Source organism: Mercenaria mercenaria, chromosome 5 (assembly GCF_021730395.1).
Source record: "Mercenaria mercenaria strain notata chromosome 5, MADL_Memer_1, whole genome shotgun sequence".
Classification (NCBI taxonomy): Eukaryota; Metazoa; Mollusca; class Bivalvia; order Venerida; family Veneridae; genus Mercenaria; species Mercenaria mercenaria.
Genome location: NC_069365.1, coordinates 28,441,576 through 28,565,361, shown reverse-complemented (window position 1 = coordinate 28,565,361; position 123,786 = coordinate 28,441,576). Strand labels below are relative to the sequence as shown.

Sequence of the window (123,786 nt, the reverse complement as noted above, 5' to 3'; positions counted from 1 at the left end):
TTACAGATTTTTGTTATTTATTAGAGCAGAGGTTTTCAAGTGCCATATGGTGGCTATAGAAAGTTTTTGTTTACGTGTTGTTATTTTCCTGTCCTTCTGAGTCATGGAGTACACTAAATTTTACATTAACAGTTTCGCATAAGCCAGTGAAAGGGGATATGTAGGGCGTGTGGGGCGGTACAAAGTCGATGACCTCATCCAAACCGATACTTTTTGAGTTCTATGTTGGCGTTCTGTGCTTCCAAATGATCTTCTTACATATTTTATTATTTGTTGCGAGTTTCAGAATGACCATAAAATGTGACTTGAGAAGTATCCATTAGATTCACAAAGTTGTCAATTTTACATAGGAAGCTGTTAGTCTCTCTTGATGATATGCTTGTTAATGTTATGTTTGAATTAGATTTAGAGTTTATTTTTCTTTGTAATTTGTTACAAATATTTAATTTCATGCCTTTACAATATCATTGCTTCTCAAATGTAATTCAGCGCTTTCCTATACTTTTCTCGTATAAGAGATTTTTAAGGAATTGGTGCACGAATTACTATTATAGGATAAAACATAAACATTTGTACATCCTTTTAGCCTCTGATGTTGCCTAGAAAATTTTTTTTTTCATAATACTACATACTGTTTATGCCACTAAGGATAAGTTTGTTCAATACGTTATCTTAATTCATGTTTATTACTAAAGTACTAAAGACAGAATTTTTAAACTTTATGCTAGAAGATCGTATGTTGGACTCGCTATAGCCATATATGTTACCCTCGTTGAATGAGGTTATTATCATTTTAATGTTACCCTGATGGACACTTACTTTTGTTCTACTATAACAATATATTGAGTATAAAGCTGAAAGTCTATATTGGTAAATTGAACATGTTTTTCCTAATTGGAAATTAGAGTTACTGTAAACGTTTTGTAAGCCTCAGTTGGTAATGTGTTTGTCCTAAGAGACCAATACGTACAGTACTACAGTAATTTTCAAGCCGTAATCATATTGTGGTTAAGATTTTGTTCTAATAGAAATATAGAATAAGTTTCAGGCTTTAAGTATCCCTTGGTAGTAGAATAATGGAGTAAGTATTAAGCTCTATGTCAGTCTTAGTAATTATGTTTGCTCTATGTAAGAATTATGGCGCTGATCAGCTAGATTGTTTTTATCTTTAAAATATGAAATATCAAAATCTGGTTTTAGCTGGAAATATGAAACGCTTAGACAGGTTACTGATTTCGTAAGATAATTATTTTCGTAAGTTATTATGATTTGATGGTGACCGTCTTTCTTTTCAAGTATGTTTTTGTGCTTGCTGTCCCAATATGACATTTCCAGAATTGTTTTAGAACAGATTTATAGGAAATATGTACTTCTATAATCATGGCATATCATTTAAAAATCTGTTTTATTCACTGTTTAGTTTAGCTGGAATGTGTCTACAAAATACTATTTCATTCAGAAATGTATGTAAAACAGAGAAAGTTGAAACAAACACGACAAAAAATGAAATTGTTGCAGGCTCAGTTATATTTGCAAGATCATAACAGTTTAGCTACACAATCTATATTGTTTAACAGACACTTCTCTTCAGTTGTATTTTGAAGCTAGTCAAAATGCAAGTGATTTCGAAATTTGACGGTTATCAAAATAAAGTTATTGCTCTATCAGTAACCAAAGCTTTCGTGTTTACAACTTAAATTGTGTTTTAAATATGAGCGGTCTTTCTTGGCCATTTTAGCAGTGTAATTTGCCAAGATACAGTTTGCAAAGCGTTGAATAACCTTGTAAACGCTAGCCAAAAGTGTAATTGTTTTTCTCGAGAGAGTATGCTAATACACATTTAGGTGATATAGACGTCATTGTCATGGTTAGTAGTCTGAGATATTACTCAGACAAATTCACAAACAATTATGAAATAAAATACGATACTATTCCTTACGTTACTTTTCGTAAGTATGTAACTTTTCAGAAAGCTTATATGATTTTATTTCATAATTACGGCAAATTAACAGCTATGTTTTAAGTAGAATTACTTTATCCTGATTAGATGGTAGCCTGTTCGAATTAGCTTCTGTAATTACTGTAATTTGGATACAGAAAACAAGGACAAAATTCAACAGGAAAAGTCGAACGCAGCCAAATTTTAATATTGACCTACTGACCTGATGTCTTGTTTTTAAAGCTAAGGAAAGAAATTTGGACCACCTGTATGTTTCGGGCCCCAAAAATAGGGTAACCCCATTCATTCTCCCCGTCAAACGGTAAGTATGGGTCGTGACCTACTGACCTACGTTCTTGTTTTTTGAAGGTACAGCATAGAAATTTGGACTACGTGTATACCTTTTGATACAAACTTCAATACTGTTTTTTTTATATTCTTAACCCTAACCTACTTTCTTGTATTTTGATATTTGATGAGGATGTAATTTATGTAACAGTATTCCATAATTGTATCAAAAATAGAATCGCAGACGTCCGGCAGAATAACATACATATCTGGCTAATAAATAGTTACTCTTTGCTATTAGGGTTTATGATAACACATGTGATGTTTGATAAGGTGAATTGTCTGCCTATATGGAATATCTGACGATATAACTTGATGGAAAAAATCATTCTTAACATACAACATAAATATTAATTAAGATTTCAAGAGAAAAAAACATAAACTTCATCTACCGTTGCTACTCGCTTCTCTGATGAAGTATATGTATTTTGTTGCAAATAGACCAAATATCGTTATATCTTTCTGATGCTATCTTAAGTCATACAAAATGCTTTAAAATGAATTTATTCATTGAATACCGATGTAGATGACAACTAGTTAATGATGTACAGAGATGTCTCGACTGTTGACAATGCAGAATTGGCCAGTGCCACGCCATCTCTGACAAGATTGATAACAGTAAGTTTACATTCATGGTGCTCTATCGCTTGTTGCTGTACTTCGTCGTCAGTGACATGGAATACAATACATCTCTAAGCAAATGTGAATCTTCTTTGATGTTTGATAATGACTTTTGTAATGCGCAGGCTTATATGTCAAGTTGAAAAAAAAGTTAAGTTAAGTTAAGACAAGCTGAACCGCTACAGAATCACACACACGAGAAAAAAAAGGCATACTTCCGCAAACTTCCTCATATGGAAGTTTTGTCGAGTGAAATGCTGGTACAAACAGCAAAACAAGAGAAGCTGAAGGGCTCAAAAAAGGAAGTTTTATTTTCAATTTCATACCTACAGTACACCTCGGATGCAAATATCCTCTACAAAATATTTGAAACTCAAATATCAGCCTAAAATTGTTTTCCTCATTAGTGTCTAGATCTGAACACAGCCTTGTATCAGTTTAATAGGAGTTCGCGTAAGCGATGTTTGTATTAAATTAGGGTACATCACATTTCATAAATTCTCATAAGCAAAGTCATGCCATTTTGCTACGGTTGTGTTCAAGAGGATTTTCTTATAGTTTATATTAATGATGAGAGAATTAATAATTCAGAAGGGATGTGTACATTAAGCTTCTGTCTGTCTTAACGTTTATTTGATATATTCGTGTATGCATATCTTCATTAAAGTGTGTTTGAAAACAATGTATATGACGTTAAGGACAACAATGTTCCTGTATCTTATATCATATAGAATCATAATTTATATCCAGTCACGAAAGTGTCATATCTTGAAAAGTCCTTGGATATTGAAACAAATATTGTGGTGCGTTCAGTGGGTCCAGTAAGGGGAAAAGTATGGTTAGTTGATGAGCTTACTTCTACTTAAAGTTAGGCATGAACAAAATATTTAAAGCATTTTGACAACTACCTAATATTGCGCAATTCACCAGCCTGTTGACAGGCTGCATCGAGATATTGAGACACTTAGTTGGTGTGTGATAATGTGGAAAACGTACGACGATATACGGGCAATTTCAGTTTCACGATCATTGCAGATATTTCAAGCAGGCATGCGCTTAGTAACAGACACTTTTACGACACTTTTAAGTGGTGGCTCAATTTCTACATAAATACCGATGTGTAATTGTGGATCATGTTGACGAGGATGTATTATAGGACAGTTTAATGGTACCCACTTTTGGCACATCATTTAGGACCGAAAGGTTTACGACAACCACTTCTCATTAAGGATTACTCTTCAGTTATTGGATATATCAGTATATTAGTCCGAAACGTAGACATTACTCTACTGGTTTATGGCCGTTGTTCATATTTTTGGTTAGCTCATTTATTTTGCTTTAGCTGACCAGCAATATGATGTACCACAATGTGACTGTGACTTTAAATTTATTTCGCGAGTCAAAAATATATAAAGTCGAGGGTCCAGCATAGACTTTAATTATGTTGTAGACAAGCCAAATAAATTTGAATTTATAAAGGCAGAAGCCTTATGTTCTATTTATCCTACCTTTAATTAAATACTTATCCTTACTCAACCATTACGTATGCGCCTGTATTAAGCAATCTTTTATGACTAATTACATCGCTAATGTTTGTTGTCAATACACGGCCATACATGTTACATGTATTTGGCCATTTATATTGAAATAGCTCTGAAAAAATAATTAACATTTTCAAATAAAAGAAGAAAAACAAAGATTAATTGACCTTGTGATTTGTAATTTATTTCTATGCACTGTTTAACATAATGCTGTCATGAGAAGTTTTATCAAAGTCTAGCTGTATTTCTTTTGTTGGGTTTATCATCACACCGACACAACAATAGCTCATATGGCGACTTTCCAGCTTTTCGTGGTGGAGGAAGACTCGAGGTGCCCCTCCAGGCATTATTTCATAATGGATAGGCACCAAAGTTAAACTACCGACCTTCCGTTAGTTAGCTTGATGGCTTCTTTATATGCAGAATTCTACGCCTCAAGTGAGGATCGAACCCATATCGGTGACAGAGAAGTGATCCTTATACGCTCGGCCAGGTAATCCCCTAGGTTCAGCTGTAAGTTTCATACCCATCATCAAAAGCAAATTTTAGGCCTAGGTTCAATTCATGCACACCATCATGTCGCTTGATTCAGAAAATAATAACCGTTTTTTTTTATTAATCAATATTCCATTCATTGCACAGACGCCATGGATGAGTTAACTTCCGCTTCATCGAGCAATTCCAGTATAAAAAATATTGTGGTAATGGCAAATACATGCGTGTCGGTCTTACATACTTGCTTAATCTCGTTGCCAAAATATGTATTTTATAGTTGTTTTTCAAAAACAAGATCACATTGTTTTGACAAAAATCTGAAAGAAAGAAATGGGTCCGACAAAATTTTATTTCGTTACTGACCAAATAAGGCAAAATCTGTTATACCCCTCGATTATGCCCACATTTCGCATGAAGGTAGAATGAATGATATGCTATCTGTCGAACTTTGCTGACCATAGAAATCATTATTTAGTCCCGCATGGTCAAATCTCTCTTCAAATTCATACAAATCTCTTTTCTTTTCTACCATTACTTGCATCAATTATCTAACAATATTAATAGTCCAAACCTGTCACAATTCTGAATTCTAATGGCAACAAACCAATCATCTATCAGAGTTGCAACTTATAAATTTGTACAGCACAGACTCATTGACCAATTGACACAACACTCTCACTCGCAAGGCATTACATAATGCTACTATAGCCTGTAATTAGATATGTTATTATTCACAAAGAGAAATGGCAATTATACATTTGCTTTTTAGATTTGTTTTACCTGTGAGGTTTGAAGATGGACCCAAAGTGCAAATTCACATAAAGAAAGAATGTGCCCGCTCTGACCCTCGAACAACCGTGGGAGTGGGCAGCATTATCTTTTACTATGCAAGACAAAATCAAGTAAAGAATATGGACCGTTCCATGACAAAACATGCATCAGAGATTTTAGACAAAACGTATTCGTGCGGAACATTATTCTACAATTTAAACAAATTTCATTGTCACTATTTCAAGAGTTACAATGTTACTAAGTTAGGCGTCGAACGTGTCTAAGGACGTGACGTCAGGAACGTCATAAATCAATTGACGTCGCCGTGTATGCATGTATACTTCATTTTATTGCTGTGACAGATTAAGTAAATCACAAGTATATCTATCATATGAGGACCTTTGTTGAGTTTCCATTCAGGTTTTAAATTCCATACTCATCAAAAACATACTTTGGAAAACCGTAGCATTGCTTTAAAGACTAGGTTACAGTATTCAGTTTTGCCAGTTCTGATGAACAAAACAATATTTTTCCAATAATTATGAAAAAACAATAAAAAAGTCACCAACACATGTTTTCTAATAGGAATGACCAATATAACATATTTGCAATTTATTTATTTACCATAATCAGTCGGAGCTACACAACAAACAAATCATGTCACCTATTTTAAATTTTCTTTCAAGACTCATCATAGAATTACTGCATTTTTATGTATATCCATGATGGTAATTATAAATGATTTGCATGAAAAAATCAAGAAATACAGGTGTCTACTAACAAACAGACAGTGACCTATATAAGGCCAAGGCAATGTGCTTTATGTCTTAACATGTAGCGATATGCACAGTACTTGATGTAGTAAGTTGAATTGCGACCACATTTTGCTTTACAGTGTAAGATAGTAATTTATCTATGTATTTAAAACTATACTGAAAAGAGATTAACTGAATAAGTTCGCAGATGAAATTGTAAAAACACATTAATTCCATAGGTGGAAGTAGCATACCTTGGATACAGTATGGGTCCATGAGCCATATACACTTAAATATATTACAATTATTATGTTTTCTAAGGAAAAAATCATTTTGGATTTTTTCCCCTGTGACAGTAAGCCATTAGAAAGGTGATCATGAGCATTTTGACATGTACATTGCTTCTAAGTCCGTAACTTTTTACAAAAAAAAAAAATATTTCTTTACAAATGGTTTGCCATCTTTTGGGCAAGTGAATTCTCTTTCAGAAAAATCTTACTTCAAAGCCCAGTTGCAAACCGTTTACGCAGAGCGAGCGAGCAACGGCGTAAAAACGATAGTTTTTTCTCTATCCGAATAAATCCTACACATTTTCCGCACCAAAGTCTTCCCCTTAAACACATCAAGTACACCGTGTCAGTTAAAAATAGCGTTACAAGCGGTCAGAATGTGCTAAATGTAAACTAACAAGACTAAAAATAAGGTTCAATCCTACTCAGTTACTTACCAGTTGCTATTTAATTTGAATTTGGTAAATAATCTTCGTGTGCCATAGCTGCTTGTTTATATTCGGATAGTGTTCGGATTTTATCGCTACGTTTGAAATACGTAAACTGTCTCCGCCAATGAAAACGTTCTTTACAACTACCGTCTTGTCATCGGTAATCATGGCAGGCGAAGGTAATTTGCGAAAGCGAAAAAGTTAAATAGCGAATCTGTAAGTAACAAAGTAGGATTGAACCTGATTTTCGGTCTTGTTAGTTTGCATTTAGCCTGTTCTCAACGGTTATAACGTTATTTTAAACTGGCACGGTGTGCTTGATGTGTTTTAGGGGGAAGACTTTGGTGCTAAAAATGTGTGGGATTTATTCGGATAGAGAAAACACTACCGTTTTTACGCCGTTGCTCGCTCGCTGTGCGTAAACGGTTTGCAACTGGGCTTTGAAGTAAGATTTTTCTGAAAGAGTATTCACTTGCCCAAAAGACGGCCAACCATTTGTAAAGAAATATTTTTTTTGAAAAAAAAAAATACGGACCTGGAAGCAATGTACATGTCAAAATGCTCATGATCACCTTTATAATGGCTCATTGTCACAGGGGCAAAAAAAATTTCAAAGTGACTTTTTGGCATTTTTTCCCTTAGAAAACATAATAATTGTAATATATTTAAGTGTATATGGCCCATGGACCCATACTGTATCCTAGGTATGCTACTGCCACCTGTGATTAATTCAGGGAGGGTTTAAATTGTCCACCTGACATCCTATAGTATAGCTGTATAGCTATAGCTATTGGAATGATTTTCACGAAGTCCATGCGAGAGGAAAAAGTATATCACTACGTTGTGGTGGGTCTTTAAAACCCCTCGTAAATCAGACAGTCTAAACAAAATTACACTTTCATGTAAAGATAGTGTTCTAAAAACTACAAGTAATCCTTTATGCCGGTAAGTTTCAACAAGAGCAAGACTGATACACTTCTTTTTTGTTCCAGCTAATTACATTATTATAACACACCAAGATTTTCAGACTTGGGAACTCGATTATTCCATAGTTTATATTTGATTTGGCAACAACGGTGTGTAGAATACATTAGCATGCATGGGCATAGTATCAGTTACCCAGAGGGATCAAAGCTATCAGTCAGGAGATTATGTTTTAATTTATATCCTTGTTTTTTTTTCTCGGGAACCAATTATCTCGGTGTTTCCTTGTCTCAAATGTAGCAACAATATCTTGATACACGGTATCGTTTCGTGATATTTTCTCCTGAAACTAGAGCCAAGAGAACACACATCAAAAAATATAATCAGAATTTTATTTAACACCGGAAATGTAGTTTTCTTTTTAATAAACAGATAAAGTAAATAATGAATTGCCATGTTATTTTCGTTAAATGTGTGTTTTCTTAGCTTCCTCTTCAAAGATTACACTATTAATTAGCAAAACTACACGCTGCCTGTTTATTCTACAAACAATTTATATCGGTCACCCTTGGGTAAAATTTGTTTGACATACCAGAGATAAACGACAGAACTAGATTGAAGACGATTCACTGATTGATTACAATGTCGCAGTTTGGGATGAAACGCAGCGCTCTCGGTTCAGCTTTTTGATGTTCTCGACTTGTCCAAAGTATAATTCATGTCGTGAAATTTATGTTGTCAAAACCAGTTAGATTGTTTTAGCTTTTGTTCTCAACGATTTAATTAAGAAATAATAAATATGTTCCTATATTTTATCAGTTAATAAAATATGGGCAGGAGTTTGGATGCGTAATAATTAAATCACTACTTTTTATTATATTTATGTTTTTGAAATGTTGTTTTCAACTGTTTGGTCCTGGAATAACTCGTATGTAATGGAACTGAAGTAGAATCTCTTATGTTAAAATCTTAGGGGGCTGAAATGTAACAGCCAACCATATTTTATCGTAGATTCATGTATAGGCGATTTCGCTATATGTTTATATAGCAATTGCTACGGATCGTGTTAGAATAATGTTATCGACAGCAATATGCTGACTTTCAGCTGAATTGGAGGAAACACTGAAAATGTTAGGTAACGACTATTTATAGAAGTTTATAAAACTTAAAACACATCAGTCGGGGAGGTTTTGGAATAGCTTTCAAATTAAAGCGATAACTGAACATTTTAAAACACACAAACATGTTATTTCTATAAAGTATTCATAAATGCCAGTACTCATCTAAGACATATTTCGTTGAACATTAAAGTCTTAGAACGTCTATGGTACTTTGAGTGTTGGGAACAGCTTTGTTTACATGTTTTGGAGGAATCTGCGTTTTTTGGAACGTGGCTTTCATGTTGGATATCTATTTTTATACGCCCGTTTGAAAAACTGGACGTATTATGGGAACGCCCCTGGCGGGCGGGCGGGCGGGCAGGCGGCGTCCACAGACTTTGTCCGGAGCTTATCTTCTTCATGCATGGAGGGATTTTTATGAACCAGGTCCCTAGGTCTAAGGTCAAGGTCACACTTTGAGGTCAAAGGTCAAATTCAAGAATGACATTGTCCGGAGAATATCTTCTTTATGCATGGAGGGATTTTGATGAAACTTGGCACAGTTGTTCACCATCATGAGACGGAGTGTCATGCGCAAGAACCAGGTCCCTTGGTCTACGGTCAAGGTCATACTTAGAGATCAAAGGTCGAATTCAAGAATGACTTTGTCCGGAGCATATCGTCTTCATGCATGGAGGGATTTTAATTTAACTTGGCACAATTGTTCACCATCATGAGGCGGAGTGTCATGCGCAAGAACCAGGTCCCTAGGTCTAAGGTCAAGGTCACACTTAGAGGTCAAAGGATACAAGAATGAAAACTTTGTCCGGAGCATTTCTTCTTCATGCATGGAGGGATTTTGATATAACTTGGCACAAATGTTCACCACCACAAGTTGGAGTGTCTTGCGCAAGAACCAGGTCCCTAGGTCTAAGGTCAAGGTCACACTTAGAGGCCAAAGGTCAGATACAAGAATGACTTTGTCCGAAGCATTTCTTCTTCATGCATGGAGGGATTTTGATGTAACTTGGCACAATTGTACACCATCATGAGAAGAAGTGTCATGCGCAGGTCCCTTCTTTAGAATTACTTCCCTTTGTTGTTACTATAAATAGCTTGTATTGTAACTTTTTCATTACTAGTCGTAGGGAAAAATCGAGACCACTTTTCTGTAGTACAACATGCATGTTACATCCAATTCAGAAGTGTATTTTTGACCTATCAGTACCTTGTAAGGATTTTTGTGTGGACTTACAATTTTTTGGGGGGGATTTTTTTTTTTTTTTTTTTTTTTTTTAAAAAGATTAACTTTTCTTAGTTGTTACTATAAATAACTTATATTGTAACTTTTTATAATTGACTGTAGGGAAAACCAAGACCACTTTTCTGTGGTACAACATAGATGCTACTTTCAAATTTTAGGTGTATTTAAAAGTATCTCCACCTGGTTAGGAGTTTTTATGTGGATTTAGAAAACAAAAGAATTACAATAATTACTACCACAAAATTAGAATTCTATTTGCAAATACAGGTGCTAGTGTAAAGAAATTTGCTGTGACGGGCGTATATTATGTCATTCTGGCACTCTTGTTGTTTTTGTTTTTGTTTTTTCACACGCCAAATAAATTCTTCCGCATTAATATAGTTATGTTAGGACTAAAAGGCAACCCTTGAGATAATTATGACGCTGACGACTTTTCTTTTTTCCTTAAGAATAAGTATGATGATAAAATGTTGACACATGAAATAATTCCCTATAATTTCATAAAATCAGCATGATATTTGAGGAAATATTTTATCATGTGCGAATATATAAATAATAATGAAACACAAATGGTTATTAGTGTGTCATGTTCTAAGAAAGGAACACCCTCATACTTAAAAGAATAGGTATATGTATGGCACTTTGACACATTTTTTTCAAGCTGCAAATAGTTTGTCAGATTAGATCCGTTTAGCAAACCCTTTAAATCACTATATGACATGACCAAGATTTTAAAGTATCAGCTTACTGCTAATAAGAAATCTAAACATTAACCAAATCTCGTGGTATATCAGAAAAGTTCTGCAAATCTGCCATATTTAATTGATATGTTGGCAGTTATTGGCGCCTGGAAGTTCATGAAGTTATTTTGTAAACTTCAAAACATTGACATAAATCTGAGCGTGTGACTTTTAAAAATGTGAAAACTGGAATTGGCCTGGTTTGAACCAATTGCACCGAGGATGTGGAAGTTAGTTACATATCGTTTTGATACGACAAAGGTTGAAGGGCATCTTGGATTATCTTGAATTTCTGTACAATGTAATCAGAGATAGCTACCACTTTCCACTCCAAAGCGAAAACACTCAATTGACCTCACACAGCAACATTTCTAGAAGAATAAATATGGGTAAAATCCAGTCGTTATAGTTTAGTTAAATTTTTCAGCAAGGAGACATTTTAACAAACAATACTGTAGTAAAATAACGTCCTGAAACTATTTCCATTTCCATTTAATCCGTGTACCTTTATAAACAAAAATATGTACACTGACATATCTACATAGCAGTAAAAAATGTTATTTTCTGCAGTAAGTATTTACAATGCATTAAAAAATGTAGCCATATCAAATTAATTGGGTCCAGGACATTTCTTCCATTGGATTACATGTCTGTTGACTGTAGACATAACAGATGTAAGAAATTCGTAAATAGTTATATAACAAATAAGCAGGAAGCTCGTTTAGTATTAAATTATGACAAAATTTAAACGTGTTTGTTATACAGTTTAAAAACTCTTATATCAAAATGTTCTTAAAATTTTTGTTGAACCTATAAATGATCATGTTCCTTCAATTTTGAAAGCCCGGCATAAAACTTTCCTTCAATTTTGAAAGGCTGGCATAAAACTTTCTGAATTCGTCATAGATTTATGAAAAAGTACTGTCTAAATTTCATTTAAAGAATGGAAACCTGACAGCAGAAAAAAAATGTTAACAAATTTATTGTATTTACAAGGGAATATATGGGAATTCGTTTCTACAGACTGTAATAAAGAATTTCGCCCCCAGTATTGTTGCCAACCGAAACAGCTATTGGATTTCCATTTCGTATAGAATCATCGGATATCATTTATCTCACTGCCAAAACCAAGGACACCAGAGCACATTGGCTTCCAGCTCGTCCGCGTTTTTTTTCTCCATATTCAACTAGCAGGCCCATTTAATCAACAAAGTATAACATTAATAATATTGTATCAGACTTTCTAGTAAAATACGGATGTCAATTTTGGTGTAGCCCTAAAAGATAACTGCAAAAATAAAGATAACTGCAAAAATTTATTAATATCCTTAGGAAAATTTTACTACATAATCTATTGTCAAGACTGACTATATAAATGCATTGCTCACAGCGTTAAATTTCATGTCCATATTGTAACATGTTGATAAATATATAAACGTCTTTGTTTAAGTCATATCACTAACTTGAAAATAAACTAAAATTAAAAAGTACTTTTTATGCATAAAATTAGTGTAACAAAAATATCACAATACTGCAAATATAGATAAATATCCTTTATATCTAGAGCGAGATGTGCTATGAAAGTTATGATTCTGGACTGAAAACTTTATTTTAATTGATCAACACTAGTAGAAACATAAGGCGATAGAATGGCCTGTGTTTTTTTTTTCAAATTCAGGTATGCATTTTGTTTAACACATAAATAGAGGGACAAGCGTTTTACAGTCAAGTGTACAGAACGTTTTGTCACTGCGCAGCTTTGAAAAATACGGTGCCCCTAAAGTGACATGTTACACACTTTTTTCCACTTAGGTAATGTGAGACTTTTTTTTATTTCGTTTAAACGAAATGATTTCGTTTTAACGAAATAACTATTTCGTTTAAACGAAATGATTTCGTTTTAACGAAATAACTAATTCGTTTAAACGAAATCATTTCGTTTTTACGAAATGTTATTTCGTTAAAACGAAATGATTTCGTTTAAACGAAATGTTATTTCGTTCAAACGAAATGATTTCATTTAAACTTTTTTCGTTTAAACGAAATAGTTATTTCGCTCAAACGAAATGATTTCGTTTAAGGTTATAACACACTAAATAGTTTTTGTTCTTTATTCTATACAAAATTGACCTATTTCCAATGGCCGCAGCACACACCAGGACCTATTTTAAATGTCTGTAACCTACATTTTCTTGAAGAATATTGTTAGTGCTAAAGAAAAATCAAAAGAAAAGTGGGGGTCATGTTTGATGCAAGAAAAAATAATTTCAGCCAAACACACAAACTGCAAAATCAGCTAAAAAATGAGACCCCAGATTATACTAGTGGTGTATGATCTAAGTTTCCATGAACAATTTTGTCATGTTGTTATTTCATTATGAAAATGCTACCTACATGTCAATCATAGATCTGTCTTGTGATTTTAGCAAAAAAAATTGCAAAGAAAGTAAGGAAAATAGCTCTACTGAGCCAAAATACTGAGGACTATTTGTGTCCGCCATTATGCAACTACCATTTTTTTCGCGCCATTTTTCTATTTAGTGTCTGTATGCCTATAAGAAAAACTTTTTTCTCTGACACTGTGCCAGTTTCATTTTAAATGTATAAGAAACCTTAATGCATGAAAAAATACAAGGTTTTAGCTTGATATCAACAGTTTCTAAGGTTTTATGGCATTTTCAGTACCACAAGACAAAGCGTCAGATTTTGTCAAAAATAGCTGTCGCGACATAATTTTGAAGCAGTTAACCTAAATGCAGCCTTGTTTTGCCCTGTTTTGACTTTTTCTACTCTGATATGCATACAAATTACACATTTAAACTGTTAAATATGTTCACTTTTACCTCTGATGGCTAGAAATTAGCAATCAGTAGGCTATGAATGTGCAGATTTTGAAAAAAATACACTCAAAACAGTGAAAGTGTGATATTTTGGAGTTTTATCCTCATTGTCAACAAAATTGCAATAGATTTGTCATTTTCTATCAAATTCTTATCAAAGTAGCCCATTTCCACCATCATCTGGCCAGATTTCAATTTTTACCAATGTCATCTTATAGGTTATAACAATATATCGAATCTGTCTACCACATCGTAAGGGAAGTCTCACTATTACCCTCACAGACAGACGGCACAGAGAAGAGTCAGTTCAAGATGGATGAAGAATTCAGAGAGGTTTAACTACACAAACAGTTGTTAGCCAGTCACCTGATGAATAAGAGTAAATATTCAGTGTTTGGGTGTCTTGTTTGATGTTCTATTGCACTTGGAATTCTGGCAACTACGTTTTGTTTACATAATACGAGGGGTAAATTATTAAAATCATGTGCATATCAATTTAGTGAATGTTTTAAGATGAAGTCATATTTAAAGATTCAATATGAAATGTTAATGTTTATTTCGGAAAAAATATTTTAGATAAAGCAAAATTTAATTGCAGTGCATGTAAATTTTCAAAAGAAATAAATTAAATATGATACTAAGGCATCGGTTTTATACAACAGAAAAAGTTAAAAATCCATAGGTCGTCCAATAAAGTTTTTCTACGGTGCCCCTAAAGTGACATGTTACACACTTTTTCCACTTAGGTAATGTGAGACTTTTTTTATTTCGTTTAAACGAAATCATTTCGTTTAAACGAAACAACTATTTCGTTTAAACGAAATCATTTCGTTTAAACGAAACGAAATAAGTTTAAGGCATACAGACACTAAATAGAAAAATGGCGCGAAAAAAAATGGTAGTCGCATAATGGAGGACACAAATAGTCCTCAGTTTTTTGGCTCTGCAGAGCTATTTTCCTTATTTTCTTTGCATTTTTTTTTACTAAAATCACATGACAGATCTATGATTGACATGTAGGTAGCATTTTATAATGAAATAACAACATGACAAAATTGTTCATAGAAACTTAGATCATACAACACTAGTATAATTTGGGGTCTCATTTTTTAGCTGATTTTGCAGTTTGTGTGTTTGACTGAAATTATTTTTCTTGCATCAAACTTGACCCCCACTTTTCTTTTGATTTTTCTTTAGCACTAACAATATTCTTCAAGAAAATGTAGGTTACAGACATTTAAAATGGGTCCTGGTGTGTGCTGCGGCCATTGGAAATAGGTCAGTTTTATATAGAATAAAGAACAAAAACTATTTAGTGTGTGTAAGAACAATGTAAATGGTTATTCCAGCTTACTAGCAAATTTCTGCCTCCCCGGACTGAGTCTTTGCCGACAAGCCAACGATCTCCTGTGTAAAGCACAGAACTGCCTTTGAACCGTATTGAGTCTTGTTTGTTGACAACGTTTAAGTGGAGATTCTATGGGCATTTCAATAAGTGCAACTGACATAATTAAATTAAACCACGAACCCCGAAAGAATGCTTGAAGATAAACATTAACATTGAACTACTGTGCTATCACTACAAGGTTAAGTTAATTTTTTACTTGCTAGAAAATAATAGCATCTGATTTATTTAAAAGGCTACAGCTCGAAATTCATTTGCTTTCTTTGTAAGGTACTTATATCCATTACTCAAATCGTTCGACAATAATTTTACAGCTTTTTATTCGCTAGTTTAAATAAAACCTATGATTTTAACAAACCCACTGTTTAACATTTGAAGTCTTTTAACGCTCGGTAAATTAAAAGATTTCAATATGTTCTTAAAAATTGCGTAACGCTTTACTTTTTTATGTAGTTTTCATATTTGTTTTTGTTGGGTTTAACGTCGAACCGACACAATTATTGTTCACATGGAGACTTTACAGCTTTGATGATGGAGTCAGATCCCATGTGCCTATGTGCATTATTTCATCACCTCCGCAAGCCAGCTGGATGGCTTCCTCACATGAAGAATTTTACGCCCCGAGTGAGACTCGAACCCACATCGATGTGGGGCAAGTGATTTGAAGTCAGCGGTCACCTAGTAGGAAATACTTGTGAACAGAACATCATGTTCTCTCTTCGAAAGTATTTTCATCACATAAATATATGGTGAGCAACTGTGGACCTTCCAACAATACATTTGTTTTAAAAATATCACACAGAATGGCGGCACAAATAACATATTGGTCTTTACAAATGAATTCAAGATGTAACTTGAAGTATGGCAAATATCTAACTTTTTCTTGAGAAATATTGCATATTTCATCACCTCTTATAGAATCGCTTGCAGATTGTATATGCTAGAAACTTGCTGCCAACGGCCCTTCCACGTGAATACATTTTCAGTTTAACAAAATAATATTAGAACGAGAGAAGCCAGCTGATTCATAAACGACATTTGTTTGAATTCCTTATTTAAGAGTGTATGATACACTTAACTTTGCAATGTAGATCTATGATATATTTTTTGATTCAAGATTTCAGGCCAAGGCGAAAGACAAAATATGAATTTTATTGTAAAAAGTTTTATTATGTACTTATGGTGGTTGATTTCTGCCATCTCGTTCTGGCGTGTTGGCGCGTTTGCAGGGCGCCAGAACGCCAGGACGCCAGGACGACAATTATACGCGCCAAGACGACAAGGCATTTGTCGTTCTGGCGGGGGCGCCAACACGCTAAATTGGGAAGCTGTCGTCCTGACGTTCTGGCGTCTTAGCGCGTTTGCAGGGCGCCAAGACGCCAACACGCCAGGACGACAATTATACGCGCCAAGACGACAAAATCCATATTTGTCGTTTTGGCGCGTTCATTTGTCGTGTTGGCGTGTTGGCGCGTTGGCGTTTGCAGGGCGCCAACACGCCAACACGCCAGGACGACAATAATATGCGCCAAGACGACAAAATCCATATTTGTCGTTTTGGCGCGTTCATTTGTCGTCTTGGTGTGTTGGCGCGTTGGCGGGGGCGCCAAGACGCCAGCACGCCAAGACGACAAATGAACGCGCCAAGACGACAAATATGGATTTTGTCGTCTTGGCGCGTTCATTTGTCGTCTTGGCGTGTTGGCGCGTTGGCGGGGGCGGGGGCGCCAACACGCCAACACGCCAAGACGACAAATGAACGCGCCAAAACGACAAATATGGATTTTGTCGTCTTGGCGCGTATAATTGTCGTCCTGGCGTGTTGGCGTCTTGGCGCCCTGCAAACACCAACGCGCCAACACGCCAAGACGACAAATGAACGCGCCAAAACGACAAATATGGATTTTGTCGTCTTGGCGCGTATAATTGTCGTCCTGGCGTGTTGGCGTCTTGGCGCTCTGCAAACGCGCCAACACGCCAGAACGAGATGGCAGAAATCAGCCACCATAATATGTACTTGAACTTGCAAAAAGTAAATATTTTGCAGTGTTAAAAAAAATGAAAGTCATTTAATCATTTGCTTAACATTTGTGAAAAGGTTCATCTACGCCTCACACGTCTGAAGAAAGTAAATATGAGATCATTCAACGAAAACATGACGGATGGACGAACAGTCCGAGTTAATGGTACTTGTAGTACAAAATGTTCCTAAAAACAGTCTTCACTAGCGTTTTAGTCATTGCTGTTCTTGTATTTATCTATATTATCCCTGTATGAGTACTGGCTCGTTATCTATAAATATTTTATATTCTCATTCCGAAACTGGTACGCTCTCGACCTACAACCGACACATGTAACATGTAACATAGATTCATCTACTCAACAGAAACAATATGACATAGCTGATCTCTAGAAAAAAATTATCTCTTAAAGAAATAAACTATTCTTGCGTGTTTAGATGTTGGCAACGATTGCTGTATCTTCTGTTGTGACATAGGCTTCGCATATGTTTTCAAAATATATCAAAAAGGTTGTTTTGAATCATTTACGAATGCGCATATCTAAACACGTTATTCGTGTACCCGGATTGTTTATGATGTTTAATCCTAGTAGATGACTATCTTTTCATTTCTTCTAAATAATATAGGTACAAAAGGCTGAACTGAAAGTTTCACCTTCAAAAGTAGACACGCGATACATTTATCAACATCAAACTGGTACTTTACTCGTCATCGAACCCATCCTCGTGTTACTTAGTACATGCCTTATGAAAGATATATGTACATACTCTTTAAATAAATTATGTACAAAAGTGTTTAAATTTGATAATGACTGAGTTCACAGCCTGTTTTCTATCTAATTTTGCTCCACGAAACGGTGTTTTCTACACTTCATTCTTCAGTTGTATAAATTTGTTAGATCTGAATAATATGGGTGCATATTGACTGAGGAGTTAATACTTAACGCACTAAATCAATTACATAAATCTCCAAACGTAAGAAGCACTGAAGTGGCAAGTAAATTCTTTTATTTTTTGTGTGATAATTGACCATATAGTCAAACATCATTTGTGATTAAATAGTTTAGACGTCATAGAATATAAGCATATACCTTGTGACATGCATTTACAAAACACTTAACTGGTCCTATGAAGGGCGTTCGGTTGAATAATCTTTTTAATTTAGTTAATAAAAACAAACATTTTGACTGGCCTCAATTCCATATCAAACTTTAGTATTTTTGTTTGCAAAAAAAGATAATGGTGTTACTTTGCAGACATAATCACTTTTCATGATTTACTATTTGTTCTTGTGAAGTTATCCTGTTAGAAAATGGAAGTGACATGTAATTCATTTCAAAATATTACATGGGTATATTGATAAGTAAACAGATCTGTGACTTGAAAATAGGTCTTGCTGAAAAATGTTCAATTAAGCGTTGTCGACGTCCGTTTATAATAATTATTATAATATGACATCATTTTAACGCATCACTTGATTTTCTGTCTGCCTTTTATGACTTCCATACTATAAGTAAAACACTGTAGTTAATATAACGATGGCTTGCAACTTGATAAACTTGGATCCTAGATTGTAAGTTTTCTGTTTTTCCAAATATATACGTGAAGTCAAAAACTCTTTGAACATGCGTTTCGTCATTTCACCATTTTAACAATGCCAGAAATTTCTGTGAGAAATTCTCTCTTATTGGCAATTACATGCTGGAAGTCTTCCTACTGATTGCCTAGACGGAGACTGCTTTAAAATGCATATACTTTATTTCTAAATAAATGAATTGGCAGTTGTTGCAAACATTAACCCCATTTCATATTCAAAATCATGCTGCTGTTACCTGGTATTACTAGTCATACTACAATCGTGTTTTACTCCGCCAATGTCCCCCATTAAAAAGTTTTGCGTATATTTTAATCAAGTTTTAGTAATTGACCAACGAGAAAAGTTGAACGACAGTGCAAGATAATATTTTATCTTTTATTTAACGAACTGTTATTTTAAGAGTTTAGATGATCATATTTCTTTGTAATCAATAACAACGTTTGTCTAAATGCAGGTTTTATAAATACACTATAAGTATAATCATTTATGTTTATTTTGTGCACACATATTTCCATAAAGGAACATTGATAAACAAGTTTACAAAAAGAAACAAGGACAAAAGTCAAACAGAAAGAGCCATATTCAAAGAATGCAGCGACTCATAGAGCACCTCACACAGAAACAGAGGGACGAGCATGCAGGCTTGATTTTCTGACGACGCCATTTCATCAATTTATTTATTTATTTATTTATTTTGTTGTGTTTAACGTCACACCGACACAATTAAAGGTCATATGGTGACTTTCCAGCTTTGATGGAGGAAGACTCCCAGGTGCCCCTTCCGTGCATTATTTCATCACGAGCGGCAACCGATCTTCCGTAAGGCAGCTGGATGGCTTCCTCACATGAAGAATTCAACGCCCCGATTTGGGCTCGAATCCACATCGATGAGGGGCAAGTGATTTGAAGTCAGCGACCTTAACCTCTCAACCACGGAGGCCCTGCCATTTCATCAAAGTATAATTCCAGTTATAAGTGAGCGTTCATTGACACCATTTTGTTTACGCATATTTACAAATAACACATTAGTCAACAATAACATGTTTGATTACTTCCGTTATACAGCTATCACAAAATTGTGAATAGACGAATGACAAAAATGACTTTAACACATTAATGCAAATGAATAATAGAGAATCGCTTACTTTAATTAGACTCAACATAATATTTTGTAACAAATAAATAAGGTTTTGTTCAAATTAGTGACTTTGTATAGTTATCGCTCTCACCGTTTAATGAAAGAAGAAGTAGACATTTCGTCAATATTGACAGGATCTTAATGCTGTAAATATGGGACCGCAATTTGTTTGATTTGATCCGAAGAATGTTTTATATTGCCAAGTCGTGAATCATTTACACTGTGATAAGTTTGTGAGTATTGATACAATCATTTGATCAATTGAACGCTTTTCCTGAATTCCATCACGATCTCGTTTTCTAGAAATTGTGATCTTTTATATTACTGGAATGACCCTATCATGAACCGCTCACAGTTAAACATATTTCAATTAATTTAGTTGACATTGCACAGCAAAGTTATATATATCTGCATGTGAAAACCTTGACAAAATATTGGAAAAAAACCTCAAGGCAATTTTGTATCCTTAATAATCAGCAGGTCTTTATACCACATATTCTGAAGTATTTTACATTTACACAAAGCTCTTTTTGCATTATACTTTCGCTAACACCTAATATTTCCATTTTTGCTTTCGTTGCTCACCGATGCAGAGGATTCAATAACAATTAATGGTCTAAACAATGCACTTGATACATGTCGCACATTTAAAAAAGTTCAGCAGATATGTTTACTTCATTTTCGTCTTTCTTCTATGTATTAACCTTTTTGCTGATTTAGCAACTTCATTTTTTTTTTATATTTGAGAGACATCTTTTTCATAGGTTAGTATAATTTAAAAAGCGACCATACTGATAGAGGTTTAAGTTTTGAAGACGACTTTATCAACCGTAACAATTATTTAACCGAATAGAATTTACTTTTTACAGTGCATGTTTCGGCGGGCGGTGATGGGCAAGTAATCCAAAGTTAGCGACCTTTTATGCTTATATGATATTTTAAATGTCAATCTTACTCGTATGGCATAAATTCTGCAATAAGTTTATGACCGGAATATTAGAGCTAACAGCCATATATGCAAACGAAGAGTAAACCTAAAAAGATTACATTAGTGTCGCTTACCATTTTGGCATGATTCAGACGGTTATAGACTGACTTCTGGGTAAAGGCAATTATTCTTAATGTAAACACATTTCTTTGTTATGTATGTGTTTTTTAACCAAAATCACTTTATTCGTCTTCCCGACGTTCATTTCGGTGATGCCCACTTAATATAATCCTACTTTGTTTGACAAGAAACAAAATTATGTTGGTGAAAATGTTGTATATACCAATCTTGCAGACATCAACATGAACTGATATTCAGAAGTTAAAATCATAAACGTATTATTTGATTCTATTAATGATTTACTTGATATATATTTGAAAAAGGCTAATTCTGAAGGCTTACTATTTACAATCCTCTCCTTCATTCATTTCCGATTCTATGATTTCAAACAATCCGGCCAGTTTATAAAAAACGTATACAAAATGTAACAGATATCCCTCTTAAAATATATTAGTTCAGTAAAGAAGAAAGCCTGAAAAGGTTGTAAATCGGTAAATGTCACCACCGACAGTTTGTCCGTCTGATTCTTCGTATTCCTCTAACCATACTGACTGACCGACTGTTACCCGTAGTATGACAGTATTACCACCCATGATTTCTTGACCTGTCGTCTCAGGATTTGCTACAGCATCAACGATATTCCTTCCATCAATAACAATCTTCAAATTAGTCCTAGAATAAGTGCCAAAAAAGAAAGTCAGCATATAAACTCCAGTCATGGGTGCAGTAAACACTCCTGTAAAATTAATATAGCCGTTTCCGTCATTCAGCAATATTCTGTCGCACTTAATTATATGTCTCGATGTAAGGTGTGACTCAGTATGACTCAGATATGCTGAAAATGCAACATTCTCCGCCGCCGGATTTCCCTTTTGTGAATTCTGTTTGACTGAAGGTTTTGAAAGTTCACCTTCTGCATACCATTGTTAACCTTTGTTTGAGTGTCGGTGACTTCAGTCTCATTTACATAGTCTTTCGGAGATGATTGTTTGTCCTTGTGTCTGTCTAAAGTTGTTTTGTGTTGTTCTGCTTCCACTATATGTCCCTTTGGGTTTTTCTTGGCACTGTATATTGTTTGAAATACAGCTATTTTGTGATTTTGATTTTTAATTTGTCGTTCAAGGAAAGCAATTCGACTGTTTTGGTAATTCATATTTTCTTGCAACTTTTGCAATGTATTCACCAAAGTCTCAAACTTCCTTTCACTGATTAAAACAGAGCGCTCGGAATCCATCTCTTCTATCTTTTCCATGTCACTACACAGAATTGTCTGCACAAAAATGCAGATCGTACATACAAGCAAAACATTTATCTTCATATTTTTATATCTAGTTAACGCGTTAGGAAACTCCTTTTTGTCCGTTATATTGCATCGATTTAGCCATTGCACGAGCTATTTTCATTTTTTATTATCGTCTGATAAGAAATTCTTTTGTCACTAGTTATGAACTGATAAATGTGTTTATGTGTAAGAAAAGTAAAACGATAAAAATGGGTGAGGTTAAATAAATTTATCTTCCAAACGTACAAGGTTTCACTACATGAAATGCGTGTTTTTTCAACTCTTATTAGTAAACAAAGGAATGCTCAACTAAATAATGATAAAAAAATATCAAAAAAGAAAATTATTTGTGATTCACATTTAAGTCATTGTGAAAATGAATAATTATATTTTAAATGATATACACTTTAAGGTAGTAAATCAGATATTGTTTAAGTAATGGATTTGTTCGAAACTTTATCTACTGAACATTTACACTTAAATGTGTTCACTGAGTTCCTAAGACACGTCAGATTTTCACTGAAATATTTTTAGTAAAATTTGTTTTTCATATCCTGCTTGCTCAGCATAAATATAAATTTAACAAAAATATTTTTCGTAATGAATAATATGAAAATAAGCACTATTTTATTATGTTTATTTCATTAAAGTTGTCATAAATTTGCATTTTTTGCAAAAATTCATCAGAAATCAGGTATTTTTTCTCAAAGTGCCAGTAGACAGAGAAGAATTTCATAATTCTATTTCTAATCACGTATAACGACATTTGGGCATAAAACAGAGACTTATTTTTTGGATTTTTTTTATTTTTGCCCGAATTTCGCACATGGGGTGATAATTTCGCTAAATCTGGTGTAGATCAAATCCCGTATTTTTATGATTTAGGCATGAAATCACGATGGATTTGTAAAATCCGTGGCATTTTAGATAAAATAGTGCTTATTTTACCTCCTGTGCATCAAAACATTTGCTGAACTAATGAAAACCACTCGAAAAGTGCAAAAACTTGCACATGAGGTGACATTTTTGGCCAAAAACTGGACATGGGGTGGCCTTAGAAAAACGCGAATTTCTCGACTTTAACTTATGACTTGCGCAGGCTATCTTTAATGAAGGTTTTCTGAGAAATAAATGCAAAAAATGCATAAAACTGAATAAGATAGTTCCCCTTATAGGTTATATTGCAGTAATTCGGTCAAAAATGTACTTCCGTGGTGTAGTCGAAAGAAGTCCCTAATAAATAGATCCTAATATTTCCACTTTTTGCGCATTTGCGCTAAAATCGGCATTTATTTCACTCGTGGAATGAATTTTACATAAAAAGGACACTTTTCATGCTAATATTCGCATGTTTTCTAATTGTTTACTTGAAAACGAATGTAGGGTGTTTATTCTGCGGACCACTTTCTGAAATGCGGCAATATTAGTGACCAGTTGACTTGCATTTCACTGCATACTATTCAACACCCCTTTTTCTTTTCGTTTTCTTGAAGCAAATGTATGGATATATTGTGGAAATAGGCCTACGACGGAGTGAAAATCCAGAAACTGTAAAAAAAATGTTCCGAAGTAGCTGAATTTGATATGAAAAAAAGAACAATTTCTTTTATTGGTATATAGCATAGGATATTCATTCCACGAGTGAAATGATGCCCATTTAGCTACTGATTTACTCGCAAATGCGCGAAAAAAAATGGAAACATTAGGATCTATTTATTAGGAACTTCTTTCGACTACACCACGGAAGCACATTTTTGACCGAATTACTGCAATATAACCAGAAATACAAGTTTATAAAATTATTACTAACTCCATTTGTCTGTCTCGGTTGCGCAACCAAGGTAGATTGAAAATATATGAATTCCAAAGCTAAATGCTGTTTTAAAACTTGCCTATTGTTTCAGAAAGTTGAAATATCCAAATATTTATCCAATGCAAATGTAAAACTAAAAATTATATTGAAATCAAAAGAAACAGTCGACTTCTTGAACACCCTTCTATCAAAGGGAGGTAATTACAAAATTTCATAAAAAAGATAAAATTTGCATTTCCAATGGGAATCTAATTTGTTCCTTAATTGCATCGCTAACAGAATATATAAAATCTGAAAAATGTTATGAAATGTCGTTCAAATGTGATTGACGACCTATAACAACATATTTATCAATATTCTACACAGTCTGATTGAAAGAAAGGAAGTTAAATAATTTTCTTTTTAATCGTGCATGTTGTGAACAAAAACATAGTAGTAATTTTGTTTACAAATTAGTGCATATTAAAGGTAATTCGCTTTGTATCGAGAAATATGCACGAATTCTGCAGTGGAAATATTGTGCGGGTATTATTCCTCTAATGAATGAGTGCATATCTCTCGGAGCAAAGATACTAATTTTATTACATACGTATCTAAACATATCAATAAAGAACAAATATCATAAATTTGTACAAAAGTCTTAATAATTGGACAATTCTGACGTGGTATGACTATCTTTTCATTCCTTCTAAATAATTTAAATACAAAAAGCGGAACTGAAAGTCCCCCCTTCAATAGTTACAAAAAGTAGACACGCGATACATTTATCGGCATCAACCTCGTACTTTACTCGTAATCGAACCGATGTACATACCTTATGAATGATATATGTATATTAAATAAACTAAGGAAATAAATGGTAATTGATCTGTTCTTAACTTCAATTTGGCAATGATTGAGTTCACAACATATACTTTTGCTCCACGAAATAGGGTTTGGACAGCCCATTTCTCAGTTGTATTTATTTGTTTTAATTTGCACAATTTGACTGAGGAGCTAATACTTAACACACAAAATCAATTACATACATCTCAAAGTTTCAAATCATGCTGAAAAATGTTCAGGTAGATGCTGCCGACGTCCTTTTATACTAATTATTATAATATAACATCCTTTTAACGCATCATTTGATTTTCTGTCTGCCATTTATGACTTCCTTGGAATTTATTACAACCATCAGTAACACATTGCAGTTAGTATAACGAGGGCTTGCAACTTGGTAAAATTAGATTTCTGTTTTTTAAAATATACCAGTATACGTGAAGTCAAGAACACTTTGAACATGCGTTCGTCGTTTTACCATTTTAACAATTCCAGAAATTCCTGTGAGAAATACTCTATTATTGGCAATTACATACTGGAAATCTTCCCATTGATTGCCTAGACGGAGACTGCTTTAAAATGCATATACTTTATTTCTAACTAAATGAATTGGCAGTTGTTGCAAACATTAACCCCATTCTATTTCTTATCAGCAGCAACTGTACGAAGTCTTACTATGTGATTCAGATGGGCAATAGCACATTTTATGGGACTGAATTGTAAAACTTTTCTGCCTATTTCCAGTCAGCATTACCTTGATAAACATTACAGTACATATAAGAATAGGAATAGATAGACGAAATGTTCTCTATATGTATCCACACAAAGATAAGAGTGAATATAAGAAATGTAGGGGGTGATACATGCTTTGTATGTAACGTCTACAGAAGTCAGAGGGAAAGTTGTGTGTGCCAAGCCCGAGATCACCAATATATTACGTTGGATTCTAAAAGCATTAGCACAGAAAATGAATGGGGAACCCTCATTATTTTTTGTATAAAAATCATATGGAGGATAAATGTGTCGTTGATTCTTACTCTCACATGACAGGCTCAGTTGAAATAAAGCTCTTTCACGCAAGTCGATATCATACATTGTGCACATCCAATATAACAACGGCCATACACCATAACAGTAATGAATGTTGTGAAAAATAATCACAAACTGAATACTTTCACATATTGCAACACACTATTTTTAAGAAGAGATGCTTGAACAAAAATGCTTTACATTTAAGTGTCAGTTTGATTCTACCAACACGTTACTGTGATTTTATTTACAAATTTAGTGAGATTCATGTTTATGGCAACTTTCCAATTATCTTGTAAAACGGTTTCTTAAAAGAAATTATGACTCGGTCATTTTGACGCATTTCGCATGTTCAGCCCTCTTTAAGTTGAACACTACGCTTCGTCTGTGATCGCATCTGACTGAACAGGCGAAACACCACATGGTAGGCAGTTCCTGATGCTCATGAGTACTAAGCTAATTTAATATTTATTTTCTTGGCCTGTCTTTTCTTCTTGCACTGCTTTATACAAAGTCATTAAAAACATACGCATAAGCATTATTATTTTTTATATGTAGTGTCTGTTACAAAAGCATATTGTAGGTCATTCTTTTTATTTACACTTTCCTGTAGCATTGAAACATCACAGTGATACTATTTGTGGGTGTGTACGCAATGATCACCCCAGATCCGTCTTTGCATCTGACTGTTCCAAAGCAATTTAATCTGTGTTTTTTCATTCTTTCATTTACTCTCATTAGCTTTACAGTTTACTTAATATGTACATATTAATTACGTACCAATCCATATAAAGCCTTGTATTGGGTCGCTGATGTAGGGGTTTTTGAACGTGGTTTCTCCTACTAGATATTTACATAAGATAAATAAATAAATACAATAAAACACAGAAGGAACAAACCATTAGCAGATATACGCAAAGAATGGACACAGCAGGGCGTCGCCTTCTAACGGTTTGCATAATTTTAACTAGTTTACTCATTTTTAAATTCCTACCATATTCCTAACAAAAATAAATCAAAATGAAGTCCTGATGACATTGAATAACGTTTTATCAAACAAATGACAATCAAGTGTAATATGTCTTGTTATACTTGAGACAGCAACTGAAATTATGTATAATGCTTGAGTATCCGCATAGCTTACAACATATTGGGACATAAACAAACATATAGTAAAGCAAGAGAAATTGGCATGTATGTACTATCATTCAATAAGAAGATGATATCATCGAAAGGTTCCCAAGCAATTAGTAATGTTTCAAGGCCAACAATATTGGTTCATTGTAACATAAAGATAATAGACGAAATAAAATTTCTCCCGAAAATCGCGTTTTTGAAGAATGTGTTTTAATGGAATAAATTTCATATTCAATAAAGTAGTGTGAGGGTAATATCCGCCAAACACATTTAGTTTTATTAATATCTTTGACAGAGTTCCATGGCTTGAGATATATACTTAAAATATATACACATGTCACATATAAGAAGAAGAATGTTTTTGAAGAATTGCACGCAGTTTTTACATCGGTTAGATTGTGTTGTATGATCACCTAAAATTTTACAAGCAAACGTATTCTTATTTAATAAGCGTTGATTTCAAAGTCCATGAAATAACCAAAAATGATTTCACAAATGTGAAGTTTATGATAGTTTTGTTAATATTAATAACAGAAGTTTTAATTTTTAATTTAAAGTTGTGATCCACAAAGAATGACAACTCTTGCCTTGGGCTATTACTTATAAGTAGAGATCTATTAGTTTACTTCCCTTGCAATTACACAATTGAGTGGAAAATGAAAACTGTTTTAGACACAATAATCATACTTTTTTGCACAACAAAATCATTTAGGATTTATTCATTAGTGTTTGATTTACCCCTCAAGACATGGTTCCTCTGATTCTGTCAACTTACATATGGTAAAAAATTAGCTTTTAACAAGCCAATAATAAAATGAAGTACCAGTAGGTAAATAATAGTGCTGATAATACAGTTTTGCTTGTATCAAAATGTCACAATAGAACCACTTTTGTAATACAGAACACCTGGTAGGATTAGTAAAGGTGCAATTATATTGATCTCTATTTCCTATGCCTATAGATTGTGTTTTTGTCTGATCAACCGTTATATAATTTACAAGCAAACGTTTCTTTATTTTACGGTTTCAAAATGACTTTGAATATTGAACATGTTTCTTATTCTGTATTACTTGATAATTTTTTTGCTTTTATCTATTCAAAAATATCTTTATCAGTATGTCAATCAACGTCAGTTGATTTTTCACAGCTTTATAAACATTGTACATGTACGTTATTATTAGACAGAACGTTTCATTAAGAATAAACTGAACCGTTCGTTAAATGCCATCGCCCAAGAAACAAAAGTAAAAAAAATAATAATCCATCTGTTAAACTTTTCTAACATTTCGCAGAATCAATAGAAACTAGAAACCTCTGAAGGTATTAGAAACTTTGTCTGCTCCTGGACAATGCATCTATAAAGGTGTCAAAGCCTTGTTCACACCTGGACAATGCATTTTTAAAAAGAATACATCTCTTAAGGTACCGAAAACCTTTTCTACGTCAGAACAATGCAAACCTGATGGTACCTCGCCTGAATCTGGAGTATGTTTCTCAGAAGGAACTGAAAACCTCGTGTGCATCTCAGAAGGTACTGGAGACCTCGTCTTCCTTAAGACAATGCTAAACTAAAGGTACAAGAAACCTCGTCTACATAAAGGGTAAGTCTGTGAAATATTTGCATGCAGAGATATTTAGTTTGACATTCATTTTTTTCTACGGGACCGTACGCCACCCTTATCCTTGTTTTAACTAAAGTTTGTTTTTTTTTTTCATACTTTACGACCGCTACACCACCTTAAAGACATTAATACATCATGGCCATTTTTATGACAGGATTTGCGATAAAATAAGCTCAGCCTGCTGTAACAACGCGCTAGTGGGCATTTTGTCGAATCAGTGTGAATATAAAGGTCTCAGTTTAATTGACTCTGTTCGTGAGAATTAATGGAAAAAGCATTACCCGCACAAGCGTAAGAGGAATCCTCAGTGGTTTTTGTGGCAAGTACGTGTACACGTTTTAACATGATTCATAAATAATAAGATATTATTTTAACTGATTTTTATAGCTGTTTTCTGCTTTAAATTGTTCGGTTTAATTTATTTTACTGATAAATGTTTCCAAAAACGTGTGTCGAAAATACAGCAAATTCAATACACAAAACGCATAACGTCGCTATGGTTCAACACTGATTAGTGAATAGTTTCACTTTAGGTTGTGATAGCGACCTGATAGTGAGGTTATTCCATCTTCACTTCATTCGAACTATTAAACAAATAATTTCTCAGGAAACTGATATTACAGCGTTGAAGACTTGTTTATGATTGAAGATTGGAAATGTGTGTCATTTCGATGTTTCTAATAACAAGCTTAAATAGATAATCAGGTATTGTTAAAGCAAAAACTAATATGTAGAACCGAAAATGACAGACTTTTATCACATATAAAAACCGTTTTATGTCTAAAGGGTTCATGAAAACTTGCTGTAATTGAATTGAGTATATTGTAGGATATAAATTTGGCCTCGGTCAACAGTCCCTGTTGCTTTATTAACTAAAAAATCTTACAACATCGCTAAATTTCAGGAGGTAGGCCGAATTGTTATTTAAAGGCAAGAAATTCCTATTAAAGGGAGACCTCCGCCAAATACCAACTTTTTATCCAAATTTTACAAGACCCTTTAGGTCAGTCGATAAGTTGTCTAAAATCCCATGTTAAACTTGACAAATGTAGTCTTGATTTATTGCTAAAATCATAAATTTTAATGGCCATACAGGTAAATTGGTTAGGTCGGTACGATACATTTTATTTTATAATTGAAATGCGTTGTTTGTTTTTTTTTTTTTTAGTCTTTTTTTCAGAATGTACACAAAATTATTTTAATTGATAAGATACTATTTTTTGATTGCTCAGTCATGTTGATAATGTCCTGGCAAATTAAATTATAACCCTTATAGCAAAGCAATTCTCACTATAAAATAATTATTCAAAACTTAATAAGAGAAAATACAAGTTTTATTCAATGGTTATGATCTTTTTATCAAAAGTAACAAAATAAAAACGAAAAAAAAAAAAGATAATTGCTGGATTTTATTAGAAATTAAAGAAACGTTCAGTTGCATTTTTAATACATAAAGAACGTATATAAACAGAAGGATGTTATATATCAAAACTGCTTAATTCCTCTTCTGTTGTCTAAATAATGTTAACTTTCTTTTATGTATAATAAAATCCAGCAATAAAGATATATCATTGTTCAAAATACAGAATAATTTATTACTTCTAAAAGCTATGTGCCTGAATGCATTTTTTTTATATTTTTGGTAATAAAAAACAGAGATGTAATTGTTAAAAAACTTACTTTATTAAAAATATGATAAAAACACTGTTGTATCTTATCACTTTGTTTATTTAACCCTAATGCAATCAAACTTTCTAAACTCGTTATAAAGGTGAGAACTGATTTGCTATAAAGGTGAGAAATATCACCTGCAATTTATTTACTGCACAGTAGCTATACAGTAGCTTATTATGATAAACAGAAGCAAGTCTACCAATGGTCCCGACTTGTGTATTGGCCCTTACCGCCAATACGCAGACCTTATCATCTCCATAGGCCACATACCAGGCATACCAGAGATATCATGTGGTCCTTTAAGTGCTTCACGAGAAGCTGCTACGAATCGTTACGGGGCCCTGAGAAATGCCAATGTTTCATGGAATAACAAAATTGTGTTCCTCCAACATTTTAGTGAAGAACTATCCTAAAATGTACATGAAATGAAGAGAAATTAGTGGTCGTGGATTTTTACATGGAATTGTTTCCTGTGATATTTTATTATTGTAAAATCACATTAAAATCACACTGTTGTTACCTGTTTTACAAGTCATACTACAATCGAGTTTTACTTCGCCGAATGCAATACTCTCCCTAAAATGTCAAAACTGTATCTACAATGAAGTTTGAACATAAACTAGCCTTAATTTAGATCTCTGCGGCCAACCCAAGAGATATAATAGTGTTCAATATCCTGTCCGCCATTACACGATTTTATTGTGCCTTTCAATGTTGTTTTGTGTAAGGGAAAGCTTAAAATGCTTAATTAGCTTTAGTATATTTTTTTTTCTTTTATTAAACGACTGGTTATTTCAAGAGTTTAAAATTAAAAAGCAGTTTCTTTGCAATTAATAACAGCTTTTGTCTAAATACTGTTTTTATAAAAACAGTCAAACCTGTGTTTAAGACCACCTCTGAACAGAGACCACCTAACTCTAAAGACCACGTGTTTTGTTTCCCATTTTAACATTTATAGCGTATTTTAACCTGTGAATAAAGAGCACCTCCCAATAAAGACCACATTTTGGCTCTCCCAAGGATGGTCTTTATAGACAGGTTTGACTGCACACTATAAATGTAACTAATTGTTTATTTAAAGTTTATTTATGAACACAAAAGTTTTCATGAAGAAACAATGACAAACATCAAGTTACAAATCAGGAAAACAATTGACAAACACAAGCACAGAATAAAGCCATATATCAAAGGTATTGCCATCGACCATAGGTCATATGCACTTTCCACTATAATGGAGGAACGACCCAGTGCCCTGTGACAATTTCTCACGACGGCCATTAGATCAGCCAAGTATGATTCCAGTTATAAATGAACGCCCATTGACAACATTTTGTTTAGGTATTTTACAAATAACACATTTTTCAATAATTAAATGATTGATTCAATTTCGTTATACAATTATCAAAAATTTGTGTATAGACGATGACAAAAATGACTTTAAAAAACTGATGCAAATGAAGAATAGAGAATCGCTTATTTTAATGAGAATCAACATGATAATTTGTATCAAATAAATAAGGTTTTGCTCACATTACTTAATTTGTATAGTTATCGCTCTTAACGTTTAATAGAGGAAGAAGCCAAACAATGCGTAGACATTTTGTCAATATTGGCAGGATCTTAATGCTGTAAATATGGGACCGCAATTTGTTTGATTTGATCCGAGGAATGTTTTATATTGCCAAGTCGTCAATCATTTACACTGTGATAAGTTTGTGAGTATTGATACAATCATTTCATCAATGAAACGCATTTCCTGTATTCCATCAAGATCTCTTTTTCTGGAAACTGAGATTGTGAATTGGTAGGAACATCGGATAATTTCACTTTGTATCTGGTAACTGCTTTACAGCTATGTCTTTAATGTATGTATTCTTAGGTTGTATGAAAAGACATATTCCATTTTCCGTCGCCGTTGTAGCAATACGAATATATTTTATAGCCTTATTACACGGCCTACGAATGTTTTAGTTCTTGTACACTTTCTACTCATTTAAGATCCACTTCAATTCGTTAAAGGTTTGCAAAATGAAACTTTTTATATAAGCCTTGCAATAAAGGCTATAAAATATGTTCGGATTACCAAATTTATAACTAGAACGGCGACGGAAAATGGAATATGTCTTTCATAAATCTTAAAAATACATACATTAAAAAATATGTTTCGTTTAACAAATTGCATGACATGCACCCTACTTCAGGCGATTACCAAAATAGTAGTGCAAAGGGTAGGCAATATAATGCTTCCTTACGGAGGAAATCCGTCTTCGCCTGTAAACAAAGGGTTTTATATATCAAAATGTGTGTGAGGACTCTATATTATAGAACTGTTTGATGCAGTTGCAATTTCTGTGGCAGATTACTGATATTCAAGATGGTATCCAAGATGGCCGCCATAATACGTAGTTTTACATTTATTTACTTTTCCATGCAAAAATAACAGCATTTATTGTGTTGTTAATAAAATATTTAAAAAGATCCATTGGAAGCATAGAATGCAGCCAAAAAAAACAATAATAGCAGACTAGGGTTGATTGTGTCTGTTAATGAGAGGTAATAAAATGTGTAACACCTCTCATGACCCTAGCACCTGCTTAAGCGGAACTCTGTTACACATCATTTGAAAATTTCAGCATAGATTGAGAACATTCACCTGTCCCAAAGAAGATCGCAGTCAGCGCTTTCTAACTCTACAATCCCAAAGGACCAGAAAATATAACAACACTGAATCCAAGTACGGGGAGACTTTTTACAGCCGCCACATGGCAATTAAAGATTGCTGTTGTGATAGTTAATAAAATCTGCTGTAAAAATCCCTAAGTAGATAATGACTGTAACTTAAGACAGAAATTAGCTATATATAGTAATTTTGAGTAATATTGCGAAAAGTTGCAAGCGAGACTTTAGTAAGCCAAGTCAGGCCAAACACACAGAAATGTGTTTGCTCCTTTAAATAATATTTCTTTTACACTTTTGGTTTTGTGGTCCGTATATACATTTACTTTTTCTGTTGGTTATCAAACTTTATGATTACATAGTTCTTTTCCTTGTTTCAAATTTCGCCATGAAAAAATAAATGCCTGTTTTAGAAAGGGAACAACTTATAAGGTATTAAGCGCATAAATAATACCTTGTAAAGGACAATCTTTTTATAAGATGAAAATTTGCAGATTTGATATAATAAATAAAGAGCTATAACTTGTTCATGAAAAAGAGGTGGGCTGAACCAAAACGAGAAGGCAATTAAAGGATGGCAATGCCATATTAATATGTCATTTTTTATAAAAAGATGATAAATAATTTTGCTTTCATCACTACTGTTGAAATAATTCATTGTAAACATTGTCGCGCTCTTGGAATATGGCCGCGGTGTTAAGCTATTTCAATATTGCGGACTTCGGGCAAAAAGTTTAACTATTTATCGACAAGTTATTCAATAAGTGTTTATCATTGTACACATGTATCTCCATGGATCTAACATAAGTGAAATCTAACTGCCCTGAATTGAATTAGTTCCATTTATGTACACTGTCTATAAATTATTGTTTCCTCGTGATCAGATAACTTTCACAGACGGAATACGTAGATTTGCTGGTCCCTTTCAGTTAAAAATACTTCCATCATGACTGCTAATAGTGCAAATCTAGCACCGTTAATGGAACTGTAGCACATCCGGTCGACTTTTGGACGAACAATTGGCAACAGTATTGTCAGCGGGGTTTTTTTTATATTTTGCTCACAAGAAATAGAATATCAAAGATCAGACTACGTAAGCTGACCTGTTTATAAAAAAAGTACTTATCCTGGAAAATTAGTCTTTATTAGTGAAAGAACGGCTAAGGTATGATGAAAATACTGCAGGGGTATTGATCAAAACACCGCCAAACTGAATAAATTTTCATGGTTTCCTTCGCGTTCCAATGGAAGATACTGCACACAATACATCGTATATTACATGATCATACCTATAAAATTTAATAAAGACATATCTGAAACCCATTTTATTCCATTTCAACATTATAAACAGAATGTTCCATCATAATTTTAAGCTTATGTCACAGAATATTAAGGAACACTGGCAAACGCATGACAGATATGATGATATAATAGTCTTGAATGGCGAGAATTACTCCAAAATCCATATTGCCAGTTCCGGAGGGAGATATTTCAGCTTGAATAAAAAGTAATGTTAGATAATTGTAATAATAATAATAATAATGTAATCTTACGTCGTGACCTAGCATGAATACATCATCCTGGATCAACCTATTGTTTCAATAACCCTGTCTTTTCATGTATAATAAAAGAAAAATCATGATTAGCTTCCTTCAAGTAAACCTGAACTTAATACATGAATATGAATGTTCAAATAAAATTGCATGTTAATAAATGACTGAATTGAAGTGCAATAAATTCCAACTGGGTATGAAATACATAAAGGTGTTTATAATATATGAAAGCGGATTGCCTTCATGTGTATGAAATGCATGAGCGTGTTTAAAGTACATTTTCTTTGTGTCGAAAATATTGATGCTTCCATGAAATACATGTTGGACAGTAGTAAATTAAATTGTTATATTATGGTCTATATAAAATAAATAATTTTTTGAGAGCTGTCACACAAAGCCAGACCCTTGTCTTCATAAATTACCTATAACCATAAAAAGCACAAGAAAAGTAGGGGCCATGTATCTTCTGAGAGAGATATGTTTGTCTGACAGGTCAACACTACGGAACATATTCCAAACTGACAGAAGAACACATGTGTAATAAGGTTTTTTCACATTCTAAAAATGCAAAATTTCTCCTTGGAAATGCTACTAAAATGTCAAGTAAAGTTCCACAATATCAAGACTTTATAAAGAGAACTGTGCCTATGACTCGCCTATTCCATGTGAACTGTCTAATAGAATGCACGCATTTGACATATATAACAATGTTTGTGGCCGTTAACGTAACTCTTAGGAACTGATTTACAATTGATATAATTTTCAAGTTCACTGGACTGTTTTGTGATAATAAGCTGTGTTGAAAATCGAAAGGAAATGATAATCAGCAGCACGTTCAGTGAGAATTAATCAAATATTCATTTATTCACATTGAAATGAATACAAAGGTGTATTAGGTACAAGGCAATATCAAAATGCTAGTTATATTGATAGCAATATTCAAGCATTTTATTGAATATTTTTATTCACGCAAACAGCAATATGCCCACAATTTTAGTGTGATTTCTAAAAATTCATCGACAGAAAACCTTGCAACAGAAATAAGACAGTGTAGTTCGTTTTTCTTATTCCAGACATTCATCACTTAGTTTGTCTGATTAAATGCAATTTTGGAAAATGACATTCAGCCATATATATCAGTTATTGCTATTTTTCATTAAAAAGATTGTTTGATCATACACAGTAAATTATCACAAAGCCATATCTGGTGCCAATGTTATACCATCAGAATAATAGACAGAATGTTTCATCATAAATTAAAGCTTATGTTACGGAATACAGTGGAACACTCTCATACAACGTGACAGATATGATGATATAGTGGTGTAAAAAGGCGAGACTGACGACAAAATTCATATTGCCAGTCTGTGAGCGAGATCCTGAGACATTAGTTCCAATCTGGTATGCATAATAATGACAATAGTAACGGGCATGATGTAGTAAAGTGTCGATGTCTAGCTTCGGAGGAACATTAAATAAGCCTTGTTCACCTTTGTTATGCAATAACATATCCATTCCCTTGGCTTTCTATGTAGATTGGTTACACACTTCCGATCAAAAGCAACCTTGAAAACAGATAAACTTCCAACATCCACCAGGCGTCTAATTAATATAACATGGGAACACGTTATTGCCGATTTATACGTATCAGATATTTACTGGAAGTTTAACAAACAGAGATAAAATGCATATCTCATGATTAAAGTTTTTTTTTCATTCATGTGTTTGAACAGGTCCAATGTTTCATAGCATCGAACATAGCGACAAAAATTATCAACCAACGACTTTTTTTTAGCTATCCGACTTTTTTGGTTTTGGTTTTCACGTCACATCGACACAATTTTAGGTTATACGGTATCTTTCGAGCTTTTGGTGATGGAGGAATATCCCTAGAGACCCTCTGGGTATTGTTTCAGATATGGTCGGGCACATTGGTAGAACCGCCGACCTTCCGCCAGCATAAAAGCTTCCTCACATCAAACTCATTTGACGGCATCACGTATGTAAACAGACGCTGTGACCTCTAGAATAATTCGCCTTTGTGGTTAAAAGAATTAATGATAAATGGAATAAATCACCGGAAGGAAACATATTTTAGACTGTAGATATGAACAAAAATGACAGCACCTCGAGAAAAGTGAATTACGCCTTTTGGTTTGCCAGTGCTGTACCAGTTTCAGCTATCTCATATTTCTATTGACATAAGTAAATAAGTTTTACTTGTTATTAATTTTATTGCTGAATTAGTCATAAAGGTCCGAAATTGTTGTTTATTATTCAACTGGTGAATCGTTTATTACTGAACTATTCCGAAGAAAGTCCGTAACAAACAGTCTTTTCAGTCAAACCGAACATGTTAATAAATATATTTCGTATAGACATATAATGATAAATTGCAATTCTAATTATTATTACTTTACTACTGAAATAGTTAACCACTGACACTTTTATTGTAACGTTAAACAGAAATTACTGTGTTACATTTTGTGTATTTTACATTTGAGCGACACGATTGGTAACATGCGCAACAGCTTCCCGCATATAGAGCGATTAGATTATTACCGGAGGTGCACTTCTCCGTCTCAACTCGTTCTTCATAATGAATACAGTAAACATGTATTTAAACAACTAGAATTATATTTATTCAAATGCAAATATGCACATGTGTGCATATGTATGCACCGGAATAACTGTTTTGAATATTGACATTGCAAGAGCATATACATCTTAGTTAGATTTTAAACACTTTCAATAGGGTTTTAATTTCAGGCGGCCGAATAAAATGTTCAAGCAAAACTGTAATTACTATGAAATAAACGCCGCATGACGTTAGTGAATTAGACGTTCGTACACATGTACAATTTGAAGTAAGATAAAGTTAGACTGACCACTTTGATATCGGCGTATTTCCTTGGTTAGGGTATGACAATTCTTTATTATATTTTATCATACATGTACAAGAATTTATAAGTATTTTGTTTTCATTCAAACTGAACATGTGCATATATATCGCATCATAATTTTGAATTCGAGCTGCATCGTAATGGGAATATTCCATAACTGAAAATCATATTGTAACATTCTGCACCAACTGCCAATGTAGATTTCTTTACTGACTGCAATTTACATTTATAAAGCTAGGTAATTGGTAACATGACAAAAGTAGTTCAGTTTTAGCCGTTCAGTCGTTAATGACATTCCATGTCTAGACAAATAAGACGACCTTTGATCCAGGGAATTGTTTGAAACTCGCACGTCCATAAATAAGATCATAAACAGCAAAATTGTAACAACAATTTCATCTTTTTCTTTTTCTGTTTTGGCATTAAGGCAGTAAATAAATTCACGGTTGAACGGTTTTATTGATATATCTGTATTTAGGACATGTCATTAGAAAGTGATATTCTATTTTCAATCGCATTTGTAAGTAATTACATTTACTACAGATTCTATCAGTCTCAGTCCTGACTCAACAAGTGATATGACAAAAGTGAACAAGAAAATAGTTTGCTCTAATAACTATTGTCAACCATGTCAATGAATGATTCATATTTAAATCCATTTTTAAATTTGCTTTTACAAAAGCAACTCCTGGAAATCGTTAAAGTACAGTTTGGCCTAATTATCATGTTTTAATTTTTATTTTTTGTATTTTTGTTGGATCGCACCGACACAATTATAGGTCATATGGCGACATGTCAGCTTTGATAGTGGAGGAAGACACCAGATGCCCCTCCGTGCATTATTTCATTACGAGCGGGCACCTGGGCAGCCTGAACAAGCGGCCTCCGGTAAGCCAGCTGGATGGCTTCCTTACATGAAGAATTCAACGCCCTGAATGAATCTCGAATCTACATCGATGAGGAGCAAGTGATTTAAAGTCAGCGACCTTAACCACTCGACCACGGAGGCTACGAAGTAACATATAGGTTGCAAACTGTTAAAAGATGCAGACAAACCTTGTTTCATTAAAGTGCATGTTTCACGCAAGCATTTAGTTTTGAAATTGAATTATTCGATAATATTTTTCTGTTTTATGTTGTACACATTTTCGTTTTCTCCTCATAATGTTACTCTTGTGCTCAATGTTTGTATGTGTCTCATTATAGCATGGTTGACCCGTTCAGCAGGGTGACACTATAATAAACAAAAAACTTTACTTCATATAGATAATACAACTTTGTTTTGATATTTTACAGAAGGTCAATAAACAAGTAATCGCAAGATTTGATCTTTGATAATTTAGTTTTTGTTTTCTTGCTGCAAAGGAAGAGAAATTGACGAATACGTTTCTACAGAGTATATCTTGTTCACTGTAACAAGTATATGTAGTGTTACTCGGACTTAAAGTTATATATAAGCACTCATTGTTTGTTTATTAAATGTTTTTCTTTCTTTTTTCTCTTTAAATTTTAGGTACTATCTCTACGTTTAGGGTTTATCTCAAGTGATTTTAAAGAAATCTGCATTTAATTCCATGACATGCGTATGTCAGAATACGACATAAAAAGATCTCAGCCATCTATGTTCTACATCTTTACCATTCACCAAGTGAGACATTTTAAGATAATTCGTTAATAGAGTTAAACTTTGTTGCTCTTTGTCGCTTAATCACTACTATTAATCGCCACTTCGAGACCACTGGTATTCCGCTTCAATGGAATCGCGACACTACCAGTGAGCGATTTACGCATGTAAGTCTGACAAATTTACAGTCGATATTTCATTTTTCTTTAAATTATTTTGTTTTTGAAATAGGATATCACAAATTTGGCTTTATAGCCTGACCTGTAAAACAGAGACTTATCCTGAAAAATATGCGCGTCTTTAATGAAAGACCAAGTGAGGTACGAAGAAAATTCTACATGCCTTCTGATCACAACATCGTTCAAGGATATCTGAATGTTGTACATAAAGGAATGCTGTCTTCCTATTCCAAAGGAAAATATAGCAAATAAATCACCATTTTATACATAATCTTACTTAAATCGTATTTTCCTTATATAAAAGGAAAATGCAAGGCTGAAGTAAGTAAAATTGTACCTGGTACTTAAATTGCGGCACCAAAGATAGAATTGTTTTACAGTTTTTGTGAAAAAATCTTCGTTTATAATGTTATTGTGTTTTATTAGCTACACGGTCAATTATTTACTATATTAGACGATGAAAGTGACATGCCATTTGTTCAAACAAAAATGAGAGATGCAGTACAACAAAGTATTAAACACGTCTCAAGTTGCGTTTCATTGTGCTTACATTGACCAATATTAGATTTTACAAAGATAGCTTATTTATCTTTTCAACATTTTTAATTCGACTGAATTAACTTTTCAGGCATGACTTCGTTTTAATTTAGAAAAAAACATTCAAGTTATCTGAAAAGAAAAGCACATTATTGTGGTCACATCAGGGACATCTCCCTTTCCGTAGACAATGAAATAAGCAAATTCAAAAACAAACACACCTGGTCCATCAAAACTGTATTCAAGAACTCCAAGTAAGTTATAAACTAGAAAAAGAAAAAACAATTATGCAAAATAAAATTGATTATCATGTTAAAGCAGCATGCCTCCAGATCGTTCGACAACAACAAAAAATATTTTTTTAGATATCTTGAAATAAATGCTATATTTCTTAAGAAGGCTTTAAAACTTAAACACTGACAAACTTAATGTTACGGAAACACATGAGAATTTGCTGTTTTTACTACTTTTTGCGATGAAAATCGAAAAGCATTTGTCACGCTTTTACTCCAGGTAAACTGTCTCCATTAGGCCATACCAAATTGATTAATAGTTCTTCGGAAAATTTTCAAAAAAAAATGGAGCGAGCGAACGACATTTTTTTTCTCAATTTTGATTTTTTCAGAGGCGGGTAGATTTTACATGGAGCGAGCGGGTACCTTTTTTTTCTTTTTTTTATACATGAAGTTAACATTTCTTTAAGAATAACACAGAAATCAAACATTTACAGTGTGACTAACACAGTAGATAGCTTTTCTATATGTTTTAAAGACTGCATGAATGGTTTTGCAAATAAATTCTTGCCAAAACCCACTGAATCAGTTTGTTTTTATTTTGTATTTATAATTACTAAGGAATGAGTGTCTTATTTTTAATTTTGATTGTTCTACATTAATCTGAAGGCGCGTGCCCATTTAACGGCAGAGGATGAGGAATATTTAAGACAAAACGGGCACCCAAGTGGAATAACATATCTTCTGAAACCCAGTTAGATGGCTTCGGCAAATGAGCAACTTTGTGCCCCTAGTGAAACTCCAAACGGTAGAGGTGAGGGGAAAGTAATAAATCACTTGACCAATGAGACCAAACGGAGTTGGGCACACAAATGCTTCGACATTGCTCGAATCCCACTGGAATAATTTCTTAACAGATCAGGCTAGCTTAAGTTTTTGTGGTAGATGTTCAGTCAAAAATGATAACAGACGGACAAAAAATTATCCCAATACGGCCACTCTTAAAAGTGTTATTTGTTGTGCTTTGATTGACTAAGAAATTTTGAGTTGGAAAGGTCTGTTTTTTCAGTTTCTTTCAATCAATCCACAGCCAATTAATATACAAACAGGGAAAATTGAGGTTACAATACAACAGAAATTATCTTTATATCTACACTACTTATTTGAAAAGCTAAATTTTTTTTTAATTGAATATATGCATTTTGCCAAGTGTGGCATTAGCACAGACACTCCAGATTTAAAACAAATGATGAACAACATCATAATTCCTGACTTTTTGAGTTTGAGTCATCATCTACATGTATTACGAACGCATGAATTCCGATCAATATCACTTTGACGCAGTAAAACTGCGAAAAAACCTGTTCTGCCGTTATCATTCCGGACCGCGTAATCAGAAAAAAAAATTTCGGAGATTTTTACGTACGTGCGGGCGGGTGATTTTTTTTCTTTTTCTCGGGAATGAAATCATTGATGCGGTAGTTCCGACGAACGACAAATCAATTTGGTATGGCCTTATAAATATCTATATTTTGAAGTCATTATTCAGTACTTCAGCTATAGCGCTATTGGTTACGACGACGGGAAAATGTCTTTATTGCCGTGGCGGTCTGGGGTTCGATTCCCGACGCGGTCATCTTTTTTTCTTGATTTGGAACTTTTAAAATATGTTAGAAACAAAAATTCATATTCTAATGTTCGTAATATGACCAAACTTCAATTTGAAAGAAAGATTATTTTTTAGCCAAATCTGGAGTCATGCTGCTTTAAGAAATGGTCTTTCTTAAATCTATAGTATGTATCCTTACCACGTACAGCACAAAGAAACATGCAAAACATATTGAAAATAAACTACTTAAAAGTAATCATGAGCGCACATGGCTGTTGTTTGGTCAAACTTTTTATCAATAGTCGGTACCTGTCTGTAATCTTCGTGGGATCACAAGGTTTTGTAGGTATCAAATTTTGAATTGTTCTGGCTTTTTGGTAAAGGCTTTATCAAATATTTCTGTGCATTTTCGTCAGTTTGACAAGGTACTGATGGTAGGCACTGCCTTAGATAATTAAATGCAATTGTTACATTTAGCTTAAAATTAAACAACAGTAGGTAAAGAAGTTGAATATTGTTTAGCAATACACGCAAAACTATATGCGCAAATCTATCTCCGATGCCAATTTAAGCAACGGGTACATACTGGCCCATTTTAACAATGTATTCACTCTTTAAGTAAAGAAAACATTATGTGCTACATTTTCCTTTGGAAAGGATACTAGTAGTTAAGCAAGAAAGGGACATCTATGTACAGTATTGAGATTCAGTTAGGCGATGTTTTGATAAAAATGCGTTGCCTTATATCATAAATCACCTGTTCTTTCACTATTTAAGAAAACATTTTCAAGGATAAATCTCATTTTTTATATACAAGTCGGACTACGAAGCCCGATTTTCAATATCCTATTCCAATATTATAGTAATACAAAGAAAAAGACACCACTTACCGTAAGTGCGCAAAATGTTCACCGGAAGTGCCGCAATTTCACTGAAGCGGAGCTTTCATGGTGCTCGAACTGCGCGATTAGCAGCCGTATTAATAGGTAAAGGGAGCAACGAGTGAAGCAACAAGAAAAAAAAAATCAGTTACCTTTTTATTGTTTGAAATAAAAAAAAAAGTATATATAACTTCCATTTACATATCAACAGTACAGCTGAACAAGAAGAGTCCGACACCAGGTTGAGGTGTTTTGAACGCTTGCTTTCATTTGCTTGATGGCACGTTAATCTTTGTAAATAATGTAAACCAATTTGACGTTAATACTATTAATGCATCAAGACGTTTCTGCACTCTGTTAGACGGACATGTTCAGCATGTTTACCTATATGTAAATGAGCATGTATCGCTGGTGCCGCATTCATAACAATAACAATCATAAGAGATATTTGACCAAACATTTACGGTGAATACATACAACCATTCTTGCATAAAAACTACTTTTTTCACTGGATCCGCCCATGTATTAACGGGAGAAAAATCGTGTGCAAACAAGGCAATTCACGTGCTGTTAATACCCGATTTTTATTTTTGAAATGCTTTGCCAGGGATAGATGTATGTATTTTTACGCACACTGATATTTGGCATCTGCGTCTTGTTTCTTCCTTTACGACCTCATCTTGTAGCATTATAAATACAATGTAATCCATAGTATGTTTAGCTGTATCTGTTTCCAACCCCAAACGTACTGCCCCCATCAATATACGCCCTAGCTTCTCTTAGAGTTCACTCCCTTTACAAAGCGTCTGTTCAGTTATTGTAAATAACTGTGAATAAATAAGTATCGCGTGTAACTTGTGCTATTGTTCGTTTTTAGGTCTTATATTTATGATTTTGGTAAGTATCAGTCGGTATGTTTTTATCTAATTTCTCGAAGAATTTATATAAACAGCTTGGAAACTTGACACTACGTTCGTACTTATCCGTACTCGTGTCCGTACTCAATATAACTCGAATGCAAAGTTATTATTCTTGAAATTGTGATCGAGTCCACCAAATTGTGAAATGATATGAACAATTATTGGTAATTTTATGTTTGTAATAATGAGAGATAAAAAACGCTTAAAAACCTTCAGGAGGTGCTTTTGATAGCGTTGTTTATTTCCGGGCCCTGGATACGGATATTTAAAACATGTTTACCGTTTCCAAGAACAACTGGAATGGTAAATAAAAAATGTACCGGAATCGTCAAGTCATCACGTATGAAAACAATACATAAATCGTCGTGAAATATATTTTTATGCAAGAATAGCGACAATACACGTTTGTTTTGTGTATTAACATCTGCAGAAGCCCTTGGAATATGTTTGTGACCTCGACCTTCGGTCTCGGTCACAAACAATCTCGCGGGCTTCTGCAGACGTTAATACACAAAAAAACGTGTATTATCCCTACATTACCACACAGAACATGTATTCCTAAAATAATGTGATAATACAGTAAAGTTGTTCTGTACAAATGCATAACCTATTTTTTAAAGAAATAATGTATAGAAAAACCGTGCTTTAACGTTATTAATACGCGGAAAGAGGTTATACGTCCGCGGAATAATTTCGCGAGGCCGTAGCCCGAGTGAACTATTCTGACGACGTATAACCGATTTTGAATGTGTTAATTTAAGTAAAACACAGTTTAGCTCTACATTATTTCGACCCTAATATGCCCTTAATCTAAAACAGTAGATAAAATCGATGTTTCTCATTACAGGTCTGGTGCAGCCGTTCTGCGCATGCCCGGAATGGTTATTAATTGGAGCGCACGGCAAAATTACGCATTTTTCTTTTTGCATGTCCGCATGCATTTAGTATATAATATGCATAATATACATGTATTGACTAAAGGTTAAGGTTAGTACCACCATGGTTACAAAAAAATATACATTTAAGATATTTTTCGTTCAAATTGCTTGAATCAGGTATACACCTGAGTCTGTAATATATTACATGCGCACCAGATCTGTTTTTAGACACAGCCAGATAAAATATTGTAGCGCTCTTTTTAGGTCAAAACAAAATCATTGACGTCATCGCACGTTAACGTGATGTCATTTTAGCGTAAGCGTGTTTTGGCAGTTCTGAAAATTCCTACACAGCGCTGGTTTTGTTAGTATAAAAGATAACCGGACAGTGTTGTGAATCTGTAACTACTTGTAGACCTTATTTCTCCGGCTAGATCGTGATACGACTCGAGCCATATTGACTGGCCAACAGACGCTCTGATTAAAATCGTATTCCCGCCCATATCCTCTTCACCTGGCGCGCTTGCTTCTGCCATTGCATTGGATATAACGCGTCCGTCTAAAACTAATCTAATATGGGTCGATTTGATTGACGACAAGTGATATGTAAGCAAGTAAACTCCACTCTGTGGTACAGTAAATACTCCTGTATACGGGTTATATGCATGTCCGTCGTTCAGAATCACTCTGTCGCACTTTATTACATGACCCGGCGATACTGGGTACAGTATTTTACTGAGATATGCCGAAAACGCAACGTTAGTTACCGAACGCTTTTTTCGCAACCAACCATGTTCACCATTATCAAGGTTTGGTTGAACAATGTTTTTCTTAGACTTTGTTATGCTTTCAAGTTTATTCATCCTTCTTTCTTTATCATGATATATTACCGGATTTTGGATTTCAGATGATAAATTCTTTTGATTGTTGTGTTCTGATTCATTTCGTTCCTCCGTTAAGTATTTGTCTGCAAAATGAGTTTTCTCAAGTTCATTTATTCTGTCACTTTGTTCCTGTACCACACCTTCAAGAAACACAATCTGTTTGCCTTGTTCATCAAGTTTGTTCTTTAGCTGCATTATTTGCACCAAAATTTCATTAAAACTACTTATATCAAGTTTCTCTGCTGCATCGGTATTATGCCCAGTGTGAACCTCGTTGGGATGAGCAGCGTTAATGAAATAAAATACAACGAAACTTAACGTATACATGAAAACATATGTATCCATGATTCACAATTAATTCCCAACAAATTATTTCTAATTAACTATGTTTTGAGAAGAAAACGGTACCCTTCAGTCACAAGAATCTGTTAGAAATTTGCAACTGCGCAGTTTGTACTGATAACGAAATTTATAGCCAGAAGATTTATTCGAATGTTGATTTATATTCCATTTGAAATATGAGGCTCTTATACAAAGACAGGACTAGCTTACCCTTGAAAAAAGAAGACATTTTATCATATATACTCTACATTTTGAAAAGCACTTGAATCTTACTTAGACCGATCTGAGTGGAGTTCGAATTCAAAATAGAATTTTAATGTACGTTGTTTATGTGTATCTTATATCAATTATCGACATGAAAAATATGTGATACGTTTTTTTATAATGCGTTAAGAAATGAAAACCGCCAATGAAAATATACAAGTGCATTGGACCATTTATCCCAAATGTACGAAGAGCGATCTGAAAATATGCGGACTTTTTACTCTTTCTCAAAACACGTTCAATATTTTTCAAAAATCTTTTTATTCTTTTTCAAAGTAATCCCCACTTACGTCTAAACATTTTAACCATCTTTTTTGGAGTTTTTGCATTCCCTCTGCAAACCATGAAGTAGACCTACAGCTGAGGTACCAATTTACAGCTGAAAGCATAACCAATATAGGAATATAGTTGGAAAATTCTTTGATGATCTTAAAAATACTTCCATTTCTATTATTAAAGAAGCTGACGTATCCACTAGATAAACATTTTTGAAAAGTAATTACTCGGCATATATTTATATCGAAGCCGCTTGAGATTTATGATCTCGTATCTTATAAAAAAAATATGTTTATTCTGTGTGATATATAAAGAGAGAGAGAGGGAGTGAGAGAGATTTTAAGACAGATAAGAGCGAGCATTTATTTCATTACACCAATTTTAGCAAGGTGTGTGGCATTTTAAAAGCTCTTGAAAGTAATACAGGTCTTAGTACGGTGTAAAATGAAAAGATATATAATCATACAATTTTTTAGCTTAAAGCATATTTCTATTTACTTCCATTCTAAAGTGGGGATATCGAATAATTAATCGCAAATATGGAAGAAGAGAGCTTGAACCTCTTATCGAACATCAAACCCGATTCTTGATGTCCACTATGGTCCAAACAAAGACAGAAAGTAGCAAATCAGAAGATGAAGAAAAAGACCAAAACTCCAAAAGGAACAGCGAGCAGGGCATGTATAAATGTATAAACCATTTAAGAAATGTACCAAATATTACATAAACAAGAGAACAAAGTGGTGAATGCCTTCGGGACAATCAGTGGTAAAACGCTACTTGGGGGTTTTATCTCGTCAGTAGTGGTGAAAACCTCATTCTTATCCCCACCATCTTTCAAGCTTCATAACAGTGTTTACATATATGTTCCCGCCGGCTAGATTCATACTATGCATAATGGTGCCGTAAAGCACAGTATGTAATACATTGCAAATTTTTTTAAAGCAAATTACTTTATTTAACGTTACTGCTCCACTTAACATGAACCACGCGGTATAAAACGAACACCACACGGTACGACACAGAAAGCACCACGCTGTATGAAACAATAAACAACAGATGGTACGACATAACAAGCACCACACGGTTTGGAACAACAAACACCACACACCATGAAACAACAAGCACAATCCGGTACGACACAACAAGCACCACACGGTGCGACGCAACAAGCACCACACAGTACTACACAAAAAACACTACACGGTACGACACTACAAGGACCACATGGTATGAAACAACAAGCAGCACACAGAACGTAACAACAAGCACAATCCGGAATGAAATTACAAGCACCACACGGAACAAAACCACACGGCATGTAACAACACAATACAAAGCAATAAGCACCGCAGGGTACTACACAACAAGCATCACACGGTACGAAACAACACGCACCATATCATACGAAACAACACGTACTATCAGGTACGAAACAATTAACAAGCATCACGCAGTATGAAACAACCGCCCGGTTACCAAACAACAACCACCCTGTACGCAACAACAAGCACATCGCAGTACGAAACAACAACAATTACACGGTACGAAATAACAATCAATAACAATTACTATACGGTACGAAATACCAGCCCCACAAGGTACGAAAGAACAAGCACCACACGGTATGAAACAGCAAGCACCACATGGTGCGCAACAACAAAAACACACAATATGAAATAACAAGCACCACACAGTACTACTCTACAAACACCATGCAGTACAAAGCAACAAGCATTACATAGTATGAAACAACAAGCAGCACATGGTACAAGCACCATGCAATACGATCAACAACATCATGCGGTACGAAGCAACAAGCACAAATAGTTATGGTAAAACAAGCAACTCACAGTACGAAACAACAAGTACCACTTGATATGAAACTGCTAGCACCACACGGTACGAAGCAACAAGCACCACGTAGCACGAAACTACAAGCATCACATGGTATGAAACAACAAGCTGTTTTCGGTACAAAACGGCAAGCAACACACGGTGCTAAATAAGCATAACATTGTATAAAACAACAAGCACCACACAGTACGAAACAAAAAGCATTACGCGGTATGAAACAACAAGAACTTTTCGTACAATAAGGCAAGGAACACACGGTGCTAAACGGTACAAAACAACAATCACCGCAAGGTACTAAACAACAAGCACCATGCAGTACCAAACAACTAGCTCCATTCGGTACAAAACGGTAAGCAACACGCGCGGTACTAAATAACAAGCACCACGCTGTACGAAACAACAAGCACCACGCGGCATAAAACCACAAGCAACACACAGTACGAAACAATAAGCATCACGCGGTACGAAACAACAAGCATCACGCGGAATGAAACAACAAGCACCACGCTGTATGAAACAAAAAGCACCATATAGTGCGACACAACAAGCACCATCCGATATAAAACGACAAGCAACACGCGGTACTAGATAACAAGCGCCACATAGTACGAAACAATTAGCACTGCAAGATAAGAGACAATTGGCACCTCACGATATGAAATAACGAGCAAAGGTAGCACAAAACAACAAATTCCACACAGCATGAAACAAAAAACACCATGTGGTATGAAACAAGTAGCAAACGACGGTATGAAAAAACCAAGCACTATGTGGTATGAAACAATAAGCTCCTCACGGTAAGAAATAACTAGCACTACGTAAGTACCATGCGATATGCAACAAGTAGCACACGACGGTATGAAAAAACAAGCACTATGTAATATGAAGCAACAAGCTCCTCACGGTACGAAATAACTAGCACTACGTAAGTACCCTGCGATATGCAACAGGTAGCACACGACGGTATTAAAAACAAGCACTATGTGATATGAAGCAACAAGCTCCTCGTGGTACGAAATAACAAGCACTACGTAAGTACCATGCGGTACGAAATAACAAGCACGACGCAGTACGAAACAACCAGTATTATACGGTAAAGAAACAATTAGCACCACGTTGTACGAAGAAAAAAGCAAGCACCGCACGGTTTTAAAAAAAAAAGCACCATACGATATGATACAACTAGCACTAAATGATAGGACCCTATGAAACAACTAGTACCAAGATGTACGAAGAAAAAAAAACAAGCATGGCACGGTTTTAAACAAAAAGCACCATACGATATGATGCAACTAGCACCACACGATAGGACTCTATGAAACAACTAGCACCACGCGGTATGTACCGAAACAACCAGCACCGTGTAATATGAAAAAAGAAGCAACCACATCACGTGTATCAGAGGCCGGAGGAGCTAGAGCACGTCGCATCTGGAGAAGACCATGACTGCATCCCGAGAGACGGCGCCAATTTGGCATCTATGATCAGCTCATGGTTAGGCTCAGAAGAAAATACCCTAGAAACTTCAAGAAATTTCAAAAATCTATGAAATATTTGCAAGTTGAAACTTTGAGAAACGCTTGAAATGGTCACTAACTCTTTTTAAGATGAGGTCAGGTAAAATGTTAAAAATATGCACAATGTTTGTATCTCAATATCATTTTGTCCTAAAAGCAAGGTGTAAATTGGTAAAAGAGCGATGTGGATAAAAGTTTAGAATATAGACTCCATGGTCTGTTACAAATTTTCACTCATTTTCGAAAATTATGTTGGACCTCTAAACAGCCTACTAATTATTTACTAATAATGCTGTAACCTTAATACTATATCAGAACTATTAAAAATATGCCGATCTTTCTCTAAATACTGCCAACCCCTCTCGCGAGTGTTAAAGGCAGGAAATAATTGCACGTCGGATTATTAGTAAATAAGTGAGAGAGATCAAACCTCACTGTCAGGATAAGTGAGGCTGGAAAAGTGTTCTAGTCATGATTAAAATGTTAAAAGTGAGAACAAAGTGAAAGGATAAAAAGTAAAAACATCGAATGCAAGCTAATATTGCATCTTTACAACCGCCCGCTTGAACTGATCAAGATCGGGCAGGGTGGCAATGTGGCCAGGGAGCTTGTTCCAAAGTACAATGCTGTGAGGAAAGAAGGCATACTTTTGGTAGTCAGAGGAAACCTGTAATTGTCGTAGAGATAGAGGGTGCATGTGTCTTGTTAACCTATGAGGGAATTGGATATATGGCGGGAGATTAACTATACTTGGTTATGGTATATTCTATAAAACATGATGAGCCTGGAGTCTAGACAAGACAATCTTTTTTAGTTTACATATATTTATGTGATAGCTGACAGAGGAACGCATGATTTATTTTTACGTTCCAGCTGGTGTTTAGAGAAATTTCAGAGGAAGCTTCACTACTTGGGGCAGATGCACATATTGTCTTCATGTTCCAGTCAGATGATTTTCACTGAGTTGCTGCCGTTCGATTCCAACATTGATATACTTTAGCATGATTTTCCTACGCAACCACTGGTTTGAATTCTGCCAGAGGCTGCTGAAGAATAAACCAGACAAGAAATGGTGCTATAGTATACTTATTTTGAAAAATCATAGGGCAATAACTCAGTGAAAACAATCATCCGGCGGAACACGAATACAATATGTACATCTCCTTGTAGTAAAGAAGCTTCCTGTTAGGTTTTGCTGAATTCATGCCAGTGGTTGCCGAGAAATACTCCGCACAAGAATAACGTGATGGATGGACGGATGGAAGTTCCTACATATGAGTATTTAATTGACTACTCTTTTGTTCTCTCTATTGTTTTTTTAGCCACGTAAAAGAAAAAAGTCACATTACAGCTACCGGAATGAATGACATCAAATAAAATGTACATTTACCTACTATTCCTATAGCCACCTAAATATGCAAATGTAAGCTTCGACGGACGGACGGACGAACGCAGCGGCGGTTATCTGCTTCCTCTACGGGAAGCATAAAATCTTTTAGATTTACTTGAACAGAAATTCTGGCTTGAACATATTGAAGGAAAAAACCTGATTCGTAAGAAAGATTCTAGCTTCAGGTCAATTTTTCAAATTTCACTTACTTCGGTTTATATTTCGGTGTCTTCGTTTCATGTTAACTCAAAAGGGAGTTTTATTTGTAAATGCAGTCTATATTTTCATCACCGTGAATCACCACTGACAAATATTTGCATTTGACAATTTAGGCGAAGAACGTAATCACTATTTCGATGATAACGCTATAGTTAATATACTTGAAACCTGCTAAAAGATGTTGCAAAACATATCTAACTAAAATGCATGTTTCCTGCAAGTATTCAGTTTTTCAAATATAGCTAATTGAATAACATTTTTTCTGCTATTCATTGCACATATTTTTTCTCCTCCCCGTAACAATTAACAAAATTATTACACTTGTCACTCGTAGGAGATACAACTTCTATGCTTAATACACCAATACATTTTAAGAATTTCATACACACTGTCACAGTTTTACATTCAAGTAACTGTCAGTTGCCAAATTGCTTTTTGGAGATACAGTAGTTTACAATTTTCAACTTCAGCTCATAAATATGCCTAGGTTGTCGGTTTTTAAAGTTATGCTAAGTAACAGGCATTCATTATTCGTTCAATCGTCTCGGGTCTACAAGTCTGCCAATGAACAGAGGGGCTTGGATCCTATGGTCCCAAATCATGAAAAGGAATGGGTGATTTGCCAAGAACATTGTAGGAAGGACACAGGTTGGTGCCATTACCATAGCAGTGGCAGCAGCTGCTTCAGTTCCTTCTTCATTCACATCTACGAATGCTTTATGAATGACTTGAGACACAAATAGGCCTTCTCCAATGTTTGATAAATCTGCTCTGTTCGCATCAAACACGTCACGCATGCCCAGAGACATGAGAACATCTTTCATCTCGTATGAGTATTCCATCTTAAACTTTGGCAGATTAACCGTGATTTTCTTTACATTCATCAGTTTCAGTATGTCATTTAACATAGAGTTTGATAAATGATTTTCCAGCGTAGACAGACCTTCAATGTCGTTAGGTAACAAAACCACCATGCCCTGTTCTTTTCCAATATATGGCAGTTCCAAAGCTTTGCATCCATAAGTCTCGCTTTCTGTGTATTTGACTTTATCAAATGTTTTACCCATCATATCTACCTGGATTTTATGAGCTTTTGTTACATAGAAATCCGCTTTCTGTGTGATAGATTCGCTGAACTGTTCATTCCACTGACCTTTGAAGTATATCGCATTTACAACAATCATCCTTGTGATGGGACTGACTGATCCCGGCGACAGTAAGTCTTTTATTTTACCATTTGTTTCTTCCTCTACCCAGCCGTTGATTTCGGATCTTGATTCTTCTGGTTTTGTTGTAAAATCCAAACATTTGATATCAGCTTTAAAAATTTCTCTTACTAATTCCAGATATTCTGGGATTATGTGTTTCTGAACATTCGGGTAAATTTTGCTGGCAGTCCTCAGAGTAAGATTACGGCAACCTCCTTTCAATATATCTATAATTTCATGTAAACCTTTGAAAAATGTTTTGTCGTCTATATTTTCTAGTCTGAGTACTTGTTTGATCTGTTTGTGCGTGTCATTTTGAGCTCCTAAATATAACATATTCAGGACGGCCATCATACTACTGGTGGACATGAAGGCATTTTCAGACGATTTCTCGGAAAGAATTTGCTTGTATACATCAAATGTGAAATTATTCATGCTGGTAGAAAATGATGATTTACTATACGCCATAATCAACTCTTCTTTTTGACGTGTCGAAACTGAAAAAGAAAATCATATATATGGTAAAAGATTTAGAAGGGTAGCCGTCGAGCGTTGATATAAACTATGTACAGTGTGTAAAGTAGTCCTTGTATACCAATACTTGCGAATTAATGTTTGTGTTAATTATTTCCATTCGCAACTGCAGGAATTAATTTTACGACATCAGATTCCTTTATGTACCAAAAAAATGTATTATTTAAATCAGCAACGATGTCGAGTTTTTTCAAGCTCATAAATGCCTGAACGCAAGAAATACAAAAACGTGATAAAAAGAAATTGACTTTTTGCACATCTAACATAATTGTTAAAAGATGTCAGGACAAGTTTGTTTCTGTTCAGGAGAGTACTTGTCCGACTGCACAAGCGAAAATAAAAGTTTATGCCGAGCCCTGTAGAGTTAAAATCGAGCGTTGATATAAACTATGTACATTGTGTAAATAGCAACTAAAGTTACTTCCTTGTATTGTACATAAAGTTATGTTTATACTAGTCCGAAAGTCCAAATGTAAACGGATAAAAACATGTAAATAGTAAATTAGTCTTAACCTCGATTGTTCTATTTATCGTAAATGTAGAAAACTGTTTTAAAGTACGAAATCTAGACACATTTTCTTACCTTTATGTTGAATTACACCGATTTCGATTTTAAACAGGATGTTGACAATCAACAAAATACACTAAAGGTCAACTATACGCTGGATCAGTCATGAGTGAAGTAGGTTGAAGAATGTTGGATATCAAAACAGTGACAAATCAAATAAATGAAGTAAAACATCGATTGGCCAGCTTCAAACTGTCAGTGACAAATACACAGGTGGAGAGTTTAATCCGGTAGTTTGTGGACAAAACCCTACAAATTAAAGGACAGTGAATTAAAAATCATCCTCGCAAGGTGAATCCACAGGCTAACTCATGTTATGTTGAAAAGGCACGATTTCACCTGCTGGATTGGAAATCTTATTGACTGATACCAAAGTAACTTACAGAGCAGACTGTAATCTTGCAATCATAATTTGTTTGGTTTATGAAATTTTAGTTTGTTTGTAGATGTAGTTGATTAACACCAGCCGTAAAATTTCTGTTCAAAACCGCTGAAATAATGTCATATTCCAAGATGTCAGAAATGACTTGAAACTTTCGCTTTCATCCTCCTTTATCTTGCAAGTAGATTAAGTTATCATACAACAAATTAAACATGAAATCCTTATGCTTCACAATATCTTTAGACGAATTCAACGTGATTCACGTAATCTCCCATACAGATTTGTCGTTCTTCTATCTCCGCTTCTTATATTAGAATTTTCACCTTCATTTTCAAAAAATTGCAATACGCAACATACTGTACCAAGTTTCATTGGGAAATTTCAAATTTTATAGAAATATTGACATGTTGAATTAAAGACGCTCGCGGCAATTTCGTCATTTTTTCGCAATAATCTGTTCTGCATTACAAGATCATGTTTTGATGTATTGAAAAATGAAATAAAAATACTAGGTCACCAGCACTGTTTCAGTTTTATTTGTCCTCAGATATGATGCTATTTTTAACATTTTTCAAAATTTCCATACTCCTACCATGTGTTTCAGTAAAGTATAATAACTAGAATAAATTTAAAATCTAAGCATTTTTAACAGAAAACAATATTTCTAGCATACAGAAATCAAAAGAAATCGATTTTGTAAAAAAAGAACAATAGTTGTTCAGCAGACCGATGGTTATTTTTTTGTCATATTTTTGTCAATCTTTAGTTGGTATTTCTGCTATTTTATCGAGTTTCACATAATAAAACTAAATCAAACTCTGCACGTGTATTTGCTTATGTCTACCTAATCTAGAACAAAAAGAAAATTTGTATGTCACCATATTAGATTGGCTTAAATTGAACAAGTAAAGTTTGATGCAGAGCATCAAGTCGCCGGAAAACTGAATTTACAATAAGGTAAAAAAATCACGAAATTTAATGATATACATATACTCCATATCGACAAAAATTATCACGTGATTCGAAGGAGTTTCCCAGCCAGTGTGTTTATATACATACCACATGTACGCATTGCGAAGATTAACTTGTATTATCTTGAATAAATAACACACAAAAATTCAATTAAGTTTCAGTTGTTTAAAGGTCCATTACTAAGGGAAAGTGAGTTGGCAATTTTTTTCATAGCCAGTGCATAGACTTCTGCAAGACACTAAATAATGAAGATTGGCAGGTCAAAATTTACAGAAGGTCTTTGGAACTCAAAGAAATGTATGTGTATTATGTTGAAATTTCAATGAATCGACAGAATGACCCCCAGGTCTTTTTAACTTTCTTCATACTTCATAGAAAAAACCTTGTACATATACTGCGATTTATTTCGAATTACTACATACCAACTTTCATTTTCCAATAAAATGAAATAGTTTCTGTGCTTTTTAAAAGAAATTAAAATGTTCACTTTCCTTAGTATTGGACCTTTAAATAAAAGTATACACTTTTTTATTTACCCAGCAATACAGCTGCATTGTCCGTCAAGAACGTTGATTCTTTTAGACAATGTTTGTGGACTGGTAATTCATGTTTCCTCCGACTTCGACAACATTTTGCTTTTAGAAGGAATGTATTGTCTGTTTTACAAACAAACGCATCGTGTAAATAACTTTCAATTTAAAAAAATGTATCCTTTTTCAAAGACCCTGTTTTATTTCCTCATTCTTTTATGTAAAAGCAATAATTTATAATTCCATTTTATTTTTACTCCAATTCAAAGAACTACTAGAGGCCATTTCTGAAATTATCTGTAGAATATTGTAAAGACTGGGATTAAATTATGATTCTGAGTAGGTTGAGGGTCTAATTGTTTATTTATTAGCAAGTGATTAGAAATAGATTAACTGTGGTTATTAATCTGACATGGTCGCAAACCCATTGTAAAGGCATTCTCTCTGAATGTTTACCTGTTTCAGATCACGTGATATGATAAGGCTATTGATACGGAGTAAAGGGATAAGTTCTGTATACATTTTTCCTATTTTCCTAAAATGCTATCTTTTGAAATAATAAAAATCTTATACAATTTTCAGTTCCTAATTCCTTGATGTAAGCCTTTCATTAACTGCCTTATTTTTCTTTTATATTTAAAATATCACTTTTTCATTGTCACATTTTAATAACTCTCCTACCTGCTGCAAAATCCAAAAGCGTATCAAATATAGTCGCCGGTTTCTACCGGCGACTAATATTACAACGAGGTAGGGTGTGGCGAGCATTTATAGAACGCAGGTTGGTACGAAATACGTAATCAATTTTTATTTCAAACAATGGCATATATTCAGCCAAAATCTTTGACAGTATTCTGTTTTTGTCCACAGCTTAAGGCAAAGATAGTTAACAAGAGGATCAAATTGCCCTAGGTCGCTCACCTGAAGAACATCTGGAATAAACTCTGAAGAAACTGTTTTTTTCTGTATTTTTAAAAGAGGAAAACAGAGAGGAATCATTCCGGCTGCTGCATCCTTAACCTTTAAACTAAAACTGAATAATTTGATTAAACGCCTATTTTTATACAATGATATATTCAATGCGTTGTACATAATAATGACAATAGTTATTATAACAATATTAATAATGGCAATAATAATAATTAAAGCCTTATTGTAACAAACAGTCATGACCGCACCCCTCCCCTTGAGGTCATTTTACCCCTATTGCCAATACAAGTGCTTAAAGCATCTGGTTCGCCCAGATGAGCTGCATAGTGGAGGTTCAAACCACCCGGTTAATGGTGCCATCATATACTGTTTAAGAAAGAAATACAAATGCACTACACACTACCCTACCCATAGAGCCTTACCAACAAGTGCGTCTATTAAACAAACCTTAGAAATATAAATATTGAAATGTAAAGACTTTTACAACAATTTAAGAACAATCACCCGCATGATAAACAGTTATAAAAAATTTAAAACAATGCCGCGAAATCTCTGAAATACAGTGTCTTAAGATTTTTTTTGAATGTGTCAATAGATTTACTTTTGCGTAGTTCTAACGGCAGTTCATTCCAAAGTTTTGGACCAATAGCACAGAAACTTCTAACGTTGAATGTTTTGCACTTGTCGTATGGAACAACATAACGACATTCTGAATTTTCAGACGATCTCAAACCTTGTCTACTAGGAATATACTCTTAACATATTGATCTTAAAAGCAATAGGGGTTATCTACTCCATTTGGCCAATCACCGGTGCAGGTTAAAGGCTTCTCAACAAATGCTGCGGAAACTCTTTTCAGTGTTTAGACGTCAATGATTTGAACAAGTGACCTAGAAATATATCAAATTATCAAACGGCAGATTTCTTAATAAGCGGATTTCTACGTGTTTCTGAAGTATTTTGATGTCAAAGATGTAGGTTTCCGCCATTTTCAGAACAAAACCGATAGTTCCCGAATACGGATGTACGGTACGGGCATGGTACGGGGATAAGGAACAAGCAAATTGGCACGGTGTTGGGGATAAATATCGACCCGTCCTAAAAACAATACCGCGAGCGCATTTAAAGGCTCCTCCTCCTATTTACAGGGCTAGGGCTAAATTTAGATCATCGTTTCACTGCTTTTGTTTTGGTAAGAGTTTAGTTTTTTGTACTGTTTTACATGGATTCTGAAATACAATTTGTTCTGTCATGATTAAACGACAAATGGATGTATTTTACACGTTTCCTGACACTCTAAGGACAAACCTTTTTTATTTTGTGAACAAAATAGATGAACATACCCAAAATTTGGTAAAAAAATCTTTCTTTTTTTAAATTTTCGTAATTATTATGTATTGAAAACGCCATTTGATAATAACACATTGATGACTTATAGCGACTAGCTGTGATGTGTTCCGAAATTCTTATTCCAAATCTTATCGGTAAAAGGTCACTAAATCAAACTTCATATATTACTTATTATCTTTATAGGATATCACTTTTTCCTACATCTACCTTTCATGAAAGTTTTATCTAAAATTGTGGATCTCACAGCTGATCTGTAAAATCTCTTCTTCCAAAAGTGCGTCACCAGAAACAATTGTATTCAAATACAGAAATCCGTTGCTGTCGCTTTTTAAAGTTTGTCCGTGCGAAACTACGTATGCCTGTAAACATAGTGGCCGACCAACAGTTTCTCTGAATTATAACAGTATTTCCGCCCATGATTTTCTTGACTTGTTGGTCCCGGATATTCTACGGAATCTTTCCATCTGTGACTAGCTTCAAATTAGTTTTAGAATGAGGGTCAAAATGGAATGTGAAGAGATAAACAGCTTTCTTTGGCAATGGGCATCATGTAAAATTGTTGTTACTGTTCAGATATATATTTTGTCGTATAGGCCTATCTCCCGGTGTAAGGTGCCATATAATACACTGACAAGGGGCAATATGAGCCTGAAGTTTTCGACCAGAAGAGGAAGTGAAATTCAAAGAACCTTTTAGGTGCGTCTGTCGGACGGGGGATGGGTTTAATGTGGCGGCGGGTGGGGGTATTTGGTTTTGCTGTTGAGGTGACAGTATACTAAGGCACAAGAAACTTAAATTGATTTTGGTGGGGTGTAAATGTAGGGGTGTAGTGTTGACTGTTGCACTCGTCTCATCACAACCCACCTATTTTCCAGATTTAAAGGTAATACCTTGAACATTTCAAGTTTTGCTCCGGACACGAAATACACATCTGAACTTAGTAGTTTTTGACCTTGATCATTGACCTTCCAACCAAGTTCATCTGCTCTTAACATCATCCCACGCCATATACGTGTATGCCAAGTTTTTAGCCGTATCTTGATTGGTTATTATAACGGTATATTATATGCTCCGAACAGGAAATATGACAGACAGATTTAACCTTGTGTTGATCTTTAACTTTGACCTACCGACCAAGTTCTTTGCACTAGGCACATCGCGTCTTGTCACCACCTATCTATATGCCAAGATAGAAGAGAATATCTTGATTGGTTATAAAGTTGCCATCCAGACAAAAAATACAAAGGACAAGTTTGACCTTTGAGCTCCATTTGTGACTTTGACCTACAGACCTGATTCATGCGCTCTGCACATCATCTTAACGCACCTACATGCAAAGTTTGAAGTCCGTACATTGAAAAGTTATTAAACTATGCACCCGGACACGAAATATGAGGGACCTTTTATTATCTTAACCTTTAACCTACCCCTCTTTACATTATCTTATCGCTACTTACTTGCATGCAAAGTTTAAAGTCAATATATGTGTAAACTGTTATGAAGTTATGCTACGGACACGAAATATGACGGACAGATGGGCGCACGCCCAATCACATAATACAATCGTTTTTCGAAAACGTAAAAATGAAACTTCCTATTTCGCTCTGATCTCGTTTGAAATCGCGATTTCTGTTTGATCGGATGTTCCGTGCATTCTCCTACTGTTTACTATTTTTCGTCTTTGAGCACCTGGTGCTTGAACTGTCCAGTCTCATTACATAGTCTTTCGGATACACCTGTGTGAAGGCGTATAAATCGTGATAATATCTGATTTTTTGGTTTAACTCGCGTATTTGCTTTCCGTGGCATTTATCAGTTTGAATTTCAGCTGTTTTTTATTATTTTGATTTTTATTTGCCGTTCGTTGAAAGCGATTTGACTTATTCCGGTAACTGAGGTTTCCTTTCAACTGATACAATGTGTTCTCCGATTCCTTTAACTGAAATAGAGCGTTCGGACCCAGTATTTCCAATCATATCCTGTATTTTGTACATGGATCAGATCGTACATTCGATCAAAATATTTATCATAGAGATTGAATTAGTGAAAATATGTATGAAATTAGTTTTTTCTTGTAATGTTATTTTAATTAAATACAGTTTGTTTATTTGTACAAGTATTTTTAGTATTACCGACTGATAAGTAATGCATCTGTTACTAGTTTTTTACTGATAAGTGTGTTTGTTTTAAAAAACAAATAGTCTAAGTAGAACATTCCCGAAATGTAATGAATTCATGCACTGAAGATAAAATATACTTAAATGTTACTTTGAAAGATGTAGTTTAAATATGTTCGACACTATAATTGTCACGTAGAATATTTTGCTTATACTGCACGCCCTTGAAACTTGAGCTAAATATGATTAATGCCTTATTTGTACTGCTAGTAAGCAAATACAAGCCGATATAACTAAATGCTTCAAAAACGGCATTGTCCTGCATTCTGAGAAAAATCCAAACTATTTTAAACTACATGTACGTAGCAAGTGAATTTAGCCCGTGTTGATAGTATGGCAAGTCTCTCTCTCTCTCTCTATCTACCTCCCTCCCCCTTCCCCCCCCCCCCCCCCCGCACCCTCTCTCTCTCTACAAATCTAATGATACAGCAATATGGTCGTCGTAGGTGTGTGAAATAACATCAAGTTTATAAGCGTATTTTAAACTCAATCTCAAACATGGTAACATGGGTGTGTATATTTTATCAGTTGTTTTAATTCAATGAAGTTGACTACCAAGTTATTACTAAAAACTATTTTCATTTGTGTCGTTTAGTTTTGTCTGAATAGGAATAACGATGCATGGAATATTTCTGTTTCTGCTTTTTAATTTTGGAGCATTATGTAGTTGCATAGAGGTAGCTGAAGAGAATGTATTTGATATACCTTACCTCGCAAGTATGATAACTGACGATAAAAAGACTATTGAACTGTTGGCTGGAAAAATTGATCAACTTGAAGAGAAGACAAAACTTCAAACTAACGAGATCGTATCTCTTAAACAAACGATTGAAGACCAGGGTAGAATGATAAGTATTCTACAAAGGCATTGCCAGTTTGATGATGATGGTGATAAAAGCAAACATCAATCCAGACGCGAAGATTCCAGTACAAGAATAGATTCTGAAAGCCCAAATGTACTAAGTAAGATAACACAATATAGAAATGTCGGCCGCCCGTCAGTCATAAAGGAGAACATGGAAGAAGAAAGGGTTTTAGAAAAAGATAGAGGAAGAATAAGGAGACCAACAGGATCGATAGCATTTTCTGCATATCTAAGTCACAATATCGATCATCTATCTCCTGGACATACCATTAAATTAGACAAAGTGTTGTTAAACGATGGTAATGCATACAACCCATACACAGGCACTTTCACCGTTCCGGTAAGCGGCGTGTATATGTTTAGTTTCCATATAGATGCATTTCGTCCTGTTCATGTGCGCATGTTGATAGATGGAAGAAATACAATAGATGGCGTTTCATCTCCAGGACAGGTTCATGAAATGATGGGTGGAAACATTGTAATTGTAAGAGTGAGACATGGTCAAGTTATTGCTTTGGAAGAATATTACGATTCTGATGGTCTGCTGGCTTCTGCAGACGATTTCCGTTTTGTTACACTATCAGGAATATTGCTGTATGAGTGAACTGAACGAATGTTCAAAACATTGATCACCATTTTACATTCTTATTACCTAAAATATTTGCAAGAAGTATTATTACCCTGAACATTCAAATGTCAATTAAAATATTCAAAGCAAACCACACAAGTTATACATGTATATAATACCAATAGAAGTACTTCAGTTAATAAAAAGCGATTGATTTTAGATTTATATATTTTTCATACGTCATGTTGTTCTAATAATATTAAATATTCACTGAAATAAATAGAAATACACTTTTAAATGATTTTGTATTATCGTTCATATTAGATCAAATTGATGACCCCGATTTGCGAGTCTACAAACATTATTCTGTGCGGAAACTTCGAAAACCTCCTGAATTTATCTTTTCTAAATGCAGATGAAAAGCTGCACAAAAATTATACAACAAATGTATGACTTTGAAATTGTACAAGAAGCTTTAAATCATAAAGAAGCGTATTTTATATGTTATATATGGTGGCACAGAGGTGACGTCCGCAACACGGTATTTATATTCTGGCCACAACTTAGTAAGTTACTAAGTTGTGGCAACAATGTACTAAGTTGAGGCCACAATTTACTAAGTTGTGGCCACAATATAAATAAAGTGTTGCGGATGTCACCTCGGTGCCACCGTAGTTATACTACCCCATATACCGCATAACACTGTTGCATTGTCATGTTGCGTTTTTACGATGCATTTCTGTGACGTGAGGCGTGTTGCACTTTCCATAACCTCTCATGAACAGACACAATCAAACCAAGTCTGTTGTTATGTGTTGGATGCATTTTTGCTTCCAAATGATCTTCTTACAAATTCAATTAACTTTCACATCAGCAATTTTCAAGTGCCATGTGGCGGGCGTAAAAAGTATCCCCATACTTAGATTCAGTGTTGTGATATGTCCTGGTCCTTTTGGATCACACAGTATCTTTGTAACAGAATTCCTGTTAAGCCGTTGCTAGGGGCATGAGTGGTGTTGCACTAGTGGTGTTCCATTAGCTCTCTGTCTCTCAGACTCAATCAAACCGTGTCCGCTCTTGTTTTGCTTGGTTGCATTATATGCTTCCAAAGGATCTTCTTACAAATTTTATGATCATGTGACACACCATCACAGCAGCATAATGGTATGACAGTGAGACGTAACACCAGAAGTGAAACAAGGCCACACATAGTGATGCCTATTTGACAAGGCAATACAACAGTAAGGCACAAGGCTAAATATGCGGCATAATATTGAGACAATATTGTCGAAACGTCTAATCTCTACAATATTGCTTAACTCTGTTGTTACGTCGTATACACATAAGTGGCAATGTCCACACTACACTTAGCTGTCTAAGAGTGAAAAGTATACCCTCTGAATAATGAAAACAACTGACCATGAAGTTGGAATATTACAAGGGTCACAACGCTCGATTGGCCACATTTGTCTACATATGTCAAGTATATTTGACTTTTTTATAAAAAAAACAACCAGGACTTGACGAGTGCAAAATCCAAGGACACATTCCAACAGGGAAAGCCACATTCAAAGAATGCAGTCTCTCATACACATGGACTGAATAGTGATACGTGTAAGTGTATGCACGGCACAATGACTTGGTACATGTATACTCAAACTAATGCAAAAACGAACAGAAAACAAAGGAAAAGACATAACCATACATGAATAAAATAATACAGCAATGATCACATTAGACATATCAGTGGCAAAACAATCATCGGGGAGTTAAAACTAGTTTACTGGCACCAAACCTCACTCTTAAACCTATATTACAAAATAATGTAAATAAAATTACAACTAGAAGAACAATAGTATTTGAATTATGACGTACCATCACATTTCATGCGATGAATAGAAAACAAAACGTTTGTTTTAGAGACACGCATTTACAAATATACTGGATTACAGTCTTTACACCAGTGGGCGTCTTTCGATACAAACAGCCGCTTTTCTCGAGTTAGTAGATAGGATCTAGTCCTAGAACTATTATATTCATCTTGTTCCTTCAAGCTTGTATACTTGCTAATGAAAAATACTGGCAGTATAAAGAAAAAACATTTTATTACTTTGGACAATTTTTATATTGTAACTCCGAGTTCAACAACAGTATGATTCATATCATAACACCGTAAGTCTCTATTGCATTGATGTATATACAGAAGGGACAACACAATGTGTAAAGTCTATATAATAACATAAAATGCATATGAAAGCACCAAAATGTAATACAAATAACATAATATACTGTCCAGGTGGTATAAATACATAAATTTGTCAAAATCACATCATCTTTTATACAAAGTAAGACGCTGAAGTAGTTTATCACAGATAGGATTGTTTGGCACTGCCAAAATGCAAATCCACGTATATGTGTATCAAGCACTAAGTTTGTGAAATCATTAATGCAAAAAGTGTATTTCAATCAAGGAACTTTCTCCACGTGTTTTCTGTGCAGAGTATCAACCGTTCTTTGAAGTAGAACAGATTTGTATTGTTTCCATGTTTCCTTGTTGTACATTACAGTTTTGGCCTCTTCTGGGGTCATGTATTCTCTTTGCTGAAAAGTATAGATATACTGTCATATCCTGAATAATCTGAGAAAATAGATTAATGTGTCTAGTCAATCTTAATAAATTGATATCTTAAAGACATATTTTACTTTTCACGTTTTCTGTCTGTAAAAAATGCCTGTTACATGGAGCTATATATCTATCAGAAATATATGTTTCATAATTTTTTTAGATATTTTAAAGAACAGAATATCCTATTATACATTTCCATCGGCTACTGGGATAGTTGAACAGTTTGTACTTTTAAACATTAGTTAAAGGGAAATAAATAATACAATACATTATTGTAAACAGATGTTTGGATGAATTCCCTTGCACACTTTTGTCCAAAAATGTTTAGTCTTACTATTTCGAATGTCGACCAATACATTTTAACATTAATTTTTAGGTCATATCTAAGCACGGACTTCAGGAATTTTTATATTGAATAGCAAATATGTATCTACGTAACGGATATATACGCAATGAGAATTTATTTTCTTCTTGTTACTCATTATTTTCATTCAATAATTTTATGCTATGCATAGATTTTGTCTGTTGAAATATTCAAGACTTGCTTATAAAGGAAAAAATGCATGTGTATTCTTTTTTTTTTTTTTTGTTGCCTAGCTAATAGGATCTGTACTATACATCTATTTGCAGCTTTTAAAATTATTGTTAAGGGACTGGCCCCATTGACAAAAAAAGCTATAAGCTTGCGTGTAAATTGCCTTTGTGAAAAAAACGTGAATTATATAAACAAAATAATCTCTGTACAAGATCTGTAATTAAAGTTTATAAAGTTTGAAATAAATATATTGCACGACCAATTTCAACTGACCATCTTTTAGAACGAAATACAAACTCCCAAGTTCAAGTTAAATATATACTTGGCGCGCAAAATGCAGATCATTACTTTCTAAAGTTGCTCTTACTTCTTCTTTTAAAAGTTCCAAAAACGTTCTAATACACTAATTAACAGTAAATATAACATCACTAATAGGTATTCCTTTTACTTTAAACAATAAAAGATAGAAAATAAAAATATTGTACATACCATTGTTTCCACCTTGAGCATTGTGTTATTCTTGGCGTGTTGAAGGAAGAATCTTTTACTGATTTTTATAATTTCAGCTCCGTCACTTATCTGAAAGAATTTCAACAGTTTAAATTTTGAGACAAAAACATCCACACTGCACAAAATTACTAATTTGGTTAGATAAATAGACACTTTATTTCCTTCAATTTACATGAGTTATGCTATGGTTCTTTGTAAATAAAATGAATTCATCAGCTGCACATTAAATAGTTGAAAACTTGCTGGTTTTCAATATTGAGTGTTGTGAAAACATGAAAAGTCAAGAGTTTCATGATAGCTCTATATCGCATACACGAATTTCATAGCTCAAACAGGTTTCTTCCAATGGATGTTGGAAACTGGACTACAGACTCAGAAGCTAAGATGTTCAAAGTTTTCCACGGAGGCATAAAGGGGGAACAGTGCACTTATGTTTTGTGAATATTTAGAATAAATAGAACAATCGTGGAGCTAAGATGTTCAAAGTTTTCCACGGAGGCATAAAGGGGGAACAGTGCAATTATGTTTTGTGAATATTCAGAATAAATAGAACAATCGTGGTAACGAGTCAGGCATCTTGTTTCTGATAATATTTTTTTTCTCCAGATTTCCATTATATATATATAAAGAGAAAAGTGACAACCCCACTGGAGGCCATGTTTTCTTTAGACAAATCTGATCAATTAGAACACTCTGTACAGGGTCACCCAAGGAACAATTGTGCGAAATTATTTTAAAATCGGACCAAGTATATCTGGCAAATTTAAACGAATTCCTACTATACACATATTTAGAAAGTGGCGATCCTGGTTTTGGCAACTTGTAATGTTTTAAAAATCTTGCTAAAGCATTAACTAAATTATATTTCGAAAATTGCCAAGCAACTTCTGGCAAGGAGTTTTAAATTTTCCTCTTTGTACATTGGAGAACATTTAAGACCTTCCCCAGCACCTTTTTGACACTTTTAACAGGGGTTCACACAGGGAACATTTCTGTGTTGTTATTTTAAAATTGTACCATCTAGATCTGTAGAATTTCTTATTCTACATTTTGTAATCTTGATATAAGATATAGGTCTTCAGTACCAACATTCTACAGAATGGAACAAAAACAATTTTAAATAGGCCAATGACGTATTCGTGAGAATTTCCTATAAATACAATTGTATCTTTCTTGTTTTATCCCGTCAAAGAAGGCAGTCTTACATAAGCCACACTTACCAAAGTTACACCGGGTGCTTCAGAAGCAAGAGCTTGTGGTTCAATATGTTCGAAACCCTGCAAAGAGAAAACACACTAGTTTTATACTTTTTTAATGGAGTCTCCAAATGGAATATTTCCAAACAGAATACACTTGTTGTAATTATTTTCATTCTATTTCTGTCTATCGGACGTGTTAATTATAACAAATGAAACCTATACAATACAATAAAGAATAAACACGTATTCAGTTTACCCACCTAGCCTTACTACTAAAGATGATTAAATGATATTACAAGCAAATCATAACTTATACATAAATGTCATATTTCTTAAAGCTTACTAAAACTGAAAAATAGTTAAAAGATAAAAAGTTGAGTTTGTAGGGAAATACGATATATGAAATCATGCAATGTTTAGTATGTAGTTATGAAATAATATAGATAAATATATCGTAACTACATCTAGATTTGAAGATCATGGTTGTTGTGAAGGTGAAAATATGAATACAAGCGTGCAACCTACATCTACAACATTACTGTTCGTGAATGACTGTACGGCTGGTATCAGGCGACTTAACTATTCTCATATCGAAAAGACAAATGGTAAGACGTATTCAATCGCTAAATAGTTTTCTATTTGTATAAAGCATACAGATAAAAGTAACTCATTCATTTAGCAAGCTGTTGCGGAATATAAAATTTCTAAGCCATTTCTATTTAAAGAAAAAATATTTTACGAAACAAAACAAACGTTATGGGAATTAAAATGCTTTAACTAATGCTATAATATGACAACTTCATGTACATTTTCATTAAAACATGGTCATACTGACGTGACGTCGACATATCATTTGGCGGAATACAAATACAGAGAAAGAGTTTTGCAACTTTTGGTTTATTATTTTAAATAAAAGATATTTCAGAATTGAAAAGATATTACAGAACGGGGATAAACTTAATAATTTAACACCCTCTAAATCGATTTATAACTTCACTCGATGACGGGGAGTCACATCGACTTAATATATTTCGTACCATGCATGCGCCATGAAATAGTGCTTCCCTATTTCATCCACTAGTTCACATAAAAGACCCATTAGAAACGAAATAAAAAAGAAAAATATTTTGATATATCAAACATACGAATTATGATATTATTCCGAATACATATCACCTCTTCGTCGTATTTAGATATATGTATATTAGGATATAGTTCTGCTATATATTATGTCTTGAATATATTTTTTGCAACGGAGTGTCCATTATATTTTGTAGACTGACTTGAAATAAGTTTCTTAACATATTATCAACACGTTCATCCTTACTGAAAACTAATTGCAACGTGAACAACAACCCGTGAAATAAGGATATTTTAACTGAATTAGTCGCAAATGTTACATTTAAGGCTGCATATACATATACAATCAACTACATACACTGAATTTCATGGATAATTTCTGTGAATCGTCATGCTCTTACCATTGAAAGTGATAACTGAATGGGGAACTTTGTTTGTGATACAATGTAATAATTTGTACATTTCATACTCACTCCAAACCCGTCCGTAATAGGGTACATACATCTAAACATTTCAGCTAACCCCGACAAACCCTGGGGCAACAAAGTGTTAGTAATAATAAGTCAAAAGGAACATTAAAAGTATGAATATCTAATATGTCATGATGCAAATAAATTACAAAGGTGAATAATTTAGAAAGAAATTAGTGACACTGAGCAAAGTTGTAAATTCCAAATTTTCTATCAAAATAAACATTTGTCAAACATTGCTAAAAAAATGTAGAATTTGGTCTCAGAATACCTTGACAGCTTAACACTCCACTCCCGTAAATACAAACTATATCTACACATTAGTAAAAGTACATGGACTTCTTCAATGTATGCAATGTATAGGCGGAGCTGTTAAACGACACGACACAATTAAGCATGTAATAGCGCAACCCATATTACACCATAACCAAATTGATGCAATTGTGTTATATTATGAAATCTTAATGCCGTTGTACAATTCCATATAACTGACATGGAATACCAGCTACATCTACGGTGTAAACATGTCTACTTTCAGAAATGTTTTAATGTATGTACACTGTTGTTGTTGTTTTTTTTTTTGTAAATATAACGAGCTTTTTTTTTTAATTTATGACTTTTACCCTTATTGGTCCCATTCTTTAACATAATTATATAAATATTTATATAAACGATAATTCAAACGAGTTCTTATGAAGCAAACTTCTGCATTTCTGCGTGTTGTTGAATTGTATCAATATTTGGCAGTAATTTGTATAATTCTACATGTTTGGAGTTAAAGACATTGCTCGGCGCACCTTTTGGAGCAAATAGCATAGAAACAGAAGTGAATTTAGAATTTATATCAACAGTCTCAATCTGTCAATCACTAATGCAAAGAAATAAAGAGATGTTAAACTCTAGCTAAGTAAGAAGAAAATACTAATTGTTATCCTAAAAACTAGAACAAAATGTCAAATGGTTTTGTGCAAGGTACCTCATTACTTAGGAATCCTTTACCAACCTTAATGTCATTAATAAAAGAAGTCAAATTTCAGTAAATTAACATCAGTATGCTATCGTCTATATGCGGTTTCAGTTCACTCTGTTTATCAAACGATGTAAAAGTTGAAGAAAGTAGAATTCTAGAGTTATTTCTATGATACGTCACGGTCTAAGAACCATACCTTGATATAAATTTCTTCTATCGGAATATAGATTAACTGAGAAATGGCTAGAGCATCTGCACAAAATTGTTAATAATAATATATTCAAACTTCACATAAAAATATTGTTTTAGTTGCCGTTACATTATATACACACAAGCAACACTGCAATCAAGCCACCCAAGCTTATATGACCTTGATCATAGCCATCTGAATACGCACTGGTTAGATTCAGTGAAAAGTAGGATTGTGATACGTACAAAAATATCTCCCGGTTTGAGTACATCCAACTGCAGGTATGTATCTCTCTGCACTACTTCCTTCTTTTGTTTCTTCTTGTACACGGGATCAAACTCAGTCATTTCTCTATAGAGTATTAAAAAACGACGTTGTGTGTCTAATTTTGAAAATTATCAACACGATTCTAGCAAAAAAAGAAGTCTTATTCGATCAAATTTCACAGCTTTCGAGGTACATTTCTATATTTTGTTATACAGTAAAAATCAATGTTTAACATTTTTACCTTCATGGACATAAAGAAAATATATCATTTAAATTATCTCTTCAATCCCCTAGGGAAAAATTGTTTTAAAGTTTTCCAAATAGCTTATAATTATACCTTTATGTAGTTAAACAAATGCTGCTATGTTTGTACCGTTTTCATAGTTTATTTAGAAAAACCTGTTGGTAATATCTACACTTATATACCTAGTTAAATACGTTCCATGTGGCACAAATTCACTGTTTTTTCTTTCGTTGTTTATTGGTGGTAAGAATGATAAAGATTGTTTTTGTTTAGGGCTGTCCGGCTTGCCATTGGTTTGCAACTGGTTTGGCGAGGCCGACTTTAGTGTTGGTGATGTTATAACCAAAGTTGGTGTGGATGATTTCTGCAAAACACATTCGAATATAAACGCAAAATAACTACACGATGCAAAGACAGAACTACGAACCAGAATTCCAAATATAGTAGGTCAAACCACAGCAGCTGACTCAAAGTACATCAATTTCAATTTTAGGTGAGTTTTAGTTTCTGTTTATGTAGCAGGGGTTTAAATACAATCTACAAGAGGATCTTTTGGACGCATAGAATGATACTAAGCAAAATCACAGCAGACCTGATTTGACTGAGTCTGTTCATGCGAGGTAATGGAAATGCAACAAGCTTCAAGCCCGCCTAGCACCGGCTTCAGCGGAATTCTAATGGACTCCATGACCTCAAAGGACCAGAAAATATAACAACACTGAATCCAAAGTCAGATCGAACCTCCCAGCTTCCGATGATGGAGGAAGACCTTCTAAAAAGTAGAACCACTGACCTTCATAAAGCTAGCAGGATGACTTCCTAACATGAACAAATTCTGCGTTTTTCGAACCCACAGCGATGGGGGCAAGTGACTGGAAATCAGCGATCTTAGCCGCTCCCCATTAGAGCTCTATGATCCGGTGCTCCAGGTAAAAATTTCTTTTGATATTGAAAATCAATAGCCTCCACAAGAAAGATTAGTGTTACTAATAGTTTAATTTCACAATCACAACAGCAAATTTTAAGTGTCATGTGGTAACCGTACAATTTTACCCCGTACTTGCACTCAGTGTTGTTAATATTTCTGGTTCCTTGGGATCATGGAGTCCATACAGTCTTTTTATACGAATTTAGGTAATGTCGATGAACGGATTCAATCAAACCAAGACTGTTTTCATTTTGCTTAGTTGCATTTGTGTCTTACTGATTTATTTATTCATGCGAAAGACTGTTTCCTATTCTTCTAGTACTTGTCTCTTTATCTCTTCCCAAATTAAAGCAAAGGGTGTTTATTGTTTTGTTACCTTTTCACCGCTCACGCTACTTTCGCTGTCTTCCGCTATATTAGCAAGTCGACCTGATCTACTTCCGGCATTGTGTAGCTCTGTCGGTTCCTTCCTTTCTGTTAATGTATAAAATGCATACATATTAGTCTCACCATTTTCTATTCATTCAAAATTTGCCTACATGAGACATATATGAGTCAAGATTATTATATTTAAGTTTCACAAGTACAGAACACTTTGTTCTGCTTTTCACAACGATGTTTTAAACGAGTAATGTCCAAATAAGTATAAATATTTATATATAAGATATGATGCACGATTAGGAAAATAATTTCCCTACTTATAATTAGTCAGATTTACCAATGTAACAACTCCGTTGAGAGTTCTACTGCCTTTTACATTACAAAGTGTTGATGATGATCTCAATTAATGATACGCTCTGTGTTTATATCTACCTGCGCAAGGTGAGCTGTTTGCTCTGTGTTTCTTTTTAACAGCAGGCCTAGGCGAATTCTCCTGGAACGAGTTATTGCTGTTGTTAGGGATGTTGACAATAGAATGTCGGTACATACGTGTTAACTGTAAGAAAAGAAAAACTCAATTAATTAACAATTAATGTCAGTGCGTGCGTCTCTTGTACAAGATCAGGTCATTTCTACAATGATATATATTAAGCTAGCGACGAGTATTACGTTTATTTTATTTCATCAACAATGTTTAAGATGCCACTACTCTCTGGCGAATTGCCTAAAATAGCAAAACAAAACGCAGAATAATCACTATAGCTATAGACTACACTGTGGATACACAGACAAAAAGAAACAAAACACAAAACGAGAAATTATATAATGTTGCCGCATGTAAATAAATCAAGAAAAATATAAGAGCAATATAAATTAAATTGAAATACAAACTGGTAGGATCACTAGGATGTTAAATAGTAAAGACAGTAAAATATCATAATGTGTTACTGTCATACTGATACAGATGAATTGAACATAAAAATTAAGGATAAATATCAAACAGGGAATGCCATGTTCCAAAAACGCAGCCTCCCAAAAACGAAACTCACAGCACGCAGATGGACTACCAAACCACATTGCAGTAAGGCAACATAAAGATTTCAATAATTGAAATGCCGAGGTACCGTGCTCATGTTACAATTATGTATACGTACAGTCTGTTAAACTTCATACCAGGACTGTGTATGGTTGTTTATATGTTAAAAAGTCAAACAAACCAGTTACAAAAACAGTGTTAATTAAAATCATCAAACATCTGTGTACATAAATCTTAATGTGAAAATGTTGAAAATGAAGCAATTTTAGGGGGAAATAAGGTTCTTCACAAGGTTGATGCACAAAGCCTTTGGACTTTCAGGAAACCTTACAGGATTTTCGAACATGGCGTCTTTAGCAGTAGAGTTGCGGAGTTGTTCGTTCCAGTTATATTCGGTTCGAGACCTTTCTATCGTCGGTCTCTGTGTTACCTGGTAAATGGTGACAGAGTTTACATAATATAAAAAGCGAGTATCTGCACATTTTTAAATAATAGAAAGAAAATTAAAGTGGAAAAACTGCTAACTACATAAACACAACGAAATGAAGCATGACAAACAAGCTTCATCTCACCTCAGAGTTAGGCTGCTCCTGTAAACACAACATCACTAGTAAATTAATGCCCAATAAGTTACACAAGGTAATCTTAAAGCAAAAATTTATAGCTTCAGGTTATCTTTTATATAACGTACATTTCAATATGCATTGACAATCACAAGTGAAACGTTAAGTTTTACTCAGAAGGAGAAACTGCGATGATAAGGTTATCTTACAAAATTTATGTCACCGTGTTTACCTCAACACAATACAAATGAAAGCAAAATGTCAATATAGATAACATCAAACTGGTTGTTAAACGACGCGAATCTCATAATCGTCGGCAATTTTGTAGCCAGTAACGGAAGTCAATGACGTTTTTCATCCATTAGTGCAGATTGCGCTTGGGAGAAATATTCCCTGTCACTGCTGACATTTTCTCCGAACTGTAAAGTGACACACAGCAAAATATACATGGTCACTATTTCCTATCGGAAGTAGTTTTCTAAATTGTCCGATACCTTGATAGAAATATCGTTTACGGTCCTTAACTCCGATTATAAAGTTAGTCATCAAAATTGATACTTTTTCTTATGAGACAAGATAATGGCAATAATCTTTATTAAAAACTAACAATCGCGACAATCCGTAACATACTGTAAGATATCAACAGCTTACCTCTGGAAAAGATATTGCACCAACCATAGTCTTCATTTTTCGTTGTTTAGCCAGTAAACCAAGCATAGCTAAAATAAAAGATTACAGGTTTTAATGTTTAAACACCTGTTTTAGTTTTCGAGTTTTTAGAAAGTTAAGTATTTGTAGATAAAAGATCCTTAAGATCCTTTTTATCTATTGTAAATGCTGTCTATTATTCAATAAAAATGGTTCTGTTATTGTATTATTGGCTAATTCATTATATGTAATTTTTAAATTAAGATAACAGATTTCTTACATGTCCTACTGTTTCAGATTCTGTATGTAGTTCCTACCTCAGTTTAATGCTCTAAATGCACACAACCTTCCAACTACGTTGCTTTTAAAATGAAACAGCTTACCACCCGCGTGGCTAAATGGTCTGACACAACCGAGTTCTTCCGTTGACTGTCCGGTAAATTTGTCTTCGTTATTGACATCAATTACTGACTGTGTACGTACAACCTTCACGTGACCCTGTTAATTAAATGACCGTTGGTTATTATAACAATCCTATCGGGTATTCAGTCATTTAAAGTAAACCTACTATATATCTTTCTCTTTTTTATTTGCTAAATCAATGAAACTGTTCAGTGATTCTGAAATGAAGTTTACTTTAAACAGAATTATATGCATTACCTTTTGCAAGCACAACCTACCGTTTTAACAACATGCAGCCATGGTGTTCGGTTGCTATCCTTCACGACAATTTTTTCTTGTCTGTAATGAAAGAAAGTCGCAAAATGTATTTGAATAAACGTAATGGCTCATAAAAAGACATGTATTTTTTATTTTCTGCCTGTGGTTAAAATGAAAATCCACCTTAAGATCTCTTAACAAACTACTAAATAAAAGTATTTTACATATTTTAAGATGATACATTCATATCATCATTCTATAGGTAAGATAGATTTGTAAGTATTACGATCGTAGTAGCGAAGAAAACATTGTTTACGCAAATGCAGTTTCTAGTTGGACGCATGGTAACTGCATTCGGAAAGATGAGCATACCCGTAATATCTAAAATCAATTGCTTCAGGATTTGTTTCAAATTCTTCGCACGGGAATTCCTTGAATAGATCTAACATTCTGCAACAGAAAAGGGGAACTGTAAACAATACCATTAAACATACATACAGCAGATAATTTGATGATCAAGCAGAGAGGGAAAAGCTATACACATTCATTCAAAGTACTGTTCAATATAGAAACTAACGATAAAACCCTTAGAAGACAAGATTTACCGCGAAATTCCGGAAACACCAGGTTAAATTAAATAGTGACTTTTATATTCTCGTAGATGTTATTTCACGTATTTTTGACGTTTCTTTTGGAGCCGATAAGGCCACATCAAGTTTTATTTTATATAAACACTTAATGTACTTAATGAAATTTTAGGAAGTAAGAAATTTAAAGCAAAGAAAAAGAAAAATTAAAAAGAACAAAACAGTGTCACTCACTGCAAGAAATCTATTGGTGGACCTTTAGATGTATGAAGCAAATCTGCAAAATCCTGAAAGTAAGACAATAAATCCAAGTTCAGCCTACTGGATGTTAAATTATGATAAAATAGTTTTACCATTTGAAAAAAAAAACAACATGATAGTGGTATTTAAAAATTCAAACTTTTGTTGCTTCTAATATGTTACATTGATAAAGGGTAAAAAGATAAAAATTGAAGTATTGGTTGTGTCATGAAGTAATATCATCTAAAGACAGTTGTGTTATGGTTCTATTAACTATACATATTGTTGTAGTTATTGCTTCTTAAACAAGGTGAAAAGTTATTTATTCCTCTTATTTACTTACATTTCTATCTAGAATTAGAACTTCTACATGCCCCTTGGCTACCAAGTGATGCTCCCTCGGCCAATTTTGAGACATTTCTTGTGGCTGTTAAGATTTATAAAATTTTCATTATAGCAATTAAAAGAATAAAATCAGATTTATTAGCGATTGTGTCACTGATTATTTCGCATGTTTGGCTTCTTAAATGAATGTAGTAGTGAGTCTATCCCCCCGAATATAGCCTATATATCGGTAGCATATGTAAGAAATCAAAAAAGAAAAACAACATAAGAATTAAAATCATTACTAAAAGCAAAAACGTATCAAGGTAATTTTTTTTGCTCTTAGTAATGATTTTAATTCAAAAATGTATCAAGGTAAGCCCCATGTGGTTCTGGGACGATATGTGTATGAAAAAAATTGGAACCACTGTCTTACCCTTGCATGGTCGTAAGAAGCGACTACTAATAGTGTCCTAACACTTGGTTTTGCTGTAACTCTGTGATTCCAGCAGGTATACAAATTTTGATTCCATACCTCAAGTTTTTATCTCGATGTAAATGAGATGTGAAATCAAAACTTGTAGTCCTGTTTGGCGCCATATAACCTATACTGTGTTGGTGTGCCGTAAAACCTAAATCAAATCAATGTATCAAGGTAAATTGTCCATAATTCATTAACTCTCACGAAAAGTCCTATAGATAGTAATGTACTTACGTCAGTCGTTGTACCTTTCTCTACATAACCTTCGTCTCGTGTGACAACACCAGACAGCAGTCGGTACTCCCGAACTTTGTTCACTAAAACAGAAATGTAAAAAGTAATAGAACGTCAAGAGACATATATCACACAACTAACAAGAATGTACCGTGAGACATCAAGTCTAGTGCTCAAACAGGGATGCGACTTTGGGACTATCATTTACCAACGCAATCAAACCAGTTTACGGATAAGCCAGCTTACACTTCCATATATATCACCAGTTACTATTACATGAAGAACATGTACACTGTTTCATTACTAGATCTTACAAGAAGTAAAGGTAAACTATTTCCTTCTGAATCAATTTTTCATGGAGAATATCAGTAGATCATTTTATATTGTTTATACAGTGCTTTGGACGAATACCCTGCTGGAGTACCATGTTGTACATAAATCGCCTTGGCAACCTATTCATTAGCTCTAAAACTGAGAACAATCAATACTTAATGTTGAGGACATGGACGGTAGCCTGTATTTCCACTTTTTTTCATAAACAGGCTCAATCAAACCGAGACTGCAACATTTTCGTTTATGCCGTGTTGGGCGGCCTCAGGTTTTCCACTTTTTCTATTTTAAAAAAAACCTTGAATGAGTATTCTTACAAATCGTGAGACTGATTTAACGGTACTTACTTTTTCCTGTTAAAACGTAATAAAATCTCTCTGGGTCTCTGCCTTGCTGTGCCACAATTCTCCTTGAGTCATATCTGTAATGGGGAATAATCAAATACTAGTATCAAATTTGCTTCATTTAAAACATGATGCTAGGCAAGGGAAAATCAACGTCTTCAGTTTAGCTTAGTAAGAGGTTTTATCATGTATGTTCGATGTTCAAAATCGGATCTATAGCAAGAAATCTGTCTATTGTTGAACTCTGTACACATAGTATTAGAATAGATTTTTACATATATAGCCACATTATGTCACGATTGTATTGAAATATCTCTTGTCTGCCAAGTATGGCTAATAATATTTTGTGCAATGTGAAAGCTGACTCAATTTAAATGTACATAAAATGTAAAATAAATCTATCTGTCTACTAGTACTTATAGGGGTTAAAGAAGACTCGACGTACCTCTCATACGCCACTACCCGTGCTAGCTGTTCTTCTAACTGTGCGGGAAACAGATGTTTGAATGCTTTCGTTGCCCGTAATACCTGTGTTATCTGATACATAAAATATAAATGTAAAGATTACGGATATGATTGTGCAAAAGAAACTTAAGCAATATTGCACAAATCCAGAATTTACATGAAAAAAGGGAAATAAGTGTGCTTCTCACATTTTCAAGACAAGAAGAAATTGCTTATATGGTCATTCTTTTACGATAGATACATATAATTATAGAGAAAACAATTTGTAATATAATAATATAATCGTACAAAAATACTTTACCCTTTTGATATCTTCTGAAGTTCTGTATTCTGGTTGCGTTGCGAGTGAAAGTTGCATTTCAAACCCAAGCTGAAAAGGCACAAATATAAGATAAATATCTTAACCCTTAGCCTGCTGGCGGCGAGTGATTCTGCCTTTGCGAACAGTGCAGACCAAGATCAGCCTGCACATCTGTAATCAACCTTTTTAACAGTTAATGGTACTGTCCAGATTGAAAGATGGACAAGTTCATTATAGAAATTTAGCAGAGTAAGGGTTAATGGTTCATGAAACGTTTTATAACCACACTGTACAGAATGATTGTGTTTCGGTAATGAGAAAGATGTGTTCTTTTAGACATTAAAACATATCAAATTCTTGCAAGTTAGCAAATTTAACAACAAAGTTTTACAGGTGTTATAATATTATACAAAGTATTGCATGTATACTGTCATTAAGCGTTACCATGTAATTTTTCTATACAGCTGTAATATACAATAACTTCATACGCTATATAATGATGGCAAGATGTTTGTTGGCTTGTATGATTGTGCCATATATTGTATCATTGTGCTGTATATTTTATGAGTGTGCCATACTGTATGACTGTGTCATATTGTATAATTATGCCATATACACTCCAATACAAAATTAATTTCAATATATAGTGCAAGTACAAAATATCAATCAATTTCATTATTTCATTACACTAGATTTCTTGAGATTATCACGGTCAAGTTTATTTTTCTGTTTGATTTTCTTCACACCGTCCGGCGCTGTATCTGGTTTGTCTTCGTGAAGATATCTGAAATATAGTAGAAAGGCATTTTAGATATGCCACATCTTCAAATGAAACTATCGCAAAAAAACTTACAAGAAGACATGAATGGTTATTGTATAGGAAGTGAATACATGCAGATTTAAAATAAAACAAATATTTTGTTGCGCATTTTTAGGCCTAAATCATCGGTGTTATTAGACGAGTTTACCATATATTGCAGTCATAAGTGTCAATAAACGTATTTACCGTATTTGGCAGCAACTGGCGCCACAAGGCGTGTTTACCAGACATAAAAGTGTGAAGCATTAAGTAAGGCAGATGACATTCAGCCTTAAACCACAGGCATTACGATTATCGTGGCAATGTTCCATCTATGACAAAACATTTAATGTACGTCATAAAGCTATAGTCTTTGTTTTCGCTCTTATAAATAGAGTTAATCTGTCGAAAATTGATGTGGAGACATGTTATAATTCTTTGAAATATTCTAAAACATTATTCAACATGGATGAACGCTAACAATTCTGGGAGTATTAACAGAAATACAAAAACTCAACTGTAACTATTTACCTTCTCCTGGGCTGACAAGCCCGGTACAATAGAATGATATTGAGAACGGCATCCTGGAATCTGTTGATTGCCTGAAAGGGGTATCGAGAACAGTAGAAACTATCACATTTCATGCGTGTATAATAATGACATTTTATATGCCCAGATACTATTTATGTGTGCAACAAAATCTGGTTAAACTGTTCAATATGTTCTTACAAGTATTCAATGTCATTAAGAATCAATATTTTAAAGCGTCATATTTACCCAGGAATTATTTTCAAACTGTTAATACATTGGATTTCGTTAATTAAAGTTTTTTTTGTTTTTTTACATTTGTAATGCCATGCATTTGTTTGTATCTAAAACCGTCACACGTGTATTGACATAAAACAACGACCATTCCCTTGCTTATAACTCTACTGACACTGAGTCTTATTTTAGATAACTTGTTTTAGATAATGCACTTTGCATTTAATGTATAAGTCTACCCATCCGTTTCAAAAATGATACTGATAACATTTAGAATCTGAGGTGAAATTTTACTATATAATATACGAGTTCATATTTATTGTTATGACATGTTTTTCAGTTAATTATCGCAATATTATAGTACACTTTATCTGATGTTTTCAAAGTGAAAATAATAATATTTTTCACTTGTAAGAAACTACAAAATATGTAAATTTAGTTAAGATATGAAAAGAAAAGAAAATTGATTTGTATTACATGCAAGACTAAAATATCTTCTACTCATGAACACCGAGCTTTACATTATTTTACTCGTGGACATGCCACTTATGAAAATATTGCATCTGGTGTTCACCCGTTAAAGATATCTCAATCGTACATTGAAACCAACAAATATACGCAACTAGAGTCTGGCTGGTTATTGTCCTATATACACTGTTGTTGCAGCATTTCTTGCGAAACCATATAACAAAACTTTGTTTCCGGGCTGTTATTTAAAACTACTATGATGCCAGTTTTGACACAACTCGTAGCCTTTCTGAGAGTCATAATTAAACATCGCCGATTTAAAATAATACCAGAGCAATAATACTAATTGTGTTTGATAATTTAAGACGGCATTGACTATTTCTAGTGCAGAAAGACCATCATTGTCCTCTAATATTTGTTTTCATGAACAATAACATATACATCACATACCGTCCAGTTTTTCCGTTTCTTCTTCCTAATCTCACTATGATGAACGTATTTGTATTTCTGAAAAGCAAAAGACGCAATAAAAATAGTAATACTATATTTTCACAATGATTACGTTCTGTTTGTTTGTTGTTTTTTTCAGTGTTGTTTTCTACTACTTTTAGAAATGTTTTGCTAAAGACCGATGATGCATCACACTACTTTAAGTGATACCTGTACCCCGTCAACTTCATCAATTAATCAAAAACACATAAATAAACGTATACCCAATGAAAGAGTGTAAATTGGTCTTCAATATTTGATGACTCGTGATCTAGTGCGATACAAAACAGCTCATTCGGCGATACATATATACTGACTTATGAGACGTATATCTTTAATATTGGAATCATAACGCAAAAATGAAAAAGATATACTATAGTTAAAATGACTCAGATAAATAAGAAGCTGTTCTACAATAATATAGCAATATACTGTTCGAAGCTGCACAAATTTAACAAGAAATATTTCACGTTTACATAAAATTTATTCGGAATTTATTATGTGCGCTACTGTCTACTGTTTTATAATCTCTCCTTTTTAAGTAAACGTGATGGCATGGATTCTTACAGGCAACATTCTAATTTCCTTCCTTCAAATCCCAAATGATATTTTACTGAAATGATAGACAGGTTGTTTTAGAAACCAAAGCTTAATATTAAGTATTTGGGCAATTTACTTTGTGTTTTATTATGTATATATAATTGATGTACATTAAAGTGAAGTAAATAAATTAAATAAACATTTATGTAATGTCAGTTAAGACTTGGTGTTTCGCATTGCACAAATTGCATGCCAGGTGCCGATCAATCAATGTTTGGTTAATTTTAATGGACGACAAGAGTTTTTGTAACATTTGTTATAGCCCTTTAAACAAATTGCCATAAGATCACGTTCTAAATAAGATATTTCTATTTACATATCTATCAATTTTCGAACTGTTTATATTGCTGTTAGCACTTTAAAGTCATATAAATTGACTGATTCAATTTACATTTCTAATTTGAGATAATGTGCCGTTTAATTTCAAATTAATCGAAATGCACTGATATCAATGTTTGATTTGTACTCAAGGGCGTGCCTTAATCCCCCTTGATAGATCTGGGTAACTTTTCACAAATATGGACCATCTACACACAAAAACAAACGTCAAGTTGTATGTTATATTCACATCCATAATCGACACTTGGGTATCAAAGAAATAGTTTGCCAAACATGCAATAAAACCTCTACAATAGCATCATACTGTCTTTTGAGTCCATGGTTCTTAGGTTATACATAATTTATTTCAGGTCGATTGTGAAACAAGTTCTTCGACTTTTATTAATCACTCTCGTCACCTCATTCCTGATGGAATCCATCGCCATTTGGGTATGAGAGAAGAGAAGCCAGTTTCCCTTTTAATGCTGATCGTCAAGCAAGGGAGCTACTGGTACCATTTTTCACGTCTTTGGTATGACGCGGCCGGGGATCGAATCCACGACCTCCCGCACTCGAAGCGGGCGCTCTTCCACTAAGCTATCGAGGCGGTTCATGTTCTTGACACGAGATATCAGCAGGTCACGTTTAACCCACTAACACTTGCCATATTTTGTCTAATATGTGTGTGTAACCTTCAAGTTCTAGTTTATACCAAATGCATATATGACTTCTGGTGCTGAGTTTTCATTTAACTAAATAAATGCCTTATGGTTGCTAGGGCAGTTCGTGTATTCGATTGTGTCGCTTTATGCTCTAGCACGGAATGAGATACGATTCTATTTCTTAACATGTCTGTGTTGAACTTTTAACTGGAGTATAATTAAAATTGTATTTAGACACTGTCTGTAGACTGGTACACGATTTATACATTGTCCAAAGCTGTCTTACATGTTTTGATTGAACTTAAGATTCCTTAAAGTATTACAACATATTTTTTCAACAAAACAATATAAGTCAGTACTTGAGCTTTCAGCTTGCTATGATTGTGCAGTTTGCTGGAAAACAGGATTTGATAGGAGCGTGCAATTTGTAATAACCGAAGAAAAATATTGTTATACTAATACAGTGACTGAACGGTCAAAATGTCCACGTATAGTATCATGAGTTTGTTTTGATATAATCCTCTACTGTAATGCTCTCTAAGTGATCATTAGTACTTCTGTTAAGACCAATGCACAGACATACTGACTGGGTTTCTATTGAAGAAAATCCTTATACATTCATTATATCTCATAATAAAGTAAATAAAAATAAATATTGTATAAACAAATTGATGAACTTATCTGAAATACAGAAATACTATTCTGACAACATGTTCAAATTAAACTTTTTCTGCATTTTGCCACGCTACGCCTTCATGTGTCCGAAAGAACATGAAACTATCGAGTTCACATTTATTATTTTGTTTTATTTTCTAATGTTTACTAAGCCTACTTTAATTGAACAGAAGCTGGGTATATGCAATTATTATTCGTGCTACACTTCAATTTTACATGACGGATTTGTTAGTTAGCGGAATATTATTATAGTTTAAGCCTTAACTATATTCCCAAAGGTATGCCTTTGTAGAAATTTAATTCATTTTTCAGTCAAAAAAATTTCAGAAAGTATATTAAACATTTCAAGGCTTATGAATTAATCTTTTAAAATATAGGCAACGTAGACAGAACGGTGTTTGTCCTGTGTTAAACTGTGTTAAACAAGTGAACAACGTGCAGTTAGGATTTACTATGTCATATCAAGTACAAAAACATTTCATAGCAAATGAAAAACATATTGAATTGCAAGGTAAACAGACTTCAGACCTGTTAAGGGTTTTACAAGTGGCATTGAAGAGGTCGTCAATTGACAGAAATGTCATAACTCATCTATCTTGGCCCATGGCAAATGATGTAAATATTTGATCTATCCTTAGAAGAAATTTTAAACGATCTCAGGCTTTCATTACTGTAATAATGAATATCTTTATTATGAAATCTGAATATATGACGAGTAAAAACTATAAAAAAAAATCATTGAAATTTCAAGTGAAGAAAAATCTTTTTAGATTCTTCACTTTGAACGAATTTCTTTTGAAAGTGGTTATGTAGATGTTACAAGAACTTAGGTTTTTATCTAACGGATTGTACCTTAATTGTGGTAAATTAGCGTAAAAATTCGCACATTATATATAACAATATTACAATATCATATCCTTAGATATAATTTATAAGTATATTTTTTATGACGTATCATGTTATTGAAAATTACATAGCACTTGTTTTCAATGAACTACTGTGATATCATTTCAATTCGCTGGCATGAAATTTCGCGAAAACGGCAAAATGGACAAAAAGGCATGTCATTAGACTTAACAAATGGTACTTGATCTGGAAAAATGCTGAATACTCTAAATTATTCATACCTTCCAATTTCACTTGCATCACGTCAGACGTTCAAATGTTTACAACACTTTGATTTTCAAGTGTCAGATTAATTAATTGCGAGCACGTTCTTGTTGCCAATCAAACATTTATCAGATTCTTGATTAAAGAGATCATATCATCTTTACAGACAATGATTAACAAGGAGGCTGGTCCTTACAGACAATGGTTAACAGGGAGGCTGATTCTTACAGGCAATGGTTAACAGGGAGGCTGATCTTTACAGACAATGGTTAACAGGGAGGCTGGTCCTTACAGACAATGGTTAACAGGGAGGCTGATCCTTACAGGCAATGGTTAACAGGGAGGCTGATCTTTACAGACAATGGTTAACAGGGAGGCTGGTCCTTACAGGCAATGGTTAACAGGGAGGCTGATCCTTACAGACAATGGTTAACAGGGAGGCTGATCTTTACAGACAATGGTTAACAGGGAGGCTGATCCTTACAGACAATGGTTCACAGGGAGGCTGATCCTTACAGGCAATGGTTAAGAGGGAGGCTGATCTTTACAGACAATGGTTAACAGGGAGGCTGATCCTTACAGACAATGATTAACAGGGAGGCTGATCCTTACAGGCAATGGTTAACAGGGAGGCTGATCTTTACAGGCAATGGTTAACAGGGAGACTGATCCTTACAGACAATGGTTAAAAGGGAAGCTGAACCTTATAGGCAATGGTTAACAGGGAGGCTGATCTTTACAGGCAATGGTTAACAGGGAGGCTGATCCTTACAGACAATGGTTAACAGGCCCTTACAGGCAATGGTTAACAGGGAGGCTGATCCTTACAGGCAATGGTTAACAGGGAGAATGATCCTTACAGGCAATGGTTAACAGGGAAGCTGATCCTTACAGGCAATGGTTAACAGGGAGGCTGATCCTTACAGGCAATGGTTAACAGGGAGAATGATCCTTACAGGCAATGGTTAACAGGGAGGCTGATCCTTACAGACAATGGTTAACAGGGAGGCTGATCCTTACAGGCAATGGTTAACAGGGAGGCTGATCTTTACAGGCAATGGTTAACAGGAAGACTGATCCTTACAGACAATGGTTAACAGGGAAGCTGATCCTTACAGGCAATGGTTAACAGGGAGGCTGATCTTTACAGGCAATGGTTAACAGGGAGGCTGATCCTTACAGACAATGGTTAACAGGCCCTTACAGGCAATGGTTAACAGGGAGGCTGATCCTTACAGGCAATGGTTAACAGGGAGAATGATCCTTACAGGCAATGGTTAACAGGGAGGCTGATCCTTACAGGCAATGGTTAACAGGGAGGCTGCTCTTTACAGGCAATGGTTAACAGGGAGACTGATCCTTACAGACAATGGTTAACAGGGAGGCTGATCCTTACAGACAATGGTTAACAGGGAGGCTGATCCTTACAAATAATGGTTAACAGGGAGGCTGATTCTTACAGGCAATGGTTAACAGGGGGGCTGATCTTTACAGACAATGGTTAACGGGGAGAATGGTCCTTACAGACAATCGTAAACAGGAAGGCTGATAGATATATACATGTAATCACCAATACTTACGACTTTTCATTTATCATTTCTAATAACGTTTCACCTTGACAGAAAGTTAACCTTATGTGCACTTTATTGATTCTGTTAATTGCTGATAATCTACTGCAGTTCCTAGCTGCAATGATCAGAAGTTTATACTTTAAAACCATAGTCCTTAGGATATCTCGTTGAATATGTTACTTCGTAGAAGATGGCATTGTTGCTTGCGAAGTTTTCGAAGAACATTTTAAATAAAACATACAAAATTCTACGTGCGACATACATTGAGAGTCGTACTGCCGACAGATTTAGTAGCGGTTTTATAGTAGAACATTATTAATTTTACGACAGTCATGAAATTCTCTACTGTAATCAAGATAAGGAGGGTATCAATAATTAATGCTGCTCTATCACAGAATATTCCAGAAATCAGTGAATATTAAGGTAGATGTTAAACATCTTAAAGGGATAGCCCGTGACAGGTCATATTTAGGTTTTGCATTCAAAATAAGTTGAAAACAGCGCTAAACCAAAACAAATTATCATTTCAGAATAACGGTAATCTTTGAAGAAAATCATTTAAGTTTATCCGTATTTAAACACATTCATTTCGTTTAGACATACTACTTACATCTTCACGGGACAAAAATTAGCAATTTCGTTTGTTTTTTTTTTTTTTGTTTTTTTTTTTTTTTTTTTGTTGTTTTTTTTTTTTTGGGGGGGGGGGGGGGGGGGGGGGGGGGGTTGTTTTTTTTGTGAACATAATATTATACCAAATGTCACCGTTATATGTTTCTTCCCGTCTTTAAGAATACTTTTGATAAAGATATACGCCCTGGAAACGACTTCAATGTTTAACTGCAAATATCAATAATAAACTTGGTTTATTTTTCTACCATGATTATTGACATGTTATTGAACAGTTCACCGGTAAACCCAGCACCCGTATATTAACAGACAATCTAAAATTGATATCTAAAATATTTCACTGATTAATCTTTATTCATAAATTAGGTATAACTTTTTGACGGAAGAGACAGCAATATTATGTAAACATACCAGGACTTAAAAACAAACATAGACAGCGGGTAGACAAAGACGCCATTTGTCAACAGCGACAGGGTGTATATCTTTATTGAAAGGATATTTTAAAATAGTTTTGAAAAAGCCAAATACTCTAACTGTTCCTAACCTTCTGACATTGTGCAGGACAACTGCAATTGTATGATCGGGTGAGAAGTCAGGAGCTGCTACTGCAAGCGTATGATCGATTGATAAGTAAGGATCTAGCTAAACTTGAGGAGGACAACTGCAAGAGTATGTATGGCTGAGATGTAAGTAGCTAGCTCGAGCAGGGCTACTGTAAATGTATGATCGGTTGAGAGAAGTGAGCTAGTTCGTGCAGGGCTATTGCAAATACTTGTTCGGGTGTGAATTCAAAGCTAGCAAGAGCAGAACAAATGTACATGTACGATCGAGTGAGATGTCAAGATCTAGCTAGAGCAGAGCATGTGTAAATGTACGATCGGGTGAAAATTTAAGAGCTAGCTACACCAGGGAAAGTATACATTGTACATGTTTGATCGGGTGAGATTTCAAGAGCTAGCTAGACCAGGGAAAGTGTAAATTTGCGATCGGGTGAGATTTCAAGAGCTAGCTAGACCAGGGAAAGTGTAAATGTGCGATCGGGTGAGATTTCAAGAGCTAGCTAGTCCAGGGAAAGTGTAAATGTGCGATCGGGTGAAAATTCAAGAGCTAGCTAGACCAGGGAAAGTGTAAAAATTGTTAATATCAAAAAAAATCTTCGTGGTACATTTTCTAATTCTCTTTTTCCTGTACAAATCTTTCTCTGTCTATTTATGATTGCTTTATTGGTAGTATTAGCAGAAAGCTTCTACTTAAAGTAGTCCGGCACGTGGGTGTACTGTGGTTATGCTTTATTTTATTTGCCTTGGCATAAACTATTCAGCCCTCATACTAAGGTGACTAGGCAGTTGTCACTGTAGTATGGCTGTTGTAGATATAAAAATAACCTGATCTGATCACAATGTAACCACGTGCCGGACCCGTTTGGTTCCGCGATTATACTCACCACAATTTTCTCTTTCTGTTCGGGGTCAATTGTTTCCAGGTAGTTTCCAAACTCTGCACGTGGTTTTACCATCATATTGATCTCGTCCATTCTCGACTGTATACTCTCCAGAGGATCTTCATCTGGAAGAACGATTTGAACTTTATTATGAAGAGTTTTAACTTTTCGCGCTTCTTTTTCTAACTCCCCTTTTAATATCCAATCATGTTCCACAATATAATCCCCGGCTTTGTCTAAGTTTCTACGAGAAACCTCAGGGTCGTCATCGGATAGATAAACATCTTCATCCTCAGACTCTTCTACTTCTTCTTCATTTGCGCGCATGACAGAAGTGCGACCATAACGGACGCTAGACCTGACAGACGTGCCAGCACTATTGTCACGTGACCCAACAGCCCCATTTAATTCGATATCAGGTTCTAGAACTGGCAAATTTAACTGACTATTAGTGCGAGACAATTTGCTTTGGTTATTTCTAATTTCACGTTTACCACTGTCAATCGGTGGCATGCGGTTTAAACCGTGCATAGACACACTTTTTGATATTTTCACCTTTTTCGCTGTCCTTCCCACACTTCTGAGATCTAAGTTACTATGATATAACCTATTTTTGCGTGGAACGTTTTTTCTCATACTGAATTTCGGATAACGCATGTTCTTTTCGCGTTTTTGTTCTTTCATTTCGTCTAATGTCGTATGGCCGCGCTGCCAGAACGGTCTCCATTTTCCGTCTTCCTCCATCAGCAAAGAGTTTCGCGATCTTTTCCGGTGAATCCGACCTTCCGTTTCCCTAGAATTCGTCGTCGTAAAATTTTCTGCGGACGTTTCATCCATATTTGTTTAATACCCAGCAACGGCAGTACGTTTTTATTACACTCCGGATATTGTTTTTTTACTACTTTTCCGCACTTTTCATAATTCGAGTTTCAAATAAAAGATATCAATTTTCGTAATTAAATCCTCGTTACTCATCAATGAAACTATAGAGAACTGGAATAAAAAAAAATCTGCACTGTCACAATCAATAGTCTACTTCATCGTTGAAAGCCTTCACAAATTATGATCCAAACCAAAAAATGGTTTATAAATGATTATTTACGCTGATTCTTTCCATTCAATTCTAAACATCGGATCAATTATTGTATTCGTTTAATCTAGTTCCTTTGCACATGTTCATTTTAGTTACATGACACCCCAATGCATGATCATTTTCTTTTGAAAACTTAAGTCGTTTTAAATCCTAAAGTTGATCACTAAAATTTCATACTGACGTTAAATCCGAGCTGAATTTGTTTATATCAAGCAGGTGTCAGGATTCCTTTGCATTTTTACTTCAACCGGTCAACAGTAATGTGTAGATACTATTTAAGAAATCAAAATCAGATTTAATCTAATAAATCAACAATATCTCCTAATATCCATGTTACAATTTAATTTTTATCGCTCTGACTTCTTATTGGTTCCGTATAAAAAGTTTTTTTGTTCGCGTGTCGTAACGTTATACTGAGCGGAATGGTAAATTATTTTAATAAGATTAAATTATAGAATAGACCTTGTATAAATATTTCAGTGTTTGGTCACAAACCACTACAATACACTTAAACTACATTGATTTTCTCCCACATGATACTGTATATCGTAGAAACGCTCCCTAGGATTAAAACTGATACTTTACAATAATATTTTCATTGAACTTTCTAATATTACATCAATAAATGTACTGATTAATACACAATAGCTCCTTGGATTAATACAGTATTATTTCTACACTGAAACATTTGCTTTAACTTTTAAACTGTTTCTTTAAATGTTTCGTACAAGTCCCAGTCTTGAGTTAACTTCACTACAAATAGTTCCAGGTAATGCTACTGCGCCTAAGCGATTCTACGCGTATTTAATTATTCACTTTTATTTCGCTCCCCGGCCAACAACGTTTTCGTTCTACAAGTGGCTAAACAAATAGCTTTTGTCTTTGATACGTCGTGAAGACGCGATATTCTGTCTCTAGGCAAAGTTAATCAATTATTCAAACCAAATTTCTCCTCGTTTGCAATTTATATGTATACCTATTTCAATTAAGTATTAATTAAATCTGCCACTTTATACGTATGGGATTACACGCACCCTATAATACTGTCGGAAAAGAATTTTCAACTCAAAAAAAAAATGTTTATAATAATTAGTTATAAGATTAGGGATCTTCTCAACTGACACATGTAAGTGACTTGGATTGAAATTATATTTCAAAACCACCAATTTAATTCTTTCTATAGCTGGCAATGAAAGAAAATGAAAATTATGAAAATATAATATAATCAATTTCGTATTCATGCTACTTCGTATCCTAAAGTTATAATTATATGTAAGGAAATTAGATACTAGTTGAAAGATCACAAATGTGCGTGATAGATAGATTTGGTTGCATTCTTTTTGTTCCTTTGTAAAAATAATGAGAAAAATACTTTATATAACCAATAGTTGCGAAAATTTAGTCACTTACATCCTTTAGTTGGACCTGAAATTATAGAACTATAGCACTGTCATAAAACAATACTCACGGTAAATAGTTTCACGAATTTACCTGTGCTGATATTCGAGTTTGAAATGGAATATTGAGGAACTATTAGGATTTGTGAAGTACATATACAGCCTTTGGAGTCCAGAAACTGTTCACTGCAAACTATGTATAAGCAGCTTATAGGATCAGTGCTTTAAGTTCTGATACATTATTTGTTCAATTCAGATACATTACGTGTTCTGTTCAGATACTTTACTTGTTTAGATCAGATACATTATGTGTTCTGTTCAGATACATTATTATTCTGTTCTGACGCATTACATGTTCTTTTTAGATATATAACGTGATACGTTCGGATACATTACATGTTCTGTTCAGATACATTACTTGTTAAGTTAAGATATATTACGTGTTCTGCTCAGATACATTACGTGTTCTGTTCAAATATATTACGTGTTCAGATATATTATTTGTTCTGTTCAGATACATTACATGTTCTGTTCAGATACATTACGCGTTCTGTTCAGATACATTACGTGTTCAGATATATCATTTGTTATGTTCAGATACATTACATGTTCTGTTCAGATACATTACGTGTTCTGTTCAGATACATTACGTGTTCAGATACATTATTTGTTATGTTCAGATACATTACATGTTCTGATCAGATACATTACGTGTTCAGATACATTATTTGTTATGTTCAGATACAATACATGTTCTGTTCAAATACATTACGTGTTCTGTTCAGATACATTACGCGTTCAGATACATTATTTGTTATGTTCAGATACATTACGTGTTCTGTTCAGATAATTACATGTTCCGTTCAGATATATTACGTGTTCTTTTCAGATACATTACGTGTTCTGTTCAGATACATATGACAGATTACTGTTCAAAAGGGTACTCGTGTTGAATGAAATATTCATTTCAAGGAGTTTCTATGCTAAACATTGGTGACATAATTATGTACAAAACACAAATACAGCTCTTTTTGAAGTTTGCATAAAACCGGGCTGGTTAAGAAAATTAATTTTCTTTTAGTATTTAATGTTGCAACAATATACAATAAAATAGTTTGCTAACGAAATACAGGAACATTTCAATGAATGACAAATTATTTCGAATACAGTGCGTTTATGTAGATGTCTATATGTAGTTTGTTGCTTCAGTTTTAAGCATATCTATTACCTCAGTATTTCAAACAAAGAACTATTATATTTTAATCTTTTTTCTTCTTTCCTGTTGGTGGATCTTTTACAAAGCAGCTCGAATCTTAACATTGGACACTTGCAGTAGGTAAAACAATTTAGGGCTCGGAATTTTAACAACACTACCGAACAATAACTTTGCCATTTGCCTAATAAACTAAACTGTATCCGAATGAAAATTGACAGTATTTCTTTCACTGATCAAAAAAGAAAACGAAAACTTAAAAAAACATTCAAAGGCACATAATTCTTAAAAGACGATAAACTGTAATGTAGGGATAATACACGTTTTTTTTTGTGTGTGTGTGTGTATGTATTAACGTCTGCAGAAGCCCGCGGGATTGTTTGTGACCGAGACCGCATCTTTAAGTGTGTACATGGCAGTAAAATATATTTGTAATGAACGTATTAAAAAAGAAAACATGAAATTATGAACAGATAAATACGTCGTGAATAAAGTAAACGAATTTCATATTTTATTGTTATATTAAACATTTAACAAGGGAAAAGACGAAAAACAAATGACAATACAGGGTAAAAGCGTGTTTTAGTTACTTAAGGTCATACTTAACGTTTCATCTAATTTGCTATTTCAAATAAATTCACAGCAAAGATTTTTGCTTAAAATCTCTCTATAATATCATAAGAAGATTTATCCTAATTTCATAAGAATATAATTATATATAAATACATATAATATGCTCGCGTGAGATGAAGATATTTTTTCCATGGGTTTAACGTCGCACCGACATCATTATTGATCATATGACAACTTTTCACATTCAATGGCGGAGAAAGACCCAAGGTGCTCTTCAATGCATTATTTCATCAGGAGCGGGCACCTGGGTAGAACCACTAACCTTCTATAAGCTATCTGGTTGGCTTCCTCACATGAAGAGTTCAACACCCCGAGTGAGGTTCGAACCTACATTGGTGAGGGGCAAGTAATTCGAAGTCAACGACCATAAGCACTCGTGCACGGAGGTCCCTTATCGACGAATATTTCTTCTTTTCAGCAGGAATATAAATGCTATGAAAGTTTTAATTGAATGACCCACAAGTGGACACCAAACATGATCGTGTTACAAACAATACATGATATGACTTAAGGTTTGAATTTAGAACGTTCAGAGGGTCAGAAGTTTAATATATATTTAAATGTTTTATATAAAACCAAATTTACTGATATATAATATTCAAAAATATAAACAAATCAAACACAAACCCGTTTGTTTTATCCTGGTCAAACATTCAAATATTGAGAATTTTACACGATAATTGAGTTGAACCAATATTTAAAACAGGATAGAGTTGTTTATATGAAGATATATGGAAAATATTAATGCGCTTCAGTCGGCAGACAAAGGTTCGGCAGTGTGCTTTTATCCGTTTAAGAATAGGCTGTCTTGTTCGTGATGGGTTTTTATGGGTTTCTATTGAAAGCAGTGTAAATGAAGAAAATATTCATTACTTTTTCGATCAATATAGTAGTAAATGGATGCCTTTAAAAAGAGTTTCGATTGTTAATGTAAAATTGCCCATTTTATACTTTAATTAAAATTTTAATAACATATACAGAAAATATCAAAAGGGTATCATCAGGGTAATATTAAAGATTATATTATAAAACGAAGATTTTTTATTTTATCTCGAGTTATTTCCTGTAAGGCATGCAACAAAAACAGTAGATAAAAAGGATTGACAGGTGAAGATTCTGCTACCTCACTTGGGTACTTGCAATGACATAAGTTAATTAGTTGATTGCATGCAAGTATTACTATTCACTATGAAATTGTATAGTAATAATAATCAACATTGGAGCAATGGTATCAATTGACTCATTTTCGCGAAAGTGTACGAGAGATCTGAGATCATTTATTCACAAAAAATAGACTTTAAAACAAAATGGCGTCGCCGAAAAAAAAATTTCAAAGTCGGCAACAAAGTCTCAAAAAGATCATCATTCACTAACAGCTAAACAGATTTTTCTGACGGTAGAGATCAAACCCGAATAAAGAAGGATAAATGCTTTTCGATTGTATTTAAGGACATTTTAAATTTAAATCAAGAACTGTATTATATCGGATTTAACATGAGCAGTTCTTTCTAAAGGTTGTACGGCACCTATCATACTTTCCTCGGAAACTCATGCTATTTGTATTGCAAGCTTCCGTAAAAATAGACATGTTCACTAACTGACTGTAAGTTTCATGCGTTTAGACGGGTATAAGCCCCTAGCACCACATGCGCAATCACGTTTCAATTTCTCCTAGTTGCAACATAGTATCTCCTAATCTCCTACCGACTGTTACACAGGACAGCAAAACCGACGGTGAAGGCTACTGAACGGTGATGTCTATGTGTACACCAACGACGACAGTACCGGTGGCGCCAGCAATAATGAGTATGATTTACACGAAATGAACAATACCCCCGGCAATAATCTACTAAAACATTGTCAGTACACCGACAACGACATCACCGACAGCAACCGTGACACCGATGACACGACTGAACAGGTGCAACAAATGCCTAGTAATCACTGAACCATAATTGTGAGATACTGTCTTCTAATTAGGAGCAAATAAGTAATTAGAAGCTACTAAGTACTACGTTGAAGTTCTGTGTCACAGTTAGGAAGTCAATCTCTTTGTCTTACGTATGAGTTACTTGCCTAAGTCTTAGTGAAGAGATACTAAGTCCTAATTTTACGCATATGGCACTTAGACGCGATTTGTGTTCCAATGCGATTTAAACCCTTCTAAACACATAAACATAACATTCAATCTTGAAATATATGTCACAAGGTTTCCATCAGTTTCAGTTAACGATGGTGATGTCGGCGTGTATACTATACTAACGATGACAGTACCGACCCAAGATGGGTCCAAATACTCAATTAACCACTTATTAGAAGCTCTTTGGGTACTGGTCACAGCATATTGTTGAGTGTGCCATAACAATTTAACAGACTTACTCTTAAGTATGCCAGTCTCCTTTAACTCTGACAGTGGCAATGTACTTTTATTACGATGTATATTGTATTTTTAAATGACATGTATTCGTGAGTTTAAACTGTATGATTTAAATCGTTATAATGATACGGCATTATCGAGATTTCATTTTAATAAATACACCAGTAATGTTTGTAGAGTGATTTATACATTAAGGTTGATCAGGTTTGTTGCAAAGAAGTTTAACTTCACATTTTGAGAAAACATTCTTGTGTGAGTGAAATCCCTTTCTTTGAAATTTGATGTTTGAAGACGGGCTCGGGAAAATGTAACAATCGAAGTGAAATGTAAATGCTGAAGTGATCACTGTCTAGTCTTATTTCTGCGGACAATGTCAGTGGAAGGTGCACAAAACGGCTGTCGCACTATACATTTGAAAATAGTACAAATAGACGGAACGGAGTTGTCTTACCTTGGCTGTAGAGCTGTCCGAACTTAATCTTCTTCAGTTCTGCAAATGAACTCGCCATCTTACTAACGTAAAAATTCTGAAACATAATAACATCTGAAATCAGCAAAGATATTCTGAAATCAGCCCATCCGGGCATTAGTTAAGAAAGGTCGGACACCCGGATAGAACCAACGGCCTTCCGCACTTCCTCGCGTCGAACCTATCAATAACTTCAACGTTTTCAGAAGTACACATATGAAATTTGATATATGTTAAAACAACTTTATTGTGAATGTCATACAGAATTTGTAATAAAATGATTTTAAGTGAACTCCCCATTTTTAAATAAACTTGTTGATTTCATTTAGGTTATGCAAGTTTTTCTAACCTAAATTACACGGAGTCTCTGCGATAAAAACAACAACAACAATAACAACAACAAAAAAAACATTTAGTGAATATAACTCGTGAACAATGGATGTTAAATTACCAGTTGCTCTATATGCATAGTACCCATTTGCCGAACTGAGCGTTGTAGGTGGAAAATGTGCGGTTGAAATAGGCAAGTATAGTTTCCCGTTTGGTTCCATGGTTCTAACACGTACAACTGCATTTTCTTTCTGGTACCAGTGGTAATACCTAACATCTTGTAGAATTAAAGGAACACTAACACTACTAGAGTGGATAAGATATTTTCACGAGGTGAAAATGGGCTCGATTATGGAGGCAGAAGACTGTGTATAATGAGAAGGTGAATCTATTATAAATTATTTGGTGTGTTAATAACCCTCTTGTTTGTACAGGCTCTACGGGTAGGGTAGTGTGTAGTATTTCTTTTTAAACAGTAAATTATGGCACCATTAACCGCGGGTGGGGGGGGGGGGGGGGGGGGCTCGAACCTCTATATGCAGCCCGTTTGGGCGTACCATGTGATGCTTTAAGCATTGGTATTCGCAATATGGGTAAAATGACCTCAAGGGGAGGGGTACGGTCATGGCTGTTTGTTAAAATAAGGCTGTTATTATAATTATTGTCATTATTATTATTATTGTTATTATTATTATTATTATTATTATTATTATTATGTACAACGCCATTGAATATATCATTGTATAAAAATAGGCGTTTAATCAAATTATTCAGTTTCAGTTTCAGTTTCCAGGTGATAAATGAGGGGCGAGGCGTTAGTCCGCCAATTTATCACACTGACCCAACATATTTCCATGGATGGTCACTAACAAACCCTATAACTGGTTTGTTTCATCGACCACTTATTTTTAGCCTAGAACGACATGAAAATCTATTGGCCATCCACAGAAGTATAGGGGGTCACCACGTGACCAGCTGTTAACCAAAGAAAATACAAGAATATTATGGGAGATAAAACCAAACCTTGTGTATAGAAAACTGAGAATATATCTAATGACTTATTTTAGAAGAAGTTTTATTCAGCTGTATTGCAACAAGCATTGAGTTGCGTTAAACGAGTTGTTAATTAAGTGTATGTTTATTTTTAAACAGAATGAAATTGATCATTCCGTAACACAGAACACGTGAGTTGTCTTTTCGTTGCAAAAAAAAATAAGAGTTGTGACATGGATGGGGGTGACCAGTAAGCTTTGATTTACAAAAGAATTCCGTGAGTAATTTTGCTTGATTCAGTTATATCATTCAGTCGTATGCATATGCATAAAATTCATGTTCCTTTCTAATTCTCAAGGCTTTAAACAAATATTATCAATTTCGTTTCAATATTTGAAGATTTTTCTCTCAAGAATATCCTTGTTTTCAACTCATGCCTTTGTTCCTTTTGTATGCGAGACTGCAATTTTGATCTTGTTTAAAGACCTGTATTAAGGTTTGTATAAGAATGACAAAATGAGATTCTAATTTCTTTAGATAAACATAATTTATTTCTTTATACATAATTACTGCGAATACCTATATCTATCGAATATTCTTTAACAAAGTGTCATTCGCATTTGATTTCTTTTATTGTAGCTGCTGTTTATATTAATCTATTTCCGCATCTCTTGTATGTGTGCATAGAAATTGTGCAAAAATTACATTTCAGATTGGTGGTACCGTAAAAATATCGTCAACAAAATGATCAGTATACACATCATGGCACTAAAACTATAAACTGGAAAATAACGATGAAAATATTACTTTCATGTGACCAAGATATAAAAGAAATTTAAATATAGCTGTTATTACATTTAAAAGGGTATTGCAAACTAATTGATCATAATTATCAACTGAGTTGCACGCTTTAAAAGGAGTCACCCTCAAAATACATAAACAATTATTTGATTCAAACATTTCTGGTATTCATTCGTACATAAAGAGCTTAAGAAGACATTCCCGTGTCAAACTATACCAAACTTAACCTTCAAACATAAGGGTCTATTACAAAACGACGGTCAATAGTCTAATGCACCATCCATTATATTCCCAACAACTAAACTATAACTAAAACATTAAATAACTTCAACACAAATCCAGTCTGGATAGGAACATGTGTAACTTCAACACGAAACCAGTCTGGATAGGAACATGTGTAACTTCAACACAAATCCAGTCTGGATAGGAACATGTGTAACTTCAACACGAGACCAGTCTGGAAAGGAACATGTGTAACTTCAACACGAAACCAGTCTGGATAGGAACATGTGGAACTTCAACACGAAACCAGTCTGGATAGGAACATGTGTATGGTTTAACCTGGAAATGTAGTAAAGTGTCCAAGTAATATTATTGTAAAACGATATGTTGTTCCAATCTGGTAACGGTTTTCATTATACAAAAAACTGTACTGGTTGGGAACTGTTTTCCGGACAGGACCAGTTTCCGGACACATGTAATCTCCGCTTTATTTTGTTGTTATTCATGTAAGTGTTTCATCTAGATCATTTAGATGTTTGTTCTTCATGTCTACAACAAACCACTATTTTATAAGGCTGTATAATGTTTGGGTTTTTGATAATAACTCACCTGCGTTTACAAAACAACTTTCTGTCATAACGTGGCATGAAGATAGCATTGCGCATGCGCAGTAGTTCACACATGCCAAGGTATCAAGTGGGGAAGAAATAATCAAACTACATAATGATTGTCTGCCGATAACATGTTCTACTTTTAATTTCACGCAAAAAGTTACGTAAGATGCAGGACTGTCGATTTTTGAAATAATTTTATTCTATATCTATTGGAATTATCAAGAATTCGTATAAGGCGAAATTCAAGTTTTTTATTGTCAATCTCGGTTTGCTTTCGTAGCTGCTATTGAACGTCGGGTTATGTTTCATGTGCAATTTTGAAGAGATGAATGATAAATAAATGTGTAGAAATAGTTTAATTACTTATTTTGATATCAAATTAACAACAAAACACCGTCAAAATATTTGTCCGGATACTGGTTTACCTGACGGGAAAAATAACTTATTTTAGTGACCCCATTTGAGGCCCCATGGAACCCACATTTTACGTCACAACGCGATGCTGATTGCAACATCGGATGTGGAAGGAGCTGAAGTTTGTGCAGTGTGGGCTTCATTTATGTCAAATATTTTTTTAGAGAATAATGGAGCCGAAATATGAAAATGTGTCCGGAAAATGGTTCCCAACCAGTATATGTTCTTGATTTACTAGTTACAGTTTTTATATATAAGGCAATAACTCCTAGAAATAAATGTGATTATAATCCGCAAATGATCCACATGCAGTCTCAATCAAAAACCACAGATAATCAAAGCCCTGAAAGGACTGATGGTCAGTGCTTATTTAGTCATATTTCGACCGATACACATGAAGAGGTCATGATTTGAATATTGTTGGTAGAGGTCCACTAGACAATGTTACATGCCAAATATCTAAGCTCTGTGCATTGTGGTTCAAGACAAGAAGAAACTAAGTTTGCCCAAGGATGGGGCCAATTTCAACCCTAACCCTACCATAAACCCTAAACCCTAACCCTAAATCATAATCCTAACGCTAGAGCGGATGATTCCGAATATTTCGAAAGTGAATATAAAGTTCATAATTATTCTAGAATCCGTTGCTGCATGTTTTTGTTGTTTAAAACAGTAGTCCTCAGTTGTACACACACTTACACAATATCAAGATTATAAAAAATAAATATGGGACTATTTTTACACGTCCAGAATATTTGTGCGATGCGGTCACATAGATAGAAGGAAAACTCAAACGACGCGAGGTTGAAACTTGGTAGTTGATTTAGAGCTATAGCCAGTTGCTAAAGCACTGGCTAAAATTCCATATACTAGTAGTATGAACAAACACCATCATCTGAAACTGAAGTGACAACTTAGAAATTGTTAAGTGTATTATAGCAGTCATTTAATCTACCAATAGCTGTTTCTTTACCAAGACACTGATATATGTCTTCAAAACACATTTATGTCTTTGTACAGTCATAGAGGGAATGATCCCCTAAACATACAAAAATACGACAGTTTTTTTCTCTCAAAAATTGTGACAAACTTCCTCCAACCAGGAAACTAGAGTGTAAAGTGCAGTGCATCTTTTGGGTATATGAATTAGTTACCCCTAGCTAACATTTATGATGGATAACACGTTTTATTCTCTTTAGTGATCTTGCTTTTGCAAGTATAGACTCTTATGATCAGCTTTGTTTTATATGATTAGAAATTAATAATGTATTATAATATTTTATATACCTTCTCAACAATCTAGAAAAAAATACAAATCTTTGAAGATTTTAGTCAATAAAATTTCACAAAGCAATATACATGTATGCCACCTTTAGTGATAGAGTTCCATGTAGATAAAGAATTCCACGATAAGACTGGTTAGATGTCGTTACAAAATGTGACCGATACTTCACAATCTGACGATAAGGCTGGTCAAATTTGGTGACAAACGAGGTCGATATTCCACAATGTGACGATAAGTCTGGTTAGATGTGTGGCAAAATGTTGCCGATATTCCACAACGTGATGAGAAGCCTAGTCAGATGTGGTAACAAAATAAGGCTGATATTACACAGTGTGACGAGAAGCTTGGTTGGATGTATTGGCAAGATATGGCCGATATTCAACAATGTGACGCAAACTCTGGTCAGATGCAGTGGCCAATATTCCACAATGTGACGAAAGGCCTAGTTAGATGTGGCGACAAAATGAGTCCAAGCAGGTTAGATGTAGTGACACAATGTGACCAATATTCCTCAATGTAACGGTAAGTTTGGTTAGAGGTAGTAACAAATTGAGGGCTAAGCCTGGTGAAATGTGTTGGCAAAATGAGGTCGATATTCAACTTTGTGACGAAAGGCCTAGTTAGATGTGGTGACAAAATGAGTTCAAGCCAATATTCCAAATGTGTGACAATCCTGGTTAGATGTGGTGACAAAATGAGGTCGATATTCAACTTTGTGACGAAATGCCTAGTTAGATGTGATTACAAAATGAGTTCAAGCCTTGTCAGATATGGTGACAAAATGCGGTCAATATTCCATAATGTGACCATAAGTATGGTTAGATGTGGTGACAAAATGAGGCCAAGTCTGGTTTGATGTGGTGACTAAATGTGGCCAATATTGCACAACCTGATGCTAAAACCTGTTTGATATGATAACAAATGAAACCAAGTTTAATTAGATGTGGTAACAAAATAAGGTTGATATTCCACAATGTGACGATAAGCCTGGTTAGATGTGGTAACAAAATGAGACCGGTATTCCACAATGTGACACAAAGTCTGATCGGATGTGGTGACAAAATGACTAAATGTGGCTGATATTCCACATCGTGACGATAAGCCTTGTTAGATGTGGTAACAAAGCGTAGTCTTCATTCCACAATAAGAAGATAAGTCTATGTGGATGTCGTGACAAAATGAAACCGAATTTCCACAATATGATGATAGGCCTGTTAACACTCGATTCGCAATTATACCTCTCCAGGTTCCCGGGACGGGCAATCTGGGCCAAAATCAGAGACCTGTATGCCATATGGAGGTGGACCAAACATGGATTTAACGATCACTCGTTTAGTGGAATTCAATATAATAAAAACGTGCATACATGTGTGAGAGTTTTGGACAAAATATTACAATGTGGATTTCATTTTCAGGAAAAAAATGGACCAGTTGTGACAAAAAGATTAACCGCGGATTACCTTTGAAGAATGTGGTCGTTTAAAAGCGATTTGAAACCTAAATTAACTGAATTAAAGTTTTGACAAGTAATGATAAAACCGATAATGAATGTTAAGGCTATGTCTGAAAATTATTATTTATATTAGACGTTTAAGTAATTTTAAGGGCGACTTTTCCCTCTTTAAAAGTGCATACTTTTTGAATAAGTGTACGTACGTTTATCTTTGGATCTGTGACGCGCTAAATATTTCATTAAAATCGATTAGCAATTTTGCAAATACTTGTTAGATACTAAATCTAATACAAATATTTAAAGTTGTTGCAATGCGTACAAATCCAGCTTATTTCGTGTCTAATTTCAATAAAAAGCACTTAAACCTTCATTTGGCGGAAACACAGGTTCCCTATACGAATAAATCAAACGCGTACATGTAATTATCAAATTCGCAATTTATATATATACATTAAGATCTTTTAACAACGAACCTGTGTTATTCAACATGTATGTATAAGTGCACTTATGAAATTGTACTTAACTAAACTTAGACTTACTTTTCTAGAACTCCATGGAAATATTCACAAGAAAATAATCACAAACATGAATTGCAATTAAAAACATTTTGAGAGATTAGACAATGTGTTTGAGTATTAAATTTTATAACCAATTAATCGGCTTAAACGTTTTAAATATCTTTTTTTAACACCAAGTTGAGAGATTATTTCACTATTTAGGATTTTAGGTCAAGACTTCTTTTTTACAGTCAAATTAAATAGCAAAAATCTTGTTACTAAAACAAAAGTGCAGCCTTCAATTTAAATTTATTCTACTGTTATACTTAAAGAAACCGAAATAGATATAACGACAGGACAGTTGCTTCACTTAGATGAAATTCCCACCAGGTTCTTTCTTTACACACGTGCACGTGAAAATCAAAGACTTAATGATATAATGATACATTAACCTTTAGCCTGCTGGCGGCTAGTGGGTCTGCCTTTGCGACCAGTGCAGACCAAGATCAGCCTGCACATCCGTGCAGTCTGATCATGGTCTGCACTGTTCGCTATTCAGTCAGTAAATTTCCAGTAAACACTCCTTTGAATGATAAGTGGTACTGCCCAAATTGAATGATGGAACAGTCCATTATAGAAATTTAGCAGGGTAAAGGTTAATGCTTATCATTCATATATACATAACAATGTACATGTATACACGAATGGGAATCTTACACCATTGAGCGGTCATTCCCAAATCCCAACACAACTTAAATCAAAGAGAGCTGGGTATCTATTTTTTTCCTTTTCAAAATTCTTTTCCAATCCGAATTTAAATACATTGTTGTATGTTATATATTTTATAGTTTTTTAAGTACTAGAGAAAACTATCACAATCATTTCCTGTATAAATGTGCGTATATACATGAGGATATGTATACGTATATTTTCTCATTTTAACAATCAAATTACAGAACTTAGAATAAAAGTGGCATATCCTCTCGGTGTACATGCTCATCAATGTTAATAAAATATACTAATTTGTCGCTTATTGTTGGACAACAGTCCGACTAGTAGCTCGTGTAAAAGATAAGAAAAAAGTCAAACATAATTATCTACTATATAATTATTTTCATTAAAAAACTTACCAATCTTACTACAGTCCTCAGTGTTTTGTTAAAGTAATAGTTACACGTTAAGTAAAAGATCCGATTACCTATCGTCAATGCCGCTCTTTATGAAATATTTCTAATTTTGTATAATTACCTTGAAAATATTTAAATAGTGTAATCCGATATTTAGGAACCTAGTTTCACTGATGTAAGTCTGTATTTCAACAAAGAAGACATAGTGATTCAATTATTCAAACAGATCAATAAATACTAGTATACATTAATTGGCTGCTAGTCTGTAAATAAATTTAATGAAATAATTGCCATAAATTATTGCTGTTTCAGAGTTTCATCTAAACTCCACATAGACCATTGCGTAATTTACATTTGATTTATTTCACATTTACGAATTGCAGTTTTATTTTGCGATCAGTATAGTTAGCAGTAGTTAGCAGTAACGCAGTTTACACTGCAGTTTTCTTTTGCGACCAGCGTGAAGTTAGCAGTAACGCAGTTACACTGCAGTTTTCTTTTGCGACCGGCGTGAAGTAAGCAGTGAAGCAGTTACATTGCAGTTTTCTTTTGCGACCAGCGTGAAGTTAGCAGTGAAGCAGTTACACTGCAGTTTTCTTTTGCGACCAGCGTGAAGTTAGCAGTAACGCAGTTACACTGCAGTTTTCTTTTGCGACCAGCGTGAAGTCAGCAGTGAAGCAGTTACGTTGCAGTTTTCTTTTGCGACTAGCGTGAATTCTGCAGTGAAGCAGTTATACTGCTGTTTTCTTTTGCGACCAGCATGAAGTTAGCAGTAACGCAGTTACACTGCTGTTTTCTTTTGCGACCAGCATGAAGTTAGCAGTAACGCAGTTACACTGCAGTTTTCTTTTGCGACCAGCATGAAGTTAGCAGTAACGCAGTTACATTGAAGTTTTCTTTTTCGACCAGCATGAAGTTAGCAGTAACGCAGTTACAGTAGATGCTCTTACTTAAAGTTAGTATTACTATTAAAATCGTACTTTTTGTCATTTTTCATGTGTCTTAAGATGGTTTCGAATCCTTGATTCTGCTGTAACTCACAGCGTTTAAGACGGCTTGAGGTTGCATTGAACCATGTGGACATATTTCTAGGATGTTTGCTTGATAAATAGTACATATTGCATTGTCGGCAGATTTTCAAGATACGCCCAAAGACAAGGTGCTTGCTAAACACAATGCATTTAACATTGCCGACGAACTTTCAGGATGTCGATGGCATATACCCAAGGAATGCCTCATTACGAACTGTGAATATGTTTTAGTCCTCAATCTCTGCTGTATTCTGCACAACAACGATGGACTCGGGTCAAGATTGTGTCCACATGGATCATAACCGGTATGAGAGAATAGAATGATGTACGAAATACAGACTTTAGGGTAGAATTGTAAGATAAAAAGTTGGATTTTAAGATGGGTGTAAATGTTCGAAGTTTCCATTGTACTATATTGGTAATCTTAACACGAAAAAAAAATTGATACTGGCCCCTGTATGGTGCATAAACTAAAAACATTTCTGTATCGTACACACGGGGAGATCGCTCGATTCAGGTCATATTTTGCTTATAATTTCCTAATTGCTCGACTGATTTTAATGAAATGAAAAGTGTCGAAGACAGGAAAATGAATGCTTCCCTCGACATAAAAGGTCTGCCTGACATCCTCAAAACTTTTCTCAAACACATCACTCAAATGTTTTGTCGGTGTTGTTGTTCCTTTTCTTTTCACAGACCAAATGAGTAAATAACGTGCATACTGGGATCTGGGCGACGTTTTTGAAGAATGTAAGAATGTGTTGTAGACGTATTTTATTCACTAAAATCTTTCAAGGTTTGCATTTGTTCTTTTATTTAGAAGGTATATAATTCTTTATATGCCATCTTAATTGCCAACAAAAACAAACAAACAGACCAGGCATTTATAGAAAATTATGTGTAAATTTAGTATAGAAGTTGGGAACAAAAACGCCAAACATGTGTCCCAAATTTTTACTGAATAAAGAAAATTTCAAGAAATTGTTGAAAATAATTCTACTAAAATGTTTGCGTTGCTTGACGTTTTAGAAGGTCTTTTATTTGCCATTAAAACGAATATGAAAAATAATGATATATATATATAATGAACGTTTGCATAATTTCCTGCTTTAGAAAGACCGAATAATACTGTTTTGATGACAAGCATTTTGAAAGACTATGGCACATTTTAGAAATGTCGATTTAGTCTACCTGTGCTTTGATATTACAGGGCTGTCGATAGTTCTAATATAAACTCCAAACATACATTTTTATGCGCCATGCACATCTTTTTCAAATGCGAAGTTTTTAATTCGGTCAGTTTAAAAGCTTCCAGCGGCAGTCCCCGTAAAACAATGTTGTGTCAAGGACAAAAACTTGAACCTTGACGACTGTTACGGTTGGTATATGTGCTAAGATAGCTTGTATTACGCGTCAGTACTGTATTTGTCGGTGGAGTGTAATGATTCTAGGGAAACAACTAGATGCAGTTGTGATTTGCCCTACAAGTGTGGTTATTGAGTTAATGCATTGATACAGTAATAGTAAACTTATTTCATAATTCAGAGTAACATAGCATAGATGTATGAAATAAGTCGTTTTACAAAAAGCGTAATCTGGTGTTACCACAACGCGCTAAACACTCGGGCTGACTTTGGTAACTGCACAAGCCAAGTGTCACGGCTGAAAGTCTGCTTCCTGTGACTCTTGTTGGCAGGAAGAACAGTTCCATAGATATCCTTCCAAGAGTTTAAAAGATACAGACTGCATAGGAAATCATCATTGAGTTAAATGGCAAAGTTGGATTGATTCTGCACACCGTCTTAACGAGATCTGCAAGTAGTCTTGATCAGTTGTAAATTCTACCAAATTTTCTTTAATATCTCAAGTGGGATTGTGGACTAGAATCCAAGGCTAAAATATTTGAATTTCCCGTTTGGTTACAATAAGATCATGTGTTCAGCTAAGCGGAATTTTTTTTATCAAAGTTCCATAAATATCCCTACAAGAGTTAAGAAGATATGAATTCGACAGGACTCATGGGCTCAAACATTTATCCTTGGGAAATGTAATTGAAACACGGGTGTTTGCACGTCATTTTGGTAAGTGGAACAATCGACCTGCACTAAAATCTTCCAGGGGTCAAAGTATGGCCAAGACAGGAATCCAAGGCACATACATTTTACCTTCAGGCACATTGGTACTGCATGACGTCCCGGCGTAGTTTCATAAATCTTGCAAGTGGTTAAGACGATATGGAACGGGCTCAATCGTTTGAACTTTACCCGGCATAATTGGAAAAAAAGCTGCAAGTAATCTCTTGACCAGATAAGCATTCAATATCCTTCATAGGGATTAAAAGAGATGCTGTCAGGGAAGACAAGACAGTGCGCTCAGCTATTTCGATGATCAATAGTGAAATAGAACATATCTGAGGAAACTAGAGCTATCTTGGTGACCTAGTTTTTTAAATGACATACATTTAATCAAGACACCACGAAAATATGACCTCAGTGTACACGAGGTTTCTCTATCACTTGACCTGGTTTAACCCAAATGACACGGTTTTAATCTTGGCATAGACTGTTGTTGGATTTAACGTTATTATGACGACTTCCCAGCTTTGATGGTGGAGAAAGACTCCAGGTGCCTCCGTATTATTTCGTCACAGATTTTATTTGAAGTCAGCGACCTTATCCACTCGGCCACGGAGGCCCCATAAATCGTAATGTGGCCCAAGGTTTTTCTAAGGTGGTATTACGTTTTGAATTTCCAAAGAATGACGGAAACAAAGAATATTCAGTTCTTTCCAAAGAAGTATTACGTTATGATTCAACTTCACGTTTTTAGAAAAGAAACCTTTATGTATAACCTATATATCAACTATGGTGGCATATTTCTGCCAACTACATCTCGAAATTTTGGATACGTGACATTTTTAAGAGAAAACTGTCTACATAAGTGGATATGTGGTTGGCAGAAATATGCCACCATACTCAACGTCGAGTTTTGGTACCTTTATTTCCAACAATAAAAACAACCGGAATTCTTACTGGACTTCATCCAACGAAATAAGACAAGAGGGGAGCGCTCACCTGAGTAATACGAGATACGTGTTTCAAATGTCAAACTGATGCTAAAATATTAAGAAACTAGGTCAGTAGGTCACGGAGTCAGTTTTAAGATCGGTGTGCAAAACTTTACAAGTCATCCAAATTTCCAAGGCTGTATCATACAAGGAACCCCCTGGGCGTGGCATATATTGACCCCAGGGTCATGATTTGTACAATCCTGGTAGAGAACCACTAGAGCATGCCACATACTAAATATCAGAGTTCTGGGCCTTATGGTTTAAGAAAATAATTTTCTAAGGGTTTTCTTCCTTTGAGTCTTTCTAAAGCATACGCTGTCCGGGGCAGGCAAACCCCATGGGATAATCTGAATATTCTTGGTAGAGGACCACTGGATGATGCTACGTACAAACTATCAAAGCCCTAGGACCTGTGGTCTTGAACAAGATTTTCAAAGTTTTTCCCTATATATACCCTGTTACCTCCAGGGCGGGGCCATATTTGATCCTAGGGGGATCATTTGAACAATCTTGGTAGACCACCACTACATGTTGCGACATACCAAATTTCAAAGCCCTACGAACTGTGGTTTTGGACAAGATTTTCAAAGTTTTCCCTATACAAGTCTATGTTAACCATGTGACCGCAGGGCAGGGCCATATTTGACCCTAGGGGGAGATAATTTGAACAATCTTGGTAGATGACCACTAGATGCTACACACCAAATATCAAAGTACTAGACCTTAATTTAGGCAAGATTTTTTCCTTTCGGTTGTTATGGCAACTAGAGTTCTGTATGGAATTCAATTTTTTAAAACATTTTTTAAAGACCATACAATGAACATCCCTAGGATTTTCATCGAAATTGGCCGAGTACTTTACGAGATGTTGATTAAAGAAAAGCGTGGACAGACGCCGGACGGGGAGCGATCACAATAGCTCACCCAGACAAAAACCCTTGTTACAATAATGCTCACATATCTAAGCTACGAGTGTCAATTGAAAACCAGTTTTCAAAATATTTTCTAGATTTCATTTTGACATTCAATTTCTGACCAGGTGTTATATAAATCAAGCTGAAAAAGTGGCATCTCGGTGTAAACAAAGGTATTCTACGATTGACAAAATATTTAACCAGAAACCAAAGTTCGCACCAACCTAGGTTTACAACGACCATTTTCTACGCCTATCACAAGGATGTTTCCTCAAAGCATTTCAGTTTGTCCTAGCTTTTGACCCAGTTCCAGACTACAATGATTTCATCAAGAAAGCGTCATAATAAAAGGTCACAGGGTTATTTGCATCATATTCCGACGTTTTAACATGCATCCTCCAATACCTATACATTCCACTAAAACATACCGCTACGGTGCCGTACCATATCAATGCAATAGCATTGCATAACCCTTCCAACAAACCCTTTTATTTTACAGATTAAATATACTGTTACATGCACGTATATTTACAAATTTCCTCATATTAGAACCACTGCTTACTCAACAACACCCTGGCGACGTGTATCTGGTACAAAATGTAGCCTCTAGATTCAAAGTTTTTCTATGGCGGCCTACTAACCGAATTCTTTTACCCCAGATGACCAAATATTAAATTTTCCCAATATTTCAGTACGGCAAACATTCCGACCAAAATCCATTGAAACTGGGCCAAATTGGCGCCCAGCATGTTTACAGTTAAATTACTGAGGAAGACAATAGCTTATCAGTACTATGTATTCGGGTGACCATGAGCTAAGAAACGTATCTTGATAACCTATGAGGAGGGGAACCTAGAACACTAATAGACACTGCAAATGTTGGTTTTTTCTCTTTATTTCGTAACTGTACATAAATTATCACTCGTTGTCAACATTAAGGGTCTGTGTGCCTGAAAAAGAAAAACATGAAGAATTAAGGAAATGTAGCTCAACTGCATTTTATATAAAACAAAACTTGTATCGCTCACCTTTTATTACTTAATTAAATTTGGAACTGTCCTAAACCTATCGCAAGCAGCCCTCTCCAATGTTATTATTTCAGTTTCTTTGGTATTATGGGGGTCCATTCAAATGTATTTTATAACAGTTTTGCTTCAGTCAAAGCTTGTATGTGTGAATGAATGGTAAGTATAGAACTTTACATACTATTCATGCAATGGCAAACCGCTGTACATCCTTTGTCCTGAATATTATACGGTCATTATTTAATTACTCGTACAAAAACTTTACATTTTGAATTCTTCTAAGTTTTAATTAAGCCACATTTTCTACTTGTTAAATGTAAGAACTTGCATTTTTGATCCCACTGCAGATCTCGCCAAACCTAGGGACTCAAATCTTAAGTTCATGACAGTAGCAACTTGTATTTGTATTATCGTAAATAGTTTCTTATCATATGTGTCTGACGTAGTTTGGCCCTGGATTCGAACTTAATGGACATTCTGACAAGAGCTGATATAGAACATGGCTTCTATCATAAACAAAGTTTTTGTACCCTTTGCTAACAACATCACTCTAAAGGACAGTTTCAACTTGTCCTAGATTATATATTATGAACAGGTAGAAAATGCCACTACTTGAGTGTAAACAATGTTTTTCTGAGATTCGATCTAGTGACCTAGTTTTACAAACTAAGCCCAGTTTCAAACTTGATCTGAATTTCTTCGTGACAAACATTCCAACATGGTCTTATGAGGGCAACGTAGAAAATGAGGCCTATAGGCCGTTAGCAACGGTATTTTTTTATATAAAGTAACCTAGTTAGACAGATGAGCCAATTTCAAAACTAATCTAGACTTCATAGAGATATATATTCTGACAAAGTTTTATCAAGATCCGGTAGAAAATGTGGCCTCAACAGTATAAACAATGTTTTTTTCTTTTATTTGACATAGTAACCTAGATTTTGACTTCTAATAACCAAGTTTTAAATTTTACCTAGATTTCGTAGACCTACATTCTGAAATATGTTAAGACCAGCCTCTAAAGTACACAAGTTTTTTTTTCTTTTTTTTCTATAATGACTAGGTGATCTAGTTTTCAACCTCAAATGACCCAACTTTACTCAGATTATAATTATAAAGACAAATATTTCAAACTTTTTTATAGATTAGGCAGAAAATGTGACCTCTGGAGTGTAAACAGTCTTCCTACCGATTGACCTAGTAACCTAGTTTTCCAAAATTAGGACAGTTAAAGTTTAAACTGTTGATGATAAATAAGACACAGGGCGACCAAAGTAATACCCAATACATGCTGTAAACATCAATGCCAGTGTGGGCACTTGTCAACCATTTCACTGACATGGGCATGAGGCATTATCAACAATTATTTATAAAGAACTTAAAAGCTAGTGTAGAAGTGAAATACATATTAACGTTGTAGGCCTAATGCCATTTGCACAATGATCAATATTTCTGCCATTTATGCAAACCTTATGGCAAACTGATGTCTTAACAGTGTTTTGTCTGATGAGACTTTGCTTTAAAATAAACTAAAATGCTAATACAGTATAAAGAAACCTAATTAGCTGCATCCCTTACCTTTAAATGATGTACAAGGAACAAATGTGACAAGTGTGTACAGTCTGTGAACAGAGTCCTCATCTTCGTTCCTCTTACGGGCCAAACGTACACGTACTCTGTATGGTACACTCCTGAAATATTTATACAAAACTTGTATTTCTACATTTTTCAATTTTTTAACTGAATTTAAAGTTCTGTCAGATGATGCAGGTGATCTAATGACTATCAGATGACTCAAATTACAAAACTATATTAGATAGCTCTCAAAGTTATTTACAATAATATCCCATCCCCAAGAATCCATCATACTGCCAATTCAAACAAGAGGGCCATGATGGCCCTAAATCGCTCACCTATTATCATTGCACTTGAGGACAAGAAGGCCCTCAGAAAAAATGTCTAAGTCCAAAGGACAGGAACGACAAAGGGAAGAAATTTAACCAAAAAGAAAAAAAAAATTCTTACAAGGTATAGATATGTCAAAATACACCTAAAAATTGAGGTACCATCCATGCTGTACCACAGAAAAGTGGTCTCGGTTTTTCCCTACAGCCAATAATAAAAAAGTTACTAAAAATAAGCCATTTATAGTAGCATAAAAGGGAAGTAATTAAAACAAAAATATTGTAAGTGAACAAAAGAAGGATCTGCCAAATAAATCTGTTGACATAAATGAAATTTCAGATCAGTATCTTCATTAGTTACGGAGATATACTCATTTTAATTTGAAATAAAGGGAGGTAATTTGAAATAAAATCAGTCCATAGTTATCTACCCTGATTGTCTGTCCAACTAATAACAAAAATGAAATTTCAAATAAGTCCTATAAGTACTTACTGATATAAATCCATTTTGATTACAATCAGGGGAGGTAATCAGATATAACATAACTCTAGAACCTACGATTGGATCTGATTTGTCATGGAATCCAGGATTTATTGTTGTTGAAGATATTTTGGAAGTTTGTATCAAATAAAACCGTAACTCTGGAACCTATGACGGAATCTGGCCAGTTCAAGAAAGGAAGCAAGATCTTGTGGTGATACAAGTTGTGTGCAAGTTTGGTTAAAATCAAATTCTAAATGAAGCTGCTATTGTGAAGACAAGGTCAAAATAGCTAATTCTGGCCCTTTCAGGGGCCATAACTCTGAAACCCATTAAGGGATCTGGCCGGTTCAAGAAAGGCATCAAGATCTTATGGTGACACAAGTTTTGTGTAAGTTTGATTAAATTCAAATCATAAATGAAGCTGCTATTGCGCAGACAAGGTCAAAATAGCTAATTCTGGCCCTTTCAGGGGCCGTAACTCTGGAACCCATAATAGAATCTGGCCGGTTCAAGAAAGGAACCGAGATCTTATGGTGACACAAGTTGTGTGCCAGTTTGGTAAAAATCAAATCATAAATAAAGCTGCTATTGTGCAGACAAGGTCAAAATAGCTAATTCTGGCCCTTTCAGGGGCCATAACTCTGAAACCCATTAAGGGATCTGGCCGGTTCAAGAAAGGCATCAAGATCTTATGGTGACACAAGTTTTGTGTAAGTTTGATTAAATTCAAATCATAAATGAAGCTGCTATTGTGCAGACAAGGTCAAAATAGCTAATTCTGGCCCTTTCAGGGGCCGTAACTCTGGAACCCATAATGGGATCTGGCCAGTTCAAGAAAGGAACCGTGATCTTATGGTAATACAAGTTGTGTGCAAGTTTAGTTAAAATAAACTCATAAATGAAACCACTATCGTGCAGACAAGAAATTGCTGACGCACGGACGGACTGACGACGGACGACAGGTGAGCTAACAAGAAAACAAGTAACTTGTAGCAAAACTGATCAACCAGGGAAACAATATCTACATCATGGCCATGTGTAATGATTGAACCATTCAGTTTCAATACCAGAATATAACATTCCTACATAAACAAGGTGGATAGACAACTTTATCTGTAATGTCAATCAACATAATCATGAAGCACACTTCCCCAGCAGGAGAAAGAATTTGTAAACTAAAACTGGTGTTTTACCTAAAACTTAATCAAAAGCCCTACAAGACAGCAAGACAATGATGACATCGTAGATTTTGATTATGTGCAGGTTCATGAAACTAAAGCTTAAGGGTATAAACCAAAGTTGAACTGAGCTTTAACTTCACAACACTGCTTTATCTCTTAATGGCTTTTCAGGAAAATTCAGGTCTTGACATTTTTCCTACACTGAATGCAGAATCTGAATATAAAACCATTATTTTTTCTAAAGTTCAGAATATGCTTAGAAAATCTGTCAAATAAAATAAGACTGGGTCATGTGCTTGATTAATCTGGTAGCCAAATTTGAAAAACTTGGACCTCACATAATGGTAGTCTATGGGAAAATCACATTTGAATTGCGATATTTTCGTAAAAAAAAAGGATGTTTTCAACAATGAAGATTTTACTGAAACTTCTCTCAGTAGTAAAGAAACATGCTCTATAATATGGTGAAATGAAATGTATGCTTGATTTTGAGAATATTTGCCCATGATTAAAGAGATAACACTTTTCAAGCTGATTAAAAGACATACTTTGGAATAATGTAAGATTTCCAACTTTTTGATGTTTTTTTATCTTTAAAAGATAGGAACTTTGTCATTACTAACCGGTGGCCTTTTGTTCATAAAATTATTTACATTTCAAGATCATGCATGAGATGCTGAGTCCAACCTTTACTTTACATTATCAAGATAAATGATGTTATTCCATTCCAGTTTATCACACTTGCAGAACTACTTGAAACTAGATTAAAATCTTTACACCAACAAAAATCTAATTCCTCCCTGAAATGACAGCTTTTGCATTTATTACAATTATAACTGCTTCAGTACCTCGGTAGTGTTTGCTTCGAGTGAAAGAAGTATGGGGTTCAATCCCTGGCCATGTCATACCAAAGACAAGAAAAATGGTACATGTAGCTCCTTTCCTTGGCACTCTGTATATAAATCATTGTACCAGGAGGTAAAAATAAGCATAGGTAAGAACCTGTTACTTGATACCTAATTAGTCACACAAAGCTTTTTTAACTGTATGTCGATTTTAATATCAGGACTTTTTGCCGAGGCATTCCCAACGCAAAAAAAGTATGGTTTTTCTCCAAATTCTGAACTTAAATTTCCTAGATGACTGTTAGCTCTAGGGTTTTTGTTTTACAGTTGTTTTGCTACTTTGTAAGCTTTCATGTGAAATAAGATTAAGTAAACAACAGTTCTTGCTGAACAGTTATTAAAAGCTACCATTCCACAAATATAAAAAAAATATCTTTATTTTATATAGACTATGATTAGAGATGGTACCTAAGGCTATGTATTCAACGACAACAACAACAACAAACCAAGTGCAAAATTGAAGTGCATATCGCTTATCTCACACATGCAATAATTTAACTAGCACCGTAAAGAAAATACGGAAACTTCTGACAGCGACATCTGGCTTCGCTGTTTTGGTGGATTAGCTAAAGAAAGGTGATTGTCAATTCTTTTTAACTAACACAACCATTTTATTTATACTAAAGAACGTCTGCATTATATTAACAAAAGTTTCTGTAACAGCAGATTCGGCAAGGTAAATGCGATTTTGCATGCCTCGGTCAATATGCAAATTATGTACATTTGTAAACACAAGGTGCGTGTCATAAAAAGTGAATAACTTCTTTCGGCACAGTTTTTGGCATGGTTTTGGTGTGACCATCAGATAGAATATACATTTTTATATCGCTCTGTTTTTAACTCATACATTTGGAGGCCTTGATTATTCTTGGCAAACAAATTTTGTAAACTGTTGAGGGATTCGATGTCGTAAAATTCGTATAGTCTATATTTTTTTCTCACGAATAATGTTGTTTTTTTTCCCTATGATCATACCATACTTGTAAATTATCAGCAGTAATAAATTAAAAAATGTTTTTAAATTAGTTTGTTTGAAAACGAAAGATAATGCTCATCTTGAAGTAAACTATAGTTCTGGGAAACACATCCGAATCTATGCATACTTTGTTCAGATAACTAAATAGTCCTAGAAGAATTATCTGTCACTGGCTTCACTTTTCCAAGTAGGCAGGGCTCGACACTAACACTGGTCCGCTGGTCCGAGGCCAGTGAAAAGCAACAAGGACCATTGAAATATTTGGAGGACCAGTAACTGTTTCATTTAAAAATGTAGGGGAAACTGCTCTTCGGACCAGTGGCCAAAAATGGTTAGTGTCTGGCCCTGGTAGGACCAAATTTTTCGGATTAAATATTGCCTTTCAGCATGAAAAAATGAAGTATGAAAGTTAAATCATTATATGATTGAGGTACTCCGGTATTAAGTTTTAAGCAGAAAGTAATATCAGATGCAATTTGAATTTTTAGGTACCATCTCTACTATGATAAATTTCAGTTTTCTTCAATTTATTGACATTTCCCAGCCAGTGTTGGTGGTATTCCCAAACTGATAGAAGAAGGGCCTGAACATATTCGATCATTGTGACATTAAATAAAGCTTGCCGCTATCTTTTTTAATTTAAGACATACCTGATTCCCTTGGACCAGATGTGTTTATTAAGACGTGTTTCTACTCGAACGTCTGGTGTGCCCATCATCTTTTCAGCAAATTTACGGATCTCCTTGATAGCTCTTGGAGCCCTCTTTTTGAATCCTCTAAAACAGAAGACCACAATACTGTTCAGTATATCACATCACAATGCCGATGAATAAACTTTGACACAAGTACAAATCGTTAAAACTTTAGGTAAGGTAAAATCTCTAATAGAATTCCATTACACTAAACTTTAAATTAAACCATGTATGAAGCAAACAAGGTCATGAAAAATATATCAAACTAATAAAATTCAAGGAAGGAAGCTGCTCCCAGATCAGACTTGGTCTGTGAAAAGTTTGCTAGAAACAGAACTGTTTCTTTATAAAACAACAGAAAAGCAATTAACAATTATAACTTTGATAAATACTGAAAATCAACATTACTGACAAAATCTCCTTCTCCATTTCATTGCATAGTTAACATTTATCATTACCGGTAAGTCTTAATAATAGGCAAAAATCAATAACTCATGTGTATACTAACATGCCAAACACCCTCTTGTGTAGGTTGATGGTACATTCTTTTGTGATGACTTCATTGAATGTGGACTTCTGTTTGCCTTTGTTATCCTTACCACCCTTACGTGGAGCCATTGTGCTGAAGAAAAAATTAAGAATATACAATACTGTGTCATGTCAACATGTTCAAAAGTGGAGGAAAATGAAGATTACTGTTAATGCTGAAATCTTTTTCACAGTTTGCATACCTCATGATACCAATGCTGAATGTTAAAATGTTACTTCTTGTTGAAATTTTACACTTCTTTGGATTTAAATTTTTAGGATTTTTTGGTGAAGTATTTACAACATGCTAATCTATACATTTATATTGAGTAATTAAATGTATAGGTAAATTCTAGTTTGTTTTAATACTTCATATTCTCATTTTCACTGGCAAAGGACAATGTTTGTTTGATTTTTACACTAATACAGTTGAATCTGTATTTAACAGCCAAACAAGGGAGTAACAAGCTGGCTGTTAAAGGCAGGCTGCTACTTAATTTTAAAGGGCTGAATCGATTGATACCAATAGCATGTGTTTGTGTCGGAGTAAGTTAAAGTTGTCCGGAACAAGGTCACTGTATGTAAACAATGAGAAGAAACTTGTCATCTTCAGTAGATTTAGACCTGATAGTATATTAGGGTATGTTTAAAATGCCACCAGACACTTAAGAAACATGTTCATGTTCGTCAGAGATGTCTGTATGATGGTAATATGCAGATAATTGCTGAGTGACTGCTGACCAATATTAATATAAGCTTGTCAAAGCCAAAGTGTCTGTGGCACAAAGTAGCACCTTAGACCTCTCGGCCATTGGAGAAATTGTCTTTGTAGGTGTATAAATATCTCATAAACTTGGATGTTATCATCTGTGTCCTGGCTCTGTGGCGACTACTAGTGATGGGCCTATTAGCGCGTATAATTGACTGATGGCTAGAAAAACCCAACCAGTTACGATAATCAATTATGTTTTCTCGGGGCCGATAGCGGGTACGAATCTACACTGGCATGAAGGTTTCCAAAGGGAAATATCCGAAATATAGACTTACTGAATGCAAAATGGATAAAACAGAAGTATGCAAACAATTGGTCCGCCAATGAAGTGTTAGTATTTCGTTTCAATTACCAATGAAAATGGATTTAACATCTTAATTAGGCACAGCTGTTAACATCCCAGCGTCCACAAAAAGTGGGGCAAAACATTAGCGAAACTCTGATAAATCTTCGTATTTTATAATGGTATGTCCGAGGGAATTTATCTGTTGAAACTGGACAATAATGCCATCAAATTTCCTTGTCCATGATGCAATTTCAGTGGAAAGAACTTTGGTATTTTTATGAAGTTGTCATGAATTTTCTCTGCCAAAATTCCACTTGTACCAGTACTGCTGACCGGGTACATATTAAAAGGGTTGTACTCTTCTTTTTATATGATCATTTTTTATGTAAGCTTCATGACATTGTTAATATGCCATAGCAACAAGTAGTTGGAACATGATGCAACTCAGTAGTGTGGCTAAGGCAGGATCAAAAATGATGGGGACACATGTCCCTTTCCTATAAAAAAATGTGAGGACATTTTCAAAATCTTGGGGACAACAACTTTGGACCATATGTCATTGAAATTAGACAGTAACATTACTAAAATTGAAGTCTTTATTGTAGTCCAACCATTGATATTTTTTTATCAACTGAACTCCAGAAATTTGGTGTCGTTTTCTTTTTTGGCTTCATCCGAATTTTCTGCGCCCTTTGTGGTTTGATTTTGTGACGCATTTTCAGTTTTGGAGACAGTGTCAAATAGTCCACAGATTTTAAGCATGGAACACTTTCAATTTCACCTGCCGAGATAGTGGGTGAAGAAGGGTAAACAACATCAGGTTTGTGTGGTCTATCGGGTTTTTATGAAGTGACATGAAGGAAGTACTAGGCCTTAAATCATTAGATTGAATGTTTTTCTTGTTTAGTTTACTGATACAGAAACATAGCTTAAAATTGTTCACTGTTGATCAAAATGACGTTTTTGTGGGAAACACTTCTATTTGGATACGGAAGAAAAATGAACGATTCGTACTCCTTTCCGGACATCCCGTACGCACCTTCGTCCTCAAAATTTTCGTAACGCGAGAACGGACGCTTCTGGACCAATTTTAGTGCGACATTCATTATTCTTTACGCGAGATTCTCACGCTATCGCAGCCACGGCAGAACACTGCTAAGGTAACCATTGTAATAATATTACCAAAAGATGACTGAATTCATTTAATGATTTTCTACAATAACTGTTTTTGTAAGATAGAGAAGGACTGAAACATTTGTACTCCCTTGCTGTATGCTAGGTATGTTACAGGTACAGGTATACCAGTCAACTGTCACAAATGACAGCTACTGGTCTATGATGTCATTGATGTGTACACCAGATTGCAATTTAATGTGGTTTCTCTGTCTTCAAAGTTCTAATAAGTGATTACTAAACAAGTTTCTGTTCACCTGGAACCAGCTTTACAACATCTGAATAATGGCAGATCTTTATTTTAAAGGAGCACTTTTAGAATCTGTCCGTAGGTAAAATCTGCATAATTTGCAATATCCAGTACCTGTATGGTTTAAATAAAGGTAAGGCTTTTTTAGTTTGTATATTTCATAATTGGGGGGCTGCTGCCCCCCACACCCCCCGCATTTTCTAAACCTGGCGAGGAAAATATATCCATGCTACAATATCGATAAATAAAAGAATGCCCAAATAACAAGAATAGCTACGGACAGATTCTAAAGTCTAGCCATTTTAAATTATCTTTATAATGCATAGACAGGGAAACCAATTATACATATGTGTAACAAAGACACTTATGCATTTAAGGCCTGGTGCACAGTAAAGTGCCCAATTCAGCAAAAAATCATGTACATAGCCCCATCTTTCAAACAGTACATGATAGAACTATGAAATAAAGTTTATAAGTAAGGTATGATACAGATGTAGATGTGGAGGTGAACATTTATCATGAAAATTTAGAAATAAAGTAGTGCGACAAGTTTAAGTAGGCAAAAATTAGCCATTTTTGCATGTAACGGGTTAGCATCTAAAATTTCATCATTTTTGTAAGCTGTCTCACAGAAATTCTGTTCTTTTTTACATCTTCACTATTAAATTTTGTGAAAGAAAAATACCTTTGCTTTCATTTGATATATAACATCATGTTCTTCTGTAATTCTTGTTCTGAGAATCATGGTTTGAACCAAAGTTGTATAGATGTAACACCCTAGAAATCTGAAAATGCTATACTTAAAAAAGTGAAGAAAAAAGTAGTATCTTTTGGTGCTAGAACATGTGGGATGGCCTTGAAAAGTTTGAAAAATATGTAAGTTGAAATAGTCTAAGTATCATTTCTGTACATCAAGTCTATAAATAAATATAGCCGAATATCTCATCAAAAGTTAGTTTGTGACAAAAAATCCGTAATGTCCGTCCCCTTACCATAAACTTCATTAAGTGTTATAAAACTAGAAATTTGCAGCACATTTTTATTACATATGATGACATGAGTAACATTTCCAAAAATTGTTGAAATCCATCAAGCAGTTTTTTAGATATTGACAAAAGTGTAAAAGTTATCTGTAATGTCCGTCCCCGTAATGTCCGTCCCCACTTATCATTGATTTTAAATGTTGTATATATATTATTATTTTCTATCAAATTCAATTCCTTTTATTTCTGATTTACCAATAAGAACTGAAATTTAAAAGAAAATGCATTTAAAATCAGTAAAATACATTATTTTGTGACATTTTTCTTAAAAACACAGTGTGTGTAAAAAATGTCAAAATTTATTGAAATCTTCAGCAAAATGAATCAGTTTCATACATGAATTTTACTTTCATATAAAGAACTCATGCAAAAACATGAATAAAGACTAATGAGTATATATATAAAGTAAAACTTTGCCAAACATTATCTATAAGCACATTTAAAGTGTTGGGGGACGGACATTACATTTTTGTACTAAAACTACATGTTGAAAAAGTAAGTAGAGTTTTAGTCTTCTGTCTTCTTGAAATTTATAGTGTTGTAATTTATATTTTTTAACATCATATCCAGAAAACTATGCCCCCCTTTTGTCCCTTAGTAATTACAAAAACGTTTTGAAATGCTACCATAAACACTTGATCCCCCTTCCCTTAGTGCCCTACTGTATATTTCTTATCTTTAATATTTTCTCTTATATTTTCATCAACACAATAAAGGGTCATAAGATGCATCAAAATCATTCCTTAATTAAAACAACATAATTAATTACATGTAGTGACCTATTGAGATGGCAACAGCATGCCATAAAACACAGGTGGCCGTAGAAGATCACAAAATCACACTTTCTCAACAGGGTGCCAATATACAAGGGACCATAAAACCCCTAAACTGGATCTTAGTTGATCATTATGGAATCTTTACCTAAAACAACACTCTTTGATGTAAGTGTTATAATCCAGTGTATTTGTATAAAATTAAAACCCCTAGTAAGGATATATTTTGCCTTTTTTGCCAAGGACTTCCCCCTTTAAAAGAAAGTATATATTAAATTAAACCGTGAAAAAATAAAAGACTGGTACAAGTATACAAAAAAAAAACACAATGTGTTGAAGTGTTATATTTTTTCAATCATAGACTGAACATTGTTATGTTATCATTATTTCTTTTTGTACCATTAACACAGCACTGATAGAAAGCTAAACTGATACAGTAATGTTATGGTCATCTACATTTAATATGCTTGTATTCTACTAGAAGGTTGTTAGATATGGATTAGTTTTATGGGAATGTGTGTACTGCATGTATGTTTTTTTCTTTGAAACAGAACAGTACTTGCATAATGCATATATATGATAATATGCAGTGAAGAATTGATTGTAAAGCTGATTTTGACAAATACTGCTTAATACTAGTAGAATACTTTTTGAAAAGTAGTTAAAATGAAATACTTCAATCTCGCTAGCTTTTTAACTGCTATTTAAATGAATGTCTGAAATGAACTTCCTTTATCATTTAGTAAAACCATTTACTATATTTATAGACATATTACCTTTTGAAATGACACAAATGTTCCCTTAGTTAAGAAATTTGAATTTCAGAGTAGTTTATGTTCCAAAGTAGTTATAAAAGCTGAACCAGTCATTTTATGTAATGTCCGTCCCCCGTTTCCGGCACTATTTATTTATGATATTTTCTGCTTAAATGTAATATAAATAAGAGTATTTATGTTTCTACTTTGTTGTTTGTATTAATTAATTGCTTTAAAGGTGTTTTCCTGCTGTAAATGTTCCATTTTCCAAATTATATATTAAAGTGAATTTTATGATTAACAGAAAATAATCGTAATTTCAAAGAAATTAGCTATTCTTTTTAAAAAATGGAAAAGCAAAGAGTTAAGGCTTATATTTTCTTTATCTGTGACCTCAAACTATTAGAAAATACACATAAAAGAAGTGGTTTTGCATAAAACATTTGCAGTAGGAATCTAATTTGAATGACAGTGTAATGTCCGTCCCCAACCCGACATGGCAACTTAAATCCACTTTTTTGAAAAAAATTCCCAAAAAGTTATCTATTTGGGTACTGATCCTTGTGCACAACATGTTGAAGTGTAGAAAAAAGGTATTTTTCAAGGCAAAGTAAAAACTTTACTTTTTGACTTAGATGCTAACCCAATTGGGCACTTTACTGTGCACCAGGCCATAATTGGTTCCCGTTCTGCGTTATTGATACCTGTGTATGTCAGCCGGGCGCCACGGGCAAATCCAATGGAAAGTTGATGTGGCCTACGCAATATCTCTGGCATGAGATGAAAATAACGATGGAATTTACTGATATTAGGCCATGACAGGTAATGATATACATGGATGGAAAGAATTTTTAAGGGCTGAATCGATGGACACCAATAGCATGTGTATTTGTGTTGGATAAAGTTAAATAAAATTGTAACAAGGTCACTGTATGTAAACAATGAGCCACTGAGGAGAAATTTGGAATTGGAGTATTTTTAGGCCTGATAGTATATTATGGTATTTTCAAAATGCTACCAGATGCTTAGGAAACTTGTTCATGTTCGTCAGATATGTCAGTGTGATGGTAATTATGCAGAAAACTGCTGACCACTAGTCAAAGCCAAAGTGTCTGTGTCCATGTCGGGTGCATGTATTTGTTACTTCCTACTGCAGATTTACTTCGGAAGTGTCTTAAGTATTTAACGGACCCATGCTTGGTCATTCTGGATAGTTGCACCGGGTTAAACTGGACAACGTTAGTGTAAATTTAACCAGTTCCACTTGAATGCATGATATCTATGTAAACAAGTATATAAACCCGTTATTAGCACTAAAAAGTAATAGGAAGGAAAGAAATGTAAATGTCTTAATAAGAAATTTGTGAAATGGATCAAACAAAGCTCCGATTAAAGCCGATTTACCAAGTCAAATAATTGTCAATACCTTTTTTTGCAAAACGGAAGTAGAAAAAGGAAGATATCCGGTTGTTGTTGTTGAGGTAGTGAATGTGTATTTGGCGGCTACCAAACTTTCTGTGGTACTTTGCTAGGTAAGAAAAGTATTTTTTCAACGTCTAAGTTCGGATGCATTAAAAAAGAACTGACAAATTGTCATCATAATGAATTCCCATATTTTCCAAAAAGGAAGTGTCTAAGGGTACGGATCCGTACCTCTAGACAAGCCTGTTAGTATAGGGGTTTTCTAGGGGTACGGACATCCTTTTCCTAGAGATTTAGGGTTATTTATATCTAAAATTTTGTTGAAAATGAAATAACAAATAAGACTTTACCAGTGTTCACTTAAAACTTGGCTCTAAATAGTTTACAGATACCAGCGTTCACCCGATTGTTTACCTTCTCTTTCAAAACCTAAATAACCGAGGAACTCCAAATGAATACACTGTTCCGTGCCGATTAGTTTGTTGTAAAGGATAAACTGTTGCAAAGAAGTATAAAATACTGTTATTTTTTTATAGCTCTTTGACTGTTGATAACAGAATAATGAGTGAATCTAACCCTTAAATAAATTCTATTTGAAATTCAGCAAAAAAAAAAAAATGAATTAGGCATAATAATATACACCTATTTATTTTGTTATTTAACAAGATATTATAACGATAATCGGCACGGAACTGATTGTTTAATAATCAATTAACCGACATTAAGTAAAAGAAGCTGTTTGTGAAAACGTCGCTTGTATCTCGTAACGACTGCCAAATGTGTGGAAAACATAAATACACTAAGGGTTAATTATCAGTAAAAATATTTCCCTCCAACATATTTAACAGTATTTTGTTTAATCTTTATATCTTTTTTTTCTGCCAGTTCGAATCCTCGTGATTTATTTGGTGTTTCTCGGTTATTTACGTTCGGAAAGAAAATGTAACAAATCGGATGAATCAAAGAAGTATAAAATACTTTATTTTATAGCTCTTTGGATGAATGGTGTTATCTGTAAACCATTTAGATTCAAGTTTAAGGTGAATTCTGATGAAGTCTTATTTGTTATTTCATTTTCAACAAAATTTGAAATGTAAATGACCCTTAATCTCTAGAAAAAAAAGGAGGTCCGTACCCCTAGAAAACCCCTAACAGGCTTGTCTAGAGGTACGGATCCATACCCCTAGACACTTCCTTCCAAATAACGATCCTAGCTTTTAATGGGAAAAATTCAGGGATAAACTAGTTAACTGTCTAAAAGGTATATTCTATCTAAACACTAAACCGAAGTGTGACTTCCCATGGATAACCGAGAAAAAAAGGTAATCAGACTTATTCATAAAAGAGACAAACTGTATGAAAAATGTAAATTTGAGAAAAAAATTCAGGGATAAATTGAGTTAACCGTCTAAATGGAGGGTGATGCAGTATAAATAGGTAGTTGGTATTCCCAGCCAATTCTTTAGTCTTGTCTAGAGGCACATATCTAGGACCAGATGCTATAGGTAAAGATTCATACTACCAGCCACTTCCACGGTTATCCTGCCGTGGTAAATGTATAAAATAAAACAGACATATATAGGTTCCTCGCCAATGTACACAGTAACTTATCTGAAGGTTAAACAAACAAGAGGGCCATGATGGACATACATCGCTCACCTGAGTTTATCTGCTTGCTTGAACAGTTACATGTTTCTACTAAATAAATATGTAAACCATTTGGAAAAACTTGGTAAAGATTCATGCCTGAATACTACTGACCAAGTTTGGTGTAATTCTAACCAGATTATTCGAGGTAAGTATTGAAATCTGTATGAAAAATTATACATGTGGCTCAAACTTCTTTGCTAAAGCTTTAAAAACAAAAAAAGTAAGTGAGTAGGCCACGGTAAAAATAATTCTAGATAACTACTGAAATCTGTAAGAAAAATGATACAGGTGGTCCAAATCTATTTGCTGTAGCTTCAAAAACAAGAAAGTAGGTCAGTAGGTCAGGGTTAAGAATATTAAAGATGAGAATCGAAATCTGTATTAAAAATTATACACATGGTCCAAATTTCTATGCTGCAACTTCAAAAACAATAAAGTAGGTCAGTAGGTCACAAGTAAGACTATTCAAGATGTGTTTTGAAATGTGTATCAAAAATTACAAACGTGATCCAAATAAGTTTGCTGTAACTTCAAAAACAAGAAAGTAGGTCAGGGTTAGGAATATTAAAGATAAGTGCTGATCTATATCAAAAGTTATACACGTAGTCCAAATTTTTATGCTGTACCTTCAACAAGACAACCTGATCAAATCTGATGAACACCTGGTGTAAAATGCAGCCCCTATTGAATACACAGGGTTTTTCTTTGATTTGACCTAGTTTTTGACCCATAATCGAACTTCACCTAGACTTCATCGTGACAATTATCCTGATTAAATTTTATGAATATCCAGTAAGAAAATGCAGCCCCTATTGCACACACCAAGTTTTTTTTTTATTTGACAGAGTGATCTAGTTTTTGACCCCAGATGACCCATATTCAAACTTGACCTAGATTTGATAAAGACAAACCATCTGATTAGATTCCATGAATATCAAGTGAAAAAAGCAGCCCCTGTTGCATACACAAAGATTTTCTTTGATTTGACCAGGTGACCTAGTTTTTGACCAAAGATGACCCATATTCGAACTTCACCTAGATTTCATCAAGAAGATCATTCTGATCAAATTTCACGAATATCCAGTGAAAAATGCAGCCCCTATGGCACACACATAGTTTTTCTTGGATCGGGTGACATAGTTTTTAACCACAGATGACCCATATTCAAACTTGACCTAGATTTCATCAAGACAAACATTCTGATCAAATTTCATGAAGATCCAGTTTAAAATGCAGCCCCTATTGCATACACAAGGTTTTTATTTGATTTGACCTAGTGACCTAGTTTTTGACTCCACATGACCCAAGTTTCAAACTTGGCCTAAAGATCACCACGATAAACTTTCTGATCAAATTTCATGAAGATAGGCTCTTAAATGTGGCCTCTAGATTGTTAACAACCTTTTTCTTTGATTTGACTGGGTGAC

The 123,786-nt window shown here is 34.3% G+C and overlaps 5 protein-coding genes across 7 annotated transcripts; 1 reads left to right on the top strand and 4 right to left on the bottom strand.

The window, feature by feature from the left end:
• Positions 1–42,982: 42,982 nt before the first annotated feature.
• Positions 42,983–45,932, bottom strand: LOC123558846 (otolin-1-like). Its single transcript, XM_045350694.2, has one exon. It carries the CDS (start codon positions 45,866–45,868, stop codon positions 45,005–45,007), a length of 864 nt encoding a protein of 287 aa, XP_045206629.2. The 5' UTR covers positions 45,869–45,932; the 3' UTR covers positions 42,983–45,004.
• A 5,478-nt stretch (positions 45,933–51,410) lies between these two features.
• Positions 51,411–53,801, bottom strand: LOC123558845 (serpin B6-like). The gene is made up of 2 exons (XM_045350693.2): positions 53,714–53,801; positions 51,411–53,093 (listed from the first exon to the last, which is right to left on the bottom strand). The coding sequence occupies exon 2, from the start codon at positions 53,062–53,064 to the stop codon at positions 51,916–51,918; it is 1,149 nt and encodes a 382-aa protein (XP_045206628.2). The 5' UTR covers positions 53,065–53,093; positions 53,714–53,801; the 3' UTR covers positions 51,411–51,915.
• Positions 53,802–60,610: 6,809 nt separating this feature from the next.
• Positions 60,611–61,784, top strand: LOC128557456 (uncharacterized). Its single transcript, XM_053544836.1, has one exon. The coding sequence runs from the start codon at positions 60,657–60,659 to the stop codon at positions 61,506–61,508; it is 852 nt and encodes a 283-aa protein (XP_053400811.1). The 5' UTR covers positions 60,611–60,656; the 3' UTR covers positions 61,509–61,784.
• A 1,795-nt stretch (positions 61,785–63,579) lies between these two features.
• LOC123556719 (uncharacterized) lies at positions 63,580–88,542 on the bottom strand. 3 transcript variants are annotated; one of them, XM_045347647.2, is made up of 23 exons: positions 86,611–88,542; positions 79,565–79,621; positions 78,416–78,486; positions 77,773–77,869; positions 77,086–77,154; positions 76,765–76,856; positions 76,323–76,396; positions 75,646–75,728; positions 74,950–75,033; positions 74,601–74,653; positions 74,152–74,229; positions 73,800–73,860; positions 73,503–73,617; positions 73,123–73,190; positions 72,481–72,498; positions 71,305–71,428; positions 70,868–70,965; positions 69,746–69,927; positions 69,298–69,403; positions 68,869–68,895; positions 66,364–66,420; positions 65,123–65,212; positions 63,580–64,073 (listed from the first exon to the last, which is right to left on the bottom strand). In XM_045347647.2, the coding sequence occupies exons 1-23, from the start codon at positions 87,442–87,444 to the stop codon at positions 63,939–63,941; spliced, it is 2,673 nt and encodes an 890-aa protein (XP_045203582.2). In that variant the 5' UTR covers positions 87,445–88,542; the 3' UTR covers positions 63,580–63,938. The 3 variants fall into 3 exon arrangements, with proteins under 3 accessions (XP_045203582.2, XP_045203584.2, XP_045203583.2); XM_045347649.2 differs by lacking the exon at positions 68,869–68,895 and having other exon boundaries at positions 86,611–88,539; XM_045347648.2 differs by lacking the exon at positions 72,481–72,498 and having other exon boundaries at positions 86,611–88,539.
• Positions 88,543–107,417: 18,875 nt separating this feature from the next.
• Positions 107,418–114,363, bottom strand: LOC123556718 (60S ribosomal protein L31-like). The gene is made up of 4 exons (XM_045347646.2): positions 114,216–114,363; positions 113,666–113,791; positions 109,144–109,256; positions 107,418–107,490 (listed from the first exon to the last, which is right to left on the bottom strand). Exons 1-4 carry the CDS (start codon positions 114,323–114,325, stop codon positions 107,459–107,461), a joined length of 381 nt encoding a protein of 126 aa, XP_045203581.1. The 5' UTR covers positions 114,326–114,363; the 3' UTR covers positions 107,418–107,458.
• Between the last annotated feature and the right edge of the window lie 9,423 nt (positions 114,364–123,786).

Bases quoted from the DNA above. Each gene is read 5' to 3' on its own strand.
- LOC128557456 (XM_053544836.1), top strand. From the start codon at position 60,657: ATGCATGGAATATTTCTGTTTCTGCTTTTTAATTTTGGAGCATTATGT.
- LOC123558845 (XM_045350693.2), bottom strand. From the start codon at position 53,064: ATGGCGTATAGTAAATCATCATTTTCTACCAGCATGAATAATTTCACA.
- LOC123558846 (XM_045350694.2), bottom strand. From the start codon at position 45,868: ATGGATACATATGTTTTCATGTATACGTTAAGTTTCGTTGTATTTTAT.
- LOC123556719 (XM_045347647.2), bottom strand. From the start codon at position 87,444: ATGGATGAAACGTCCGCAGAAAATTTTACGACGACGAATTCTAGGGAA. The intron at 77,870-78,415 runs GTAAATAGTTAC...ACTATATTTCAG, and splicing joins GCTTGTCAGCCCAGGAGAAG to ATATCTTCACGAAGACAAAC. The intron at 74,654-74,949 runs GTAAGTAAATAA...TCTTACTTTCAG, and splicing joins TTCTAATTCTAGATAGAAAT to GATTTTGCAGATTTGCTTCA.
- LOC123556718 (XM_045347646.2), bottom strand. From the start codon at position 114,325: ATGGCTCCACGTAAGGGTGGTAAGGATAACAAAGGCAAACAGAAGTCC. The intron at 109,257-113,665 runs GTATGTCTTAAA...TAAATATTTCAG, and splicing joins ATCTGGTCCAAGGGAATCAG to GAGTGTACCATACAGAGTAC. The intron at 107,491-109,143 runs GTAAGGGATGCA...TTTCTTTTTCAG, and splicing joins TCCTTGTACATCATTTAAAG to GCACACAGACCCTTAATGTT.